Source organism: Mesocricetus auratus, unplaced genomic scaffold, assembly GCF_017639785.1.
Source record: "Mesocricetus auratus isolate SY011 unplaced genomic scaffold, BCM_Maur_2.0 Super-Scaffold_100004, whole genome shotgun sequence".
Classification (NCBI taxonomy): Eukaryota; Metazoa; Chordata; class Mammalia; order Rodentia; family Cricetidae; genus Mesocricetus; species Mesocricetus auratus.
In genome coordinates, this window is record NW_024429189.1 from 43,368,634 (window position 1) to 43,512,812 (window position 144,179).

The 144,179-nt window shown below is 39.1% G+C and overlaps 1 protein-coding gene and 1 non-coding gene across 4 annotated transcripts; both read left to right on the forward strand.

Annotated features, from left to right (window-relative positions):
• Positions 1–40,198: 40,198 nt before the first annotated feature.
• Positions 40,199–99,384, forward strand: Mtx2 (metaxin 2). 3 transcript variants are annotated; one of them, XM_040745616.1, is made up of 10 exons: positions 40,199–40,375; positions 64,042–64,089; positions 65,109–65,155; positions 83,530–83,602; positions 88,439–88,515; positions 90,150–90,242; positions 90,699–90,737; positions 91,125–91,250; positions 92,020–92,096; positions 98,948–99,384. In XM_040745616.1, exons 1-10 carry the CDS (start codon positions 40,336–40,338, stop codon positions 99,117–99,119), a joined length of 792 nt encoding a protein of 263 aa, XP_040601550.1. In that variant the 5' UTR covers positions 40,199–40,335; the 3' UTR covers positions 99,120–99,384. The 3 variants fall into 3 exon arrangements, with proteins under 3 accessions (XP_040601550.1, XP_040601549.1, XP_040601551.1); XM_040745615.1 differs by lacking the exon at positions 40,199–40,375 and adding an exon at positions 40,383–40,629; XM_040745617.1 differs by lacking the exon at positions 40,199–40,375 and adding an exon at positions 45,193–45,212.
• On the forward strand, positions 92,191–92,327 carry LOC121140587. Its single transcript, XR_005877511.1, has one exon. It is a non-coding gene; the product is annotated as a small nucleolar RNA SNORA57 (small nucleolar RNA).
• Positions 99,385–144,179: the final 44,795 nt, after the last annotated feature.

Below are 144,179 nucleotides of genomic sequence, written 5' to 3' on the forward strand. Positions count from 1 at the left end.
TCTTCTGGGTCCCTTCTGCCTTCAAAGCAGGAATGGTCCTTGAGTCTTTTCTATTCACATCACTTGGACACTGCCTCTTCTGCCTCTTGCTTCTGTTTTCACAGACTCCTGCAAAGATGGTGGAATAATCCAGGATCCCCTCTGCCCTCCGCTCCCGCCTACATATGTGGTATGAGGGACTGAACCCATGTATGCTGGGCAAACTCTCTAGCCACTCCCACTTGCAGCCATCTTTCACTTTTTAGTTTGCTTAGGTTGGCCTTGGAATTTTGAGCCTCTTACCTTCCCATCCTTCCTATAATTGATTTATAGGTCCATACCTCCGGACTGGACTTTCTTATTTTAGGGTCAGCTGACTGACAATCATAACTACACCTGCAACTTGAATTTCCCTTTGTTCTGTAACATAACATAGTAACAACTTCTGACGATTAGCATATAGACACTTTTTTTTTGAGACACGGTTTCTCTGTGTGCTTCTGGCTGTCCTAGAACTCACTCTGTAAACTAGACTGACCTGAAACTCACTGAGATCGCCTGCCTCTCCCTCCCAAGAGCTTGGATTAAAACCACATGCCACCATGTCTGGCTCAGGATGTGTACATTTTAATCTATGAAAGGGGTTGAAAAAATCTTCCCATATTCCCATAAAAAAGCAACAAAAATTTTAAAAGAGGACATTAATTTTTTTCCATGGGAGTAAAAATAAAAAACAAAAAACCCTCTCAGGGGACTCATAGGATAGAAGACAGATCAGGCACCAGAGTGACCTGGAGTGATCTAAAGGAATAACACCAATTGGCAAGCTAAGCAATGGTGGAGAGACCACCTCGAATGTGCATTCCTGATAATGAACTTGATGTCTGTAACCATCCTGGAGCTTTCATCCTGTGACTGATGGAAGCAGAGGAAAACACACAATTAATCACTGAACTGAACCCAAGGAACCCAGTGACAGAGAGAGAGGAGTGATGAGCAAATTGGCAAAGAATGGGCTGGCAAAACTAGCAGAGACAGCTGATCTGAACAAGGGAGAGCTCTTGGACCCCAGACCAACAGTGGGGAGGCCAGCATGGGATTGATCTGGACCCCCCAAATGTGAGTGTCAGCGAGAAGGCCTGGGCAACCTATAGGGCCCTGAGCTGTGGATCAGTGTCTATCCCTGGAATACAAACAGTCATCGTGTGCCTATAGCACAAAGAGGGATACTCTCTCAGCCTGGACTCTTAGGGGAGTGCCTGGACCCTACCCAGAGTGAAATTACAGACTCTAGATATCCCCTATGTGGAAGGATTTGGCAATAGGGTGGGAGGGTGGGGGGGAAGGGGAGTGTGGGAGGAGGGGTGGGAGAGGGAACTGGGATTGACATGTAAAACAAGCTATTTAAAATTAAAATAAAAATGATATAAAAAACCCTCTCAGTTCAAGATCTGTCATTTGTTTTGAGGATGTGGAAAAACTGGCTTTGACTCACATCCAAGTGAGCCTGGTCTGATGAGGGAGAAGCCCCAGATTTAGACAGCTACAGCAGCAGCTTGAATAGTGTTCTTGAGGGCTCTCGGGGCTCATCTCCTGTTTTAACAGCAAACTGGGGTAATGACTACTTGAATACAGATGTGTGTCTGTAAAGTTTAAAGATCTCCCATTCTAGGTGCTGGGGAGACAGCTCAGCGGCTGAAGCAATGCTGTGCAAGCAAGAGGACTGGAGTTAGGATCCTCAGAATCCATGCAAATGCCCGGTTGGCCAGCATGGCCAGGTTGTAATTCTAATACTCTAATGAAGCCAGAGGTGAGATTCCAGAAGCAAGCTGGCTAGCTCCACTATCCTGTCAGTGAAAGACCTTGCTGTAAAGAATAAGGTGGAGAACCGTTGAGAAGACATGACATTAACCTCAGGCCTCTACCTGGATCTACACATAGGTGTATAGACACATATTCAACAATGCATATATACATGCAACACAGAGAGAGAAAGAGAAAGAGGGAGGGAGAAAAGCAGGGGAGAGGGAGAGTGGAGAAGGAGAGAGAGAGAGAGAGAGAGAGAGAGAGAGAGAGAGAGAGAGAGAGAGAGAGAGAGGGAGGGAGAGAGAGATCACTCCAAAGGCAACTGCATGAGTTTCTTCTTTTTCTAAAGTTAATTGGCATGATCCGTTGAGAGGTACTAAATCAGTACTGGTGAATTCAGGGGGCAGTTCTTCAACAGGTGGGCAGTTCTTCAGATTGACTCACTTTTGCGGCTAGCATTGATGCCATCACTCCATGATCCATTCCTAGTTTTCTTTTCCTTTCTGATCACTCGGTGGGGGAAGGGAGGCAACTTTATTTCACCTTTATTCCCTCTCCTTCTTCCTAGTGATCTTCGGTTTGCCAGGGATATACAGTCCCCTCGGTGGAAAGGTATACGTTGTCATTCTGCAAAGATGTATGCAGATGTTCTGCGAGGGGGGCACCCGAGACGGCCAGGAGGTAAAGGCACTTCCTGCACCAGGCTGACTCATGTAGTCAGAGCCGCAGAACTCACATGATGGAAGAAGAGAGAATGGACTCTGCATGTCTTCCTTTCCCCCCACATGTGCACGGCACCATGGCATTCACAGGCGTGTGCATGCTTTCACATGTGAGCAGGGCACACACACACACACACACACCAATTAAGTACATGAATGAATAAATGCTACAGAAAAAGTTTACCTGTAGACTCCTATAGTATCTGAGGTCATCACTGTAGTCTTAGGTGACAGTAGCAGCGTGTTTTTTTTTCTTTTCTGTTCTGTGCCGTCCCCATGCTCTGCTTCCATTCTATTCCTTTCCGAAACAACCCAAGGAGCCTTTTCACATGCCTAGAAGCATAAACTTCTTAGTATACTTAGATGCTTTTGATTGGCTTCTGCTGTTATGTGTGCTAAGAGAAGTTACTAAATCCTAGACCCAATGAATAGTGAGTCATGGACTTGAGAGGCCCTACTGAATGACTGGGAAAAAAGAAAAAATATCATTTAATGTGTTCTGTTTTAATGACAATTATGGTAGGTAGCTTTGAGATGGCCCCATGTTTTTAAATGAGTGAGCTGTATCTAGAAGTATGTTTCTACACCACAGAATAAGGCAAGAGAAAATTGAGATTCTGAGTCAAAGATGAGGCTACAGAAAAATTCTACCTTCATTGTGCTCTCCCTGGATGGCTCTCATATGCTTGCCCTGATGAAAACTATCCTTGTTTTAATCTGTTTTACAGAGAGGCCAAGTGACAAGGAATTAAGATAGACTTCTGGATTAGAGCGAGGGAAGAGATGTCTCAGCTCAGGACCCATGGAGGAACAGTCCAGTCAGTTCTTAACAGTGTGCACCTAGAAATGGACACGCCCTAGGTCCAGCAATCTTGAAGCTGGAGCATCAGATAATGCTGTCTGTCTAGATTCTACTCACAGGAGTGAGAAAATACATGCTCACTGACTAAGCCTTCCATGTTTGGGGGCCATTTGCTCCATAACACCAGAAAACCCCACAATGAAAGGGTGCTTAGAAAAGAGAGGGAAGAAAACTCACTCATAGCTCTCCCTTTAGTCACAGGCTCTGCTTTAGTTTTTACATGTTTTATTTCAGGCTGTATGCAGTTACACTTATTTGTATAATGTTGATATGTGAAAGGTGGATAAAACTTTGCATCTTATTTTTTCAGTTAACACCAAGCTATAAGCATTTTCATGTAGCTATGAAAATATTCATTCTCATGACTCTTACTAGCTAGACAGTATTTGCTCAAGGGAAAGTACAGCAACATAGCTAATTTCTTCTTTCTTGCTGGGCATTTCAGTTGCTTCTTATTTTATTTGCAATTAAAAATAACATAGCATACAGCATCTTTGTTTATGGGCTACTGTTTTCTTCTATTTATTTTATTACCACTTAAATTTTCCCATGCTGGTCTCTTCCTTGGGTACATCAAATTGCTGTAATAACTATTTGAATAACTCTCAGTGATTGGTGGGCTGCAAAATTTGATCATATTGCCCCAAAATTGTTATTTTCTCCTCTTTCTTTTTTCCTTTTTTCCCCTTTCCCTTTCTCTTCTACCTTCCCTCTTTTCTCTTCCCCTCCTCTTCCCAGTATCTTTCTTTTACCTGCTATTCAAGACAATTCATTTTATAAATAGAAAATTTCCATGCTTAAATATATGAAAACATCAAGCTTTTAAAAATTCACCTCTCAGGGTTGGGTTGATGGCTCAGTTGGTTAAGAGTATTTGCTGGTGATTGGAGGGGATGGCTCAGTGGTTAAGAGCACTGACTGTTCTTTCAGAGGACCTCGGGTTCAATTCCCAGCACCTACATGGCAACTGTCTGTAAGACCAAACAAACATGCAGGCAAAACACCAATGCACATTAAAAAAAAAAAAGAGTGTTTACCGCTCTTGCAGAAGACTGGTGTTTGGTTTCCATCACTCATAAGATGGCTCACAACTACCTGTCTTCAATGCCCTCTTCTGATATCCACAGACACCTGCATGCACATAGTACAGACAAACACACTCAGGTACCCACATACATGTAAAATAAATAAATAAATAAATATTATTTAAAAATTCATCTCTTAGGGCCTGGAGAGATGACTCAGCAGTTAAGAAAGAACACCGGCTGCTCTTGCAGATGTCCTGGGTTCAATTTTCCAGTGCCCACATGGCAACTCACAACTGTCTGTAACTGCAGCTCCAGGGGATCTGACACCTTCACGTAGACATACATGCAGGCAAAACACAAATGCACATAAAATAAGAATAAATACATTAAGAAATTTGTTTCTTGAATCAGAAAATTGTTTAAATGTTTTCTGGCAACTTGAATAGAGGTAGAAACACGATATTATAGTATTTAATTTGTCATTGAATTTAAAAGCATTTAAAGCAACATCACAACAGTCATTTTTTAAAGTTGAGATGCTGCTTGTTGTTGTTACTGGATTCTAAAAGTTTGTTTTGTTGTGGCAAGAATACATAGGATAAGGTTCTCTATTTTGCCTATCTTTAAGTGTATGTTCAGGGACACAGATATTGCTATCCATCAACGGCCACCATCACTGTCCAACCTCATCACAGTGCTGGCCTTCTTTTGGATTCGGGAAAGTGTTGGGCCAGAGAGTTTGAATCCTATGCCTTTTCAATCCTCAAATTTCCAAATACTATGGTGTCTCTAAGTCCTGAAGCCCACTAGTATTTTACAATAATTGGGAAGCTACTAAACTCATTGTTAGGGTTTGTATCTGCAATGTCTCTGTCTTAGTTAGGGTTCCTATTGTTGTGGAGAGACACCATGACCATGGCAATGCTTATAAAGGAAAACATTTAATTGGGGCTGTCTCACAGTTCAGAGGTTTGGTTCATTATCATCATGGCGGCACATGACATCACTGTGCAGGAAGACAGGGCTCTGGAGAAGGAGATGAGACTCAGCCCTACAATTTGTAGGCAACAGGAAGTGGTTTGAATGTCACGCTGAGAGAAGCTTGAGCAAAAGAGACCTCAAAGCCCACCTTCACAGTGACGAACTTACTCCAACAAGGCCACACACACCTCAACAAGGCCACACTTCCTAATAGTGCCACTCCCTCTGGGAACCATTTTCTTTCAAATCACCACAGTTTCCCACCTCTTAAAGATCTGTCATTTCCCCAAAGTACCACCACAATTTGGTGACAGTATTTAGCACTTAGTTTGTGTATTGTAAAGTACTTAGTACAGTGTCTGGTACATAGTAAATATTCATTGTTTAGTTAAAAAATCATGTAACAGGTAAACATCTATTGTTCACATCATTGTGTTAATCAGCTTTCTGTTGCTGTGACAAGATAGACAACTTATGGAAAGGTAGGTTAATTTGGGCTCCTACTTTCAGTTCACAGTCCCTTGGCCCTGGTGTTCTGGGATTGTGGTGGTACACAGCATTATGGAGGAAGGGATTGTGGAACAAAGCTGCTAGCTTCATGGTGGCCAAGAAGAGGGGGAAAGGAAGGGAAAAGGGGAGGGGCAGAGAGGGAGAAAGGAAAAGAGAGGAAGGGGAGGGAGAAAGAAGGAGACAAATGGAGAGGGAGGGAGGGTGATGAAGGGGGAGGGGAATGGAGGGAGAGACTCTTCCAGGAAATATGACCTACTTTCTTTATGCCAAACCCCACCCCTTAAAGGACACACCAAATCCCAGAAGCAACATGATTGGTCACCAACCTCAAGTACAGGGGCCTTTGGGAAAATGTGAGATCTAAACCACAACAACCATCCTCAACCTCATCATTATTAGTATAATTGCAGTCCTTAAGTTTACTCTTCTGATAACATGGCTTCTGGTGTTTCATTGCTGCTCTCATGTATTGAACTTCAAGGGGTTTTGAATAGTATCCGTGACCAATTTTATTTTTCAACAAATTGTGATGAAGTTATGAAAGATATCATTGGGGAAATTCAACTCAGAACTGAAAGATTGACTTTTGCAGAGCTGAGCAATAGAAGTGACAAACAAGAAATTGAAGCACAGACGGTGTTCACTGTATGCCCATGAGTCAGATTTCAATAACAGGTAAAGTACAGAGAGAAATAAATAATAAGAGAATGTAGGAGAAACTGCCAGCCAGCCTACCCAAGCAGCGGTAGCCCTGCCCAAACCAACGCAGCAGGCACTTCCTCGCTGAGCCAAGCCTGACACTATGCCCAGAGACTGCTGACACCAGAGACACCAATGAGAAGTTCCTGGTTATTAAGCTTTTAAAGGAAGTAATTGCAGTTTTTCCATAAAGGTTAACATACTCAGATATTCATGCTTGAGCCATCTCCATAGCCCTTGCTCTTGCTTTAAAATTTTTGATCGTTTTGTTTTGTTTTGTTTTTGGAGACACGGTTTCTCTGTGTAGCCCTGGCTGTCCTGGAACCTGCTCTTAGACCAGGCTGGCCTCTGTGCTGGAACTAAAGGCATGCTCCATCACTGCCCTGCTCTGAGGAGAGTTTCTAGTAGACAGTAGTTTCTATGTTGGTCACTATTGCTTGGTAATAATATTACACATAGAGCCCCTCACATTCAAACTAAGCAGCTATATCAACAATAGAATTATAATTACATCAATATTTTTATAAAACTTTTGTTTTAATGTGGTATGATCTATTTTTTTGTGTATGGGTGTTTTAGCTGCATGTGTCAGCACAGTACCTGTTTGCAGTACTTACAGAAGCCAAAAGAGCACATTGGATTGATACATGGGTGCTGGGGATAGAACTCAGGTCCTCAACAAGAGCAGCCAGTTCTCCTAACCTCCAAGCCATCTCCACAGCCCTAGTGATGTGGCGATATGTTATTTATGATTTATTAAAGCTTGCCTCAAGTCAGCCTCGAGCTACAGAGATCAGGCAGTGGTAATACACACCTTTAATCCAGCAACCAGAAGATAGGAGGTAGTGGTACACACCTTTAATCCTAGGACTCAGGATTAAGATGTAGATGGATCTCTGTGAGTCCAAGGCCAACCAGATCTACCCAAGATTGATCCAGTCCTAAAAAGAAACAGCTCACACAAAGATGCTCTCAGCACCTGGGATCACAAGCCTTTAATCCCAGCACTAGAGGGGAATAAAAGATAGGAGCAGGGTCTTCAGTAGTCAGTGTCAGGCATTCATTCTCCAGCCAGTTGAGGACAGGAGGACAGTGAAGTCTCAGGAGTCTCCAGCCATGCCGAGGAGAGGTTACAGTCTGAGATTTGGTGAAGCCAGGACCATCTTTCAGTCTGAGGTAGAGTAAGAGCTAGTGGCCAGCTGATTTGCTTGAGTCTTGAACCCCAATATCTGTCTCTGAGTCTTTTATTTATTGTGCTACACAGTGACATTTATTTATATGCTTTAAGTTTTTCATTCCTGCTATCATGTTTATCTCATATTTGTGGGACTTTTTCCTCAGTCTGCGTATTTTCAATCTTCAGGCCATTAGTACATTTCCCTTATTCCTGACTACAAGGCGTTAGCAGGAGGACCCGGATGCTGACTGTACTGCAAGACTGTGTTGGCGTTCCCATTCCACTCTTTGCTGGAAACTTTCAACTTCTTTCTCATTTTGTTCTCACTTCCTTCCCCCTTTGGACTGAAAACATACCAGTTGGAACAGGCTTGTAACTGTCATCCCCGGGTTCTCCCATTCCAGTGATTTCTTCAATGGCTACCTCAGGAAATACTCACCCAAGCTCACTTAGGAAGGAAAGTGACATTTCCATTAGGTTTATTCTAGGCTCCAGGCAGAATCTAGATGCCATGTTCTTTCATGTTTCTTTTTTCTAATTAAATATTAAATTGTTGTATTTAGTGAGATGGACAGGATTAAAAACTAACTTAGCTGGGTGTGATGGTACATATCTACACTTAGGAAAGGGAGGGAAGAGTTCCCAGAGTTTGAGATCTGCATAGGTGTGGTGGTTTGAATGAGAACCATCTCCCAGAGTCCTGGACGCTTGGACACTTGGTCTCCAGTTGGCGGCACTTTTGGGAAGGTCTAGAGACTGAGGAAGTGGTCACTGGAGCAGGCTACGATATCAAATCCTCCTGCCACTTCCAATTTGCTCTTGCTTCATGCTCACGGTTGAGCTGTGATCTTTTAGCTCCCTTCCTGCCTGCCACTTGCTGCCGTGCTCCCTGGCTGTGACGGACACCATCCCTCAGGAACTTTAAGCCCAAATAAGCTCTTCTTTCCATGAGCTGCCTTTGGTCATGGTTTTATCACAGCAACAGAAAAGTCTCTGAAGCACTGGACTGCACAACCAGCTCAAGGCCAGTCAAGCTTCATAGTAAGACCCTGTCTCTGTTTTACTATGGCTCAATGGGAGAGTACTTGACTTCCATACATGCAAGGCCCAGTGTTTAATTCACGGCTTGGCAGAGCAAACAAAGAGATAACCTAGTGCTGAGTGGTTTAAATAAGCCAAATTGAATTAAATTAGATATATGTTGACAGACCAGTAACTGATCTTCATGCCCGTTTTGATACTATTTGCAGCTAATATTTTGTTTTAGTCATTTTTTAAATAAGATTAATTAGCTGGAGCTGTGTAAAACCTAATTTTCCTTAAGGACTTGCTAGAAGAAGTGGAGTTGAAGAGATGACCCAGTACTTAAGAGTGCCTACTGTTTCTGCAGAGAACCCTTAGCATTCATATGACGGCTCCCGACCACCAGCAATTCCAGTTCCAAGGAATCTCATGCCCTCCTCTGTCCTCTGTGGATAGCACACACACACACACACACACACACACACACACACACACACACACACAGTGTGCAGACATGCATACAAGCCCCCATACGTATGCATAATTTAAAAAATCTTTAAAAGAATAAAAAATGAGACATTTATTTTTAATTATGTGTATGCTGTGTGAGAGTATGAACACACAAGATCAGGTGTCCTCAGAGGCCAGAGAGGGCATCAGATCCCCTGGAGCTGGAGTTACAGGTGGTTGCGATCTGCCTGACATGGGTGCTGAGGACTGAACTCAGGTCCTCTGCAAGAGCAGCAAGAGCTCTTAACCACAGAGTCATTGCTCCAGCTCAGGAACTTTTAGGTTATAGAAAAAAAGGTATAGATATTAAGACTGGATTCACTTAGGCAATGAATCAGGAATTGATACCAATCTGTTAGTCGTTAAAATTAGATCTGGCTACAAGAGCCAAGATAGAGTGTCGGTTTTCGTTCATTTAGAAATCTGGAGACAGGTAGTAAGTGAAGTCAGTCATCAGGGAGCTGGGCGCCTGCTGTCTTTCTGTTTTTCAGTCTTTCGTGTTTCATCTCATGATCCAAAGTAGCCTCTGAAGGTCTGGCTGTCAAGACTGCAGCCCAGCCAACAAGGAATAAGGGTATTATATGCATATTTTTGCATTCTGTAAAAACAGACATAAAACACAGGCCATCCTGTAAGCTGAGAGACGTCAGTGCGTGTTTGGCTGTCTCTCAGCTAAAAACCAGGAGCACCACTGTGAGGTGGAAAGAAAACGCAGAGGAGCCTGCAGCCGCTGGAGATCACCAGCAGTAAAGCTCCAGCAAGCGTCTCAGGAAAACGAGTCCCTCAGAATCTGTCTTCCGACACCGAATGGCTCTAAGTACGCGTTAGATCATTTTTAGGAACATTTTTATAATCAGACCAAATGCATGCCTCCCAGGAGCCTAGTACTAGGAGCTCATCACAAGTGCTCTTAATGTTGGTGCTGAGAATGAAGAGTGAATGAAAGTTGAAGGCAAAGGACCTCAGAGTGAGGCATGAGTGGACTCTGGAGCCCGGCAGCAGCCCGACACAACGTGAGCAGTGGTTTTGATTATTGTCAGCGGAATTGCTCCAAATCACAGATTTGGGACTTGGGGACTTTCGTCTTGGCCCGATTCTGCTGAATAGCACCTCCGCACTTGGTTTTACAAATCAGGAAAACTGAAATTCAACTCAAAAGAATAAGCTTGTTGTTGTTGTTAATCAAAGGAGCATTTCCCCTCCCAAATGAGTCAGTTTCAATCCCTTCTTGCCGCTTCCTGCAGGAATAATGTGTTCGTCCAGTGGTGCTTCAAGTTAACAGGCTGTTTGCCATTAGGGAGTGATTTATGTCCCATGAAAAACGGGGCTTTTCTAGGGTGTGTGAAAGGAACCAGCGTGCCATCACATTGTGGCCACATGCAAACTTCTCTCTGGATGACCGCCCGACTTCACCACCTTGAAGTTAGGGAGTCTTTCTATGTCACACTGTCTAGTGCCTGGCATAGTCGGTCTCACAGATAGAACCGTCGCCCTAAAAATATTTATTCAGAAACTCTGAAGCTGCCCGTACCAGACGCAATTTCAAGAAAACTAACAAAAATTATCCGCGGCTTCTGGTTAGCATGTCAACTGACTCTGAAAGAAAAATTAAGTCCATAGTCAGGCAGTACAGCGGAGTCTGGAGCTTTTGAAAGACTTGAGGAGGGAAAATATTTACGGTATTTGACAACTGCTCTGCAGTCTGAGAAATGCACAGCTGTGAACCGCAGAGACGCAGAGAAAGCCCATGGTTGGGCCTAAGCATTTTACCACGCCAGCTCGGAGGACGCATCGCAGGTCCTTTTGCTGCTTCTGTTGCCTGTTCTGCCCATTTGCCAAAATAAAGATATTTTTCGGCAGCCAGACCTCAGCTGCCAGGACTAACTAATGACCTCAGGATGGGAGGCAGGGGCTTCCTGCAGGAGTCCCTGGACAGATCAGAACCGGTAACAATACATCAGGCTCCGTGAGGTTCCTGTTTAAATATACCAGGAAAGTAACTTAAGATTACTAAAATATAAAGTTATAAAAATTTTTCTTCCAGTCTTTCACTTGACTTATGGTGTTTTCTCTTTCTTTCTTTCTTTCTTTCTTTCTTTCTTTCTTTCTTTCTTTCTTTCTTTTTTTCCTTCTTCCTTTCCTTCTTTCTTTCTTCTTTCTTTCTTTCTTCCCCTGTTGCTTATTTATTTTAATTGAAAGCTTCTCTAAGTAAATAAAATTTTAAAATTTAAGTGGTTGTCATGATTCTTACCATTCATCTTTACATTGTGAGACCCCAATTTTAAATGTAAATAAAATACATAACCTGGTGCAGAATAACTGAAATTACATAATTTATATTTTTAAATACACACATGCATATTTATTTTGCTCTTACCATAACTCTGGAAAGAAAAAACCCTAACAAGAGGCTTTTATTTTGACCCTTGCTATATGCGCACACTAACCTCAAGATGCTACCTTGGACCTGCTTTGGCTCTTGCTGACTCTCTTGCTGGGTCTGCTATGCTCATTACATACCTCTGGACCTGTTGCTGCAGGCCTGTGATCTTGCTATTCAGCAGGTGGAAACAGGAGGAGTTTGAGGCCAGCCTAGACAATTTAGGGAAACTTTAAAATTAAAAGTAAAACAACACCTGAGAATGAGGCTCATTGGTAGAGCACTTGCCTATTATGTACAAAGCCCTAGGTCTGGTCCCCAGTACAGAAGGAGGGAGGCAGGGGTGGGGAAAGAAGAAAGGTAGGTAGGTAGGTAGGTAGGGAGGGAGGGAGGGAGGGAGGGACGAACGGAGGGAGGGAGGTTGTATACAAATAGGGTATATGCAAGGGCTGGTGGACACACTTGCCTTTTTCTGCTCACACATACACCTTTCCTTCCTGAAAACTTCACTTACAAACACTTTCAAAATGACACCCACCAAAGCGGCAGACCAAGTATGGGTCTATTGTGGACACTGGGCCCTGTGTGCCTGTACAGGTCAGATGGCCATGAAGCCAGCCCAGTGTATGGAACCAAGTAAAAGTAGCCTTTCTCCTCCCTGTTCCCAAATTTGAAACTTAGTAACCATAAACACATCTGGGCAGGAGCAGTAGCTCAGTGGTTAGGAGTACTTGCTGTTCTTCCAGGGAATCCAGCTTGGTTTCTAGCATCCAAGTCCGGCAGTACCCAGTCATCTGTAACTCCAATGTCATGGGAATGAGATACCTTCTGGGCACTTGCATGCATGCGGTATTCTTGTGGACACGTGCACACACACACACACACACACACACAAACACACAAAATAAAATATAATAAGGCATGCTAATATAGCCAGTACTAAAATAACACTATGAGCTAAGGAAATAGCTCAGTTGATCTCTAGAATTCTTGAAGATCTGGTTTTGAGTCTTACAATAATAAATAAATCAGAATAAAACCAAATAAATCAGGTGTGTTAACACAAACTTGGAATCTGAGCACTTGAGAGGTGAATACAGGCTGAGCTGAAGCTCAGAAATGCAAGGCCATCCTTTGTCACATACTGAGTTCAAGGTTAGCCTGGGTCGCATGAGACCCTGTCTGAGAAAAAAGGAAGGAGGGAGGGAGGGAGTGAAGGAGGATGGTAAAGGCAGACTTGGTTGCATACACCCGTAGCCCTACCATTTGGGAGGTTGAGGCAGGAGTATTGGAGTTTGAAACTGTGGTGGGATTTGAATGAGAGTGGCCCCCATAAACTCATGTTTGAATGCTTGATCCCCAGTTAGGGAAACCATTAGGGAAGGATTAGGAGATGTGGCCTTATTGAAGAAGGTATGTCACAGGGGGTGGGCTTTGAGGTTGGCCAGTTTCAGGCCCAGTATTTCCTCTGTCTTCTCTCTATCAAGCAGGATATGGACCTCTCAGCCTTATGTCTGCATGCCACTATGCTCCCCACCATGATGACTATGGACTGAGCCTCTGAAACTGCAAGCAAGTCCCCAATTAAATGCTTTCTTTTTAAAGTTGCCTTGGTCTTGCTTTCTCCTCACAGTAATAGAATAGGAACTAAGACAGAGACTATATAATACATTGTTCAAGGCCACCTAGAGTAATACAGAAAAAAAAGAACAAAACAAAACACATGGTAACTAACTCAAGCTTTAGACAAACCTGAAAATGCTAAGAAGAGTTACATGAAACAAGGAACTACTAGCCAATGTTGAAATTGCTGAATGGAAAACTAGTAGGTTAAATTTTTAGAGCCTGAAACATACTAGCTGTTGCCACAAACCTTAAAACTTTTGAAAAATGAAGGTCAAAAGTTACAGAGAGGTAGTATTAAAAACCTGTCACAATTTTAATATATTTTGAAAAATTTGTTGCATATGTCTACAGCATAACTATTTCTACTCCTATCTTGAGCAGATGATACAAGAATAAGTAAAGACACCAATCTTGCTTATTTCTTTCCATGCTCTGAAATTCTATATTCCTTTGTGGATGTGAGACAGCCCTATAATAGCCCCAAAGGAAAATCTATCTAAGCAATTTCAATTTGAAAGGCTTAAATAAACAATGATGAATAAGCTATTAGTTTGTTTTTATTTTAATGTCTTTTTTATATCAGGGTGAAAAATTCAGTTATATTTTCAAATGATCAATAAAAAACTTAAAGTATGTTAGGGTGACAGGAAAAATCCTGACAAAAGGGCTGTGATTAAGCTGTGTGCTTTGTAGTAAATATGTGTCACTATAGAATAAAGATTTATCTTACATTCACCAATAATGGTTTCTAATAAAATTAAACAAAGCCAGATCATGCCGTACTTACTCAAATGCTCTTTTAAAATGAGTTACATGTATACATATGTGGTCACATATTGCTGAATATGTGACAAATGAGCCAAGTGTGGTGGCTTTGCTCCTGTAATCCCAGTGTTCGGGAGGCTGAGGTAGGAGAAGTTCAAGACCAGCTTCAACTACATAGCATGTTTAAGACCAGCCTAGCCTACATGAAACCCTGTCTCAAAACAACAACAACAAAATAACAAACAAGCAAAAACAGAAAAAGAGAACACATAAAGAGAGAGATCAGGTATTCAAATGGAGAACTTTTGTTTTTTGTCTTTCCTCCAAATTTTGAACTATTAAAACTTTTCTCTTTTCCCCCTTCCTTCCTTTGGTTCTCCTTCCTTCCTTCCTTCCTTCCTTCCTTCCTTCCTTCCTTCCTTCCTTCCTTCCTATTTTTGGTCACGAACAGTATTTTGTTTGAATAATTTAAAAATTCGGCTAATTAACATCTGAAGTCTTTCAAAAGGTGTAACGTTACAATCCTTAGCTGTCTTCTTGACAGAAACCTGGAAAGAGAAAACCTCATTTGCTAATTGATGTAGGACAGCCCACTGTGGGCGGTATCATCCCTAGTTTGCATGAACGAGGTAGCTGACCATGAGCCTGAAAGCAAGCCAATAGCAGTGCTTCTCCACGGTCTTGTGGTGATATTTTGTTTGTGACTGAAGATCAGAGGGCAGAGTTAGCCACTAGTTAACCACAGAGGTCAGGAAGTAGTGGCTCGCACCTTTGATCTCAGTGCTAGGAAGTCACACACCTTTAATCCCTGCATTTGGGAGGAGGAAACAGGAAATGATGGCTGGGTGGAAAGAGGAAGTGATAAGGGGGCAGGGTGGGGGCAGTGCTTCGGAGACAGGAGCTTTGCCTTTTTCAGATGAGAAATTGATGAGGTAAGAGGTATCTGTGCCTTGCTCCTTTGTTTCTCTGATCTTTCACTCCAGTACTGGCTTCCGGTTTTTATTACTAAGACCAATTAGGATTCATGCTACAGTCTCTGCTCTTCAGTTCCTGCCTCCAGGCTCCTATTGAATTCCTGGACTGTAACTTGTAAGCTGAAATAAATTCCTTCCCAAGTTGTGTTTGGTCTTGGTATTTATTACAGCAACAGAACAGCAAGTTAGAACATATACCACAGCATGAGCAAATCTGTCTACAGAACACAGTGCCTTTTATTCTTCTAAAACATTAGAAAATTTTATTATGAACTGGCAAATTCTAGTTGTACATATTTATAAAGTACAAAGTAACATAATGGTTTGTAGATACAATGTGAAATAGTTAAAGCAAGTGAACTATCACACCCATCACTTCAAATACAAGTCTTTTTGTGGCAAGAACACTTGAAACTTATCAACAGTTTTGAAACGATAATATGCTATTAGTAACTATATTCACTGTCTTATGGAGTAGATCTAGAGAAACCTCATTCCCCATATTTAATTGAGGGTTATGTTCTTAAGACACTCATCCCGTCCCCCCACCAAGACTCTGGTTGCTCATTCTACTCTCTGTTTTTGTTTCTCTTAAACAACTAATGTTTTCTTTTTTATTTCTAATAGTGTATATATTTAAGGCATATAATGTGATAATTCAATATATACTGTGTATAATAATTAGCATTTCCTTCTCCTTCAGTGTCTTTCCTTATTTTCCTTTCTCTCCCCTTCCTCCCTTCTTTCCTTCCCTCCCTCCCTCCCTTCTTCCCTCCCTCCCTCCCTCCTTCCTTCCTTTCCTTTCTCTTGCATGAATCCTGGAGATTGATCCCAGAGTTTCATGCAAGCCAGGAAAGTGTTCACCACTGAGTTGTATCCTCTATGCCGTCTTTGTAGTTTTTATTTTAAGACAGGGTCTCATTAAGTTGCTCAGGCTGGCCTTGAACTTTTGATCTTCCTTCATCAACCTCCAGAGCAGCTGGCATTACAGACTGGGTTATCACTTTTTTTTGAAAGTGGAAAACTTAAAACAAATGTAAAGGTAGGTACTGAGGATAATATAACAAACCCCCAGGTACTTATCAACCAACTTCAAATAATTGTCAATTCATGTGCAATTTTGCCCTTTTTATACTCCCACTTATTTTCCCACCAAGTAAATTATTGTGGAGAAAACAAAAGTGTTTTTTTTTTTCATTTAGGAGTATTTTACTGCACATTTCTAGAATAACTGAAAAATAAGAAGCTATAATACCATTGTCGCATCTTTCTTAAAACAACTACTGATTTCTTAGTATTGTAACTATAAAGTCATTATTCAGTCTTCATTAACTGGCTCAGAAATATATTTCTATTAAAGCAGACGTGTCTTCTAGAGACTGTAATCTGTTTTTCAGTGGGCTGGTTACTTCCTCTTTAGCTTGATGTTTGCTTTCTTAATCTTATCAGTTTAAGACCAGATAATTTGTCTGTGGTTTCCTCTCTCCATCCCTCCCTTCCTTAAACTTTTTTTTCCATTTTATTATTTATATTTATGGATGTTTTGCCTATATCTGTGCACCGCATGCATGCCTGGTTCCTGAGAAGCCAGAAGAGTGTGAATGATCCTTTGCATCCAGCAGTACAGACATTGTAAGCTGCCATGTGGATTCTGAGAAGCCAACCAAGGTCTTCTAGAAAAGCAGCCAAATGCTCCTAAATACTGAGCCATCTCTCCAGTGTCCTTGTTTTATTTCTCATTGTTTTTATTACCTTTCTTTCTGTGGTGGGGATTGAACCCAAGACTTCACATATATATCTCTGTTGCTGAGTTATAGTCTCCTGCACTTTAGGATTTTTTTTATTTAAAAAAATTATTCTTCATTTTATATACCAACCCCAATTCTCCCTCTCTCCCCTTAGCCTGCCTCCCACTTCCCCCCTTTCCACTCCTCATCTCCTCCTCAGAGGGGGTTAGGCCTTTCTTGTGGAATCAACAAAGTCTGGCTTATCAAGGTGAGGCAGCACCAAGGCCCTCCCTGCTGTATCAAGACTGAGCAAGGTATCCCTCCATAGGAATGGGCTCCAAAAAGCCAGTTCACACACTTGAGATAGGTCCTGGTGCCACTGCCAGCCACCCCCCAAATAGATGAAGCTATATAACTGTCCCCCACATTCAGAGGGTAGAGTTTGGTCCCATGCAGGTTCTCCAGATGTCAGTCCATAGTGGTTTTCCCCATCATGATCTTGACCCCCCCTTGTTCATATGATCCCTCTTCCCTGTCTTCAGCTGAACTCCAGGAGCTCAGCCCAGTGCTTGGCTGTGGGTCACTGTATCTGCTTCCTTCAGTTACCGGATGTAGGTTCTGTGATGACAATTAGGGTAGTCACTGATCTGATTAAAGGGGAAGGCAGGCTCAGACACCCTCTCCACTATCGCTGGGAGTCTTAGCTGGGTCCTTGTGGATTCCTGAGAATTTCAAAAGCTAGGTAAAAAGAGGTACCCTAAGAGGGACACACATGGAGGGCACCAGGAAGGAAAAATAGTTAAGACCTCCTGGATAAAATCGGAGGAGGAGGCTGTAGAAGGGAGGGGGTGGGGGATGGGAACATGAGGGATCAAGAAGACTTAGTTGGTGGGGGATGGAGGGGGAAAGAGTTATCTTGATAGAGGGAACCATTATGGGGTTAGGGAGAAACTTTAGGATTTTTCTAGCCTGTGTTTTGGTGATTTTGCTATGCCTTGTTATTGTTTAATATGCTTTGTGCCCCCCGTGTTTCCTATAAATTAGTAGGGAGACATGAATACTGAAGCTAAGAAAAGGCCATTTTCAAAGTGGTGCAGTGTACTCTGTGTATCACTCCAGGAGACACATTATGCCCACCCACGCCCCACACACCGTGTGTGTGTGTGTGTGTGTGTGTGTGTGTGTGTGTGTGTGTGTGTGTGTGTGTATCAGCATAACATACTGCAATCTTCTCTCCATGGCCTCTTCTTCCCTGTGTCCGCACTTCATAAACTGGCGTGCTTTTTGTGTTGGGCCTGAGCTGTCTGATGGCTGTGCGGTTCTGCTGGTCTTGGCTGAGCCTGGCTGGTTGATGTTTTAGGATTCAGCTAGGACTCACACACTTGTTGTCCCACATCAGACAGCCTCCACTGGGACAGTTCATCTGCTCCTTGTTGTCCTTCTACAACAGGCTATCCAGCCATGATCATCTGGCAGTCACAGGAGGCCAAGAATCTTCCATATTTAAAGCATCTGAGTCATTATAAGATCGCTCGTTCTTAGTAAATTCTTCATTAAACTTCCGATTAGTTTTCAGTATGAGATTCAATACAGATACAATGTATGATAGATCTGACCTTTCTGAAGCTGTGGCAGTTCATTTCGTCTCTTGTGAAATAGGATAGGCTTTATTATTAACATTTTCTAGTCCTTGTACTTACACAGTTTTATAGACTTTCCGACGTGATTAAAGGTCTTTATCATTTTGTTCTTGAGCTTGTCAGTTCAATCCATACAAGAATTCTTTATTTCCCCTAATTTGTCTCATTGGCTCCTTTACATCCTGCACAATTTTTCTTCTTTTCTTTTTTTGACAGCCCAAGTGGATTGACAGCCAGTCATGTTTTATCTTGTTTTTGGGGGTGTTTGGGAGAAGCCTTGGGGAGTTAGTATTTATATACTTTTGTGGTATTTGCTTAGCAAAGGTGCCTTGAAGGGATCAAGGTCATCATTGACTAAGTTAAGAAATAGGAAAGCAGAGGGATGCCAGGCGTTGGCAGATGGAAGACTTTCTCTGGGATTGCTATAATTTACAATAGTTCCTGCCTTTTAAATTCTACGAACTAAATATATATGTGTGTGAGTTCCTCCCTTGGCTTGACCAAACATAATGGCATATATTTTATTTAACATCTCATATTCTACAAACTACTTAAAAATATTAATTTACCTAATACTAATAAAATCTTGTGGGTTACTTTGAGAAGCATTAAATTTAATTTATAGAGGTGAATATAATTAAGGTATATTATACATGGGTGGAAATCTCATAATGAAACCCATTATTTTCTAAAATGAATATATGCAAATAAAACTGTCTAAAATTTAATTTATAGATTAAAAATGCTGAAATCGAGAAGGTGGTTTTCTTCTAACTAGTGGCAAAGCAGAAGACTAGCTAGATAGCCTAACTCTGTCCTCAGAGGAAATCTATTATTCCTTACTCAAGAGTAAGATAACTCCCAAAGGACATTATATAATAACCTCCTATGAGGGTTAAGCTTCATCACCAACTTGAGCAGATTTGCAGTCACATAGGAGACACACCTGAAGGTATGTCTGTGACGACATTTCAAAAAGATTTAACTGCATCAGGAAGACCTACTGGATGTGGACAGTACATCCCATGGACTGGGGTCCTGGACCAAATAAAAAAGGGGAAAACAGGACTGGAGAGATGGCTCTGTGGTTAAGAGCACTTGATGCTCTTCCAGAGGACCCTGGTTTAGTTCCCATCACCCACATGTTGGCTCACAACCATCTACTACTCCAGTCCCAGGGGATCCAATGTCCTCTTCTGGCCTCTGTGGTCACTGGGCCTGCATTCAGTACACAGATATACATGCAGGTAAAACATTCATACATATGAAATAAAATATTTAAAAAGGAGGGAATAGAGAAGGTTATATGCGTACTGACTCTTGACTGGTGAGTTGATATGACCACTCAATGGCTTTCCCACAACTTTGGACTGCTTCCCTTCTTAAATTACAAGTCAAAATAAATCTTTCTTCTCTTAAGTTGATTCTATCAGGAATTTTGTTACAACAAGAAAAGTACTAATATACTCCCTAATTATAAGATATATAAAGTATTTAGCTTGGAAACTAAAATGTGAAAGCATTGGGTGAATTTTGCTAAGCAACAGAATGATTTCTAGAAGTCAAAGACACAGCAAATAAAAAGAAGAAAAATGCATTTTTCTCCAGAATATGGAACAAGTGAATAACAACAACAACAACAACAAAATAAGGCCCAAGGGGTCTTGTATTATGCATATCTTTATAATCTATTTTGGAGCTACGAAGACCATGATGGAGAGGGTGAATCTGAGCAAAGTACCTGACATATGTATGTGAAAATGTCATAGTGAAATGCATCATTTTGTAAATCAATATATATGTTAATTAAAATACCTTCTTGAACACCATCAACAGTAGTCATGCAAAAACAGTTGTCAGTTTTACACTAAGAACAACTTGAACACTGTCAGTTTAAGTTGTAACATGATGAATAAAAAGGATCCAGAAACAGATATTGGGGTTCAAACTTCAAGCTGAAGGTCAGAAAAGCAAAGCAGCTGGCCACTATCTCTTATTTTGCTTCAGATTGAAAGGCAATCCTGGCTCCACCAAACCTCAAACTGCTGCCTCTCCTCAGAGTGACTCTGGAGAATCCTGAGACTGACTGTCTTCCTATACTTCGTATGGCTGGAGAATGAATGCCTCCTGTCCTCAATGTGACTGGAGAACGAATGTTTAATATTGATTACTGAAAACCCCTGCTCCTGTCTTTTATTCCCTTCTAGTGCTGGGATTAAAGGCGTGTGATCCCAGGTGCTGAGATTATCTTTGTGTGAGCTGTTTCTCTTTAGGACTGGATCAATCTTTTGTAGCTCTGGGTGGCCTTGGACTCACAGAGATCTGTCTACCTCTTAATCCCGAGTCCTAGGATTAAAGGTGTGTACCACTACCTCCTATCTTCTGGCTGCCGGATTAAAGGTGTGTATTACCACTGCCTGATCTCTATAGCTTAAGGCTGACTTTGCTTTCTGAATCCTCAGGCAAGCTTCAATAAATCACAAATAATATATCACCACATTAAGCATATTTCTTCACTATCCTAACACTATGTTCAAAACCTTTTCAAAGAATGTAGATGAAAGAAAATGTGTTCTAATAACTTTTTTTTGTGACAAGATTTCCCTATGTAGGCCAGGCTGTCTTGAAATCAGTCTATTGGCTTCACCCTCCTGAATGTTATGGCAACCAACATGTGCTACAACACAAAATTCTAGTAATTTGAAAAAAAATCCTATTTGTTTCCTATTTCTTGTTGCATTTATATGCATGATGATGGTGATGGTGATGATGTGTGCACATGACATGGTAAACGTGTGGAGGTCATAGAACAACATCATGAAGTCACTTCTCCCCATCCAGCTTTCATAGGTTCCAAGGATTGTAGATTTATTCTATTTTTATGTGCATTGGTATTTTGCCTGCATGTATGTCTGTGTGAAGGTGTTATAGATTCTGAAGTTGGATCCTGGAGCTATAGACATTTGTGAGTTGCCATGTGGGTGCTGGGAATTGAACCCAGGTTCTCTGAAACAGCAGTCAGTGCTCTTAATCACTGAGACATCTCTTCAGCCCTCCTAATTGTAGATTCAAAAAAAGATTTATTCATTTAATTATATAAATATATATATGAATGAGTATTTTGACTACAAGTGTGTATGTGTACCATGTGCATGCCTGTGCCCAGGGAAGTCAGATGAGGTCATTGGATTCCTTGGAACTAGATTGAGTTAAAGATGGTTGTTAGCCACTGTGTGGGAGCTAGGAATTGAATCCATGTCCTCCACAAGAGCAATAAGTTCTCTCAACCCCTGAGCCATTTCTACATTTCCCAATTCTATCTTCTTAAAGACTGTTAGAAAGCTGTGTAGTTTCTCTTTAGAAAAAGAACATCAGAGCACATTGAATTGTGTGGTATTATGGGACCTCTGGAAGTGCAGCCACTGCTCTCAACTGCTGAGCCATCTCTTCATGCTCCCCACCCCCAGGGAGCCTTTTTGGTGCAAGTGGTGGGAGTGGAAAATCTGTCTCAGGTGGATCAAGAGACAAGTTGGGAGAAAAATTTGGGATGGCTAGTCTTAAAGAACTGGGTGGGAGTAGGAGTGGGGGGCAGAGATGTAATAACAGCATAACTATTTGGATGGGGGTAGAGATGTAATAACAGCATAAGTATTTGGATGGGGACAGAGATGTAATAACAGCATAAGTATTTGGATGGGGTAGAGATGTAATAACAGCATAAGTATTTGGATGGGGTAGAGATGTAATAACAGTATAACTATTTGGATGGGGACAGAGATGTAATAACAGCATAACTATTTGGATGGGGGTAGAGATGTAATAACAGCATAACTATTTGGATGGGGGTAGAGATGTAATAATAACATAACTATTTGGATGGGGACAGAGATGTAATAACAGCATAACCATTTGGATGGGGTAGAGATGTAATAACAGTATAACTATTTGGATGGGGGTAGAGATGTAATAACAGCATAACTATTTGGATGGGGACAGAGATGTAATAACAGCATAACTATTTGGATGGGGGTAGAGATGTAATAATAATATAACTATTTGGATGGGGTAGAGATGTAATAACAGCATAACTATTTGGATGGGGGTAGAGGTGTAATAATAACATAACTATTTGGATGGGGACAGAGATGTAATAACAGTATAACTATTTGGATGGGGGTAGAGATGTAATGACACCATAACTATTTGGATGGGATTGATGAAAGGAAGAATTTAAGCATGATGTCAGAGTGAGAATGTGTGACAAGAGATGGAGGAGAGAGTGAGGGCGGGAGAGAGTCTCAGAGCGCATCTCTAAGTTGAGGTGAAGGGTCTGGTGCCTTTTCTAGGAGCGTGGCAACCGTGCATAAAAAGCATGACACAGATACTGTCAGACAAGAAGAAATGACACAGAGCCTATGAAAGCTCTCCTGTGATGACTTGGAGCCTCCTGGCAAATCAAAGTCATATGTTGAGAGCGAGAAAAGATGAGGAAGAGGTGGAGATTTGGGGAGAGAGGAGGCACAGAAACACCACCATGACATTAGACTTTGGAGACATGTTCCTTAAGCAGTGTGTTAGTTAGGACTTCTATTGTTGTGACAAGACACCACGGTTAAAAGCACCCTGGGGAGGAAAGGGTCTATTAGCTTACAAATCTCATGTCACACTCCACCACTGAGGGAAGTCAGGGTGGGAACTCGAGGCAGAAACCAAAGCAAAGGCCAAAAAGATACATTGCTTACTGGCTTGCTCACGCTGCATTTTTATACAGCTGGGACCATCCGTTCAAGGGCGGCACCACCTCTCAGTGTGTTGAATTTTCCCACATCAATCACAATCAAGAAAATGCCCTACACACTTATCTATAGGCCATTGGATGGAGGCATTTTCTCAACTGAGTTTCTCAACTTCAGTTGTGTCAAGTTGACAAAAAACCAACTAGGACAGGCAGTGTACATTTTAATACATGCTTCTCCAGGATCTAACTAGATAAGTGTGGTCCTCTGCCCTCATCAAGGAAACTTCTCTTTGCAACAGATAGAGACCACAACAGAAAACCACAACCAATCAGAATGCAGAGTTGTGGAGTCCGGTCTCAGTGGGTACATCTATGGGACAACTCCCACACCTAAGGCTCAGGGATCACTGCAGAAGAGGGAGTGAGGAGACTCTAAGAGCCAGAGCATCAGGGAGTTTGCTGTGAGGTTGTGTCCCATAGGAATGTCAGAAGTTACACTCAGAAAGTCTCACCTATATGACTGCTCATTTGTGAGCTGATCAAGGACAGCAATAGTCATGCTAAGGTGGATGAGGAAAGCCGATGAACCCTCAACCCTCCACAAAGAAATACAGGCAACCAAGGAATGACGGAGTGGGAGACATACTCTTCCTCACGGAAGAGCACACCACGTGGTTATGCAATATCAAGAGGTCATCCCTTAAAACATGCATACCAGTAACATTATATAGATTGAGAAGGGTGTATTTATGTATTTAGAAATAAATGTATGTGCACATGAATACACATATGTAACACCTAATTAAAAAAAGGCCATGGATTTGAAAAAGACCAAGGAGGATTATATGGAAGGGTTTGGAGGGAGGAAAGAGTAGGGGGAAATGATGTAATTATAATGTGATCCTCCAAAATAAAAGAAATAATTTAAAATAATGTACAGGCTTATTGAAGTAAATTCAGAGAATGACAATGGCATGCCCCAGCAGAGGTCTGTGGAAACAGCTCATTGTGCATTCTTTTAAACCTACAGCACACCTGAGCCAGCAAGGTACTGCTGTCTCCACCAGAGAAGGACTCAAAGTCATAGGGTCCTTTTTGTGTGTACGAGTGGGTATATGCAATGTGTGTATGGTGTGTGTGTGTGTGTGTGTGTGTGTGTGTGTGTGTGTGTGTGTATTAGGCCAGAGTGAACCTGGACCTCATCAATTTGGATAGGCTGGCTGGACAGTGAGCTCCAGGGATTCCCCTGTCTTCTCCTGCCATGGTTGGGATTACAGAAGCTGCCAGGCCTGGGGATCCAAACCCAGGCCTTTATGCTTGCACAGCAGGCTCCTACTGACAGAGCCAAGGTGATTGATATAGCTAGTAAGTAATGGGGAGGTGAGAATGATAGCTAAGTAACATGTCTCTAAAGTCTATGTGCTTTCTACATGCTAACAATGTCATGCTGAAAAGGGAGTCATAAACTTTGCTTCGAAAATGTCCTGAAGCCCATGCTTTCAGGACTTCTACGTGGCAAGAAGTGGACCACTAGCCATGTCCTTCGACAGATGGCTGATGCGGTTCCTGTCGAACAGAAGCTGTTCCATCAGAATTGACTGAGCAAAAGAACAATGCCTAGCATAGGTATTAAGGAAGGCCTACACATTGGCCTCATCAGCCATTTCTGCACACATAAGCCATAACTGCTATCATGGGCACCCTCTGGAAAACACAAAGCTGAAATATCATGTACTCAGAGACAAAATTAAAATTTTATATCTATACTTTAGAAATATGAGCGTTTCATAAATACAAGCCATTAAAATGATTCAGATTTTACAAAGTAGACTGGGAGTGGGAACTGTTTTATCAGATTAGTCTCAGAAAGCTCACTGACTGCCAAAACAATAGTGCCGAAAAGGAATTAGGTGCAGACGACTCGGGGAAGCTGTGCGTGCTGCCAGCTTGGACTTTTCTTCTTCTCCCACTGAAGCATGTTTTGGAAAATCTGTGTATGCATCCTATTGTATAGAGAACTTCAAAAGACTAAAGTGGACCACTGCAGAAACCTCAGAATATTGTCTGGAGAATACTTCAAATATTTTCAAAACACATCAGCATAAAACATCTGCATTGTGAGTTAAAGATGCCAATCGGGTTGCCAGTAAAGGCAGAGTTTAATATTCCCAGATGTTATTATATAGTATCTATGATATGTTGGCTGAGCAGGGTATGCACATTTGTACATAACAGTATTTTTTTAAAATGTAAATGTACTCCCTAAAGATATAACAAGAGCAAGGCTGAATAAATTGTCTGGAAAGTAAAATTCATACTTCTTTTTCATTCTTAGCTTAAAATATGGGGGAAGGGAGAAAGCAAGAAAGCTAATTTCTCTATTAGCTATCACTTGGAAAATTGAGCTACTCCCTGTGAGAACTTAGAAAACATATGTACATCTAAAATGAGCAGCCTTTCATTTGACCAGTTCTAATTATCGTTACCAGACACCTAAGTGGACACAACAGAAGCTAGATGTGCTTAACTCCCCAGGAAACTCTCCTTTCTGAGACAATCTCAGAACATAGTCCATCCTAAAAGCGTTTTAAACTGGGCATTGTGGCTCAGGCTTTTAACCCCAGCACTTTGAGGCAGGAGGGCTTTTGTGAGCTCCAGGCCAGCTTGGTCTACATAGTGACTTCCAGGACAGTCAAAACTACGCAGTGAGGCCCGGTCTTGAAAAATCCAAAAACAAAAAACCCTTATGCTTTAAGATAATTGGTTGAATTCTATATAGAGTATTTGGAACAAAATGAAGCAAGATAATTTTACAATATTAAATAAGTCATATCTCCATTGAAGAAGCATTTTGGGACATTTAGTAATTTGTAACAACTTTGTCCTTGTGAAAGAAGGTAGTAAGGACAGAACAGTGCAAATGGTTTAATTTTTGTTTCACTGGCAGTATATATCTATATCTATGTATCTATGTATATATAATCTATATATATGCATTGTATAAACATGAGCTTCAGTTTGACTTTTCCCTATTGTGTACTAGATACTTCAATTATATTCAGTGCCACCATCCTCTCTTTTCTCTCTACCCTTCCTTTTAGTCCTACCTAAGAGTCCCATTCATGTTTTCATGATGGTTTCCAATTTTATCCATTTTCTTTGTCTATGGCCAAATAATACTCACATATATATGCACACACATGTACACACACACACACATATCACATTATATATTTCATCATTTTCTAGGGTACTCTGGTTTAAATTGAGGACAAACATACAGTGTCTTTCAGGTGTTAGGCTGAGAGTACTGGATTCCTAGTGATTCCATGTCAAGTAATCAATGATCATGTGGGTTATTTTGTACTTATCCTTTAGTCATCACCAACAATGAGTTGTTAGGAGCTTATTACTTTACTATGCTGTGCTAGGCAAGAGAGGTACTAAAATGTTTAAAATCTGAGAAGACGGGTTCAACAGATTTAAACTAATGAAGTGAATTGATGTACCCTGGGGAGAGCCAGGGTATTTGAGAAGTCCTTCACAGATAGCACTTGTGAGGGATGAACAAAGTAGAAGAGGGGCTAAGAGCTGGGCAGAGGGAGTAAGTGAAGGCACCAGAAATACAGGAGCTGAACTAGTCAATGACTGTCTTAGAATAATGAGTAGGGCAGTTTGGTTGGAAAGAACTGTATTATTATTTAATGAGCCTTTAATCCCAAATTGTGTACAGCAGCTTAGCTGTTATTTTAGCAAATGTGGGAGCTATTATTGCTATATTTAGCTAGCCTTTGGTACATCAGAGTATCCAACTGTTTACAATTACTTTTATTAACCCTAGGGAAATTACTGATGTGTCTCAGAATGTAACACTGACACAGTAGAACAATGGGCAGATATTTATTTAATCTATGTAGTGCACAACTTATGGGCATAAAATTGCATTGGAAAGATTCTTGCTCTGAGGGAACAAAGCAGTTGCTCTTGCAAATGGCTGCAAGGAAAGGAGGCAACAAGATGAGTTAGCAGGTAAAGGTGCATGCTGTCAAATTTGACGACTTGAGTTCGATCCCTGGGATCCACATGGTAGAAGGAAAGAAACAACTACGGACTGTCCTCCGACCTCCACATGAGTGCATGGCAAGAGTGTACCCCCTGACAAAATAAGTGAAAATATTTTTAAAATGGCCTGGAGTAAAAAACACAGGATCATATAGCTAATTCAATGCTTTAAAGGAAGGTCCAGTGAGTCATACATTAAAAAGTGATCTTACCCATATCCATAATGAGAAAGATTGTCTGTGTACAATGAAGACCTCAGCCTCTAGGTCTGGTCCAGGTCCTTCATCTGCACAAGCTATAGGACAGTGTTTCTTCTTCTTCTGTCCCCTACAAATACATCTTTACCTGGTGTCCCCAAACACACTGAACTTTTAGTGCCAATATACCATCTTTCTCCACCTTCTACAAGCAAATATAAAAATCACAGAAACTACTTTTACTACTGCTTCCTTCACACACACACACACACACACACACACACACACACACTGCTACTCACATGAATATGCAAGCACACACACCAAAACAACAATAAACCAACAAATCAGCCTTTCTCTTGCAAATCCTACTTTGGCAAGTGGTAAATAGGCCAGTCACCAGGTCAAATGTTTTGATCCCTGAGAAAGGGACACAATGAGATAGAGGAAGATTGTAAACTGGAGGCAGCCTGAGGAAAGGGGCTACCATGAGGCCAAGGTATATGTCTATCTTATTCACCTCACTTCTGTTAAGTCTGCCATAGTACTCAACACTTAGCAATTGGTCAATAAATGTTTGTGAAATTAAGCAGAAATTTGCCCAAGGAAGGAAATGGCCGCTAGAGGAGAATATCTGGTCTCATGCTTTGTTGCTTTCCACCTTATTCTTTTGGGCAAAGGTCTTTGGTGAGCCTGGCGGAAAGCAGGGAGTTAGAAATTGGACCTGATGATGAGTAAGTTGATTGTCAAGATCCATTTAAGAAGACCTGTCTCTAGGATATCTATATCATCTATATCTATATCTGTACCTGTATCTGTATCTATATCTGTATCTTAATGCAGATTAGGCATGTAAAAAAACAGGCAACAAAAGAAGACAGTTTAGATCTTTTGCTTTGTTTTGAGACAGAGTTTCTCTGTGTAGCCCTAGCTGTTCTGGAACTTGCTCTGCAGACCAGGCTGGCCTCAAACTCAAGAGATCCACCTACCTCTGCTTCCCAAATGTTAGGATTAAAGGTGTATGCCACCAACGTCCAGAGACAGGTTAGATTTTGAACTATGGGTACCTCAAATACCAGATAATAGAATAACAAGACCAATTCCGCATCCTTACGTCCATGAGAATAAAACTTCCAATATGTTCTGGGCTTGCTTAGGATTTCCCAGAACTTGAACAAACTTACATCCTAAAATTGGAAGGATTTTAAAAGAACAGGCATTGATACAACTACCTATATATGCACCCACTTGTGCAAGACTGCAATGCCTTTTAGCCTTAAAACATAAAGAAATTTACATCAGTTTTGGATAATAAAACAATTATCTACCCTTTAATTTACTACAAAATATCAAGCATATTATTTCTTGCTGTACCACCATGACTTCATTTAAGTCAGTGGTTCTCAGCCTGTGGGTTATGGCCCTTTTGGGGGTCCAACAACCCCTTCATGGGGTCTCCTAACACCATTGGAAAACAGAGATATCTACATTATGATTCCTAACAGTAGCAAAATTACAGTTATAAATTAGCAACAAAAATAATTTTATGGTTGGGAGGTTACCACAACATAAGGAAATGTATTAAGGGGTCATGGAATTAGGAAAGTTGAGAGCCACGATTTAAGTGAATGCTGTGTCTCAGTGAACAAATACACTTATGATAAATCCATTCAGTGCTTTGCTATCTGGCTTCCATTGTCACTATAATTTCTCTTAAGGTATTTATGAAGGAAAGCACCTTTTCCTTTGCTGATAAAGTAAAGTGATTTTTCATCTTAGAGAAAGCAGTTTTTTAAGAGCCCTTTTCTCCAAATTTAGAATGTTCTTCTGTTCCAGGCCAGCCAGGGCTACACAGTGAGTCCTTGCTAGAGAAAAGCTCAGCTTCAATTCCCAGCACCCATGTAGTAGATCACAACTGACTATAATTGCAGTTCCAAGGAACCAAACACCTTCTGGCCTGCACAGGCACCAGGAATGCACCATATGGTGCATAACCATAAATTCAGGAAAGAACATCTACAGATATAACAAGAAAGAGAAATGTGTAGAAGTCTGCATAGAAATTCACAATGCAAAGATTCACAGTAGCAGCTCTGAGAAGTCCCTCGGTGAAGAAATCTATTCAGGTACATTCTCTTGTACATTCTGTTGACTTTTCAAATTTGACACATCTATGGTTCTCTTTCCTCAGAATCCACCCCTTTCTGACTTCCCTTAAGGACTTATTGCTAGGATTTTGGGTTTGGGTACAAAAATGCATTTTTAAATATTCGTAAAAGCTTTACTCAAATAGAAATCTGTCTTTTTTAAAATCATGTTTTCATTGATTGGGACACTAAGGAAAAGAGTTGTTTAAAACTCAGTTGTGTCAATATCATATAATGGACCACAGGTACAAGACTGGTGGCAGACATAATGTCTGTTTTTATCACCAAGAGTCACTACTATTTAGTCACCAAAGCCATTAACATTTTAAATGTAAAATAAAATGTCAAACATGAAAACCTTTCATATATATGAACAATAACCACTTTTAGCCCATAAAGTTAGAGAAAAACCCATTTCAGTAGCAATAAAGAAGATTAAATACTCGGAAGTAAACATAGTAACAAATGCACAAAACCCAGATGTGAACATTTTAAAGCATCTTGCCAGGCAGAGACCAGCAAATGGAAAATCGTCCTCTGTTCTTGCTTCAGATGGGTCAACATTATAAAGATGCCAGTTCTCCTTAAATCAATTTATAGAGTTAACACAGTTCCAATAAAAATTCCAAGAAGCTTTTAAAAACAGAGCTATATAAGTTGATACAAAGTTCATGTGGAAGAATAAACATTCAAAAATAGTCAGGACAACATCGAAAAATAAAAATTACGAGAAAAGAGAGACTTTGAAGATAAAATACTTCATGTAAAAGGAAAGGGATTTAAAGACAATAAACATTTATCAACTCACTTGTGCTAGAGATATGCAAAGGGGAAAAACAGAAAAGGAGACTGTTTTCTGGTGGGAGTAGAGAGGATAGGGTGGGGGGAAAATGTAGCAAGGCTGAGAAAGACAATGATACTCCTGTATCAACCTTTTTTGCTTTTGTTGTTGTTGTTTTGGTTTAAAAAATGAATCTTAAAATTAGCATATAGAAGGAAGTGCTTCATCATGGTGTTTTCACATATACATGCCATTAAAAATAGATCTTCCTGTAACTGGTCCTTAGAACTATGGTGATAAGACACATATTCCCCTCCCTGATAAATAAAATTAACTCCAGTCAGGATGTGAGGGAAACCAGAGGCAGAATATGAAGAGTGACGAATGAACCCAAGTGTATTAAATGAGCAATTTGTAACACTCAAGTGGATAAGCAAAGAAAGCACTAACCTGGAAACAGGATTAGAACTATAAACTGTAAGACAAACCAACACGTATCTTTGCATGGGGCTGGAGAGAAGGCTCAGCAGCTAAGAGCATGGAATGCTCTTGTAGAGGACCCAAGTTCAGTTACTAGTACCCAAGTTAGGTGACTCACAACCACCTATTACTCCAGCTCCAGGGGATCTGACACCCTCTTCTGGATTCTGAAGACATTTGCATAGATGTATATGTACACACGGAGACAAACACACAGACATACAGACACACAATTCAAAAGTTAAAAATAGTTAGGAGCTGGAGAGACAGTTCAGCACTTAAGAGCTCTGGCTGCTCTTCTAGAGGACCTGGGCTTGAGTCCCAGCACCTACATGGTGGCTCAACTGTCTGTAACAGCAATGATAAGGAATCTTATGCCTTCTTCTGGCCTCTGAGGGCATGCATGTACACGGACATACACAGACATACATGCAGTCAAAACACCCATACATATAAAAAACAAAAACAAACAAAAAACCCAACCAACCAATCCCCCAAATACACTCAAAAAACCAATTAGATAAACTTGAGGTAACCTTAGTTATCAGTAGTAAATATATACTCAAGAATTAAAATAAAATTATTAGGAAAAGTGATACTTAAGTTTTGGACTCACTGTGATATATTCTAATCTGATTCACACTTAAAATATGTATTTTCTTACTACAACATAACCTGGTAGAACTGGTATGCTTACTGTTTTTGTTTGATGCTTCTTCATTTTATTTTGAAACAGGTTCTCTCTATGAAGCTTTGGCGTTCTGGTACTTACTGTGTAGACCAGGTTGCCCTGGTCTTGCACTCACAGAAATCTGTCTGCCTCTGCCTCCCAAAAGCTAAGATCCAAGGCCAGAGGCACCAAGCCCATTAGTTTACTGTTTTCAAGTAGGCAACAGTTTTTCTAAAAGTCTGTTGTTATGTTCATTAGCATGATAATGGACATTAAGCAATATATTTCATATATGTTGTGGAATAGAATATTACTTTAACTATGTAAATATGTTTTACATTTGTTTATGCTACGTTTGTTTAATTATGTAAAGATGTGTTGCTGTTTTACCTTGCCAGCCTATGGCACCAGATTGGTCTAATAAAAAGCTGAACGGCCAGTAGCTAGGCAGAGGAGGGATAGGTGGGGCTGGTGGACAGAAGAGAATAGGCAGGAAAAGAAAACTAGGTTCTCAAAGAGAGAGAGAACGAGGGAGAAAGAAAGGGAGATGCCCGGGGCCTGGCAGTCGCTAGCCAGCAGACACAAAATAGGACACACAGAATGAAAGGTAAAAAGCCCAAGGCAAAACGTAGATGAAGAGAAACAGCTAGCGGGACAAACAAGATGAGGCCTAGTATTCATAACTAATAAGTCTCTGTCATGATTTGGGGACTGGAGGTCTGAGAAAGCCTGATACATATATATGTTTATCAAAAGAAGTATATATAGGCTAATTATATGGCCTTTATTTTTCCATCAAGATCAAAGTAATTTTTAAGATAGAATTCATTCTTTCAGATATTCTCTTTACTAATTCTGACTTCAAGACTATAGTTATTTTCATATTTATGTTATGTACAACTATTCTTTTTGTTTTGCTTCATTTTTTTAAAGATAGTCTCACTATGCATTCTAAACTGGACTTGAATTTAGTATTCTACTGCCTTAGTCTCCTGAGTGCTGGGATTATGGGCCCGGCCACTACTCTGGGTTGGCAACTAATTACTCTTATATAGATATATAAACTGGCTTTCTTTTCTCTGCTTTGTGGGGGTCTAGTTACGATTCTGGAGAAAGCTGAATAAGGAAATCATCCAGAGAAAATGAATTGTTTTATTTCTCCTAAAGTTAGTAAAATTCCCTTTTGAGGGTTTTCTTTTCACGTATTTTGTTTTCATATATTTTACTTATTTCTGTTCTTTTGGGTTAGTATAAATGAAATTAGTTTCCTCATGGTATCTGTTATAGATATGTGTCATTATGTATTTTTTGTTTGAGGTAAAGGTTTTGCTATATATCCTAGGTTGGTCTCAACCTCTTGAGTACCGTGATTACAGATGTGCACTTGTGCACTGCCATATGTGAGTCTGAGGTATTTGATTCTTTAGCCTTGGACTGAAGCACCTACTGGGCTTTGAAAGCACCCCCTACTTTTCTTGTCTGATTGAAGGAGTAGATATCCAGTAGTCTAACAGCAATATTGGTATCATAAATACAACTTAAAAATTTCATAAATCAGCCAGGCTGGGGTGGCACATGCCTTCAATCCCAGCACTAGGGAGGCAGAGGCAAGTAGATCTCTGAGTGCAAGGCCAGCCTGGTCTACAAAGCCAGTTCCAGGATAGCCAGGGCTACACAAAGAATCTCTGTTTCAAAAAAAAAAAAAAAACAAAAAACACCCCTTCCTCCCCAAACCCCCAAACACTAGAGGCAGCAAGCAAATAACAGAAGCGGAGTGGTATTTTTACTTAAAATTAGAGTCCTTTATTGCCCTAAAATATTCACAAACTAAGGAGAAGATCTGGATAAAGTTTGAATGGATTCATGTGAGTGACAGTTCAACAGTGAAGAGAGAAACACTCAGGCATTTAAAAAGATTCCAGAGGGGAAAATGGGAAGAGTTGCTGTGATTGGCAGGTGGTGCTGCTGTTCGAGATTAGTTGTTTCTATTCCTTTTGAGTTTCTGTGTTTTATTTCTGGAATTTTTTTTGGTAAGTAAAGCTGGCAAGATGCCAAATATTTCACCCTGCTCATCATCTTAAAGTGATTTCTTTGGATGATTTTTGAAGAGTTATAAGGTGTGATGTTTTCATTTTACGTGGAAAGGAAAAAAGCTAAGGAGTCATAATGAATAGAAGCGTGTTGTGCCTTTGAGGGATTGTAAGGTTCAGGGAGTGTGCCAAAATAAATGGTTCCCTCTCTCCATAAAGGCTGCGGTTTTGATGCCCTTTCAGGTTACTGAAAGCATTCCCTACAAGGACAAGCACTTAGTTCTTAGATACCAAATTTCAGAAGGGCATTTGTATCTTGGAAGGGCATTTCACTTACACCGAAGAGTTGTGTTTGCTCTTTCAACACTGCAACTTAAGCCATTTTTTAAGTAACACTGCCTGTAACTTGCATGGGCTCAGATTTCCTCTGGTACTCATTCCAATGCATGGAACTGTCCTATTTGTGTCTCTACTTTCTCAGTTGGATTGCAAGCACCTAAAGAACAGACACTAAATTTTGATTCCTTTGGTAACTCTAGAATGTAGTCGAGGGCCAAGAACCAGAATAGGAATGAGTGAGTAAATAAATCTTATTCTCTAACATAGATTTGATCTGAAAATGGTGGTCTCCATGTTGCTTGGCATTTTCTCTAGGTGCCAGCTTTAAAACGGAGGTGACTTATTTCTGTATCATGGGGCTTTCCTCAAAGGGACTCTAAGTGCTCGAGTGTCCTATCAGATTTTAGTGTTATAGGAACATCTCTTCACCAACTGTGTCACATACGTTATGGAAGCTATTGCTTTTAGGCACCTTAGTTATCATCACCATCCCTTCAGCTTTGTTGATGAGCTGAAAGGAAAATGTCACAACTTGGTTAAGAGTTATAATTCATACTAGATCACTGCCAAAAGCAAAAGTGTCTACAACTGGTTTACAAAGTTTGTCAGCTTCTAGATCAACCCATTATCCTTGCCTATCAGTAGGTGGTCTAAGTAAGGATTTATAATCAAGAAAGAATGCACTTTAGATGTTGTTCTTCCTGTGTATTCTTCCCTTGTTATTAATGTAGCAGTGTATCTGCTGTGGAACATGGAGCTGGTCTAAGGTAGGATCTCAGCAATGCAATTAACGAGACCTGTATCATGCGAGACTTGGAAGCAGAATGGCCCAAATACTTTTAGTATTAGTCATCTTCAAAGAAATTCTAGCCTGTGTGTTAGAAGAGTTATTTTTTGCTGATGTTTGAGACTGGGTCTTACTATATAGCTCCAGGTGTCCTTGAACTCATGCTTTTTCTTCCTAAGCCTCTTGAGTGCTTAAGATTATAAATGTGTGCTGCCAAGTCTGATTAAAATAGCCTTTTTTTCTAAGTGGCAAAAGTTATTACGGAAAATTTAAAAGAAAGCAAAGAGATAAAGCACCAAAATTCCACTCCTTTCTCCAACAGGAGGTTTATGATTTTTTGAGAATTTTACTTTTTATAACTATGTCTTCACATAATTATATTCCCAATAAAAATATTTTTATTCTGTTTTTTTGCTTAGTATTGCACCAATGACATTGCTTTCTATGCTGTTATATGGACTTTATACATACTAATTATATACTTAGGAAGAGTATATCCTTTCTAGCCAGATCTGGAAGGGTCATATACACATCCAAAGATGAGGCCTGTTATTCTATTGCAGACATCCTTAGATCTGTTCCTTTTAGTTAAAACAATCATCTGAATTCCTCTTCCCCTCCCCTGTGCTAGAGGCTGCAATTAAGGCATTATTACATTTTATGACTCTCTTAATGGAAATAAAAATATTAAAGAACTTAAATGATTCATCTAAGTTCCAAAACAAGTTACAGTATAGCACTTCCCTCATTCTCACTGTGCATAGTGGTTCTAGTGTTTTGGCTGGACTGCATATTTTCTCTGCTTCCCTTATTGTAACAGGTCTTGCCACCCCACCCCCAAGCCTGCTCAGCCATCCAATCCAATTCCCTGGACAAATGTTAAAAGAGGGGTGAGGGCGTGCAATTGCAGTTCTTCTCGGGTAATTTAGAAGTTGGGAGGATGTCAAACTGGTTCTTATAGCAGCGATTTCTCAAACTGCCTGGAGAAGGTGTATTTTAAGATAAGAAGAAGAAATTGAACAGAGATACAGAGATGAAGGGTGGGGAGACAGACAGACAGAGTTGAAGACACAAAGAAACAGGTTGAGCCTAAACTTTATTAATTCTGTAAATTATTGATTTATCTTTTATCAAGATGGGATAATAAACTTAAAGTTGCTTAAGTTTAGGTTTAATTGTGTTTTTATTACTTGCAACCACAAAAATCCTAATTAACACAGTTCCTGTTACTGTAGATAAGACATAACTACCAGTAAGTAGTAATCAGTAAAACAAAGAGATTCAGTCCCTAGTAGCAACGTATGAAAGTGAGCAAGAAGATATTTAGAAGAACATGTCGGAAATAGCACTTTAATTCATTTGGAAAACCATTAATATTTGAAACATCTTTGCCCACAACAATCAATCATGTAGCTATTTCTCAAAAAGTAGTCAAATACCCTTGTAGTTCATGTAATGGAATGCTAGTGTAAAATAGAAGGTGTTGAAATCAGAAGTGGGAATAAAAGTATAAACTTTATTGTTCTGGTCAATTATGATTTCTTAGATATTCATAAGGAGACATGAGGGATATAAGGATGAACTGCTACTACATTTCTGGGTGCTTTCCCCTTGTAAAGCTAGGTATGATGGCACATTCCTTTAATCCTAGCACCTGGGGAGATGAGTTTGAAGACAGTCTGGGATACACAGCAATAGCTTCCTCACCCCAACTTAAAAAAGAAAAAGAAAATTAAAGAGAGAAATTGCTTGGAGTAGCTTGGCGTTACCTACAGTTTTTTGTCTCTTAACTGAATAGCACACTATCCGGGTTGAATGAAGAAGCCATAGTCCAAGCTGTTGATTGTGGAGGAGGGGACTAACTTAAGAAGCCTGGATTTACTATTTTATTATCAGAGCAATAGTATCCTTTTGAAGGAACCATATATAAGAGTTTTTTCTTGCAGATATTTTCCAAAAATATTTGCATCAAGTATTACTATTCTGTCAGAGAAAAATAAAATATACCCAAACATTTTAATGTTTACATGCATCCAAGACAATAATTGAACATTTTTCTTACTATGTAACAAAATCTAGGCTACAGATCTGCAAATACTCTATGACAGAACAATTTGGCAAATAAGTGATTTTATTAGGGCAAACAATAAGACTGTTAATGTCATGCATTAATAATTTATTTTAAATAACTGTGTGATTATCCTTTTAGTAACATATGGATTCCACAGTACTTTTGTTTTATAACCTCATTCTTAAAAATTCCAGTGGCTTGTTTTCTTGTATTTCCCTTAATTGTGGTGATCTTAAACAGATCTTCAGTTTTAAATCTGCCAGTTGTTCTAATACAGATGAATAAATATATTTTCTCCAGTTGGCTCTTTACTACAAAGGCAGCTTGTTTGTGGGCACCGTCAAGACATCTGCATCTTATTGGATTTAATTTTTAGTAATAAAGACCTCCCACATTACACATTCTTTCCAGCCTAAATTTGCCTGTGTGGGAAGCAAAAGAACTGTCAGTCAGAGAGAAAAAAGTAAATCCATATGCTGAGGAGGGTGCAGCTTCCTTGATTACAATGAAAAAAAGAGTTCTGGATAGACACCATCCCAGATCTCATTTTTATTTTATTTTTCTCAAAAAGCTAGTTACTGTGGTCTGAATGCTGGTACTCCTTCAAATTAGAATGTTGAAACTCAGTCAGCAGTATGATAGTATTTAAGAGGGAGAGGCCTTTGGGAGGGTTCTTCCCTCATGCATGGAATTAAAACCTTTACTGAAAAGCTTGAGGGAACTTATTAGCCCCCCTGTCCCTTCTACCATCTGAAGGCATGAGAAGGTACCGTCTATGAGGAACTGTTCCTTTTGCAAGACATTGGATCTACCGAAGTCTTGATTTTGGATTTCAGAGCTTTGCAAAATGAGCAATAAATCTGCTGCTTATAAATTACCCAGTCTAGTTGGATGTAGTGGCACACACCTTTAATCCTACCAGAGGCAGGCACAGTTCAGGTGTGAGTTTGAGGCCAGCCTGGTCTACATAGTTCCAGGACAGCCGGGGCTATGTAGCGAGACCCTGTATCCAAAAAAACAAAAACAAACAAACAAACAAAAAACCAAAAAACCCCAAAAACCAAAAAACAAACAAACAAAAAACAAAACAAAACAAAACCAAAACCAAAACCAACCAACCAACCAACCAACCAACCAACCAAACAAAAAACCAGAAAAAAGATAAAATAACCAGGGTAAGGTATTTTCTTCTAGCATCTATGACTGGCTAGGACATTGTAATAGCAGCAAATGTAGGTGTGTCCTAACCCAGTACTCTTGGTGAATCCCAGTTTGTTGTGTCTAGCAAGCTATGGCTGCTTGTCAACAATTATGCACAAACAATTTTGTATAACGTTTGCTCTGTTGTTCCTACATATATCCCCAGTCTCAGGCTCTAGCATTCTTTTCCATTTTGGGGTTCACCTCTACCCCTTATATTTGTTTATTGGTTTCACAGTCCAGTTGTCAGAACTGTCCTCTAAGGACTTTGCCTCAAGTTGTGAAATAGAACACTAACTCTATCCAAAATAGTCAAAACATAGTATCTGTAGCTTTAGAAAGGCAACAAATAGAAGAGGCCAATACAACTTGAACTGGTAATAGGCTTTCATTTTTTTCAAGGCTATACATAATATTACCTGTGCAGAGGACAAGAATGGAAAACTTGATTGGCAGGAAGATGCCGGAACAGCTCATTTCAATATCAACAACAGGATAAGGAGGGAATTGAGCACAACATATTCCACTATTAGCGTTTCTTCCCTTAAAACAAACAAGAACAATCTATCTTCCTTGTATTGCTATGAGATTCTCATTAACCCTCAATTTCAGCCAGAGACAAGATGCTATTAAAAGTTCCAGGACAACCTTCAAAACAATACAGAGAAACCCTGTCCCAAAAAAATGAAACAAACAAACAAGAAATACTTTGTGCCTATTTAAGTTAACAGATAAATTTAAACTTGGTCCAACAAATTTCTTATTTGCTGTTGTGGCTACAAACATTGCTAGGGTCTGGTCTTTAAAACTCTCTATTATTTTACATCCTCTGAGAAGACTCCTGCATCCTAGCCTCTGGTATCTATGGCTGTGACCTTATCTGGAAGTCAGCACTTTGCAGATGGAATTAACAAGAGGTCTTTTTTAAATAGAGTGCACCTTAATCCCATGACTGGTGCCTCCAAGAAGAAATTTTGGACAAAGAGACACACGGAGAATGGCATGTGATGACGGAAGCAGAGGCTGAAGTGACGAGTCTAAAGTCATGGAATGCCAAGGAGCACAGGCAATTCTAGAGGTTATGAAGAATCAGGAAGGATGTTTATTTCAATGTCCTTGAGAGAAAGCAGTCTTGTCAACACTTTCACTTCAGACTTCTGGCTTCCAGAACTACTAGGGAACAAATACATCTGTTGTTTTAACCACCCATCGGGTGGTAATCAGAATGGCCCTTTTTTGTTGTTGTTGCTTGTTCTGTTTAGTTTTTTTGAAACAGGGCTATATTGCACTTTTAAGAAAGCAATATGCTGCTTATATATCAGTTAAGGAAACAGACACATGAACAATAAATTGTAAGGGAGGGTCAGAGATACATGAACATAAAGAAAGAAGACATACCTTTCCCAAATGTCCCAATGTAATTCTTAGCAGCTATTCTACGTACAAACTTCATAAGCTATGTGGTGTGTGTGTGTGTGTGTGTGTGTGACACTCAGGATGGGAAGTAGGGTCTTAAGCTAGGCAAGAGTGTTACCAGGGAGCTATCTGCTCAGGCCTGACTTTTACGAATACTGTTGTTGGCCAGCCTAACAGCTAATCCTTGAGCTCCTGATTCCTTGAAAGGAGCTTTGGCTCACCAAATGATCTCTGAAGTCTATTACAAGTGTAACTTCATGTTTCTAATGTGTCAGTATCTATGATTTTCTTCAATTGTAACCTATAATTAAAAAAAAAAGATTAGGCTAAGAGGAAAAAGACTTATGGGATCTAGTGTTCTTCCTTTCCTGATCTCTTTACACTCAGAAACAAGAAACTGAAGTGTTTTACTGTCCAAGCTTCATTCTGGCTACATGGAGTTGAAAGACAAACTATGTTTCAGCTCATGAGCTGTTCAAACCTCCTTCCGGCTAGAGCATTTGAGTAAATAATTGACACTAGTATCCGTCCAAGGACCTCAAATCCTGCAGCTATAAGGAACTGAGGGAATTCTGAGTTTCTGGGCCTCAGCGGTACCTCACCAGGCACGTTATCCTCTTTAAGCTTGTTGCCATCTTGGTAGGTTGCTGAGGGGATGCAAAGAAATTCAAAAGCACCTTTACATGTGTGTATACACATATGCACCTAGTGACATTACATAGGGAGAGTCTCATCTTCCAGGGTTCACACGGGTCCGGAGCGCGCGGGGCGGAGCAGCCGGAAGTGCCGGCGCGCGCTGTCAGCGACGCCGGAAGTCCTCGGCCGGCCTGGCGGTAACCTTGCGGGCCGAGCCGCGGCGGCGGAGGTGTGCTCTGCGTGTTCCTGAGCGTTGGCCCCGCGAGGCTCGTTAGCTGCGGGGGAGGGTGGGGACGGGCCGCCGAGGTCGCGCGGGAGGGCGCCGAGGGCCGCGGAGCGCCGGCGCGCGGTCAGGGGGGCCCCTCAGCCGACATGTCACTGGTGGCGGAAGCGTTCGTCTCCCAGATCGCAGGTAGCCCGCGTGGGCGCGGACGGGGCGCGGGCGACGCGGGGCCGCGGCGTGGGGCGGCGCGGGGCAGGGGCTGGAGTCCCCCTGCCGCCCATGGGCGGGAGTCCTGAGCCCCCAGCCCGCTTGGAGGCGGCCTTGCAGGCCTGGCCTCACTTTCCGGATGAGGAAACTGAGGACGCGTGGCAAGGTCACCCAGCCAGGGCAGAGTCCTGTCCACGCTCCCCCGCGGCGCTTTGTTCCGCTTCTCGGCGGTGTGGGTGTGTGGAGGCGGCCCCGGGGTTGGGATTGGCGTGGGGGCGTGGCCTCAGGCCACCCACCCCCTCCGTGGGTGTGGGGCAGCCCCCGGGGTGGTGGCTCTCAGGGTTGGGGTGACCGTCACTTCCCTTCTTCACCTGTTGTTGGCGGGCCACCCGAGCTCTTGCTTCTCCAAGCCGCTTGCAAAGTCCGTAGGATTCTTTGAGCTTGTCTCAGTTGGCATGAAGTTTTAAAAAAGTAAACACTGGGTGATGGTCGTCCTTGACTTGTAAATAGATTTATAATTTTTTTTTATTTTGGTGAAAGTAACTTTGGTAGCGAAAGTGAAGAGTTTTGGTTAATGGAGTGAACGTTAACTCCAGCAGTGTTTTCAACATGAGTATGGTAAAGGAGCTAGTCACCAGGATAAACAGGAACGTTGAGATAAAGTAGTGTTTTGGAAATGAAAAGTATAATATGTTATAACTATGCCAACTGTATTGAATTTGTGTGAACAAAGATTCCCTTTTCCTTTAAAATATCATTTTATGAGGGAGAGGAGAAATGTAAGGTAGATTGTAAGCAGCGTGAAAGCAGGGATGCTTGTTTTGGCCCCCACTGTACTCTAGTACCCGTCAGTTTGTTCTCTATAAATACTCATGACATGAGTAATACTGAGCTTTCAAGTAATGGTTATTTCTGTATGTTGTCTTAGCTATTTGTGGTGATCTATTATGTTAGGAGGAAGTGTTTAAAGATAAATAATTCAGTAAATAGTATATCCACAGCTCCTATGTCAAAATATTGCATGAATGAATTTTAGATGTATTAAATATTTAAATGTAACACAAACTAGTTTGTAATAACAATAATTAGAAGGAAATTACAAGGACAAGTACAGGATATTATTTTAATAATATTAGATAGCAGAAGAGGTTCCTAGGCAAAACACAGAATATGCACTCCAAAATAGAAAATATTGGTAGAGTTGGTTGTGTAAAAATACTGAAAGCCTTTGAAGATAAAAGACACCGTGAATAGCTGGGTGTGGTGGCTCTTGCCTGTAATCACAAACACTTGGGAGGCTGAGACACATGGATTGCAGGCTTGAGGCTGGCTATCCTGGACTTTATAGGAACATGTTTCAAACAGAGCAAACATCAAAACAGTGAAAAACCCACTATAAATATATTTGTACATATTAATAAGAAAACCAATTAAAAAGAAAAATCTTCCAAAAGAAAGGCAAATACAGAAGGATCTGAATGGGTATTTCATAGAAGGAGAAATACAAAGAGACACTGGACAGGAGAGTAGATGTATTCCATGAATAACTGATAAATCGTCTGCTTAGGTAGGCAAATGTGAATCTCTCTAGTATTGGCATAGAGAATATAGAAACATTACTTTCTAACTTAGTGGGTTTGTAGATTAGGCTCTCTTCAGGGGCCAACACAGCACTATTTATTAAAATGTTATACTTTAACCCAGAGATCATCTGTATGTGGATTTATCTGATAGAAATTTTATGTATTTATTATGTACACAGTGTTCTGCCTCCCATGTACACCTGCAGGATAGAGAGGGCACCAGCTCTCATCACAGATGGCTGTGATTGCGAGCCACCATGTGGTTGCTGGGAATTGAACTCACGGCCTCTGGAAGAGCAGGCAGTGCTCTTATCCTCTGAGCCATCTCTCCAGCCCCCCGAGGATCAATTCTTAAAAGAACTATACAGTAGTCTTTTTTGTAGCCTTATAGCAAAAAATAAGGATATTCCAGATGTATGTCAGATTTTGATATACCAATCCAATTTCATTTTGGTACCTAAAATAAGTAAATTGTCAAAGAGGGATATTTACTCCATTATTAATACTATTCATAATGGCCAACATATGGAATCTATAGGTGTCTGTCAACAGATGAATGGGTCTTAATGATGGGCATATATACAAAAAGAATACTATTCAGCATCAACAAGAAGGCAATTCTTTCATGACGACATGGATAGAGCTCGAGGACATTATATTAAGTGACACTAGTTAGGAATAGATTCACAGATACTGTATGATGTCATTTTTCTTTTGAATCTGGGGCAGTGGGTGTTGGTCAGAGGGCACAACCTGTCATTTAGACTCAAGGAGTGAAGTTCTGTGGTTTGTGTTCCTTCATGGTGACCACAGTTGGTAGTAACATTGTCTTCCTTAGGTTCCAATGCTGTGATAAAGGCTACACAAAACAACTTGGGAAGGAAGTGTTTATTTCAGTCCCTCATAAGGGAGGTCAGGACAGGAACTCAACAGAGACCATGGAGGAGGACCACTGCTGACCTGCTCCTTCTTGTAGCTTTCTCAACCTGCTTCTTTATACAACCAACCCAATACTACCTACCCAGGGGTGGCACACTGCCCACAGTGAGCTGGGCCCTCAGGCATCAATCATTAATAAAGGAAATGCCCCACAGTCTTGCCCACAGGCCAGTCAGATGGAAGGGTTTTGTTTTGTTTTTGTTTCCAATTGAGATGCCCTCTTTCATGATAAGTCTGAGTTTGTGAACATTTGACAGAAACCAACCAGCAAAAATACATATTTCAAAATAGCCAAAAGGACAGATTTCTAATGTTATCACAGGGAAGTTGATGAGTTGATGATGGACATGTTAAGTAGCTTGATTTAATCTTTAATTATGTACAGAGTATACCTATGTTAAACCTTCACATTTGTCATTTCAGAAAGCGAATTATTTCTGACATGGTGATAAGCATTCGGAATAGTAGCAGTTAGGAGGCAGAGGTAGGAGGATTGCTAATATCAGACCAATCTGGGCTGTATAGAGAGATCTTGTCTTTAGCGGGAAAAGGAAGAAAGAAAAATATATTTATAAGCAAATACTTGTATGTTTACAGATACTAAAACTGAAGAAATGCTGTATATGTTAGCTTGTAGGCTGGAATCATACTTAAAAGTTACAGCATGTCATATATCCTGTATGAACCCATTAAATAAATTTTGTATGGACACATATATGCTTACATAAGCAAAGAAAAACTTAGAGGGATTCAACAAATCTTAGGATGTTTCAAGAAAATATAAAGTATTGATAGAGGGTGGAGGTCTGTGTTTCTGAATTGTTTGAATTACTATAGTGTGCCTCTCTTTTGTAATTTAAATGATTATAAATTTTTAAGTTAAAAGATTATACTTAGTCAATAACTGAAAAGAAAATGATCTGGGTTTGACTTTGACCTGTAAGTGATTTATAAATGTAACTCCGATCCAATAACTTTTTACAGTGTTCTGTTTCTGGTCATAATTTAACGGGTTTTTTTTGGAAGAGGGTAACCTGTGGGGTAGAGATATGTATTTACATAGTTCTTTTTGTTGTTGTTTGTTTGTTTTGTTTCTTTTGAGACAAGGTTTCTCTATGTAGCTTTGGAGCCTGTCCTGGAACTCACTCTGTAGACCAGACTAGCCTTGAACTCACAGAGATCCACCTGCTTCTGCTTCCCGAGTGCTGGGATTAAAGGCATGCGCCACCACTGCCCAGATACATAGCCCTGTTATAACAATGATTATGATTTTTTTTTTTGTAATTGAGAACTTAAGTTCTGATATATATGATAGATAGTTTGGTTATTCTTCCAATGGACATGAGCTAGTATACTTGTTGATATTTCTTTTGGAAACATGTAAGGCATCTGGTGTTTGTGACATTTCTGCAGTGCCTTCCCTGAGAGACTGATTTGTAATGGACATTGTTTTGTGATCTCCTGTAGTGTGGGTCTGGGGTGTTCCCCAAAGACTCATGTCATCTAAAGTTTTGATCCTCTCTGTGGCATTGGGAAGTAACTGGTAGAAACTAAGAGGTGGTGATTGTGAGACCTTTTGCTGTGTGGCCTCACCATGAAGTGAGCAGCTTTGTTTCGATGGACCTGTTTCACCATAGGTCCAAAGCAGTGAGTCAGCCCTACCGTGAATCAAAATCTCCTAAACTGAGGCAAAATAAACATTTCTTCTTTGTAAGTTGATGTTTTCATATATTTTGTTAGAGTAACGGAAAGCTTAGTACTAGAGAAGCTTTCTTTGAATTGCACAGTTTAGCTGATTACTTTTGTCTCTTGACTAGCAATGTCTCTCTCTTGCTCACAGTTTCCCATTCTTATTCCTTACTGTGACTTTGTCTGTCTCCACAACCCTTAACTTTTTTCCAAGGCTTTGTTAATTATTACTTAGCTTTTTGTGTTAGTCCATGAATTAACTTTTTTTTTTCTGGGGGAGGTGTCCAGTCTCGTTCTACTCCTAACATTGCAAGTCTCAGAGGGTTTGTCTTTTTAGTTTTTATTTTCTTAAAATATTTAGTGGGACTTATCTTGTTTCAACACCTTCATCGGTTTCCCAATGTCAGTAGGGCTAAGTGACTTAAAAATCTCTCTATACCTAAGTCCACGTCTGTTACTCTAGCTTCATCTTTTGTCCCTCATTTCCCTCAGCCTCTAGCCTTTCTAAACTATTGGTAATGTCCATCTTTAGCCCATGCTGTTGTCTGCTTGAAGTGTCCACTTAAACAACTCCTGTTTCTTCTCAAGACTGAACACCATTTGAATGTGTAAGTGCCTCTGACATTTTTTCCTTGTCAAATGAGATTAAAAAATAATAATAGTAATGATCCATGGTCATTATAGAGAATGAAAATAATCCAGAGAACTGTAAGGAACAAAGTGAAAATCACTCGACAGCCTACTGCCAAAATTAAGACTTTAAAATCCCATCTCATATTCAAACCTTTGGTGAGCAAATCTATCATTTATTTCCCTTAAATTAAAAATACAGATATAGATAATATAGGGGGTACATTTCTTTTGTCATATGATATAATGGATCTCTTCTCATGTCTATGATGGAATTATATGCTGTCAAATTGAATGGCTATGTAGTATTTCATTATAGTAAAGAAACCATAATTTACTTATGAAATCTTTTTTTTTTTTGATATAGTAACAAAGTGTACTCCTGGCTGTTCTGCAACTCTGTAGATCAGGCTGGCCTTGAACTCACAGAGCTCTGCCTACCTCTGCCTCCTAAATTCCAGACTTAAAAGACATGCACTACCACCTGTCCATTATGAAATTACATTCTGATGGGATTTTAAGGCTTCTGTTTTGTTTTATTTTGTTTTTATGCATCAGGGTCTCACTATGTAGCTTTGCCTGGTTGGCCTGGTTCTTGCTTATGTAAACCAGGCTGGCCTCAATCTCATAAAGCTGTATCTGCCTCTGCCTCTGAGTGCTGGGGTTTTAGGCTGTTGTATCAATTAGTATAAATGAAAGATTGGTGGCAGTAGGAGCTCTATGTCTGCACAGGAATACCTACACCAGTTCATGCTTCTCTATTATGTGGCTGACTAAGCAAATTCAAAATTTGAAAAGCAGATGGTCAGTAACAGGATCTAGGAAGAAAAAGAAAGCATTTTGGGACCAGGTGCTGTTTGGAATGGGTGATCTTAGTCAAGACAGTCCCTCTTTTAAAGGGCTTATAGTTTTTAACCCAGGTTACCCAGCATAATCTCCTTTTAAAAAGTTATATGATTATGAATTTTAATTGTATCATTTGAATTCCTTCACTGCAGTGCCTGCATAAGTATTAGAATAGCCAGGTGAAGGTGTTTTTGTATGCCTCATGATGGCTATTGGTCTTATTTTGCATTCTTACCACTTACTGTATATTAGTCTGGCAGTTCATATTAGCTAGAGTAGAAAGGGAATTTGGCCAGTCAGTTTGGTCAAGTTGATGTGTGCCAAAGCCATTAAAGGTGTATATGATTTTTTTTAATCTCTTTGCACTGATGCTTGTGTTTGTGGGTTTTTTTTGAGGGGGTGGGGGATAAACTTATTAAAATGGAAGAGGAATTTGAATTAGACTTTTACCCAAGTAATAAGAAAGAATAATAATTTATGACTTTGAATGAACAGTTTGGTTCTCTAGATTTTTTTGTTTTGTTTTGTTTTGTTTTACGATACAGGGTTTCTCTGTATTGTTTTGGAGGCTGTCGGTGGTTCTCTAGAGTTTTGAGACAGAGTTTCTCTGTGTAGCTTTGGAACTGTCCTAGGATGTACTCTGTAGACCTGGCTGGACTCGAACTGAGAAATCTGCCAAATCTGCCTGCCTCTGCTTCCCAAATGCTGGGACTAAAGGCATGCGCTACCACTGCCCGGCTTGATTTGGAATGTTGAAAGGATTAAAAAAATGGTCTTAGATATTGGATTGTCTAAATAATCTATTTTAAATTTTCGTTGCCTTTTTTTTTAAGTGGTAACTTTACTAATACTTAAGTTTCTGGTTTACTTATTTATTTTTAGTTAGTTGAGCATGAGTATGTCCCTAAATATAAGTATCTTGAAAATAAGTGGTATTCAAACAAGCATGTTTTAGTTGAGAATGTAGCTCAGTGGTAAGGCACTTACCTATCATGTGGGAGACCCTGGGCTTGATCCCTAGCATCACACAGAGACACATACACACCTACACATAAAATGGACATTTTTTTTTTTTGGTTTTGGTTTTGGTTTCTCTGTATTGTTTTGGAGGCTGTCGGTCCAGCCTGGCCTCGAACTCACAGAAATCCACCTGCCTCTGCCTCCCGAGTGCTGGGATTAAAGGCGTGTGCCACCACCGCCCGGCAAAAATGGACATATTTTAAAAATGTTTTTATATTAATAATAATAAAATATGCTTCCTTCTGTTTTTCCCCACTTTAGTATAGGGCAATGTAGATTTACATAGCACCAATAAAGGTTCTAGAGGCTAAAATAAATGAAAAAATAGAGGCTAAAACAGTATTAATATTGGTGGAGGTGTAGTATAGCCCAGGGGAAGGACATACTCAAGGCCCTGTGTTTGATGTTCAGCACCACCAAAAAGTAGGGTGGGTTTTGTTTATTTGTTTTTGTTGTGGGGCAGTGTTGCTACTGTTCATAAGGCCATATTGAGGTCTCAAAGTATTTAATGATGAAAACTACAACAGATAATTGAAGAAATGCACTAATTTAAGAACATGTGCTGAGGACAATACATTCAGTTCTTTTGCTCTTGAAAATATTTTTTTCCTTAGTTGTTTTTAATGTTCTGTTCTGAGGATTTCCCAGGGGTATTGAGAAAGGCACCAAAGAATTACCGAGAAGTTAATGAACTGGCTGTTGCATTTCAGATTTTTTTTCATTATCAGTCGTGTGAATAGTATTATATTATGGAACTTACGTTGGTACATGTGAAGTTGATATTGAAGGGGTAGGTGGTTGTAGGCAGATGTTTCTTAACCACCAGTTCCCAAATAACCGACATTTAAATTAACCCATATTTCTTATCTATGTTTTGGCATGCCCATCTTGCTTCTCTCTGCATCTGCTGGTGACTCCACCCTTCTCTTTCTAGCATTCTGTTTGGCTCTCCTGCCTAACTTTATTCTGTTCAGCTATTGGCCAGTCAGCTTCTTTATTAAACCAATCACTGTGATATTTATTCACAATGTATAGGGATATTCCACAGGTGGTGAACAGACAAAATAAGAAAAGTATAGGTTATATTTTAGATGAGAGGCCATGTATAGTTGGTTGACAGGAGGATGACCTATTATTTGATCTTAATGTATTCTTGAATATGTTGCAAACTAGATTCTTAAAGGCAATGCTTTGCTCCCTTTGAAAGACATGTTTACTGAAATAGTCCACAGATGAGCTATAATGTCAATTTTAGTTCTTGTTAAGTTCTATTATAATTTGATATTCTTAAATAACATCTCTCTCTGAGATGTGTATGGGCTGGAACCTAGTGCCTTGAGTATGTTAGATAAACTCCCTGTCACTCAGTTATACCCATAGTTCCATGATTTTTATTGATTCATCTTAAAAGATTTTGGTGATGGGTACCCTGTAAAATATGTCAGTATTATCTCTGTGAAGGCTTTTGAGTTATTAATGTTAGCTTAAGCTTTCTATATTTGAGTGGAAATTGAAAGAAAACATCAAATCTCTTAACATTTTTCAAACAATAAAGAAATATCTTGAGAAGTAGTTATTAGATAGACTGAAGAATAGATAAGATGTTGAAAATTCAGACTTTTCATTTTTAAGACAAATTATAATATTCGGTAAATTTAACTAAACTCATTTACATGTAGAAGAGAAGTATTCAATTTGCCAGTAAGAAAAATGCATGCTTTAATTTTTTATTGCTTTGTAAATGACCCTCTATTCTTGAACTCTTTTCTTATTTTTGTACAGTCTATAAATGAATCATGGTTTTGAACTTTTTTACATCAGTAATAAAAATGAAATTTGATGCGTTGGTAATGAAGGCTCTTTCCATAAAAACAATCATTTTGTCATGACAATTTCCATTAACTGTAACTGTGTTAGCAAAATAGAAGCCATAAAATGCATTTCATTGTGTGTTTTTGTGCTAATTGCATCTTTTTTTATCACTAAAAACTTTTCTAAACCACAGAAATTTCTTAGTCTGCCCTTGGATTAAAAAAAAAAGCTTTCTAGTGTATATTTATCCTATTGAATACAGCATTCTTTGATGTAATAGAATTTCTTTTTACAAATATTTCATTATCTGGTCAACCTAAGCATTGACTAGAACTTTATGTAAATAAGTTTTATCATCTCTTGAGTATTAAGAGGCCATCATTACTTGCCATTTGTTAGTTTCCTTTGCTTAGCAATCTTTGTTTTTTTTTTTTTTTTTTTTTTTGGTTTTGTTTTGTTTCGTTTTTGGAGACAGGGTTTCTTTGTATTGTTTTAGAGGCTGTCCTGGAGCTCACTCTGTAGACCAGGCTGGCCTTGAACTCACAGAGATCCGCCTGCCTCTGCCTCCCGAGTGCTGGGTATGCGCCACCAACGCTTGGCTTGCTTATCAATCTTTATGATAAATGAAAATGTTTTGGGGATGGAAACATAACCTCGTAGAATACTTGTGCTTTCCTAGCACGCTCGAGGCCCTGGCTTCAGTCCTCAGTACCACAAAAAGAAAAAACAAGTTTATGGACATCTTGAACTATAAGTAATGTTTCTGACTTGCCTGTTTTATTAAAGAGTTGTTATGTTCTCATTGTTTTTTACCATTGTCATTTATCAGTTTAAGACACTGATTTGGCTAGTGATGAGAACTAGTTATGATATATTAACTATTTAATTGGTAATTGATTTTTTTGTTCTTCATTTGGAATTATGAATTATTGTTTCTATATTTTCCTTTGTATTAGGGGCCTACAGAGGAGGAAAGTCAATAGGGCATAGGTATAGACATGCGTATGTGAGAGGGAATTTATTTGAGAAATTGGCTTATTTGATTATGGAGAATGAGATGTTGCACACAGGCTGTCTATAATCTTGGGATGCTGGTAGTGGGCTCAGTTCAGATCTGAAGTTCTCAGAACTAGGGAAGCTGATGTTTCAGTCTAAGACTGAAGGCCTGAGAGAACCCAGGGAATGACTGATGTTAAGTCTCAAGAGTCCAAAGAATGTAGTTCTGGTGTCCCAGGGCAGGAGACTAGGGCCCTGCTCAGGGAGGAAAGGAAGCAAACAAGAGAAGGAAGAGGGAGGAAAGGAACATGAAGCTTCTCTTCCTGTCTGTCTGTCTGTCTGTCTATATTTATGGTGGTTGGAGGAATGTTTGTTTCATCTTGCACTTTATAGTCCATCATCAGAGGAAGTCAAGGTAGGAACCTATAGGCAGGAACTGATGCAGAGTTCATGGAGGAATGCTGCTTACTGACTTGTGACCTGAACCCATAGGAGTAAGGGTCCTTAATGGCCAGGTATTGAGGGGGAGGCTTGGGGATGAGATGAAGACAGAAAGCTGGGACCAGGAGGTCATGCTTATGGCTTATGCAAGTTTATTAAAAAGTATAGTATCTTGTATGCTGTTTGTAGGGGAGAACCAGGCCGAAGTCAGCAGAAAGCTAAATCAAACAATGTTGATCAAGAGAACACGAGATACCTCAGACACAGCTGTTTTAGGACAGATACCCATACCCTTGAGTAGGGAAAACTGCATTCCCAAGGGTTGAACAACCTTTTCACAGGGGCTACATATCAGATATCCTGTATATCAAATATCTACATTACGATTCATAAAAGTAGTAAAAATACAGTTATGAAGTAGCAAAGAAAATCATTTTATGGTGGAGAGTAACGCCAACATGAGGAATTGTATTAAAAGGTTGCAGCATTAGGAAAGTTAAGAACCACTGTTCTAATTTAAATAAAAAAATTACCATAAAAAAACCATGAACCACTATTCTAGGCCCTGGCTCTAGCCCCAGACCAGCTCTTACCAAGGCTGCCTTTGAGCAAGGACACAACTAAAGCTCCATTTGTCCTTCCATCAGGGCATCTGAGAAAGCCAATGATTGGCCTGGCTCCCATTAGGCTTGTTCTTCATGGATTACTCAACCTGCTTTCTTACACAACCCAGGACCACCTCAGGGGTGGTATCACCCAGAGTGGGTATGGCCTTCATGTCAAATTTTTATTTGCTCCTACCCCTTAACTGATTAGGGGAAGTACTTATTTACCAGTCTCTTCTGTAAACACCAGCGCAGACACACCCACAAATAACACCTAGATTGATCAGAACAAGTTAACACCTAAAATTAAGTCATTATACTCCTCTAAAATATTTCTCCATGTGTTTGTGTTTTAGAAATCATGGACTACAGATTAAAGACAAGCATTTATATTTCAGCTTACTGTTTTAGATTATCTTTCTACCATAGATAACTGACTTTATTGGTGGTAATATTTGAGTTATGTTAGATGAATTAGTTAATTAGTTGGAGTCCTTTGTTTCCTTTTTGGATAATGTAGCAGCTGCTGTGCAGTTCAACTGTGTGTGTGTGTGTGTGTGTGTGTGTGTGGTCTAGACTTCTGTTGTCTTCATTGCCTGCTGTTCACCTTATTAACTGAGTCAGGGCTTCTCTCAGTCTAACCCCAAGCTCACAAATAATGACTAGTCTTGCTAGCTGGCATGTTCCCAGGGATCCCCATCTATACTTCCCATGTGTAGAAACTAGGATTCTAATTTTATTCTTTCAACAATCTTAGAAGACATTTACTGTTTCCCATTTTACAGTAAGATAGTGAGGTCAGAAAAGGTTAAGCAACTTGGTCAAGGTTACTCAGATGATAAATTATAAAACTGGGAGAAGCTACATGATTTCAAGGCCTAAACTTTTTCTTTACACCACCTGTTGTACTTACTGTGTTGTAAATGGTTGTTAGCCCTTCTTGTTTCCTTTCCTTCCATGTTAACCATTCAGTAAAATTAGATTCTGGAGTACAATGACAATTTTATATTCATCTTTTTCTTATTAAAGTAATTTATGTTTTAGGCATTTACTAGCTTGTTTGTTCATTTAAATGGCTTTAATGTTATTTTTTGGGGGAACCGTAGAATTACAACATATCATCAAAGTATGTTTTAATACATAGCTTTTAGTCATATCCACAAATATATACTTGAGTAAATAGAGTAAGATAGTAAAAAAATCTTTTTGATAATATACAGAGCCTCAATATCTCCTTATCTGAGCTAAATGGATGAAAGAGACGAAAAGAATGTAATCTTACTTTAAGTGCCACTTGCGTGTCTAGGAATTCTTTTTATGTGTATATTATATGTATTAAATGAAAAAAATTGATCGTAGACCTGCTAAATGTACTTTTTGAAATGAATGCTATGTAGTTATGTATTCACATACCACAAGCAACAAGGGCTCTGATAGCAGTCAGTAGGTTTCTTCTTATAATAACTACTTAAGATAATTTGAAAGCAAGGTCATAACTCTGTAAAAAACTTTCAGTCACAATTTTTTTTTTTTGAGACAGGGTCTCATGTAGTTTAGGCTGGTTTTGAACTTGTGATTCTGCTGCTCTCACCTCCTGAGTGCTGAGATAATAGGCATGCACCACAGCACCTGGTTTATAGGGTACTGGAGAGTGAGCCCAGTTCTCTTTTTTTTTCTCTCTTCAATATATGCTTTATTTAAATTAGAAACATGTATGCTTCACATGTCAATCCCAGCTCCCTCTCCCACCCTTCTTCCCTTATTCCTCCACCAACTCCCCCCCCCAATCCCCACACCATTCCCCAGGGAGGGTGAGGCCCTCTTTGGGGGAATCTCCAAAGTCTGTCATTTCATCCAGGGCAGGACGTAGGCCCTTCCCCATGTGTCCAGGCTAAGAGAGCATCCCTCCATGTGGAATGGGCTCCCAAAGTTCATTCGTACACCATGGTAAACACTGATCTACTACCCAAGGCCCCAGAGATTTCTGAGGCCTCCTCACTGACACTACATTCATGAGGTCTGGATCAGTCCCCTGCTGGCCTCTCCACCATCAGTCTGGGGTTCAAGAGCCCCCCTTTGTCTGGTCAGCTATCCTTGTGGGTTTCACCAGCACGGTCTTGACCCCTTTGCTCATCACTTCTCCAATCTCTGTCACTGGGTTCCAGGAGTTCTGTTCAGTGTTTAGCTGTGGGTGTCTGCCTCTGCTCCCATCAGTCACTGGATGAAGGTTCTAGGATGGCATATAAGGTAGTCATCAATCTTTATCATCAGGGAGGGGCTATTAATGTACTCTCTCCACTATTGCTTAGTTTATCAGTTGGTGTTATCCTTGTAGAATCTGGAAATCTCACTAGTGTCAGCTCTCTCCTCAAGCCTATAATGACTCCATCTATTATAGTATTTCTCATCCTGCTCTCCTCTATTCTTACCCCGATTCAACCTTCCTGCTCCCCCATGTCTTCTTCTCCCCCTCTCTTTTTTTTTGGTTCCCTCTCCCCTCCCCCCCCATGTTCCCAATCTGCTCAGGAGATCTTGCCTCATTTCACTTCTCTGGGGTGTCATGCATATATCTCTTGGGAACCTCCCTGTTTCCCAGACTCACTGGCATTGGGTTTGTAGGCTGACACTCGCCTGATCCATATCTAAAATCCATATATGAGTGAGTACATTCCATGTTTGTCTTTTTGTGACTGGGTTACCTCACTCAGGATTGAGCCCAGTTCTTTGTGCGTGCTAGGCAAGCATCCTATAACTGAGGCACTTTCCAAGCTCCACAGAACCCTTATTGAGTCCTTATTTGAATCCTTTAGTCTTTAATCTTTGTATATGCACTTTCTTGCTTTAAATTCTAAATTGCCTTACCACTATGCTACACAATACCGCCTACCCATATTTTAAGTTTATGAAAATGATAATATGACTTCCTTTTAATTAAAAACACTTTCTGGCATGAACTGACCTCTCAAACTGTTGAGGTACTGGGAGAATTTTTAAGAAAAAAGATTTTTATTTTTAATTGTGTGTGTCTATGTTGGTATATGCCTGTGAGAGCAGGTGCCTTTGGAAGCCAGAAGAGGTCGTTGGATTCCCTAGAGTTGGAGTTACAGCTGCCCAGTATAGGTGCTGGGATCTGAATGTGGGTCCTCTGCAAGAGCCCTTAACCGCTGAACCATCTCTCCAACCCTGGAAGAATGGTTTTAAACTCCTGTTTTGGGGATAGTCACTCCTTAACACATTTGTTGTAAAATCTTTAAACATCCTCTCTTACCTGTACTTTGAGGACATTATTTAATCATCTTGTGATTATTAGCTGGGATTTGTTGTTGCTTTTTTTTCTATAGCTTGCAGGCCAAATTAATGTTGAATTTAATAACCAATACAACATTCTTTAAATTCCCATTTTGATAGTCATATCATATTTTAACTCTAATTATCTTAAAAACCCATTTAATTATATTTGCCTGACAGATGATGGGTTTTAAAATTAGTGTATTTGTTGGTATCACTGAGGTCATCAGTCTGGTGCGTATATCAAATTAGCAAATTTGTTTCTTCTTTGTATGTTCTGTAGTAACTTTTGATTAAGATCTACTAAGTGCTTGTCTGAGCATTTTGTTGCTAGTATTTGCATTTACACCTTTGGCAGAAAGTCATCTGAATTTGGATGTAAACTACACATGTGTCTTACATCTTCTGTAACACTGTAAGTAGTGTTGCTGGGCTGAAGAAATGACATCTATGAGCTTTTGGAATGTAGTCACCTAAGGATAAACTGAGTTTGACTTCATTAGTGCACAAATGATAGGTTTGTGTAGAGTTATTATAGCATTAATCAATTTGATGGATTGGAAAAATGACAGAATTGAAGTGGCGTGTAATATTAGTGCCTATTATTCTACAAATTATGTCTTCACCTACATTCATATGCCAGAGGAGTCATGTTGTGCATTAGAAATGCAGAATTTAAGAAAAGAGAGACCAACAACAGAGGGCACCTCTTTTCATGGCCTGTCTCTTGTCCTCTTAGATTAGATCAAGAAATGGACCTTGGAATCTAGATTTTTTAAATTAGGTCATCACTTTGATAGTGTGAAGTAACCCTGAATGAATGGGATGGAAGAATCATCTGCCACCAGAATGACTTATCACTTAACTTGACATTGAGGACACTGCAAGTAATATGTAAATTCTCTAAGAGACCTAATGACATGCATATATGGATTTATTTGCTACCAGTCATTTCAATAGCATTATAATAGACTGCTAGTAAAGAATATTGATATTTGTGATTATATTTATTGACAAGGGTTAAGGATAGCTTAAATACAATTAAAATAATGTTGAGCAAATATTTATGTTTGATACTGTTAGTTTATCATATTGGTAACAATTTATGCATTATTTTATGGCTTTTAAAAAATTAAGAGTTGGCTTTTTAATTTAATTTTTAAAACTTAAAAAGGTTTTGTTCTTATTGACACAGTGTCTATATGTTGCCTATGCTAATGTACTTATGATATACCCTGTCACAGCCTCACAGGTGCTGTAATTATAGAGTGTGCCTTCTGCCTTGTGCATGTCCCTTTTTAATTTTGTTCTGTCTTCCTCAACATAAATACATGCAAGAGCAGCGAAAGGTCCATTTTAAGCTTAAGAATACTCAGTTGCATAAAAATACTTGTCTTATCCCCTAAAGCCTGAAACTTAGAGGTGTCTTTTTTTTTGCTTCTGGTAAAGGAAGTCACTAAGTAGGGAATAATCAGGGTACTGACTGGGACAAAATAGAAAGTTGGTACAAGGACTGACTAGCTTTTCAATAGCATCAATTGGCATATGCACTTTGAGGGCTCTGATTTATTTCTAGTTCTTCATTATATCTACAAAATAGTAATATAAGTCTTCTTTATAAAAATAATAATTTTGAAGGAAATTTGCCTGAATACTGTTAAAGTAGCTATTCTATTGTTTGGAATTTAAGATTTCTTTTATTATGTAGATGAGTGTTTTGCCTCTGTATATGTCTGTGCACTGTTTATGTGCCTGGTACCGACATAGGTCAGAAGAGGACATCAGCTCCCTTGGAACTGGAGTTGCAAGCCATGGTAATGAACAACCACGTGGATGTTGAGAACTGAACCCAGGTCCTCTGCAAGAGTAACAAGAGCTCTAATCACTGAACCATCTCTCTAATTTTTAAAATGTTAAAGTAAACCACTAAGAATGTCTTTGTTGTAGCATGAAAAAGATGAAATAGTTTTTTAATCTTAGAAAAAAAGATGTATCTCAGTTTATTTTGAGTGTGTGTGTTTGTGTGTGCATGTATATGCATGCTATAGCATGTTTGGAGAGATCAGAAAAAACCCATGGGAGTTGATTTTTCTCTTATACAATGTGTCCTGGGGATTGAATTTAGGTCAGCTTTTACCTATTGAACCTTATAGTAATTTCTTAGAACAAATTAATTTCTTCAAAAGCAGGCAGTAGTTTTTGTATTAGCACACATGTACATGCACATGTGTACACATGGTGGCCAGTGGTTGACATCAGTTACTTCCTGCCTTAGTTTGAGACAGGGTCTCTCACTGAGCCTGTGGCTTGTTGATTTGGCTCACTGGCCAGCCAGCAAACCTCAGGGTTCTCCTGTCTGCCTTCCAGCTTTGTGCTTCCAAGTGTTCGCTGAGCACCAGGCTGTTTCAATAGTTGCCGGGTGGGTGTCAAACTCAGGTCTTCATTTGAGTGCTAAACATTTTACCATCTGAGCTATTTGTCTAGCTGCCAAAGTAGACAGTTTTACTTTGGGATTCTTACAAGTATGTTAGTTTGAAATGGCAATTAAACAATAAATTAAAACCTGATAAGCTCAAATTTACTATTTTGGCATGTATTATTACAATTGCTGTGATTTGTTGGAAGCAGTTGAGAATCCAAGATTTTAACAAAAAACTTCAGAGCTACAGAAAAACTTTTGTATCTAAGAATTTATTTGCGGGAAATGAGAGATACAATATTGACCTCACAGTATGAGAGGGTAGAAAATAATGTATGACATAAGACAAATACAAACTTTTTTTTTCTGAGACAGGGTTTCTCTGTGTAGCTTAGAGCCTGTCCTGGAACTTGCTCTGTAGACTAGGCTGGCCTTGAACTCACAGAGATCCACCTGTCTCTGCCTCCCGAGTGCTGAGATTAAAGGTGTGCACCACCACCACCACCACCAGGTCAAATACAAACTAAAAAGTTTCATTTTACATTCCAACCTTAGTTCTCCCTCCCACCTTCCCACCATGATGTTTGATTGGGGTTTTGGCAGTGAAAGGAAATATTGCAGGGGAACAATTGGAGCAAATTCATAAAAGTAAGAATTTTTAATTGTTGAAGGAAAATTCAACATATTCTAGTTAGACAGAAGGATCTTGGTGTTAAATGGGCAGGTAGACAAAGACCTCTATTCTCTACTGATACATGTATGTTCCTTCCTCAGCTTTTTCTGGTTAAAAAGCTGATTTTTACCATGAAAGAGAAGGAGGACTCTTTCTTGTTTAGGAGCACATGAATATCTAGGTTCTATAGTGAAATTTGAAATAAGTAGTTAATTATAATGACATTCTGCCATGTGGGGCTAGAGTGTATATCTTGTACTATATAAGACAGTCCTTTGATTTACAGAAGAAAATATCTGTAAATTAGCTGCGCATTTCTTACCCATATATAAACCCCAAAACTTAAATGATCTATTTGCTATTTTACATTAACTACATAGTTTTCACCAGTGTCTTTGTTGTATGATAAATTCCTGTGAAAAAACAAAGCAGAAAGGATTTATTTATGTTTCAGAGGTTTTCATTCCTGGTGGGCTGGTCCCATTGTTTTGCAACTTGGAGAATGCAGGGCAGAGTGAGTTACTCACTTGCTGGTAACCAGGTAGCAGAGTAACATTGGATTGGGTCAGGAAGAATGGGTCTTCAAGACATACCGCTAGTGATGTACTTCCTCTAACCAGTCCCTACCTCCTAAAGTTTGTAAGATTTTCTAGAATAGCTTCATCTGGCCACCAGGCCTTTTAACACATGGGCTTGTGGGGGCACTTCATGTTCAAATCATAACAATCAGATATTAATGTTTGTGGTAGAAGAAAAATAAGATATACAGAATCAAGAAAGATAAAAGCCCAGAGGGAAAAGGTAGACGAGTTAATTAAAGTTAAGAAAAGCTGGCTAGCAACAAACCAAGCTAAGACTGGGTAGTCATAACTAATAGTAAGACTCCGTGTGGGATTTATTTGGGATCTGGGTGGAGGGCCCCTCAAAAAGAATAAAAGAGTAAAATACATCACAAAACACATGTTGTACTTCCAAAGCCTCATAGTCAAAGCCCAAACTCTACCATGCTGTCTCATTGTTAGTGCTTTCTGCATCCTGTGACTTTAACCCAGAGGTCATCATTTTAAAATCTCATAGTCCCTGTAGTGCAGTATTCAGCATGCAGGACCAAATAGATTTAGCAATCATGGTTGTTGATTCCTTTAGTAGATATCAGACACATGAAAAGTTTACACTAAGAGTGAAAATAGGAAGAGTTAAAAAAGTAAGTTGAAATTGGAAATCCAGCTGTTTTCAGGCCACTGCTTAATACTTTTAGACTTGTGTTGTGTGGTTTTGAAGTTGTCTGGGTATTATTTTTTTAATGTTTTCTACATGGCATGGTTTCCCTGCAGCATTGTGAGCATAAAATGATAGAGAGTAATAATAAAAGAAGTGATAATAATAAAACCTAACATTATCCAGCCAGCATTTCTTGTGTGCTAGGTTCTAAGGATGGCCTGAATTCTAGACTCACAGTTTTTTTTTTCTGCTAGAAGATATAACTAAACATTAAGATTGTAAAACTATCAACTGTGATAAAGTGGTGTAAAGGATGTCTGTGTAAGGGAACATTTGAGCAATATAGGGAGATCAATAAAGACTTCTTGAGTAAGTCATCTTCAACATTGTATGTAGGGCACAGTGTAAAATGACTATATGAGGCTCTTGTTCATAAACTCAGAGACTCCAGGACTGGAACAGCAGAACACTTGAACAGGTCCTGCCTGAGTGCTGGCTCTGTTCAGCTGCATAGGTTGTATGTCCACAATCCAGACTTTACCTGAGCAAGTGATGTTTGAGCTGAGATGTGATGGCATAAGAGGAGGGAAGAGCATTCTAAGGAGAGGAAACACCACAAAAGAATTTGGTGTAGTCAAAAATTGGATGAAGGGATTAGGGATGGAATGCAGGGTGGGAAGCACTCGGGAGGAGGTGTGAGATAGGTAGAAAGAGGTCAAGAAGGACTTGGGACATCATGTTGAGGGTTTGGGGTCTTCATTCCAAAAACCACATGTAACTCTTGGCATGGTTTAGGCATAAGTAACTTGCACTTTGACAGTATTGAACAACCCTTTCTCCCAACTTGCCTTTTTTCACCAACCCCCTTTTAAGAAACTTACTTTTAGATTTACCTTTCTAGTTATTTTGAGGCTGCTCCTTCTCTCTGGATGTTTAAAATGGCCTTTTGTACTAGGGAATGGTTTAGTAGTAGAAGTTGAAAGTACCTATAGTTAAATGATAAGAAATATTATTTATTATTGGAAGTAATTTTATAGTCTAAAACATTTCAAGTCAACTGAAGAACAGTTAAAAACTGAAAATGTTTTGTTGTTTGCTGTGGAATAATCCTTTTGTACACTAAAGATTTGTCACTCAAACTGGTTTAATAAAAAGCTGACTGGCCAATAACCAGACAGGAAGTATAGGTAGGACAACCAAATTAAGGATGCTGGGAAGAAGGAGAGTGGAAAGAGGAGCTGCCAGCAGATGCAGAGGAAGCAGGACATCTAGAAAATGAGGTAATAAGCCATGAGCCCCATGACAGAGGATAGATAAGAATTATGGATTAATATTATGGATTAATTTAAAATGTAAGAGTTAGCTAGTGACAAGCCTGAGCTATTGGGTGAGCATTTATAATTAAGATTCCGTGTTGGTTATTTGGGAACTGATGGGTGGGAAAGAAAAGTCTGCCTACAGGTATTATAAGCCTCTATTGTCATCACTATCCTTTAGAAATGTCCATCTCTCTTTGTTTGGTACATAACTCAGGGCAAGTAGTGGAGTGGATGTTGACTTGCTTGACATTGGGAAAGAGAAAAGTGGAGAAAGTTGTTTTTTTTTTGGACTGCCTCTGTAGTCAAGTAGTCACAATAAAAGACTTTAAAGAAGTAGTCTTTCTATTTTGCCATATGTGGGTGATAATTGTTCATGATTCTTGGATTTACTTAGACCAGTGGTTTTCAACCTTCCTAATGCTGAGACCCTTAATACAGTTAATCATGTTGTGGTGACCCCCCCAACCCTAAAATTATTATTTTTTCTCTTCCTTTTTCTTTTATTTATGTTAGAAACAAGCTTGTTTCACATGTCAATCCCAGCTCCCTCTCCCTCTCCCTCTTCCTTCCACTCCTATCCCCAGGTAGGGTGAGGTCCTCCATGGTGGATCTCCATAGTCTGTCATTGCATCCAAGGCAGGGCCTAGACCCTCCCACAAGAGTCCAGGCTGAGAGAGCATCCCTCATTGTGGGATGGGCATTCAAAGTCTATTTGTACGCCAGAGATAAATACTACCCAAGGCCTCATACATTACCTAGGCCTCCTCACTGACACCAACGTTCAGCAGGTCTGGTCAGTCCCATGCTTTTCACACAGTCATCAATCTGGAGTCCAAAATCTCCCCCTTGTTCAGGTCAACTGTTTCTGTGGGTTAAACCAGCCCAGTCTTCTTAACTCCTTTGGTCATCATTTCTCCCTTTCCAGGAGTTCAGTTTAGTGTTTAGCTGAGGGTGTCTGCCTCTGCTTCCATCAGTTGCTGGGTGAAGGTTCTGTTTCCCAGACTCTCTGGCAGTGGGATTGTAGGCTGGCACTCCCCTGATTCATGTCTAAAATCCATATATGAGTGAGTACATACCATGTTTGTCTTTTTGTGACTGGGTTACCTCACTCAGGATGGTTTCTTCTAGTGCCATTCATTTGCCTGAGAATTTCAAGATCCCGTTGTTTTTTTCCACCGAATAGTACTCCATTGTGTAACTGTACCACATTTTCTCTATCCACTCTTCAGTTGAGGGGCATCTAATTATTTTGTTTTTTGCTACTGTTAGGAATCATAATGTAAATATCTGATATGTTTGACCCCAAAGGGGTTGCAACCCACAGGATGACAACTACTGTCTTAGATAGACTGGCACCTCCATGTATTGTTGATAGATACAGCAACATGCCACCCAACGTAGGATTTTTCGTTTTTGGCGCACTTAAGAATATCACTAGTGATTTCATTTCCCACATTATAATTATTTAAACTAGGTCACATTGACTGTGCTAAAAAAAAAAGAAGCGGTGGTGTTTGTATGCTCAGGGGTAGCAGATCATTTTCTGCATATAGTTTCTTATCTATTGATCCATGGGGCTAGAATTGCCAGGTGCTAAAATAAAATAGCTACATAAGTTTCATCAACAATCTACTTGCCTCCTTTTTTAAACTGATATGTTCTATTTGTAAAGAAAGTATCAAATGTTTGGTAGAGTTTCTTCCTGGGAACTTATTTTCAATAACTTATGAGTTGAAATATATTTTATATATTGTACCAAAGAAAACATTAACCCATTCTACCTTAGTTTCCAGCAGAGCTTTTGATATTTATAGGCAACTTACTTGCAGTCAGTTAGAATATAGCAAAGTTTCTATTGCTTTTGTATACTCTATTGGCTTAGATATGAAGAATTCATCATAGTAGAGGTGATAAATTGTGTGTGTGTGTGTGTGTGTGCTGAGTTTGAACCCAGTGTTTTACGTATACTAGGTGAGCACTCTGCCCCTGAACTACTGAATTTATTGAAGCTTGAATTAATAATGTTCACATTGTAGCTCATATTATAAACCAATAGAGTAGTTTCTAATTTATCAATAAACACTCTGCATATAGCATATATTTAATGATAAATTGCTTGCAGTCTCTAGTATAGAGACAAAATAACTAAACAAAAATTAAAATTGCCAAAATATTTTAGAACACCCCACTACAGTAATATTAAGTTGCTTATCCATGTTTAAATAATGAAGTATGATAGGTTTTAATTAAATGCTCATTTTCTTTTTTTACGTATAAGCAACAACTGTATGCAAGGCATGGTACATTGTGGCTCACAGAGAAGTATAGGACACATCTATTCTCTTAGGAAATGAGTTTTAATATTTATCTTTTGGAAATTTTATAAATGTTATTTCCATGCTTTATTGCTTTAGTAACATTTATGTGGTACAGAAAATTAAATATTTGATGATTACATGACTTACAATGAATGAGTCTCATTGTGTTATTTAGAGAAGTAAATGGTACAGGTGTGTTGACCATAAAATTTATCCTAAAAAGTATTTAGTCTCACTACCTTTTTGAGACAGTTTCTCTGTATAGCCCTGGCTGTTCTGCTTCCCAAGTACTCCACAACCACCCATCATTACTACCTTTTTTGGTATGTGTGTTGAAGTCCAGTAGTCTTTACATATATGCATAATGTTGTAGCTAACAGTATAGAAAACTATTCATGGTTCATTATTTGCTTAATACTTTCCTAGTATTATCACTGTCAACCTAATTTTATGTATACTAATCAGGTCAGATGTAACATTTGCAACTTCTGATACTGTGTTGTTATTTTCATTCTAAAGTATAAGAACAAATTTATATTGGTTTGTTTCTTTTACCTAATACCTCTTAAATGATTCACCTTAAAAATGCATTATATATGTAAATTAAAAAATCAACTATAATTGTATATTAAAATGATTTGCTGTTTCAGAGACTGGATTAGCATAAACACAGAAAACTATCAGTTATTAACTACCACAGCCCACTTTCTTGCTAAGAGCAATCATAGTTGCTGTATTACAATTAGTTATTTTGATGTTTAAGTCTTTTACAGAGAATTTAGTAAATGAGATCCCGATAATCCTGTATAGTCTGTTAATGCAACTATTGCTTCTTTTATTATTATTTTTAGTTTTTGTTTTCAATACATCTGGTGTGCAGCTTTCCATCCCTTCACTCCTCTTATTGTCCCCTCCACCCCACCTCCACCCTTCCCCAGATCCACTCCTGTTTTTGCTGCTTCTTCTGCCTTTTTTCCCCTCCGAGACAGGGTTTCTCTATAGTCTTGGCTGTCCAGGAACTTGCTCTGTAGACCAAGTTGGCCTTGAAATTACAGATTCTTCTGCCTGTGCCTCCTGAGTGCTGGAATTAAAGGCTTGTGCCACCATTACCTGGCAAAAATTGTTTTGCTTCTGAAGCACAGTTGATCAGACACTTAGAATCCAGCACTTTTCCTTGGCACAGATAGATTGTTATATTCTCCTTGTAGCTGGAATCTTGTGTAGATGGGAGAGTAAGGGCCAAGATCAAGCTTAGTATCAGACTTAAAATTAGTTTTACCAACTTGGTTTCACATTGTAATGCTTAATGCTTATCATGCACAAGCAAGGTAGTGGAGTCTTTTGTGTTCATGGGGATTCCTATGTTTTAAAATACTACTTTTAAAAAAGGAAAGGTGGTCAGGTTGTTAACAGATGTGTTTAGTTCTTTCATCTAGTGTGAGAAAGTTTACTTTTTGAAAAACTTGTAAAATGTTCTCAACATTATTTTACTGTCTGTTTTTTGTACTGAATAAAATAGCAGTATTCTTGTATGTGAACAATATTTTGCATATAGCTCATTTAAGGAAGCTAACTTTATTTTTTAAATTATCTTTTTAATTGGGCAAAATATCCCCCCTTTTTTCTATGAAAAATCTTCTTATCACACAATAAAGAAAATATTAAAAATAGTCTAGCCTTCTTATGCAGCTGATCATGCAGTCTAAGATAGTGTGATTCATTGCTATAGTTAAGTGTTACCTTAATAGTAGATTTTTAAATGCTTGCCAATGTACATACTGATGGGTTTGGCTGAGTATTGATATGCTTTTGCCCCATATGCCTAATTATCATTGGCTTATTTCTGCAGCCACAGAACCTTGGCCTGAAAATGCGACCTTATATCAGCAACTGAGAGGTAGGTTCTTATTCACAATTAAAAATGACTTTGTATTAAAGTATTCTTACAGCCAACAACATACTCCCAAGCTAAACTGAACCAGCTGACCAACCAAGTAAACAAACGAAACTCTCTGCAACCCCCCAGATATGCTAATATAATTTCCTACAACGAGAATGTAAACCACAAAGAAGGGATTCCCTTGTATAATTTGTCTACAAGGTTTTGCCTAAACTTGTGTCTGTTAGGTAAACCAACTATTCATAGCCTATAAGGTCGTTAGTTTATTATTGGCTCATTATATTGGTTGCTGTAGGCAGTGTAAAATGATGTGGTTGCAGGGGCACTTGGCAGATTTACTGCACCAGTAGCTGAGACAGCAGATTTTTGAAGTCCTGTGGTAAAGTGGGCTCTCAGTAAAAAGGAACTGTTAAAATGTATAGGCTAGGATGGTTCAGGCTCCCTTTAGCAGCTCTTCATATATCATCAGATCACATTATGGACCCCATTTGGGGCTCAGCAGCCTGCTACAGTTGTCAGAAGACTGCAAAGTAATGAAGACTAATAGGCAGCAGCCCCGTCTTCTAAGCATGGAATTTTTATTGCAGCGAACTTGTCATCTTTCTTTTGTGTGACAGACCTAGACACACTGTGCAATATTAACTGTGAGCTGGTTTATGTGGTTGTGAATACTTTTACTTTAAACTAGAGAGATTTGAAGATACTGTTTTACTTCATTTTAATGAAAAGAACAAATATTTTTTAAAATGTAAAAGTAAATGTGTTTTTAAATAAGCAAATTTAATTGTGATAAAATGAGGTAAATGATGAAATAATTTTAGGACAATACTGTTTTATCATTATTTATACATGGTAATTGAAACTATTATATAACAACATTGATGTAAAGCTTCATAATTGCTTTAGTGTAGGATATCTCTTTTTAAAATAGAGATAGCTTTTAAAAATGTTTTAAATATATTTTGCTCATTTAGCAGTTAAACTTTGGACTCAGACCTTTCTTTATGTTTCCACAGGGGAGCAAATTTTGCTTTCTGACAATGCAGCATCTCTTGCTGTGCAGGTAAATATGTAAATAATGTAATTTTGTTCTTGGTGCTAGAAGATATATGTCATTTTGAGATGAAGTCTACCCCCTACTGAAAATCTGATACTGTATACTTAGAGTTTTTCTGTGTGATTTAACTGTTATCAGTACAATCTTACTCTTCTGTGAAGTATAATTTTATACAGTATTTTCAGTTGTCAGTGTATAAAATGAACTTCATTATCCATTTCTTTAAGCAAAATTATTTTTAGGTGGTAGACATTCTGTTTTAGCAATTATTTTGTTTTTGGTTAGATATAGTATTTTATTTGGGTTGATAATTTCACTTACAGACTCAAAATTATTTTCTAACTTATTTGTAAAGAGTTATTCACTACATACTTTTAATCATTCTGCTTATTATATACATGTTAACCTTAATTCTGTCTGTTAGTCTTGAAGCAGATAGATTCTTTCTAACTACTGATCATATATTTATTGATTACATGTATATTTATTATTTCCAGTCCACTTATTGAGTGCAATTGCTTTTTAGATTTTATGTTAAGGCTATGTGTTAAAAAAAAAGATTTTTGGCAGTGTAAACTTAAAATTGCATTATGGAGTACATGGAGAATTTTTTACTTAAATGTTTCTGAAGTTGTAAAATTATATAAATATTTTACATATTTAGCTGATAAGGTACTTAGTTTATGTAGTTTGAATCACAAAGAAGATTGACTGCGCAGCGTGTAAAAGGAATCTGGAGATGTGACATTTATTGGAGGTGAGACTGTGGGCTCCTGGAGGACAAAGAGAAAGGGGAAGAGAGAAAGTATCAAGCTTTCATCATGTTGGAAGCATTAATGCTAAGCATTTAATTTTAGGGCATCTCATTTATACTTTTTATTTAATTTGATAACCTCTGGGTTTAATACCAGCGTTTATTATTGTCATTCACTATGGTAGTAGGTAGCATGGCATTCATCTTTGTTGTAAGGCAGAGAAGGGAAGAAAAGATAGGAAGAAATGTGCTTGGACATTATTAGTTGGTGGACCTATTTTTTTATATTTGTTTTATATCTTTTACAAAAAGTATAAATTATATTTTTGCCTTTTTGTCTTTAAATTCTATTTAATTTTTATTTTCTTTTATCATTTGATAAATAAATTTTCAGTTATGTGTAATAAATGTAGCCTTATACAGCTTTTGTTAATCTCTTTAGTGAGATAAGTGTAATTTAACATTACACACACACACACACACACACACACACACACTCACACACACGACACAGAGAGCCACAGATAACAGAGACACACACACACAGTTGCCTGGAATAAAGAATGCACTTAGTAGATGTATATTGTAAAAATGGTTTGTTAGTGTGGTGAAGCATTCTTGCCTGATAAATGACAATACAAATAAATTATTTGCTGTGTGTAAAATAATATTTTCAATCTTTGTGCCTTTGAAAAGATAGCTTCAGGGCATGGTGAATATTTTAGTTGAAGCATTGTTTCTTGACTGACCCCTTTTAATTGCCATTTGGGGGATAGCTCTTTAAGGATTTAACAAAGCTAATTAACATATTTTCCCCAGAAAAATCTTCTGCATGCAATAAAAGAAAAATGTACCAGCATGTTTTGTGTGTGATTTCAGCAGGTTTACTCCTTATTGAAGCCACTTAAGGGTCCCTTACAAAGAGTCCTTACATTGTTGTAGGGAGTACTGCAGTAATTATTTTTGAACAAATAGGAAATAATTTTGGGTAGGAATAGACTACTGATGATTTCAGTTAGGCAGAGTTTGGCTCCTTGAAGACATGACAGTGGTTAGGTATGTGGGTTGTCAGAACTGTTGGAGGAATGCCATTGAATATCCCTATTAGTAGACATCAAGGGTGCTGCTCACTCACTATTCCACAGTGTATAGGTCAGTTTTCTACAGCGAGTTCTTCATTTCCAAATATAAATGGTGTCAGTTTGAAAGGTCAAAGGCTAGATGGTTTAATCAGTTTTTGTACAAAGGAAAATATGAGAATATTACTATTTTAAAAATTGATACTTAAGTTTTTCTTGGAAGGGAAAATTAAAAAAGACCCAACTTGGTATATATTATTGATGTTATGGCTCCTATTAATTTTTCTCATCATAGTTTCTCAAATTACAGTTGCTACTGAAAATAACACCAAAAAAGGCATTTTTAAAATAATTGAATTTTGCTTAACCATTTCAATTTTTTATCCTACATGTGTCACTTAGATGATAAATTAACCAGCATATATTAAAAACTCTTGGTTTTCTTCAATATTCTTTGACTTGACAGCTGATAGTAGCCATGACTATAAATGTGACTTTCTCACATATCTGATATAAACTTTATGGAGTAATTTTCTTCTATATAGAGGAACATCATCTGTTTAGAAGAACCAGCTAAGGGTTTGCTGTATAAAATTGATCAAAACAACGTGACAAGTATCTATAAACTGCATAGTTTCTAGAAGATAGCAGATATAAAACACTGGACATTTTAATAGTCCACCAATTATGCCATCAGGAAATTCAGATTTTACTTATCACACAGGCAGGTGTTTATTATATTCTGGAAGCTAAAGTGCTTGGCTATTTTAATGCAAGGCACCTTTATGACTTCAGTTTAAAAGATAATAATTTTCCTCCTGGTGATCATTTCCCCTGTGATTTGCTTTCTTTGTATCATCTATCTGCAAGTGTAGGCTTACCTGAGTGCTGCTTGGCCATAATGTGATCTTGATTGCTGACTGTAGTGAAAGTTAGTCTGATATATTTTCATGAGCTCAGTGCTTGTGTAACATTGTATACATATGAGAAGAATGAAGACATTTCTCATTTTAAAGGACTACTTTGAGGGACAATAGTAATTCTGTTACTATTGTCTCTTACACTCCAAACTTAGATCAAGTATCTAGTAGATAATATGGTGCTAGCCACTAAGTAATTCAAAATTTCTAGTAGTCTCATTTTAAAAAAGGTAGTTAATTTTAATAATGTTTTACTTAGCCCAATATATCAAAATATTGTCATAATCTATATGAAATTTATTTTACTTTTTTCAAATGAAACTTAAAGTCTGATGTGTACACTTAGAATTCATCTGTTTGTGCTAGCCATGTTTCATATGTTCATTAGCCATATGTAACTGTTGGCTCTTATGTTGGACAGTGCTAGTTTAGAAATACAACATGAACAAGTACATATGGATTCTTTATTTTTTATTTTATTTTATTTTTTTGTTTTTCGAGACAGGGTTTCTTTGTATTGTTTTAGAGGCTGTCCTGGAATTCCCTCTGTAGACCAGGCTGGCCTCAAGCTCACAGAGATCTGCCTGCCTCTGCCTCCCGAGTGCTGGGATTAAAGGTATGCACCACCAACACTTGGCCTACATATGGATTCTTAAGCTTTTTACAAAAAATGCTTTAAAAAAACTTAAGAAGTTCTAGGTGTGTACTGTATTCCTTTAATCCCAGTACTCAGGAGGCAAAGGTAGGCATGTCTTGTTTGAGGATAGCCTGGTTTATATGAGTTACAACACTGCCAGTGCTATATAGAGAGACCCTGTCTCAACAACAGCACTAAGGAAAGTTATGTCTATACTGCTTAATCAGAATATGTTTAATTATATAGCGAATTCCACAGAGAGAAATGGGCAGCTTATCTCTGTGCCAAGGAGAGTATACCTTCAGAATCCTGTTTCAGTTTCTTTCTCTGTAAAATAGACATAAAGTAGATATACTGTCCCATTGGCTAGTGGGAATCGAATGTACTAACATATTTAAAGCATTTAGAAAGATTTTTGCAGCATTGTAAATATGCAGTGGGTGTTGATTATTTCCTTCTATCCTGATTCTTGACAGAAATACAGTCAATCAATTTCAACAAAGTAATTAGAAGCTTGCAGGCTTGATAATGCCTAGAGAACACTACTGGGAGATTTTTATATTGACATGAACATTAATGATTTTATAGCCACATTTACAGGGTTTTATTAATTCTTTAGGAATTTAATACGTGAATTTTGATATTTACCCTATTACTCCTTCCCACCTCTTCTAGATCCATTCCTCATTCTCACCCTTTCCCAACCCTGTTTCCTTTTTTCTTCTTTTTATTACACACCAAGTCTAGTGTCTGCTGCCCATATATATATGTATAAGGCTATCCACTGGAGCATGTGTAACCATGTTTTCATGCTGTACCTAAAAAAACGATAATAATGCATAAGCAATGTTATCTAAGAATACTAAGACTTGTTTTAAAATTTAATATTAAATATATTTGCCTATAACCAATTCTACTGAGAACTTTTATATAGAGTATTATAATCAATCCTTACCACAGCCCAATGCACGGAGCTACTATTACTCTAATGTTTAAAATATGGGGCTAGAGAGATGTCTTAGTGATTAAGAGCACTGGCTCGTCTTCCAGAGGACCCTGGTTCAGTTCCCAGCATCTCGAAGCTCACAGTTGTCTGTAACTCCAGTTCCAGGCATCCCATGGTACAAAGACATACATGCAAAACACCCACACACATGAAAAAAAATTAAAAATCAAGATGTGGTACATACATAAAATCCTAGCGTTTGGATACTGAGGCAGAAGTATCCAATTCAAGTCCAGCTGTGGCTAGATGAGTTTCAGGTCAGCCTAGGCTATATAGTGAGACCCAGTCTTAAAACAACCAACAGCAAAGCCAGAAAACACAAAAACAAAAAGTAGAAAAATAAAAAGTAGAGCTGATCTTTCTAAAGACACAGAACCTACTAATTATGGGGGAAAACAGAAAGCAGTGATATTGGTTGAGTCCTCTGTGTGTGTGTGTGTGTGTGTGTGTGTGTGTGTGTGTGTGTGTGTGTGTGTGTGTGTGTGTGTGTGAGACATTGCTGAGCACCTTTTTTTTTTTTTTTAAGCTTAATCCTTATATGGGCTAGTGCTGTGTGAATTACATATCAGAACAACTCTCTCCCATGGAAATACTATTGAAAATGCACTGTTAAAATTCTTTCTTCCCCACAGAGCATAATGGTGAGGCAGAGGGGTTCAATTGTTGGCTTAATAATACATGACTTTTTACTGTTCCTGAGACAGGGTTTCCCTGAGTAGCCCTGACTGTGCTGGAGCAAAGAAACGTGTCTCAGTTTTTGGAATTTGGAAATGGAGTAAAGGCATTCTTATGCTTTTATTAGGCTTGTTAGGCAGTAAAAAAAGAAATTATTTTGAAAAATATTAAAACTATAGAGAGAGAATATGTTGAGCAGAGAATTAATACCTTTTTGACTTTAAAGATTTATACACTTTTTTATGAATGTCATATGTATAAGATATTATCTTCTAGTGGGGTTTAGAAATAATTTCATTTAATATATATGAAGCCAATGTAAATAACTTGGCTTTTCTTTTTTGTGTGTCTGAATATAGAATCTACAAAAATTTGAATTGTTTTTAGTGTCACAGACTGATGATCATTATTAGAATACTACATGAAAAAGTAACCTTTTTAACATTAAAAATGACATTTAAGCTGAAATAAAAAATGTCTTTCATTTAATCTTATTTTCCTTGGTGTTTGTGAATAAATAATTAAAAATGAAAAAATGCTATTTTTTTCTGTTGACTATATTATCTTGTCAAAAAATTCAACATTTATGGGTATCATTAATGCTTAGATGGGCAGATATTTACTTAAGCTGACCCTTGCTTTTGCCTTTTAGCAAGTGAACCTTAGGTGGAGGTGTTTATTAGTGGCTAACTGGTCATATTCTAATGTAATCTTTGGAGGCGAGCAGTGAGGAGTACCTTTGGATCACAAGTCATTTGCTGTATTGGAGAATGTATGAAAATAGCTCCTTGTCAAGTCATTTAGGTAAATGGCCAGAGTAAACAACTTGCTTATAGAATTTTAGGTAAAATAATCTCGAGTATTTGATTGGGTTGCATATATTTTTGTTTTAAACAAGTTGTTATATGCAGTATGAAATACCAGCTTAAACATGATATGAATATTGGTAGGATGCTGTCAGTTGGTATATTTTAATAGAGAATGAATAAAGTATTTTTGTAGAAAACATTTAATAATTAAAGCTGATTTATAGTTTCATAAAATATGAATTTAAAGATTTTGAACTCTGTCCTCACTTTGATCATGCTTTGTAAAATGAGGTTTTTGTATTTACTTTCAGAGTTAGGAGACAGCAATAACAACTAAGCAAAAGAGAACATAGCAGCAGCCGTCCTTGTAAACATTCTAAAAGAATCAAGATGAAGGCTGCAGACGCTTCCTTGATATCACTAAATTTAAATTCTTGAGATTCATTGTTTTATATTACATTAATTAGGTCATGATAGTAAGTTACATTTAAAACACTTGGCATGGGTTATGAAGTATAAATATAAAGTATGAATAAGTATAAAATGCCATGTTTCTAAAATAAAACTGAACTTAGATAGTAAGAAGAACTTAACAGTAAAACAATTTAAATATTCATATTAATTCTTTAGCACATAAATGGTATGATGTGTAAAACATCTGAACTAGCCTTGTAGGATTTGCAGTTATGAAGTATTGCATATTCAAAATAAAATAGGTGGCTAAGTTGTCATTTTTAGCAATTTGTGAAATAGTTTATACCAGCTAATATTTTCTAGTACAAATATTTTATGGAGCTTTTTAAAGAGCCATGTTTCTATGTCTCTGAGAAATTACAAGTTAGAATGTCATTACTTTTTGTTTGTTTTTTAAAAGGTAAAAATCAAGCTGTATGTTAAAATTTGTTGCAGTTAAATAGAGCAATAAAGACATAGTGATAAGAAGACAATATTTTTTAAGTAGAAAATGCTAGCATTCTTCATTATTAGATGTACAGTATCAGCATAATTGATCTAGCAGTATTACATTTGAGCTGAAAACACACTTAAAATTAGACCATACACTGTCCTGTGTGAGTGAAACATCTTTCATATAGTTCTAAGATGAAATTACCCTTGAATGAATAGCATCTTCATTTATCTTCAAACCTCTTCTGTGCTTTTAGTGAATCTACTCTTTCAACATTCCGCAAGAATTACATTACACTGTTATACCAGAGTACCTCTGCAGTGTGAAATAGATTGGTTTGGAAAATGAACTTGGCTTTGCTATAAATTACATTCACAGGTACAAAGGAATTTGTTATTTTGTTTAAAATAGTCACAAATATAATTACAGTCTTAATTTATGTTAAACTACAAATAGTGCTATTACTGTAACTGTATTAGGAACTTAATATGTCTCTTTAAGAATGATACCTAACACTTCCCATTTGTAATCTTAGATACATTATTTCAATTATGGGGTCTGAAGCTGCTTGATATAAAATGAATTATTTTGTAGATAGATTTGTTCGTGGTTTTTAATTTTAAAACATGTCTCTTTGGTAAGGTGGAAAATAATTCAGTTGTCGCCACTGATTTTTCTTTGTGTTCTGGTGAAACAGGATAGGAATTAAAATCAGAATCATTTTCATTTTGTGCCCTGAAAATGGAATCGCATAATTGAGAATAAGCCTTATAGAATTTCTACATAAAGTGTTTCAGATGTAATTATGATATGAATAGAAGTTTTGTACTAAGGTGAAGCCTGGGTGGTGCAGACTATGATCACTCATCTGGTTGGACTGAAATGGGTCATCACCTAGCTAGACATTGAACAGCTGTGTCAATGTGCTCTGTGTCGTGGAAGAAGCTGTATTAAGCTTTCCTCAGTGTTAACTTGGATTAAAGATAATTATTTTAAATTTTGGATTATTTTATTGGCACTTGTCTGGTTTACTACTGATATGTATGTTACAAGAGTATTATGTGTTTAACTAGTAAGATAAATATTAGTATACCTTCAAATAAAGAAGAAGTAAGGCACTAGCTAGTGCAACTCACTGGTAAACATCCATGATTGTGTTATAATTACTTAACTGAAATGAAGTGACTGTATTATATGTCCCTACCGTTTGTTGAGCAATAAAAATGAGATGTTTTGTTATTGTTGCTTTTCTCAGTTGGAACTATAACACATTTTACATATCTTCATAGAATGCAGAAAACACTTTGTCTTCCCTTCATCTCCAGTGAGTGCCAGCTGTGCTGCAGGTGTTGTGAGGTTCTTGATGTACAAGAATTATTCTTTTTTCTGTTTGACTGCTTTATACTTCTTTTGCTTAATTTTCCCTTAAAGTTTATTTTCATTTATATGTAACTTTAATAGGCAAAGTCTATTTCTTTTTCTATCCTGATTGCTTTTATAAAGAATCTAATTTTTTTCCAAACTGTCAGATGTTGATGTTTCTAAAGTTGAGTTAAATATTCCAGGAATAGTTTTCATGAGAGTTTGTACTAAGAATGGTTCTAGTCTCTGATGTAAACTGTCTTCATATGTTCTCTTAAATGCCATTTTCATGCTTTGGTAACAAATTTGCCCTATATAAAGCAACTTTTGATAATTGAGTTATGATTTTTGATCACCAAATAGGAAAATTGAATTTCTGTTTTCTAAACTAACACTTGCTTATTGATTTTTAAAAAAAATACTAATTAGAAAAAAATACTAGTTAGTTAGGAGGTGGGTTTACTTTAAAGTACTGAGCTTTGGATCCATTAAAAGATGACAATCCTTATGCTTTTCAGTAACTTACTTGTATGCCAAGGATTGGCAGTAAAGACAGTCATGTAGGAACGGACAGAACTTACACTCTGAAGAAGGGAGAGGTTTTTCATCTGCATGATTTTGATAAATTATAAAATAAAAGCTTATGTCAGTGCTGTATGCTTATTTACTTGCTTTTTCTTTGTTAGAAAATATTTTATATTTATGTGTGTTGAAAAGCAATCATTCCTCTTTTTCTTGGGCTCATTACCAATATTGTAAGAACAAGCTTACCCAAAGTTTCACTTCTGCTGAGGTGTACCTGATGCCAAGATCCACATCTTTGATTTGGGAGAGAAGATAGCAAACGTTGATGCAAGTCCCACTTTGAGACTGCATGGTGTCAGATAAATATGAGCAACTCTCTTCCAAAGTCCTGGAGACTGCCCATATTTGTTTCAACAAATACATGGTAAAGAATTGTGGCAAGGATGGCTTTCATATTCGAGTGAGGCCTCACCCTTTTCATGTCATCCAAATCAACAAGTCTTGTCTTGGGGCTGACAGACTCCAGACAGGTGTGCATTATGCCTTGGGAAGCCCCTGGGCACAGTGGCCAGGATTCACATTGGCCAGGTTATCATGTCTGTCTATACTAAGCTTCAGAAAAAGGACATGTGATTAAGGCACTAGAGCCAAGTTTACGTTCTCTGACGGCCAGAAGATCTACCTTAGAGGGCATGCAGTGAGATTGAAGACATGGTTGCTGAGAAGAAGCTCCTTCCTGATAGTGTCAAATATATCTCCAATATAGTGGTCTTTTGCATTCCTCAGGGAGTCCACAGTACTCTCCTGTACCCCAGCAAATCATGTTCAGTAGTAAATCTCACATGCAGTCAAAATAAAGAGAAAAAAAATCACTCAGAGCACTCAGTACTTTTTATTCTTTCAAAAAATAATTTTGGTTTTTTTAACCCTATAACATCTAATTAGAGATTTTTATTTTAACCCACAAATTTGTAGTTTGTTCTATAAGAATATAATTTTTAAATAAAAATGTAATTATAGTATATAATATTTTATTTTTTTCTCATAAGTAGGTGCCCAAAGTAATAAAATATGTAAGGTCAACTTTCTTTTGAAGTCATCAAAGTTAAGTAGACTCCCTTCTCAGATGGATAAACAAGTTGCTATGACCACCATCACCGCCACCAATGTAATACCTTGTATTTGTTGAACTACGCTGTGCCATGCGTATCTAAAGTGTTTCACAAATACCACCTTAATCAACCTATGTAGCTAATTGTTTTATTCTAGAAGTTAGGTACTGAAGGAACTTTCAAGGTTATGTAGTCCCTCACCAAGATATCCCTTTCACTGGGAGTCCTCTGCTCTGTTACCCTCTTGCTATGTTATACTGACTTGCAGGGATTCTCATTTTTCTAGTATATGCACATGTTAGTCTTCCCCTTAGGCAACTTGCTTGAACTCCATTAGATTCTGCTAAGGTGCTTAACCTGAGGATGTTAAGGAGTGGGAGAGGCTTATCTAGTCAAGAGAGGACTCCTACAGAAAGTAAAATTACTCTGAGTGGTGCTAGGGACAGCAGACAAGGCAGTGCTACGTTTATGCAAAGGTCATGACTAAGGAGGCTCACTTGGGCTGACTGTTTCTACCATGAGCATGTGTCACCAATTTTTGTACTTAGTAGTGCCCTTCAAATTCTGCAGTTGAATCAAAGGCTGTTTGATGTTTGAAGGTTTTAATGTTATAGATTCTATATCTTCATCTGTATATCTATATTAACCTTCTGTTAAAAATCATCATTAGACTTAACTTTCTGGAAATGGGTGCCTTTTTGGGTTTCATTCGTTCATTCATTCTTTATTTTTATTATTTATTTATTTTTGGGACAGGGTTTCTCTATATAGCTTTGTCTTGGAACTCTGTAGACCATGCCAACCTTGAACTCACAGAGCTCCACCTGCCTCTGCCTCCTGAGTGCTGGGATTAAAGGTGTGCACCACCACCCGGCAGTTTTAAATTTAATTTAACCCATTTTCTCCCATATTTCAATTACTAGCATAATTGGTAATAAAGACTTGAAATGTAATGTGCAAATTATTTGAGATGCTGCTAAGGCATGTTTAGTCTAGTCGTTTCAGATGATGTCAGCCTTTTCGTGCCTTGTTCTCTTATGTACTGGCTACCCATGCTGTTATAATCCCATCTTATCCTGCAGACATAACCCCATCCCACAGAAGTTTGGTATTTGTGCTGTATAATAAATGCAGCAGACCATAGGCACAAGTGCCTCTTGACTATGAAAAAAATGACTAGACAGCCTGAGAAATTGATTTTAAAATTTTGTACAATGTTATTAAACTTAAATTTAGCTTAAATAGCAACTTGTTGTTAGTGATAACCATATTGGACAGCCTTGTTATAAAACATTGGGACAGGATATGCTAAGGAAATTGTTTCACATTGCTGTTTCTTTAAATTGCTTTGGAATTAAGTATCCAACTGTAGAATAAGAAGTTGTTAACCTAAATTCATTGTTATAAGCAAAACTACATTTTTCTCACCTAAGAATAAAAATAAATATTTCTACTTCAAATAAAAAACAAAATGTGCTTTTGGTTGGTGTATCATAGGTATTATTTGGAGTACTTTTAGATGAAAAAATAAAGGGGGGTTGGAGCTGCCTCAGTGATTAAGAGCTCATACTCTCCTTTTAGTTAAGTTCCTAGTGTTGGATGACTCATGGCTACCTATGATTCCAGCTTTATTGGGATCTGTAGCCTCTGACCTTCATGGGCACCCATACACATGTGCACCCCCACATATACACACTTAAGCATATTTAAAAAGTGTGGAAGGTGAAAGTAATATTTTGGAACTTCAGTTCCCTTCCATCTGATAAAGGGAGTACAGAGTTAAGTCAGAGCTTCCTTTGCTTTCGAGTTTTACATATTGAAGATAATCATGGGAATGCTCTGTTCTTAACATTTTTAATATTTGGGTGGAAGTTCTGCATAATATCAAGCTTCTTTGTGAACTCCAGATGAATTTTCAGAAATTTCTTCTGAACCAGTGAAGAGGATATGTATTAATGTTACAGAATTAATCTTTGTCTAACAAGAATCATGCCCTCAGTGGAGGTTTGTGTGATGAGTGCTGTTAAATTGGTCAAAATTCAGTCAAAAAACATTTGGGGTTTAAGTATGGGTTGATTATTCAACAATACAGTTTGCTTTTTAAAATAGTGAACTAAAGTTCTATGGACATCTATTGATATAATTATACATGTAGTATAATTTTATACCATATGTACCCTTTTGTATGGTATTAGTGGTTGCTAATTAACAGTTAAATATTATTCAGGCCTTTGAAAAGAACTACATTCTTTCAAACTCTTGCTTAGTTGAAGGCCTTAGTTTCTCCTAGACTTGCGTTCTCAACAAATGATTTCTCTTCGTATTTCACAGTTAATGTGTGTACATTCTCATTTTCTTGTCTTTTTTTGTGTGTTTACATGTTCATGTGTGCATGTGTATGGAGGTCAGAGGTTGGTGTCAGGTGATACAGGGGCTCACTGTGTACTAATCCTGGCAAGCCTGAAAGGTCTTGTGTAGACCAGGCTGGCTGTGAACTCAGAGATGTCTCTGCATCTTGAGTTCTGCAATTGAAATCATGGGCCACAATGGCCAGCTCCACCTTTCTTTTTGAGACAGGGTTCTCACTGAACCTGAAACTCAGTGAGTGTCTGGATCAGCTGGCCAGGATGCTCCAAGAAAACCCTGTGTTCTTTGCTTTTTATGTGGGTCCTAGGGATCCAAACTCAGGCCCTCAAGTTTGAGCTGAACTTTTACTGACTGAACTGTGCACTCAGCCCTAGTCTTTTTGCTTTTCTTAAAATCAGTTTGCAATGGTCATCCTTGACCTCTACCTTCTTTGTTACAGTATGAAAAGGGTCCTGTTTCCTGATAGAAGCTCCTGTCCATCTGATTATTCCTCTTCTATATTGCCTCTTCATGGATGCTATATATCTGTTTTTCTGTTTCTTCTGATCATGTCTGTTTCCATTGACTTGTGCAAGCCTTTTGTAGTGCTGAGATAGAAAACAGTACTTTACCCTTAGTATCTGCTGCTGAGACTTCTCCCACTGCAGGGAAAGGGGAGAACATGGATGGGTGAGGGGAGGGCAGAGATCGGCATCTGTCACAGTAAACTCTTGCCCAGTCTGGTTGGTGCACTCAGATAACATTGCAAAGTAAGTAACATTGAATGCTTAGCATCAAATGCTGCAAAATTATAAGTTAGTTGTAAGAAAACTGAAGGAGATTGTAAGGAGGCCAGTAGAAATACAGAGAAGGAAAAAAGACATTCTTTAGCTTTCTAAAACATTTTTGTTTGGGGGATCAGATGTACATAAGTTACAACAATGTAGTAATCAGGCTGTGGGTAAAGGGGATTTCTTTTTTCAGGGAAACAATTCTACATTTCTAGAGAACTGGAATTTTAGTTGTCATACTTTTAAAAATACAGAGCTGTATTTTATTATATTGAGACAGGGTCTTGTAATGTAGCCCCGGCTGGCTTGGAACTAACAGCCTTACCTTAGTTTTACAAGTGGGTAAATGGGATTTTTTTTTTATAGAATGTTGTTCATGTTCAATACTGTTACTGCTTAATAAGTCTTAAGACTGATTTTCAATCTAGAGTGGAAAAAGAATCACAGGAAACAACTATATGAGAAATTTATATTGGGTATGAGCAGACTTCTATTCTTAATCTCAATATATAATAAATAATAGCCTTGTTAATGAAGTCATTTATGGTAACAAACATTTGACTGTTTTTATTTTATTTTCATCAACTTATAAAAATAAGAAAGATTTCTTTCCCCCTTTTAAGTGTGTATGGAATTATTACTACAGTAACTTAAGACTTCCCAGTTGATAAATTATTTTGTAGAAAAGAAGAGAGTATAAGAGGAAAAGTCAGACATGAAAGAGGACAAGGGAAGTGAACCTGGAGTATTACAGAAAACAGTAGATTAGGTAGAATTCACTGGTGTCCTAAAAACATTTAAAAACAAATCAGTGTAAATGTGATGCAATTTTGTATATGTATATGTTTTTTTCATTTTTCTTTCTTTTGCTCTCTTTTGTTTCTTTCTTTTTTCTTTTTTCCTCTGAGATAGGGTCTCTATATAGCCCTGGCTGTTTTGGAATTCACTATGTACACCAGGCTAACCTCAAAACTCAGAGATCCACCTGCCTACCAAGTTTTGTGTGTCACCACACATGCAGCGTATATTTCTTATTTATCATAAAAATTCTTCAAAAGTATAAGCTGTGTTAAAGCAGGTGTATAAAATTCTGGTTTTGGATGTTGATAGGGGATGTCCTTTTGAATGCCATATATATATGTTTCTCTTACTGGTTGATGAATAAAATTGTTTTGGTCAATGGACAGGCATGATGTAGCCAGGCAGGAAGTATAGGCGGGTCTACCAGACTGGGAGAACTCTAGGAAGAGAAATGCAGAGACAGCATGTAGCTGCAGAGAAAGCAAGAGGCAGGGGTATCACTGGTAAGCCAAGACCATGTGGAGATACACAGATTCATAGAAATGGGTTAATAATTAAGAGAGAGCTAGCCAATAAGAAGCCTGAGCTATCAGCCAAACAGTTTATAATTAATGTAAGCCTCTGTGTATTTATTTGGGAGTAAAGGGCTGCAGAACCTGGTGGGACAGAAACTTCCATCTAAAATGTAAAATGGAGTTCTTAATTGGTCTACTTAATAAAAACCCAGAGTCACATATAGAGGAAATTGCTGTGAGATCAGTGAGAAGAAGGAGCAAGTCACAGTCACACCTTACCTCCCAACAGACAGAGAGTGAGTTCTTGTTTCTCCCTGCTTATATCCTGTTCCTGCCCAGCTATCTCATTTCCTGTCTGTCTGCATAGACCTCCAGACCTCTGTGGTTAGCTAGTGGCAAGCTCCATTCTCTGATCTTCAGACCGGCTTTAATTGTACTAGCAAGATATCACCACATATTCCCCCTTTTTTTTGTCTAAAAATTTAAAAAGGTTATAGCTAATATAAGAAAAGTATATACAATAAGTATAATATGTATAGGCAATAAGTACATTAACAATATTTTGTCCATTAGCATTTGACAAATTCAGAGAAAATACTTCATGTCTATTCTTGATGAGTCCAAAGTCTTGTACTTAATTTACTTTCTATTCTAATTTGTATTACCAAATTATCTTTTAATGTCTTTAAAACCTAATATATTTAAGACATATTTAGTGAGTTTCTTTACTGAGTCTGGTAAACAAGGAAAACTATAACTATACTATCTAGTCTTCAACTCCCTCAGAGACCTGAGAAAACAGGAAGTACAGGCAAGGGATTTCCAAAAGATGTGAGAAATGACAGAAATAGCTGGCTCCCTGGACTGTCACCCAAGGTTGTTCTGCAACTTTGGGGCATCTATATTCAGCCTATTGGCCTAGCATATCTGATAGATATTTCTGTGAAGCAGAATATTCTGAAGGACTGGACCACCTTGCCTTGGCCAGTTTGCAGTCACTCTTTTTGCTGTCCTGTTTGTCCAATTTTGACAGTATACTGTCAGGAGTTGAGGCAAAGACACTTTCTTGTTCAGTGGGTTACCTTTGCCACAATGTAAACTCCATGTGGAATTTCTTTGATGCCCCTCATCATCTCCAGTGAACATTGATTGGTGCTACCAAGAGCAGATATATCTCATTGTTATAAAAAATAGAACTTAGGTTATTAAAACATTTTAAATGCCATGTTCTATAGATATCTGAAGTATTTGAAGATGACCTATTTTTCTAAAATATCTGTTTGACCTTATTTATAAACATACCTAATGTGATTATAAGTTCGATTGTAATAGTTGACAGATTACTAGACTACATTCTCTTATTGTCCTATATAGTTGTTAATAATAACTTTCAAGGACTAAAATTTGCATTATATTGTTAAATGAGCTGTATAGGAACAATATTAGAAACGTATGTATAGTACATTTTAGCAAAATTAATATCAAATTTATCAATATGCAACATTTGTAAACAATGTATAAAAATCCAATCCAATGTAAAATATTTAAAACTAGTAGTTGCTTTTAAGAGTAGATTCATTAACAAGCCAAGACCATGTGGAGGTTCGCATATTAATAGAAATGGGTTAATTAAGAAAGAGCCAATAAGAGCCTGAGCCATTGACCTAACAGTTTATAATTAATATAGGCTTCTGTGTGTTTATTTGGGACTAACTGGCTGTGGGTCCAGGTGGGACAGAAATGATTCATCTACTCCTTTATTAGTTGACATTTAATTCCTTCAACACTTTTCTTTCTATAAACCAAGTAAATAATTTGTCTCTTTAAAATTTTTATTTACATTTATGCTTGTTTATTAGTTTTGTGTGTGTGTGTGTGTGTGTGTGTGTGTGTGTGTGTGTGTGTGTGTGTGTGTGTGTGAGAGAGAGAGAGAGAGAGAGAGAGAGAGAGAGCATGAGAGCATGAGCATGCATGTTTCCGTATGTGTGAAGAAGTCAGAGAATAACTTTTGCAGGTTGGGTTCTTTTCACCACATTGTAAATGGAGGTTTCTCATCCCACCCAGTCCCACAGCCACTTTTACAAATAATCTTTCTGAGGTTTAATGTTAATTATAATTGCTTGGCTGACTAGCTTCACAATTAATCCATTTCTATTAATCTATATTTAACCACAAAGCTCATGTCTGGTGGTTACATGGCATTTCCCTGACTCCACCTTTTTTCTCTCCATAACTCTGTTTGTATTTCCTACCTAGCTGTATTCTGCCTGGCTATTGGTCAAAACTTTACTCATTAACCAGTAAAAATAACACATATTCAAAGTATACAGAAGGACATCCCACATCATCATATTGTTTTTGGGGGCATCATACTTGGGGTGTCAGGCACCTTTACTCACTGGGCTATCTCACTGGCTTCTTAGTTAACATGGAAACCACATGTCAGGATTTTGAGGATTACTGGAAAGAATCTTGAAGTAGCTGAAATAACATTTTGAAGTTTCTAATACAGTGAGAAAGATGATGATCCTCAATGAATTAAAAAATTAAACTGTCGGCCGGGCGGTGGTGGCGCACGCCTTTAATCCCAGCACTCGGGAGGTAGAGGCAGGGGGATCTCTGTGAGTTCGAGGCCGGGCTGGACCGATAGCCTCCGAAACAATACAGAGAAACCCTGTTTCGTTAAAAAAAAAAAAATTAAACTGTCAGTATCTTAGTAAAATTTTGACATTAGTCATCCATTAAGAAAGTTAAAGCAATGTTACATTGCTTACTTACATAAAGTATTATAAAATATGAATAACATTTTCCATAAGTATATATAATTTTCTTTTGTTATTTATTTTTAAGTTTAAATTTAGACTAGAAACAAGGTTGCTTCACAAGTCAGTTCCAGGTCCCTCTCCCTTTCCCTCCCCCTCCTCCCGTGCCCTCTCCCCAACACCCCCATTATCCCCTCATTTCCCCAGGGAGGGAGAGGCCCTCCATGGGGGTGTCCATAGTCTGTCGTTTCATCCAGGGCAGGGCCTAGACCTTCCCCCCAAGAATTCAGGGTGAGAGTGCATCTCACATTGTGGATGGGAGTCCAAAGTCCATGTGTATACGCGGGATGAGTACTGATCTACTGCCCAAGGCTCAATAGATTACCTAGGCCTCCTCACTGACATGCACATTCAGGGGGTCTTGATCAGTCCCATGCTGGATTCCCAGGCTGATGCCTGGGATTCAAAAGTTAACCTTTGTCAGGTCAGCTGTTTCTAGGGGTTAAACCAGCCCAGTCTTAATCCCTTTGGTCATCAGTCCTCCCTCTCTGTTACTAGCTTTCTTGAGTTCAGCTCAGTGCTTAGCCATGGGAGTCTGCCTCTTCTTCCATCAGCCACTGAATGAAGGTTCTGTTTCCCAGACTCTCTGGCCATGGGATTGTAGGCTGGCACTCCCCAGATCTATGTCTAAAATCCATATATGAGAGAGTACATGCCATGTTTCTCTTTTTGTGAGTGTGTTACCTCACTCAGGATGGTTTCTTCTAGTGCCATCCATTTGCCTGCAAATCTCAGGATTCCATTGTTTTTTTTCTGCTGAATAGTACTCCATTGTGTAAATGTACCACATTTTCTCTATCCACTCTTTGGTTGAGGGGCATCTAGGTTGCTTCCAAGTTCTGGCTATTACAAATAATGCTGCTATGAACATAGCGGAACAGACATCCTTGTTGTATGCATGGGCATCTTTTGGATATATGCCTAAGAGTGGAGTTGCTGGGTCTTGTGGTAGGTTTATTCCCATTTTTCTGAGGAATCTCCATACTGATTTCCAAAGTGGCTGAACAAGTTGGCACTCCCACCAGCAATGGAGGAGTGTTCCCATTTCACTACATCCTCTCCAGCATAAATTATCGTTGGTGTTCTTGATTTTAGCCATTCTGACAATATATAATTTTCTTAAGTCTTATATATTTACTAATGACTTGACTTGTTTTTTTTTAAGTGAAAAATATTTTTATTTGGAAACCTTAAACTCACCATTTTCCAATGGAGTATTACTGTGTGGACTATGTAGTTTAGGAAAGGAATGAAGGAAGAGTCCTTTTCAAATATGCATGTATTTTTACTAGGCTTATTATATTTCTCTTTATTTACAGGCTTTTTTGCAAATGTGTAATTTGCCAATAAAAGTGGTGTGTATGGCAAATGCAGAATATATGTCTCCCTCTGGTAAGTGTGTGAATGCTCTGTTAATACTTGTTTGTTTGTTATTTGATACTGAGGATTGAACCTAAGGCCTTGGACATGTTAGGTAAGTACTTTTTACCATTGGCCATATTTCTAGCTCCTGATGTTAAAATCCTTAGGATTTTTTGTTTGTTTGTTTGTTTTGTCCTTTTGAAGAATTATTTTCCAGTTTTTTTTTTTAAAGCAGCAGTTATAAGGTTAATCATGAAGGCCTATGTCTACTTATTTCAACTCTGGTCTGAGGTTTTTAACTGAATGCTCAGGACATAGGTGATGTCAGATTTCCTCACAGGGCTTTCCTTATCTGAAAACAAATGTTGATGTTAATGAATCTATTATTCAGCATCCCTGAGTTATCTTTTCTATAGAACACGTACAAGAAGAAAGCTATTGAAATAATTAAACTGTCAGCTTTTTTTTCTAGTGTTTTAAAGTACTTTTTACTAAAGCTTCACATTTAGTCTTTTAAATGATAACAGTGATCTGTTTTACATGCTAATAGATTTTAAGTAGGATTCAAATAATTGGTATAAAAATATAATGCCAGCCAGTGGTGGTGGCACACACCTTTAATCCCAGCACTTGGGAACCAGAGGCAGGCGGATCTCTGAGTTCAAGGCCAGTCTGGTCTACAAAGCTACGCAGAGAAAACCTGTGTTGAAAAACCAAAATTAAAAAAAAATATATATATTTATATATATATATATATATATCTCCATAAAACTAATTGAATGTTAAACATAATGTCACAGATCATTTTCATTTTGGTTTTGCTGGAGCAACAGAAACACTGAATCATTCTTTTATGAATAAATTATTGTATATAATTGATTAGTATTTCTTTTATGATTGTCAGTGATAAGTGCAAAAAAATCGGCCTACTTGATAATGTAATTTTTTTTTAAAGAGACAAAGGCTCACTGTCTTAGGGTTGCTGTTGCTGTGACTCATGGCAATTCTTATAAAGGAAATACTTAATTGGGGCTTGCTTGCAGTTTTAGAGGTTTAGTTCGTTATCATCATGGCAGGAAGTATGGCGGCATGCAGGCAGACATGGTGCTGGAGAGGAAACAAGAGTTCTACATCTGGATCCATAGGTAGCAGGAAGAGATAGTGAGCGACTAGGCATGGCTTGACCTGCTAGAACCTCAGAGCCCATCCTGCAGTGACAGTGACATACTTCCTCCAGCAAGGCCACACCTGCTAATATTGTGTGCTGTGAGCTTATGGGGACCGTTTTCATTCAAACCACCACACTCACTATATTTCTTTGGCTATTTAAGCACTTTCTATGTAGTCTTCCAAAGATTTCTTTTATGCTAATTTTAAATCTGAAACCCATTGAAGTCAGCATTCTTAGTGTGTAACTGTTGGGGAATATTATTTTAAGATGTGTGACTTTTGTTTATGCTGCATTTGTTTAACTCTGTGAAGCTGTGTTACTGTGCCTGTCTAAAACACCTGGTGGTCCTAATAAAGAGCTGAACAGCCAACAGCGAGGCAGGAGAGGGATTGGCAGGGCTGGCAGGCAGAGAGGATAAATAGAAGGAGACCGAGGAGAGAGGCAAGAGGACAAAGAGAGGAGGACATCAGGGGCAGGCTACCCAGCCAGACAGTCACAGAGTAAGAAAGAGAACAAGATATACAGAAGAAAGAAAGATAAAAGCCCAGAGGGAAAAGGTAGACAGATTAATTTAATTTAAGAAAAGCTGGCTAGAAACAAGTCAAGCTAAAACCAGAACATTCATAACTAAGAATAAGCTTCCATGTGTGATTTACCTGGGAGCTGGGTGGTGGCCCCTCAAAAAGCAAAACTAATAAAAAACAAAAACAACACATACGATGAATTAATAAATGTCTTGAACTCAAAGAATTTACCACCTTAGAGGGTATGCTAGCTTGAGTTATGTTCCCAATACACGAGAGGAGAGGAAAAAACAAAAAAGTAGGCTTTTGAAAATGGTAACACTAAGAGACATAGCTCAACCAGTAGCTACGGTGCTTGACCAGTATGAAGCCTGAGGTTCACACCTCAGCAGCGGGAGTGAGGGAGAGAGACAAAGAGGAAACTGGAGTCTCTAAACAAACGCTATATTAGAGAGTAATATTCCATTTAAACGAACATCAATGCTTAATACAACGATTAAAGATAAAGGAAAAAATAGTCTGTAAATAGCAAGCTAGTCCACTCCAAATGTGAAAGGATGAAACCGGCTGCAGATTTAGTTCAACCAGAGTTCACACCAACAGCAGGGCCTTCCAGCCACTCTTCAGTGTATTCGCTTCTCTCTGACTTAGCCTGAGGGTAAGGGACGGGGTGCCTGGCATATCAATAAAAGCTTCATCTGCATCTATGAGATAACATTACAAAGAAAAGGGGAGCCTTTTGGAACATACACTTAATAGATGTATTTTTATTTCCCTATTACCAATGGTGTATTCCTTCTACTGCTTTATAAATCTCAAAAAATAAGCAAGCTAAACTGAATGAACACCTATATTGTTGCTTGATTTTTACTTGAAAAAACCATTATTAAATACAAGTCATCTGAATTTTGGAAAAAAAACTGTTTCATGCCTAGACTAATGGGTATTGTGAGGTATGACATTTACATTTTTTATGTGTGTGTGCATGTGCACACACGTGCATACACATGAATGATGGTATCTACAGAAGCTAAAGGAATAGGAACTGGAGTTGCAGGTGGTTGTGAGTCACCTGACATGGGTGTTGAGAACTGAACTCAGGTCCTCTACCAGAGGTGTACATGCTTTTAACCACTGAGCATCTCTCCTGCCCTCTCAAGAATAATATTTGCAGAGGCAGACTATTGCTCTTTTTCAATTAGTTTCAGATTCTTAGAGAGGGTGCTTCGTTTTCTTGCAAATATATTAAATGGTGGCTGAGGTGAGGCCTAAGTGCTTGCTGCACAAGCATGAGGATTTGAGTTCAGATTCCAAGGATCCTCATAAAGGTCAAGAGCTCTGGAACCTTAATGCTAAACCATGGAGACAGAAGACCCCAGAGGGTGGCTGGTCAGCTAGTCTAGCAAATGGTGAACTACTGGTTCAGAGAGATCGTATTTCAAAAGAAAACAAACCAACAAAAAGGTGGAAAGCTACAAAGTAAGACATGTCAACTTCTGGCCTCTGCATGTAACACACCCACACCTACCATCCACATACATAAATTAGGGTTGTAGATAATAAAGCACAGAAATAATGTGGCCAGACAACTGAATATGCAAATATATCCAATAAAGATAGTAAGGGATCAAAGCAACAGATGAGAAGTGAATGGTCTTTTTCTTCTCACTAGGCTAACTAGAGTCAATGTGCAGTCTTTATTGCAGGTACCAAGCAAAAACACAAGAGACAATTCTGTGCCAAAGTAGAACTGTGTGTTCTGCTTCTCATTTCAGACAGAAGACACTCCAAATCATTTTTTTCTTTTTCTTTTTGGTACGTGTGCGCACATGCTTGTGTGTGTGTGTGTGTGTGTGTGTGTGTGTGTGTGTGTGTGTGTGTGTGTGTGTGTGTGTGTCTATATGTACACAAATGTGTACAGGTGCATTCAACCATACAAGCATGAGTATGCAGTGGTCAGAAGTTGATATGACATCAATGTCCTTTATCATTCTTCTATCAGTCTGCCCCCACCTTATTTTGATTTTTGAAGCAGAGTCTTTCACTGGACTTAGAGCTTGAAAATTAGCTAGACCAGTGTGTCTCTGTTTTCTAGACCTGGGATTGCAGGCAGGAGTTGGCATGCCCAGCTTTTTGTGCGGGTACTGGAGATTGGAACAATGGGCCTCATGTGTGCACAGTAAATACAGAACCATTTCCTTGACCCTAACTAGTTTGGTTTTTTCCCTAAAGAAAGCATTAACATGTTGCCAAGTAAGTCTGTATATTCAGAGAATGTTAGCTAGAAACGTAGATGTCATCTAGTCTGGGTAGCTCATGTAACAGATGAAGTTAAAAGAAGAAAAGTAGAACTCCCCAAGAAAATAGTTAATAACTGGACAAAGTAACAGGCTTAATGACTTCCTAACTTTTTGCCAAAAAGTTGGCTAACTGTCCCATGTTCTCTGTTTTAAAAGCCCATTGTAAGTCTGGTGTTAATGGTACACACCTTCAATCCCAGCACTCAGGAGGTAGAGACAGGTGGATCTCTGGGAGTTTGAGGCCAGAATGGTCTACAAAATGAGTTCCAGGTCAGTGAAGACTACATAGTCAAGACCCTGTTTCAAACAAACAAGCAAAAAACTTTTCAGCATAGATTGATGTTTTGTGCTTTACCCTGAAGAAAATCCCAGTTAAATTTTTTTGGAAGCCTTTAGTGAACCTGATCTAGTGTCCTGGCTTGGTCCATGTGATTAATAATTAGTCTTGTTTAGTCTTAGCTCTGAAAAGCATACATGATGATTTGTTGACATATCTGGACAAGGACTCTAGAAATGACTCTACTTGTTCTTTCCCCCTTTCTCTACCCACTTTTTTAGTAATTTGATTTCTGTGAATGTTACTTTCAGGGTTGTTTTTGACCTTAGAATCCTCCTGCCTTGGCCTCCTGAGTTCTTGGATTATAGGCATGTGCTACTATGCTTGGCTCTTTTATTTTAAAATCTGTGAGCCATTATTGCTTAAAATTTGTAGACTTTAGCAAATACTTCTGGTTATCATTTGGAAAATTATAATTTTATATTTCTTTATGAATAAAACAGTCCTGTTTCTTGTTAAATTTTATTTTTTCTTACCAGCACAAACTTTAATTTCCTGAAGCTGTTTTCTCACGTCTTTGTTCCTTCTCAACAGGAAAAGTTCCTTTTATTCATGTGGGAAATCAAGTAGTGTCAGAACTTGGTCCTATAGTCCAGTTCGTTAAAGCCAAGGTAATGAAAAAAACAGTAAATGCATTTGAACATTTTCATTGATTTTAACCTAGCACTATGAAATACTAGTGTAAATTATTAGGAAATATTTCTAAACTGTAAGTTGGGTGCTTATTCATAATACAAATCAATAGCAAAGATGTAGGTTGATTTTCTAATGTAGGGTATGAGAATTTCTGTCATAAATGAAGCTTTTATGTCTTTAAGAAATACCTGGTTGACCTTTGAGAAGAGAGATGTAGGATATGTTTTTAAGTTGGAAGTATTAAGTTACCTGCTTGACAATTAGTAGTTCATTTCATTTGTTTAATTTAGATTTTAGCAGTTGACAGACACTTCCATTAGCCAGGTGGTGGTGGCACACACTTTTAATCTCAGCTCTTGGGAGGCAGAGGCAGGTGAATCTCTGAGTTTGAGGTCAAACTGGTCTACAGAATTAGTTCCAGGATAACCAGAGCTACACAAAGAAACCCTGTATTGAAAAAAACAACAAAAAAAGCACTTTCTTTAATATTTAGGGAAGCATTCTTCCAAACTGTTACATAGATAGAAAACCAGAAAACACTATTATGTGTTATTTTGTCCTTTAAAATTACCAACAAGTTTAAATATGGTTCCATATTAATGACTATACACAGGTATATATATCTTCTAAATAGTCACATGGTTTTCTGTTTTGCTGAATGCATTATATAGTTTTTAAATGGACATTTGGATATTGAGCATATATTTTGCTATTTATGAGTGTTAAAGTGAATTTTCTTTTGCATAAACCTCTGTATGTTCATTTCATTAAGATAAATTCCTAAGACAGACATGGTTGGTGAGTACCAACACTCAGAAGTGAGAGGCAGGCTGGTCTCTGGATTTGAAGGCAGCTTGGTCTACAGAGTGAGTTTCAAACCGGCTAGGGCTATATATTAAGACCTGGTTTCAAAGCAAGCAAAGATAAATTCCTGAGAGTGTTAATGCCATGCTTTGGCATATACCTTTTAATAATTAGAGCAGACTGCCAGATGGAGTAGAAGCTATACTATGTTATGTTTTTCCATTGCTACAGTTTTTTGACGTTGTATCTTTCTTCCCTTGTTACTAAATGGCTTTTCCCCCTATCTTTGCCCATTTTTTAAGTAGCACCTGTTTGGCATTTCTTATGTTTTAAGGTTTTATGCCTGAAAAATACAAGGTTTACTACTGACTGTTTTTTTTCTCCTTTATTTTTTATTTTATTTTATTTTATTTCTTTTTACGAGACAGGGTTTCTCTGTATTGTTTTGGAGGCTGTTGGTCCAGCCTGGCCTCGAACTCACAGAGATCCGCCTGCCTCTGCCTCCTGAGTGCTGGGGTTAAAGGCGTGCGCCACCACCGCCCAGCTTGTTTTCTCCTTTATGAAATAACTCATTTGTAATTTTGTCTATTGAAAATACATGTATATAATGACAAATTAATACTACTTAATAGTGATCAAATATTAGCTATACTTTTATGCATAATAATTTTGTTTTAAAAAGCATTTTAGAAATTAATCCATTTTACATTTATATATTACATTACTTGTTATGATAATAAGATAACTGAAAGATATTGTATATTTAATACGATGCTCTTTTAAAATTTTTTAAAATTCCCCTTAGGGTCATTCTCTTAGTGATGGGTTGGATGAAGTCCAAAAAGCAGAAATGAAAGCTTACATGGAATTAGTCAACAATATGCTGCTGACTGCAGAGGTATAAGATTATAAGTCTTGAAATAAAATATGATCTTGTATAATCTGTATTCTCATATAAAACTTTCATTATGGGTTACCTTAAAGCCATTGAGAAGCAGGCTGGGGTGGTCATCTGAATTGTTTGATCATTATAGATAAACAAGTTTCCTAGATATTTTCAACTCTAGGAGTGAGTCTTGCCTGCTTATTGTTTGTTTTACTTTAGCCTTTTGAAGTTTACTTTAATAATGACTATAAAATAAGGATGTTTAAACATACATTCTGTGCATAAGAAATGTTTTCTGTAAAGTATTGCCAATAAATTTGATAATTCTGTGCAGTGAATTAGCTGAGAAGAAAAATAACCTATTTGATTAACAAAGTTGGCTTATCAGGAATTACCATGGCAAGAGATAAGTTTGGCCCTTTTCTTTTTGGTGTTTTAAAGTTTCACTGACTGTTCTTTTGTTCCTAGTTGTATCTCCAGTGGTGTGATGAAGCTACAGCAGGGGAGGTGAGTGGTTCTGCAGCATTTATCTTAATTAAAATTTAATGAGAAAACACTTTTGCTCAGAATCGCAAGTCCCTGCTCATAAATGAAACATTGTGGTTTCTACCATTAGTGATACAGTTTTTCACTTACTTTAATTTTGCTTGCACATACATTTTAGGAAAGCTATGTGTCATTGTTTGATAGAACTGGTTGTAAAGTACATAAAAGTTTATATATTTTTAAAGGGAATGGTTTAAAGTTTTAATTTTTTATGTTGTAAGCTATATGTTGTGTTTTTTTTTTCAGATTTCTTTATGTATGGGAAATGCATACATTTTAGAATTCTGTTTGTAAAAATGCATTATTTTTAGGAAGGATTCTGTGTTTTACAAAGTCTTTTTGCTTTAGATCACTCATGCTAGATATGGATCTCCTTACCCTTGGCCTTTGAATCACATTTTGGCCTATCAGAAGCAGTGGGAAGTCAAACGGAAGATGAAAGCTATTGGATGGGGTACCAAGACTCTGGACCAGGTCAGTACAGATTGAAGTTAACAAGAACTTCAACTTGTATGCATTAAAAATGGCATTACTTTAAAAATTAGTCTCAGTGTAATATTGTAACATAAACAGCAACATACTTCCTATTATTTCTCTCGTAATGTAGTTATATTTCCTTTGTGAAAGTTGCATGTGTTTATTTGCCTGTAAGGTCTAAATGACAAATAGTTTCTGAAATCCTGCCACCTCAGAATTGTACCTCTTCATTCAGAGAATATTTTTCTAGTCTTAGTAGTACTTCCTCAAATGGGATCATATTATGCTTGCTATTCTATAACTTGATTTTTTTTCTACCCCTAAACAGCATATTGTGGGAATCTTTATGTCAGGAATAGATCTGCAGCATCAGAGCTTAAAAAACTTTATTAAGCACTGTACTTAACAAGGTTATTTTTCAGGGTTGTGTCTAAAGTTTACTAAAGTGACAAAAAATTTAAAAGTGTAATTTGCAAGGTCATGAGGTTGAGCCTCAGTCATTTGAGGTAACTGGTGTCTCTTTTTGCTAACCCTGATTTCTAGCCAGACATCTTACTGATGTGTGGTACAAGGGGGTTAGCAAGTGACTGATCACTCTCCAGAACCTTTTAGTATGTTGTTTTTGTGGGGCAGGCTCTCCTCTCCCCTTAAAATATAAGCAAAATCATTGACTATGTGGACCTAAACTGTGGCATAAATTGTTTTACATACTTTTTGTTGTTTTGCTAATTTGGATATTTTTCTTTTTGGTTCACTGTCTGTGTAGGTCTTAGAAGATGTAGACCAATGCTGTCAAGCCCTTTCCCAAAGACTGGGAACACAACCTTACTTCTTCAATAAGCAGTAAGATTTTTATTATTATATGTCTTTGCTTCATATAGTACTTCCAGTTGTCTTTTATTACAAAGGTATTATCTTTTCAAGAAGTGCATACAACTCTGCTCTTCTTGGTGGGGACCAGCTATGTGGCTCTTCTTGTTATGTGTATGAAAGGGCTCCAGCACCTTTGCAGTCATGTCATTGGTGTTGGGAGCTTTCTGTCCACAGATTTTATTTTCAAGCAGCAAGACACATTACAGGGGGAAAGGTAGGGGTGTGTGTGTGTGTGAGAGAGAGAGAGAGAGAGAGAGAGAGAGAGAGAGAGAGAGAGAGAGAGAGAGAGAGAGAGAGAGAGAGAGAGAGAGACTTATTTTTATAATTCATTTTTGTGCTCATTAAATATTTATCTCCTCTGGCTGATAGTAGGGATGGTGCTTGCTCTGGGAACTAAGATTTCTAAAGTCCAGTCCTTGTCATGAGGTTTCTTAAGATCAGTCTTGTAAATTGATCAGTCTTTGTATGATTTGACAAAGATTTTGATATAGTTCAAGGTGCTTTAGAAGTACAAAATATTAAAATCTTAAACTTTCAAGTACAAAAACATGAATGTGCTGCTAATACAACCTTATTCTGTAGTGAAAGATGCTTGAAGACCAGCAGAGTCATAAGAACAGGCAGAATACTGTTTATCCTTTAAAATGAAAATATCTTAAATGCAGAAATTAAGGAGTATAAAATATATGTAAAACGAGTAATTAATATTCTGTTAACAAATTTAAAAATTTAAAGCTAATTAAAAGGCAAAGATTTTCTTTCATTAAAAATTATAATTTTGGAGGGTGGTTTCAAGAAAAAAACTGTGTATTCCCTGGCTGTCCTGGAACTTTGTTCATCAAGCTGGTCTTGAATTCAGAGATCCAGCTGCCTCTGCCGCCTCCCGAGTTCTGGGATTATAGGTCTGTGCTACCAGTGCCTGGCAAAAATTATAATTTTAATATATTGAAAGTGTTTGTCAATTTTGTGATCCATTATAAATGAGCTTAAATTAATATTTTAATCTCAATGGCTTTCTTAAGGCTATCTTTTGCTTTATTTATTATTAAAAACATTGTTTTTTAGGTTGATAATATCTTTTTCATTGCTTTATTCTTTTGAAGTAGGCTCTGAAGATTGTTTATAGGGCCGGTTCCTGCAGAACCACAAGAGGGCATTGGATCCCATGAATCAGGAGTTAAGGACAGTTATGAGCTGTGTTGTGGGTACTGGGAACCAAACCCAGGTCCTTTGAAAGACAGCCAGTGCTCTAAACCACTGAGCTCTCTCTCCAGCTCCAATAATTAAAACTTTTTTTTTTATCCTATTGCATTTTAAATCCTGTGTATCTGATTGGGTATGTGCATGTGAGTGCAAGTGCTCTTGGAGGCAGGGCCATGGAGTTACAGGTGATTGTGAGCTGTGACGTGGGTGCTGGGAGCCCAACACAAGTCCTTCGCAAGAGTAGTCGAGCCCTTTAGTTGATAATTTTCAAGGGCTTTATTTGCTGTGATTTCTGTCCTTCATAGACATTATCTTTTGTAGCTATGTCAAATATATTTTATAGTAAAAATGAATATGACAGTTTAGAAATATTTCAATTATATATTTTTATAACACAAGTAATATAAAACTACATATATATATATATAAAACATTTAACATCTCAGGTTATGTAAAAATATTTTAAGATTAAAAATTGGGACTAATTAATCTCAGAAGCAGAAAGCTTACAGGATTCATCAAATCCTGGAAGTTACAGCTTCTACAACTATGTTGTCTTCTATTGTTTAGTCCCTAACATAAAGAATTATACTCAGATGTTAGTATTATGTCGTTCTTTTCCTTTTTGATACTGAACTTTTACTAGATCAAAAGTTGAGAAGTGGTATTTTTTATTGTTTGAAGTGCATTATTCTTGTACCAGTGAATGAGTTTTGTTGCATGTGCTGCTTTTTGGGGCAGGCAGGAGAATAATTTTTAGTTAAGGTCATTGTCAAAGGGCTGGTAACTAGAGATCTTTTAGCATGTGATTTAGAGAAAAATTAAAGATACTACTTATACTAATAAGTTATATTTAAACTTATAAAAGAAATTGAAATTTAGATAGTTGCAAACAGAAGATATGCATTTAATGTTTAATTGGTATTTAAGATGCAAGTGTTAAAATCTTTTACCTAATGTGATACTTAGATAAAAATTTTTGGTAACCAGTAATTAGGATTGAGGAATGTATTTAATTTTTAATTTTGCCTAATCTTTTAATTTAATTTCTGGAGATAAGGCTATTCCTATGTAGCCCTGGAATTTGTTCTGTAGCTCAAGCTGACCTCAAATCTACGCTCATTCTTGCTTAGCCTCCCAGGTGCTGGGATTACAGGTATGTGTCACATGCCTGGCTGCCTATCATTTAATCAGGGTTAAAGGGAAAGAAACTCCATTTAGGAAAAGGTAACTTGTAATTTTATTTTGCTATGATAAAACTTTTTTCATTTCTTTATCTGTGGTAGGAGTCATTTCTTTGTGAGACACGATATCTTAGTTAGTAAGGACCTGGCTTAAAACACACAGATTAGATTCTAATTTAGAACCCTTGAATTCCACCTTTGTCTCTCACATATACTGAGTAGCGACAAATTCTCTCTTTTTTTTATATCCTACTTTTACTTCCTAAAATTAAAACCAACTTCGGTTGTTACTGACCTACTGGAGATACTGAGAAAATACTTTTAAAAGAAACCAAATAATTTTTGTTTGTTTTAAGAAAGAAAGGATTATTTTGAGGCCAGCTTGGTCTACAGAGCTAGTTCCAGGGCAGCTGGGGTTATTACACAGAGAAACCCTGTCTCAAAAAACAAAAATCACAAATAAATAAAAAATAAAAAGAAATAAAGATGGCTGGGCGTTGGTGGTGCATACCTTTAATCCCAGCACTCGGGAGGCAGAGGCAGGTGGGTCTCTGTGCGTTTGAGGCCAGAGTGAGTGCCAGGACAGGCACTAAAGCAATACTGAGAAACCCTATCTTGAAAAACAAACAAAAACAAAAAAACTCCATGAAGAAAGAGGAAATAGGAAATTGAGGGAGATCTTGTGACAATAACAGTAATTGAAAAGGAAGGCAGAAAGGGCTTTGATTTGCATGCTTTAGTAACAGTTTCAAAGCTCACCATTTTATATACGTATATGTGTATTATACTGTTTCTAGTAGTATGAAGAGATGGGAAGGTAAATCATATTAGAAAAGAAAATTTAGGAGACACCTGGACCAAATTAGTAGTTTTAGATTAGATACTCTAAAGATATTAGATAGTTAGGTGTGGTGGTACATGTCATTAATCCCAGCAGAGGCAGAGCAGATCTGTGTGAGTTCTAGGCCATCCTGGTCTACAAAGCGAGTTCCAGGACAGCCAGGACTGTTACACAGAGAAACCCTGTCTTGGGGGCGGGGATCAGATAATAATGAATAAAAAAGACAAAAAGAATGTGTGGGAGGAAACTTTTAAATGGAAAAGGTTAGGAAGATGTTCTCATTTTACAATACTTTTTCCAATCCAGCAGACAAGATGATGATGTAAGGTAAGGTAACAGTAGGATTTTAATAACTTGTCATCTTAGAATATTTTCCTAATACAAAGTCTGCAAATATGAGTACAATGGTACATTTGAAATAACTTACAGCTCATAGGAAGGGAATTGGCATGCGCGAGCACGCACGCACACACCACACACACACACCACATACACAGGTTTTTTCCTACAATGTGGGGCCCAGGGATGAATTTGGACTGTCAGGCAGCCAGTGCTGGCTGGTGGATTTTTGTTGTTGTTGTTTTGCCCTTGTCTTTCATAATTGTTGCAGGTTTTTCTGAATTGTTTCCTTATTTATTTGGCATAATTCACATCTTATAAAATTGGCACTTTTATAACTATGGTTTTGAGTTTTAAGAAATACATCTTGTATAACCGCAAGTGTACTTTAGTTTAAAAACATTATTTATGCATGTGCTGTGGGGACATGCCACAGTGCAAGTATGGTGGTCAGAGGACAATTAGAGAGCTGGTTTTCTCCTTCTGCTGTGAGTTCCTGGGATAGAACTCAGGTCATCAGGCTGGGCAGCAAGTGCTTTAACCCTGCTGAGCCATATTCAGTCTCACGGTACTTTTTAAAAGGGAGGAATTATGGAATTCATAATTTGTAAAAATCAGAGTCAGTTAATAGGAGTCACTGAAATTTGTAAGGATTGTAGGGCCTGATAGTGAATGTCTTTAATCTCAGCACTTTTGAGACAGAAGTAGGTGAATTTGTGAGTTTTAGGTTGGGCTAGTTTAATAGAACTAGGCCAGCCAGAACCACATAAGGAGACATTGCCTTAAATTTTAAGGAGTATAAGAGATGTGTTTTGATAATATATGCTTTGTTTCATTCAGCTATTGTATCCTACTTCCTCATAGGTTTTAAAAAGTAACTTTAAGTAGTTATCCTCATGAAACAGTTTTTGTATGCTCATACCCATATATAAATTCAGTGCCTTTGGCGTTATATGATTATATGCTTTTAGCATGTGACATTTTGATCACTTCAGAGTACTTTTTTTTTGACAACTTTTTTTTATTATTACTTTAATTTTAAATAGCTTGCTTCACATGTCAACCCCAGTTCCCTCTCCCTCCCGTCTTCCTGCTCCTCCCCACCACCACCCCAGCCTCCCACCCTATCCCCACTTCCTTCCACATAGGGGATATCCAGAGTCTGTCATTTCGCTCAGGGCAGGGTCCAGGCACTCCCCCTAAGAGTCCAGGCTGAGAGAGCATCCCTCTTTGTGTTATGGACACACGATGTCTGTTTGTATGCCAGGGATAAACACTGATCTACTGCCAAGGGCCCCATAGGTTGCCCAGGCCCCCTCACTGACTCTCACACTCGGAGTCAGGATCAGTCCCATGCTGGCCTCCCAGCTGTCGGTCTGGGGTCCAAGAGTTCCCCCTTGTTCAGATCAGCTGTCTCTGCTGGTTTTGCCAGCCCATTCTTTGCCCATTTGCTCATCGCTCCTCTCTCTCTTGTCACTGGGTTCCATGGGTTCAGTTCAGTGTTTAACGGTGGGTGTCTGCCTCTGCTTCCATTAGTCACTGGATGAAGGTTCTAGGATGGCATATAAGGTAGTCGTCAAGTTCATTATCAGGAATGGGCATTTATGGTGGTCTCTCCACTGTCGCTTAGCTTGCCAGTTGGTGTCATTCTTTTAGGTCTCACTGGTGCCAGATCTCTCTTCAAACCTATGACTCCCTCTATTATGGTATTTCTCATCCTGTTCTCCCCTATCCTACCCTCACTCAACCTTCCTGTTCCCCCATGACCTACTCTCTCCTCCTCTTCTCCCCCTCTCTTCTTCCCAGCTCCCACTCCCCCCACCCCCTGCTGTGTTCCCAATCTGTTCAGGAGATCTTGCCTCATTCATCTTCTCTGGGGTACCATGCATATCTCTCTTAGGTTCTTTCCTGTTTCCCAGACTCTCTGTCAGTGGAATTTCAGGGTACTTCTGATGAGCACAGATTCATTGTTGACCTTATTCAGAGCCTTCATTTATTGATAAAGAGTGCCCAGCCATATGAGAAGTGAAGGATGATTGACATAAACCTGTATTAAGAGGATAAGTCCCCACTTATAAGATAGATATCTCTCTTTTTAAGAATTATTAGGGATATAGGAAAATTCATCTTTATATTACTTGTAGCCAAGTACCGTAACTCTGTATTTACCCACTTTATGTCCTTGGTTCTTTGTAAGGATCTGCTTATTATTGATTCTTCATTTGTGATGAAAAAATTATGGTGCTGTTAAGTCCAAGGACTCTTGTTATTTAAAACAAAAAATGAAAAAAAAAAGCTACCCTCTTGACTACCTTTTAAACATAACCACAGATAGCATATTTTCATTTTATCTTATTTTTAGACAGGAATTTGTGTATAGCCCAAGATCACCTTGAATTTACAGTATTACTGACTAAGCCTGAGTACTGCAGTTAGAGGCCTGTGCCAAGGTACACATCTCACTGTATATAATATTCCATCATTGCATTGCAGAGGAAAGACTGCAAAAGGATATGAATAATTTCTGTTAGAAAAAAATCCTACATTCTGCAGCGTACTTATTTTTCTTTCCTTCATTTATCCAACAAATCCTGGGGACTACAGATACTGTACTAAGATCTGGGGCTATAAAGATTCAGGCAGTGCCTGCTGCCTTTAAATCTTACAGACCCTGGTGAGGCAAACTGTTTAGTAAGTGCATTTTAGTGTGGCATAAGACACATAATCACCTTTTTATTGACTCTTGTAATGGGCACGTGGAGACCTTGTGTGTGTGTGTGTGTGTGTGTGTTTTCCATGTCTTAGAATATCATTTTTTTCTTGTTTTTTGTTTTTTTATATCTCTAGCATAGTTTCTGCCACTCTGGAATGCACTGTGTTTATTTGGTGATTAAAATAATGAATGCAGGGCTAGGGAGATGGCTGCTCTTTCAGAGAACCCAGGTTCAATTCCCAACACCCACATGGTAACTCACAACTGTTTGTAGCTCCATTTCTAGGGGATCAGACATCCTCACACAGACATACATGCAGGCACACATGCACATAAAATACAAACACACAAACAAGTAAATAATGGATGCTCTGTGGCAAATTTGAAATGGAAAAGTTCTGTCAAGTTGTGGTAGGATTTATTTCTGTGACTTTTTCTTTTTAAATTGATCAATAAAACATTCTTTGAGAAAGAATGCTTTTTACTATAAAAATGGAGTACCTCTCAGCTTTTCTTTCTTTTTTTTTTTTTTTTTTTTTAGGCCTACTGAACTTGATGCTCTGGTGTTTGGCCATTTGTACACCATTCTTACCACACAGTTGACCAGTGATGAACTTTCTGAGAAGGTGAAAAACTACAGCAACCTCCTTGCTTTCTGTAGAAGAATTGAACAGCACTATTTTGAAGATCGGGGTAAAGGCAGGTTGTCTTAGAATTATATGTCAATTAGTTATTATTAAAAAGAAATCTCCTTTGAGATATGTATTACCTGAACATTATAATAGATAATAGTTACAGAATTTCAAAACCAAAAACACTTTTTTGAAACCTCAAAAAATTGCATAATTTCATATACATGTTCTTTGTACTGTTATTTGTGTCCACCTTCATTTTGAATTGTTTGATTTGTTACATTGTATTCTATATCTTGATATTTTATTTCTTTATGAGCATATAAAAATAAACCTTAAGCAATTATGGTTGTTTCATTTACTGTCTTTGATCTTTTTGGCTACTCACTGAACTTAGTACACGTGGAATAAACATTTCTCTAAGGAAAGCAATCAATGTGTGTACTGAGACCATTGAATACATGGTGAAACTGACCATGGGAAAGTATTTTTTAAAATGTACTGAGAAAGTGGGGTAACTGTAGGTCTTTCAGTGAGGCACACATTGAACATTCTTCATACCTAAATTGAATTGAATTGAACAGTGTTTCATTAGGGCAGGGCTGGGTTGACAGAACTATTTAATGGAGATGAGAGCATCTTGATAGTTTTTAATTATTTTGGGGGGGTGAAGGGAGGGTAGTTTTCATAGGAGTGGTGATGGGATTTCATATACAAATCTAAGGATTATATATCATTCTCCCTCCCATCATAGTAGTGATGCTTTAAAGAATCAAATGTAAATCTGTTATTAACATGTCAAGAGTGATACTGCCTTCTTATCATTTACCAAACATTTCTTTTTCTTTTTTTTTTTTTTTTTTTGGTTTACGAGACAGGGTTTCTCTGTATTGTTTTGGAGGCTGTCGGTCCAGCCTGGCCTGGAACTCACAGAGATCCGCCTGCCTCTGCCTCCCAAGTGCTGGGATTAAAGGCGTGCGCCACCACCGCCCGGCTTACCAAACATTTCTAACTCACTTAATCTTTACAGAACACTTAATGACAATTATCTCCAGTTTAAAAAACAGGAAATGGAATCTCAAACAGTTTTTAAAATGTTCATACATGTACACAAATATTTTAGTCATATCCATCCCCCATTCTATCCAGTGCCTTTCCCTATATCTATCCTATCTCCTCCCCGACTTCTTGTCTTTAAAATAGTTAGAAAGTTTTTTCAACCTAAGTCAAATTACTCATGTTTGTGAGGTCATCCAGTGTGGGCTGTGGGACAACCTACCAATGACTCCTCTCTTCCCCAAAGAAAAATAACTCTCCTTTATCAGAAGCCATTAATTGCCATTGGCTTCTTGATGAGGAGTAGGATATTGGAACAAGCCCTTCTCCCCTCCATGCTGACATAGTCTTTCTCATGTTCATTTGTATTTCATCTCCAAGTTAACACTTTTTCTCCCTTTCACGACAGGGTTTCTGTGTAGCCCTGGCTGTCCTGGAACTCACTCTGTAGACCAGGTAGGCCCTGAACTCAGAGATCTGCCTGTTTCTGCCTCCCGAGTGCTTGGATTACAGGTGTGTACAACTGCCAGGCTTCAGGCTAACAATTTTAAAGGGTAATTAAGTTTCATGTTTCTATCCCATGGAGTGCTTAAAAAAGAAGAAAGGAAGAAACAGTGTCTTATTAATAGTGTAGCGTTGGTGGCCTGGAACTCACAGAGACTTATGGGGATTATAGGCATTTGCTGCAACTGATTTAAATTTTTTTGTGTGTGTAAGTACTTCTCTGTATGTTTGTATGTGTATCAAGTGTATACCCGGTGCTTTCAGAAACCAGATCCCTTGGAACTCAAGTTACAGCTGCACTGTGGGTGCTAGGCTCTGATCCTGGGAACAGCAAGTACTCTTAACTGCTGAGTCCCCACCCCTAAAATGCTTATTTCAATTAGCCAGGATTATGTACAGTAAGTACTCTGGAGAAAGTAGTGTGTGTGTATGTGTGTATGTGTGTGTGTGTGTGTATGTGTGTATGTGTATATGGATGTAAAATTTAGATCAAAGTTAATCCATAGTAACAACTCAATGGTTGCCTGGAGTCAGATTTTATATTCTTAATGGATTAAATGCAAAGGGCATTTTTTGGAGGGTAATGGGAAATTACTTTGATTCTGATGTTTATAAGGCATACATGTTTATTAAACTGCATTTTGTTGTATGTAAATTACAGCTCGATAAAGTTTATTTAAATCAATTTGACAATTCTCTTCTCCCCCTTCTTCCCATCCTCTTCTCTCCTCTCCCCTCTCCTCCTCTTCCCCTCTTCTCCCTTCCCCTTCCCCTCTTCTACTTTCTTCCCCTCCTCTCTCCTCTCCTCCCCTTCCTTCCACTCCCTTCCCCTCCCCTCTTTTCCCTTTACCTCCCCTCCCCTCTTCTCCCCTTGAACTTGAGATCAGCCTCCTGAGTTGAGATTCTTGGACTTTTGAATACCAGTTTATATTTGGTTATTTATCTAGGACTTCTATTTCCTCCTAGTATAAGAAGAGTCTGTGGTAAATCGGCTCTAGACTGAAGTTCACTTTTGGTTGGACTTGTGTTCCATATGGCTAATGGGAAGGAGATTCTTGTTTTAGGCGGTTTCATTTTTCACTTCAGATTCTGGTTAACCCTGATAGCCACTGGGTTTCAGTTCTGCTTCCTTGCCCCCTGTACCACTGTGCGGTTTCCCAGTGATTTGATGCTATACCACACTGCTTTAGATAATAAGAGAGGTAATCTGTGAGTCTTGAGAATGTCTGCTTGTCGTAGACCTCTGTCCAAGTTATTTCCTGCTGTGTTGTTATTGCTCCATGTCTCTCTTAGCCAACACTCAAAAACTGAATCAGAAAGGTAGACCTGTGATGAGGAAGGTTAGACAGATAGGTGTTAGTAGTGGAGCTGTGCCATGTAGAATTCATCTATGTTAAGGCATTAAAATAAAAAATAAAACTACTTGTCTACCAAACATATTTATAGGCCACATTCAACTAATTGACTACTTTCATGAACCTACTGACTTAACTTGGGACTTAAACTGTGAAGTACTAGGGGCCAGAGTGGTTCCTTCTTTTAATTCCAACATTCAGGAAGCAGAGGCAGACAGATCTCTGTGAGTTCAAGGTCACCGTGTTCTACTTGGTGTGTGCCAGGTTATCCAGGGTTAGTCAGTGAAATTCCATCTTTCTGCTATGTAAAGGAGTTGTGGAGGAGGCAAGGGAGCTTTCTCTGCAGTGCAGTCTCCTCACCCTCTGCCTAGCTAAGGACCAGTGGTACTTAAGTCTTGTTTAGTGCTAACCGATAGTGATAAAGTTGATGGCATCACATGGCTTTAGTTACTGGCCATTTGCAAACAGCTTTCCTTTTTGCCAGCAGCAAATGTTAACTTTGCTGTGGGTTTGAGCAAAACTACATTTGTGCATGATTGCAGTGTTTTAGAAGTAACTAGAGAATGTGTGTAGCTCCCAAATGACCCCTGTTACAGTGTCCAATACTTGGGTAAGAATTCCATTTTCTCATTTATTATTTGGTCAGTCACCCATTTAAAGTATATATTTAAATGTAGGTAGAATTGAATTGGTGTTTTTTTTTCTCTGAAGGTACTTAGAACTTAGTGTTAGAAGAAAAAAACAAAACAAAACAAAAACCCAGCACTGGGACCGAAAAGGCGAATATTGCTGAGATGGGCTTAATGAAGCCTCGAAGGATCAGCTGGACTGTTGGCAAACGCCTCATTTCCTGTGGCTGTCCCCACACAAGTGGAGCAGAGCTTCCACAGTCCTCACAATTATCACCCACTTGTTCTGTAGGTCTCAAGTTGTTTTCTTTTTTTCCTTGCATTAGTCAGGTTGAAGGATTCATGGTATTAATCACGAGTGAAGTTGTTATTTATCACCTGCTGGGTGAGAAATAATAATTTTGGCACAAGTGGGGCAGCAGGCCAGAGGTACCAAATTAAGTAAAACATCTAAACACTAGCAAGGATCATTTCTCTGATTAATGAATTGTTACAGAGAAAAAGCGCTACTCATTATCTGGTCTTAGCAATACAAAGTGGGGCCTGTAAGAAAAAAACAGACCAGTTTGCCCAGGCCAGTTTCATTTCATTACTTTTCCCTTCTGATTTTCTCGACAGAATTTTGCTAAGTCACACCATTTTTTGGTTTTCTTTGTTGCCAAAACACAGAAACAGGGAAAAGTAATGTGTCTTAATATTGTATTTGAAAATATTAAAGTGGTTATTGAAACAGTGATTTTTTTTTTTGAGATGGTGTCTCACTGTTTATTTTTGGTTGGCCATGACCTCTATGTAGACCAGGCTAGCCTTGACTTACCTCTGCACCACAACTGGCCTGAAATGATTTTTGTAACTTTTAAGATATTAAAATGATTTTTGAAATAGGATCAGTGAATCATTTTTGAAATGTTTAGTGAACTCAAAAGCATATAAATCACCTGCAGCCCCCATTACTACAACTCTCTGCATTGTAGCAAGATCTCTCCCACTCAGCTATTTCTTTAGCTTGCCTTTTAATTTTTATCTTGAGATGGTCTCACTAAATTTCCCAGGATGACCTTGAACTCACTGTGTAGCCCAGGCTGAATTTGAACTTAAGATCCTTTTGCGTTATACCCTGGGATTACAAACATGTATTAACACCAGGCCCAGCTAAGTTAAAATGTTATCTTAAAAAAAAGTGATAATGTGTTGACTATTTCTGCTGAGTACCATTGATGAAGAACTTACTTTAAAAGGGGTCTGTTTACATTTGTGAGTCTTTCTCTGACAATTTCAAAATAGGGAAGTTTCACTCTAATTCCTCAAGAATTGTTTACATTTTATTGTGGTGTAACTGTTTTTTCCCCACATTCATGATAGGACTAACAAGAACCAGGCTTATCCTGCCTTGAAAACAAACAAACCAACATGAAATGATGGTTTCTGGCATGGGACAAGATGGAGAACAGTGATCCTTGCCTGAAGGAAAGAGCATTTCTAGGCTATCCAGAGAGAACCCAGGTAGAAGGCAGCAGTCTCCTTTAGTTGAGAAGTCAGAAAGAGGTGTGCTGGAGGGATGACACCTGCGCAGAGAGCGCTGGAGAGTGATGGGTCTGTTAGTCATCTACCGAGTGTTGACCCTGCTGTGCTCAGGGGCCCAGAACAACCCTGCTCTGACAGAAGGCTGCATGTGGGTTAGTTCCTGCTAGTTAGTGAGAGTAGAAAAGCCACCCCATACAGCATTAGCTAGAGAAGAAAGGCCACACACACCATCAGATAGGGAGCTCAGAAGGACGTTGCTTGTTTTAGTGGCCATGTGGAGAGTAAAGTCCGGAGTGAATGTACTATTGACAAGTCAGGGACCCCAATGCCTCAGACCCAAAGTCTTCCCCGGGTCAGGTTAAGAAGAATGGCAAAGCTGCTTTCTGGTTCAAGCACAGGTGTTACTACTGGTTAACGGTTAGCTAAAAACCAGTGTGTACAGAAACTATCAAGCACAGCTTCCCCATCCCAGAGAACTGCAGCCAGAGACTGTTCGTTCCCCTACAGACCTAGTGCAATTAGATGTCTGGTTCGGCTAATGCTCTGAGTTCCCCAGTTGTTATGGGTGTGTCTCCATCAGCCCCCGGCCCACCCAATTCCATCTTTTCTGTATGTACGTATTATTTCTTCATTCCCTGTCAGTCCCCAAGCTGTGCAGGTCATGGCAGTCAGGGCCAAATTAGGCCTTTACTAATGGCTGTCTAGACCCACTAAACAAAGCTTAAAGAAAAAAACTTAGAAAGGAATGGATTCCAAGTAACATTTTAAAACAAAGCCTTGAATTAGTTAAGGCAAAAATCCCTAGCCCCCAATAATGTAAAATTCAGTGGCTGGAATCCAACAAGAAAAGGCAAGGTGTACAGGGAAACAGAAAAATCGACTGGCAGAGCAAGGTTTAGAAATGGCACATACAGAGAATCAGATAAGGGTATGCAAGCAATGACCATACTTCATATGCTTAGGAAGGTAGTCGGGGAGTGCCAACAAAACACATCCTAGACAGAGGACTTTGAAAATGTGTTAAGGGCTGGATATTAAAAAAAGCCAGGATTCTATTTCCTTTTCAGAAAATGCATTTCAATAACTATTGAAAGTATTGAAAAAAGTGTATTTTCAAACGAGACGAAAATAATCTTGAATGACAGATTGGATTGCTAAACTTGCTGCATTAGAAATTATCTTGTGATGTTTATATCTTATGTAGATACATGTGTGTATGCATTTACATATGGAAATGTTTCCTTTTTTATTTGGTATTTTGTAAAAGGTTTATAATGCATCTAATAGTTACTGTAGATTAATAATAACACATTTCTGCTTCCTGTGGTCTTTAATAGTAGTTAAGAACATTGTCTCCATGTATACCTAATCTGAATACAATGTATCAAATGAGAACTTCACTTCTGAAATAGTCCAGGAAAAAGGGTGACTTTATTTTAAGCTCCTTTGACAATGACTAATAAGGAGGATTATATATAGTACTTAAAGTAACTACTTTTAAAAATATATCAAATCGAAAGCATCCTTAGAAGGGTAGTCAAGGATATCTGTATTTGGTCTCCTGTCACGGTGCCAGGATGGAAATCACAAATATGGGAGCCATTCACTGACAAAACTCAGCCAGTGTTTCTAAAAACTGGTAGGATCCATTTATACCTTTCCAAGGTATATTGCTGAAGGAATCCAAGTCAGGATATAATAGAGATACTGCACACCTGTGTTTGCCATGGTACTCTTAGCAAGGACCAAGTTATAATTAGCAAGGGATACATGGGAAACATACACAAAATGACAAAATGGAGGATTTTTCAGCCATAAACAAGGGAAAAAAATCACGTTGCTTGTGGAAAATGGGTTGACCTGGAGATCATCCTGTTAAAATAAATCAGTCTCAGAAGACAAATGCCTGTGGAATATTGGGAGGAGGGTATGAAGCAGATAGTTAGGGGAAAGGGTAGGAATCAGAGAGTGGGATTGAGTGGGAAATGAAAGATTAATATAGTCAAAGCACTGTACGTGCAAGTCTGGAAACATAATATTAGTGTATTAATACATACATTAGGAAGAAGCTAGAAAAACCCCAACTGCTGAATTCAAGCAAATGCTTACAGAATATTTTTATATTTGTTGAATTTTGAAGGATAGGCAAAAGCAGATAGCTCCTATTCTCAAGAAGGAGATCTATACATGTAGATAAGACAAAAATGGGGCCAGGGATATATCTCAGTGGTAGAACATGCTTAGGACCCCGGGCTTGGTCCAAGCACCATTGAATGGACGAATAAATGAATGAAAATATTGTTTTTAAGATGAAAATGTTTAGAAGGTTAAATGAGAATTCCGAAAGGCAGCAATTTAGGAAGGGGCATATACCACAGAGAGTGTCAAAAACCAGATATGCTCCTGAAAAATTAGTGACATTTAATGGAGCAGCATTGGAAAACTTCATGGAGAAAGCTTAATAGCAAAAGATGTAGACTACAGTTTGTATACCAGGGATAGACACTGATCCACAGCTCAGGGCCCCATAGGTTGCCCAGGCCTTCTCACTGACACTCACATTTGGGGGGTCCAGATCAGTCCCATGCTGGCCTCCCCACTGTCGGTCTGGGGTCCAAGAGCACTCCCCTGTTCAGATCAGCTGTCTCTGCTGGTTTTGCCAGCCCATTCTTTGCCAATTTGCTTATCACTCCTCTCTCTCTGTCACTGGGTTCCTTGGGTTCAGTTCAGTGATTAGTTGTGTGTTTGCCTCTGCTTCCATCAGTCACAGGATGAAGGCTCCCGGATGGTTATAGACATCAAGTTCATTATCAGGAATGGGCATTCGAGGTGGTCCCTCCACTATTGCTTAGCTTGCCAATTGATGTTATACCTTTAGATCACTCGAGGTCACTCTGGTGCCTGATCTGTCTTCGATCCTATGATTCTCTCTTCCCCCTATTCTACCCCCACCCCCTCAACTTCCTGTTCCCCCATGACCAACTCCCTTCCTCTTTACCCCCTCTATTCTTCCCAGGTCCCACTCCCCCCCACCCCTCGCCGTGTTCCCCATCCATTCAGAGGATCTTGTCTCCATCCTCTTCTCTTGGGTACTATGCATATATGCATATCTTTTAGGTTCTTTCCTGTTTCCCAGACTCTCTATCTGTGGAAGTGCAGACTGGCACTATCCTGATCCATATCTAAAATCCATATATGAGTGAGTACATACCATGTTTGTCTTTTTGCGACTGGGTTACCTCACTCAGGATGGTTTCTTCCAGTGCTATCCATTTCCCTGTGAATTTCAAGATTCCATTGTTTTTTTCTGCTGAGTAATACTCCATTGTGTAAATGTACCACATTTTCTCTATCCACTCTTCAGTTGAGGGGCATCTAGGTTGCTTCCAGGTTCTGGCTATTACAAACAATGCTGCTATGAACATAGTGGAGCAGATGCCCTTGTTGTATGAACCTGCCTCATTTGGATAAATGCCTAAGAGTGGAATTGCTGGGTCTAGTGGTAGATTAATTCCCATTTTCCTGAGGAATCTCCATACTGATTTCCAAAGAGGCTGTATGAGTCGGCATTCCCACCAGCAGTGGAGGAGTGTTCCTCTCTCTCCACATCCTCTCCAGCATAAATTGTCTTCGGTGTTTTTGATTCTAGCCATTCTGACAGGAGTAAGATGGTATCTCAGAGTTGTTTTGATTTGCATTTCCCTGATGGCGAAGGATGTTGAGCACTTTCAAGTGTCTCTTGGCCATTTTAGCCTCCTCTACTGAGAATTCTCTATTTAGCTCTGTACCCCACCTTTCTAGTGGATCCTTTGGTGTTTTGGAGACTTGTTTCTTGAGTTCTTTGTAAATTTTGGAGATTAGCCCTCTGTCAGATGTAGGGTTAGTGAATATCTTTTCCCATTCTGTGGCCTGCCTTTTTGTCTTTTTGACTGTGTCCTTTGCCTTACAGAAGCTTTTTAGTTTCAGAAGGTCCCATTTGTTAATTGTCGATCTCAGTGCCTGTGCCACTGGTGTTATGTTTAGGAAGTGGTCTCCTGTACCAACTCGTTGAAGAGTATCTCCCACTTTCTCTTCTAAAAGTTTCAGTGTGGCTGGATGTATGTTGAGATCTTTGATCCATTTGGACTTAAGTTTTGTACAAGGCGATAAACATGGATCTATCTGCAGTCTTCTGCATACCAGTACCCAGTTATGCCAGCACCATTTGTTGAAGATGCTTTCTTTTTTCCACTGTACAGTTTTAGCTTCTTTGTCAAAAATCAGGTGTTCATACGTGTGTGGGTTAAAATTAGGGCTTTCGATTCGGTTCCATTGGTCTACCTGCCTATTTTTGTGCCAATACCAAGCTGTTTTCAGGACTATAGCTCTATAATAGAGCTTGAAGTCAGGTATGGTGATGCCTCCTGAAGTTCCTTTATTGTATAGGGATGTTTTGGCTATCCTGGGCCTTTTGTTTTTCCATATAAAGTTGATTAATGTTCTTTCCAGGTCCTTGAAGAATTGTGATGGAATTTTGATAGGGATTGCATTGAATCTATAGACTGCTTTTGACAAGATTGCCATTTTTATTATGTTGATCCTACCAATCCAAGAGCATGGGAAATCTTTCCATTTTCTGGTATCTTCTTTGATTTCTTTCTTCAAAGACACAAAGTTCTTGATATACAGGTCTTTCACTTCCTTGGTTAACATTATCCCCAGATATTTGATGCTGTTTTTGGCTATTGTAAAAGGTGATGTTTCTCTGATTTCTTTCTCAGTCACTTCATCATCTGCATATAATAGGGCCACTGATTTTTTTGAGTTTACCTTGTATCCTGTCACATTGCTGAAGGTGTTTATCAGCTCTAGGAGTTCCCTTGTGGAGTTTTTTGGGTCACTTATGTAAACTATCATATCATCTGCAAATAGTGACAGTTTGACTTCTTCTTTTCCTATTTGTATCCCCTTTATCTCCTTTTGTTGTCTTATTGCTGTAGCTAGAACTTCAAGTACAATATTGAAGAGATATATAGCACAAAGAGAGATGCTCTCTCAGCCTGGACTCTTAGGGAAGTGCCTTGACCCTACCAAGAGTAAAATGACAGACTCTAGATATCCCCTATGTGGAAGGATTTGGCAATAGGGTGGGAGGGAGGGGGGGAAGGGGAGTGCGGGAAGAGGGGAGGGAGAGGGAACTGGGATTGACATGTAAAACAAGCTATTTAAAATTAAAATTAAAAATGATAAAAAAATATATACACAGAATGCCTATAAAAAAAAAGATGTAGACTAGAAGTAACTACAAAAAGTAGCAGCAAATGCCATAGATACCTAATTCAGTGTGGTTGACTAGTTTCTTTAAACATTCATAGAAGACGAAGTTAGAACTGTAAATTTGAATTAGATTACAGAGAGTTTTGAGGGTATTTGAGTAACTTATATATTTAGGCAACACGGGCTCATTTTAGACACACCTCTGCATGTAAATTGCATTGAACTTGGAGTCAAAAGACTTGGCCCCAGGTGGTAGCAGTATATGTGTGGTCTCAGACGGCTGACTCCCTTTCTGAGTCTGAGCTTCCTCATTACAGAGTGGAAATCTTAATACTGATTATGTCCACCTCACTGTCTTAATGTAAAGATCAAATGGATGAAGTACCCTGGAAACTGAAGTGTTATTTTTATTGGAGAAAAGAAGATTTGATTGGTATTGAGTAGGATTGATCAGGAAGTGATGATATGCCACTCATTTTTTTTTTAAAGGCCATTTTATTAGGCTTCTGTGGCAAGTACCTGAATTAGGAAGATTGTAAAGAAAAAGGACACAGAGGGGCCAGTTTTGAGGAAAATCTGAATGAAAAGCTAACAGGGATGACAGGTCATTGGATATGATGAAGGAGAAGTGGGGTTCAGAACCTCAGTGTTAGAGAAATGAAAGGCATTCTTGAGAGATTAGGAATTGGAAGACCAGTTTTGGGTGTGTTGAGTTTGACATGCAATGGGAAGTCTCTACTAGACAGTTTCAAACAGCATTGATTTTCATAGTCTAATAAAACTTCCCATTTGCGGCAACATAAGAGATATTCAATAGCCATGTAGTTGGTATTTTAAGGCCATAAGAGAACAAAAGGTCTGGAAACTGGGAGCTTGACAATACTCATTTTAAAACAAGTAAATTGAACTTGTCAGAACAAGCTCCTAGGGGGTTGCTGGCCACATCTTACAAACTCCTTAAGTGTAAATGCACCAAATCCATCACGCTCATTTTTCTTCCAAATTTATTATTAGCATATGTATGCTCTTTTTTCCCCATCTTGCTGTTAACTGAAAGAGTAACAGGTAACCACAAGTGGCAAATAATGATGGAAATTTTGTTAACTGTCTTTAAGAAACAGTACTGCCACTCGGTGTTTCGTGTGTGGCAAACAGACACTACTGTCGGGCTAAATCCCGTGTCTGTTGCCTGTGATTTTCAGTTGTGAGTGTTTAATTTCTGGAACTGTTGAAGCACCACCAAGACAGCCTTGCTGGCTCAGGATCCCAAAGCATAGCTGTTCTTATGTGTGATGTTTGTTTTTAGAATACGTAAGTAGGTTTTTTAAAATTAAATTTGCTTGTTGACAATTTCATGCATGTGTAGTGAGTGAATTGTTTATTCTTCTTTTCTACTTTTTATAAAATATGCTAAGAATATAATTACATATCTTTCCCCCTTTCCTTTCTTCCCTCCAGATCCCTCCTAATCTCCCTCCATCTCCTTCCATGTCCCTTCCATTCTCAAATTGATAGCCTGTTCTTATCCCCTACCTTCTCTTACTTCTTTCCCATCCTTGTTATTGCCACTTCTTCCCTACAGACAGACCCCCCCTTTTTTTTGTTTTGTTTTATGACCCTCTGATTTTGAACAGGATGTTCTGTGTGATTGAAACCATCCATTGGAGCCTGCTGGAAGCAATGGCTGCCCCTCCCCTAGAATCCATCAGTTGCCAATAGCTCATCAGGGAGGGGTAGGTTCCCATGAACCCCTCTCCATCCACAGTTGACTGCCCCATGGGCCCCTCTCCTTCCACAGTTGACTGCCCCATGGGCCCCTCTCTATCCACAGTTGACTGTTGACAGGCCTAGACTTATGCGGTCCAGTGTAGGCAGCCGAAGCTACTGTGAGATGATGTTTGAAATGGCTGTATTGCGCCCTGAAGATAGCAGTGTGCATCTCCATTCCCAGACTGTTGGCTCTTACATTCCTTCAACTCTCTTCCCCAGTGTTCCCTAGAGCCAGTGGTATAAGTGTCCTGTTCAGGACTAAGCACTATGCCATCATTTATTCTAAGTGTGTTGAACACCCACGAAGTGTCTGCATTTTCCACCACTTATGGCATCAAGACCTGGAGGGACCAGTTTTATTTTAGAACTTATTTTTGAATTAAAATTAGAGACTTGGACCAACCTTGAAAATTCATATTTGGAAGCTTTTAAAGTGTGAATGAAAATGTTCAGTGATGGAGGATGAGAATCAAATACCACACATCTTATCTAGGGAGATACATTTGTCCACATGAATTTTATAGTGAAATAAATCTACCTGTTTCAGGTTAATTTACACCCTACCCATAAAAATGATTTTGTGGAAGCCATTTGATGTCCAAACAGATTCCTTTGGGATGGTCTTTAAAATTCTTAGTTATCTCCTGTCGTTTCCTCTCCCACCCTGATAAAGATGGAGAACAATAATGTGGGAGGAAAAATCCAGGGCTCTGTTTGAATGTCTGGTTTTAAAAAGGAAAATAACATGTTCCTTAAAAGGAAAAATAAAACCTGCAATCTCAAAAGTTTAAATGTATTTACAACTTAAAAATACTGTCTGTGTGTGTGTGAGAGAGAGAGAGAGAGAGAGAGAGAGAGAGAGAGAGAGAGAGAGAGAGAGAGAGAGAGAGAGAGAGAGACAGCACACACATATGACATATAGGAAAATTCTGTTGATGTGTTCTAAGGGCGGTAGTGATCTGCAGAGGCACTCCCTTGTCATAGCACTTGGAAGGAAGAACCAGGTCTATAGTAATAGCAGATCCTTAAAGTGAATCGCATCTGCTAGATGCAGCAGTGGCCTGTTCTGTTTACAACTGCTGATAACAAATATGACCTGTAATCCCCTTCCAAAGGAACAAATGCAGGTCACTCCTAAGGCATTTGGCAGAGCAGTCAAGCAGGGCCAACAAGCTTTCCCCTTTATCAAACTATATTCATTCCAGTTTTCAAATTGCTGTTTTCGAGTCCTAAATCTCTACCCACACTAATTTCTGTGGGTCAGACTTTGACCCTGATTGGAACGAAATCTGGAGTCAGATATTCACAGCGGAACGCTTCCACCTCCCCGCGTGTCAGAAGCCATATTGCTGCAAATGCCTCACACACCTAGGAGTGCGGCTTGTGGAACTGATGAGGTGAGGGCGCTGCACAGCGGCGCGGGCCTGGTAATCACAGGACTGAGGAAACACATACATCATCTGCCACACAGGTTGGCATTTCAAGTAAAAAACCTTCACACTGTGTAAGGTGTTGGACAAATGATGGCCGTACGCATGTTTGTCTGGGTGCAGATGGCTCTGTGTTCTCAGAGAGGAGAAAGCTGAGCTCGGCTCTTTTTGCAGGCAGTTTAATATTGGTGACACAGTTTATGTCCTCTGCAAAAACAATAATGGAACGGAAGGTGACATAAATTATTTGCAAATCGTTTGACATATGCAGGGCATTGTCCTTGCAATAATCACCATCAGTCTGTCAGTTTAAGATATGAGGCATGCCACTGCCATTTCATATCACTGTGTTAAGGCTTTCACAGGCTGTAATTTCACAGATTTGTTCTTCGGAGATCCACGGCAACACAAATCATATTGGATTGTGTTTAGTCATGTACTGTATCATGCACGTTGCTTAGATAAAAACAAAAGCGCACATTCCATAAGACTGGGGTCTTGAGGCAGCCTCTTCCATTTCCTGTCTTTGTGAGGTGGTGCCCAAATTACCACCCCCCCAAATCGATACCATTACTCAATTCAGTTCATTTTTCAGGTTAGAGAGGTTATTTATGGTAATGCTAACTTGCTATTTACCAGTCTCTCCAGAATATACAGGATGGAAAATGGTTCATCAGGAAGATACTTCTTAACTCTATTTTATAATAAATTCACGAAATTAGTATGCAAGTATCCAATGATATGTCATAACCTCCCTTTCATTTCATACATGGCATCATTGCATACATTTTCAGCCTAAGACTATAACTGCAAATGGTTATTAGATAGCAGACTGTGTTGTCCCTGTTTCTAGTGTATGAACTTAATGCCATATGGCATGTTTTACTTACTGAGCAGTTGATGCCAATTGGTGTTGAGAACTGCATTTTACAGTGTCACCATACGGAGCAAGTGTTTGAAATGCACCGGAGTCATTGCTGTGTCACACATATTTGGACCAATTGATAAATGACATTTAGAGAGAGTTTCTCAATTTCCCAGAGTTTATAAGAAAACTATAAATTCTAAAGCATGACATTCAGAACTCAAGTACAAAACTTTCAAGAGACGTATGATTTGTTTTATTTGGCAAAGTTGCTTCCATTCTGTTATATCAACAAAGCTGCATATGCTGTCTCTCATTACACAGCCCTTAAAAAAGATTTATTGCATTTCCATCTTTGAAATAATATTTATTCGTATGGCAGGTAGCCACGATCAGTCTGCTATCATAATTATCGCTACACTGATAAGTGCATAGAGACAAGCATTTACAGACAAATTGTTTTAACCTATCTTAAATGGTGCACTTAAATGATACATCAGGGGGTTTGACATTAAGTTTAGATGATTTCAGAAAATCTTTATAGTAGCATTAAATTGGGATACTTAGCACTAAGGAAGATTTTAAACAAAAAATTTAAGCTTGATGAAGATGCCAATACAACCACAGGATGCTTAAAGGGTAGAATTTTTATTTCTTCCAACAAACTTAAGTAATTCGTTATTTTCTGAGTGGCTGCCAGTTTGCTGGCTGGAGCTCTGCACTTCTGCGTTTATCCTTCTATTGAGCTTGTCCAGCAGATGCCGGGCAAGCACCTCCAATCCCCACGCCCTTCCTGTACGCGCCATCGCAATATTCTCCCCCACCTCAGCGCGCTCACCACCTATGTCAATGTCCCTTCCTGTCCTGGGACCTTTATGCTAATTTCTGCTATGAGACATATCTATGCCGTAGTCAACTCTTTCCATTTTCATTAGTCTGCTGGTCTTTGAGACCATGTCGGTACGAGACTCAGCAAATACCGGTTGAATTGGATGATTTTTCTTTAGCATCTTGTTCCTCATTACAGTATTGCCATGTGCTGTCAGTCGTTGTGGTGAATTCACCACCCCATCTTCACCTCACTGCCCTCCCCTGCTTCAGACCCATCCTGGGGTGCTTGCTAAACGGTCCTTTCAGAAGGAGGAGGTCCCTGCTCTGCCCACGGCTGTGGCTGAGTTCGTGCTTCCTCAAGGTCTAAGGGTTTCTTCTTCCTGCTCCAGGGGGTTCCTGGGCCTCTCGCATGTTCTTGTTTACTTCTCATCAGCAGGACTTGCCAAATATTATCTTCATGCAATCACTTGTGGGGGTTTTCTTTTTAACTTTAGCTGTGATGTTTTTTGTTTTTGTTTGAGACAGGGTCCCTCTATGTAGCCCCGGTTATCCTGGAACTTACTAGGCCAGGCTAGCCTGGAATTCAAACATCTACTTGCCTCTACCCCGCATGTGCTGGAAATAAAGGAGTGTCTCACTATGCTCCACTGTTAGCGGTAATCTTAAAGATGTGGCTTTCACAAACTCTGACCTCTAAACATCCTACTTGTAGGTCTCACATGTCCAGGTCTAGATTTCTCTCTTTCTGCCTGTTGTTTGCACATAGTAAATAAATACTTAAAAACTCTTTCATTATGAAAAAAATTAAACATACCATTCATTTGGAGGGTAGCATAATAAATTCCCTGTCCTCATCATCACCTGGCTTCAGCAATAATGGCTCTGAGGACAATCTTATGTCTTCAAGACAGCTATTCCCCTGAGCTCCTTTGTTTTGAGTAACAAACATCACATTAAAATTAAGTATGTATCTAATAAATGTTTTGAAGCCTTAAGATGTGTCATTATGATGGCAAAATTGCCTTATTCTCTTTTAATATGCAATCAAAGTTTGGATTTCTTGCTTGTCTCATAAATGTAGTTTTGAAATTGTATTTGTTCAGGCTGAGTGTGGTGGCGCAGACTTTTAATCCTGTCTTTCAGGAGGCAGAGGAGGTGGATCTCTGTGAGTTTAAGGCCAGCTTGTTCTACATAAGTTGCAGAATAGCCAGGATTATATATAGAGACCATGTGTCAACAAGGACAGGAAGGAAGGAAGGAAGGAAGGGAAGGAATAAAGGAAGGAAGAGAAGGAAGGAAGGATTTATACTCGTTCAAATAAGGCCCATACTTTTCTATCAGGTTGATTCCTCTTAAGTTTTGAGAACTTTTTTTAAAATTGGGATTTAGTTGTTGGGATGGTAGGCCTGTGTCCTGTAGCCTTTTTTGCAGTTTGGATTTGCTGATGGTGTCTTCTTCCCATATATTCAATAATTTCCAATTAATAAATTGGTTCTGTCATATCCTTCAAAGGCACATTCTCTTCATGAATTAGTTTTTCACAGTGTTACCAAGAATGCATGAATTAAGAAATGTTTTTGGGTCAGGGTGTGGTGGTCCATGCCTCTAATACCAACACTAGGGAGGCAGAGGCAAGTGGATCTCTGTGAGTTCGAGGTCAGCCTGGTCTACAGAGCGAGTTCCAGGACAGCCAGGGATGTTACACAGAGAAACCTTGTCTTAAAGTATTTTTGCTTTTGTCCTTGTATTTGTCATCCCCAAGAGAGTCAGAATTGTTCCACTTTTGGCCAGGAGGGATTTCTTCGGTGTGGTTCTGAGTCTCTGAGAGATGCTTAGTAACCTTTATTATAGCCATTCTTATCATTTCTGTCCCCAGACCTGGCATCTGGACCCTGAAATGCTGTGTTCAGGGAGACCTGGACTTGACCTAACTAGGGGTGGTGAGAAGATGAAGAGAGGACAGACAGACGCACATATAGAAAAACTGGGGTCAGGTGGGTTGTGTGCTCTTTGATGGAGTGGCACCAGCTCCAGAACAACCTGGAACCTTGGCGTGGTTATCATGTACAGCACTGGAGAGGGGCCAGCTAGTCTGAGCAGAAGGTGTCTGTGGGCATGCAGTCCTAGGGTGTAAACACCCAGGGAGGTGGAGCTGCAGCTGCTAGCCCCTCAACAATGGTCAGTTACTCAAGACACTAGCTTGTGTGCCTGTCCTAGTGTCCTAAGTACAACTCCCCAGCATCTGTTTCCCTCTTCTGCATTCTACTTTAGAAAAAATAGTTCTTCCATGAAAAGTTGTATGCATTTATTTAGATCTATTGCTATATCTTTTCCTTATATTGCCCAGACTGTCCTTGAATTTCTGGGCTCAGTTCATGCCCCCTGCATCAAGCCTGAGTATCTAGAGCTATCACTTTGTGCGATACTGTGCCCAGTTGTTTTGTTTTGTTTTGTTTTTTTGTATGTGTGTTTTGTTTTGTTTGTGGTGATTGAATCCAGGGTCTTATTCATGCTTGATAAAGGTTTTATCACTGACCTACATCAATGACCCTACCCTTACACTAATATACTCTTGGAATTGATTCCTAGATGTGAGAGGTATGAGTTGAATGATGTGTGTAATTTTGTTAACAGATTTCTTATGAATACTCTAATTTTGTGTTGCTATTAGCAGTGTGCCTGTTTCCCCAAAGCCTCAGTAACAAAATATGTTTTCTAACTTGGGGCTTCTTAAACTTTTCCACTCAAGATTCCTTTCACTCAAGAAACATTTGTGTGACCCCAGGTAGATAGGCATGTAAGGTAGGTACACACACCAAACATTTACTAGTAATTAACCATAAGGAAAATTAATGCTTTTGTACCCTTATAGCTTCATGATTTATTAAAGATAAAGGCAAATTTACACACCAATGAGATTATCTGCTTGTTTATCTCTCCATAAAGAAATCTTGCCTGGATATTTGGTGCTACAAATGTTGAGTCCCTTCGATGTTTCCCAGATTTGATCCATATTTTGATTTGATAATCAATGTCTAGAACCCCACTTTGCATAAATATGTAATACAATATGCTAAAAGTATGTTTAGGGCCATTTCAAAAACTATTGGAGATTCTGCCCCAATCCCAAGCCAAAATCGTCCTATTTCCTAAATGAAACGCATCAGCAACTCAAACAGTATTTTCAAATCTAAGCTTTCTAACACAATGCAGTACAAAGATAGATTGACTTGGAACACATTAGGAATCACAGCAGGAAAATATTAAAAGGCCTTCCCATAGTTAAACCTAATGATTGTATAAGAAGAGTTAGTTTCATGAGGTTTTAGTTTTGGTGTCTGGTGTCATGTGTGGTATTGGGTGCTCATGCCCTGTGGTCACAAAGTCTACAGTGACGTCTCCTGGTGCAGTCCAGCACTGCCCAAACATCTTGGCCTCCTTGTGCTTTGGAGTTTGAATTAATTATTTTTGGTTGTTGCACCTTCAGAAGTCCTTTGCTGTTCCCATAATTTCTGTGATTGAGTCTCACATTCAGCTACGTGGCCCCATGTGGGGTTTTAGAAACAGAGTTCTAACGATTTGAATCTTATTTATCTCATAGATAAGAAAATCATATCCCAGTTTAATTTTAGAAATAAATTTTATTGTGGTGTAATTTACATTTGACAAGTGTAAAATTTAAGTGTACAATATTTCGGCTAATAGAAATATGTGCAACTCTGTGACTGTTACCCAAACCAACACATACAGTGTTTCCATCATCCCACTGTGTCTGTACAAAAGACACACAGTTAGCGAATAAGCCTGGGGAAGATGCGCACTCTCACTGCCGGTGTAAACATACGAAGGAGAGCTGCAATGAAAGGCTACACTCACTGGGGGATGGAAAGGCTGCTCCTGTGAACTTGGGCGATTTGAATCTCGTAGCCCTTGGAGGCTCTCGTTGTGGTCTGACTGAAACACAAAGTTGCTTCTTTCTGAGCAGTTTGGCGTGAGAAGGTGAGTCTCATCTCCGGAAGCATGAATCTCCCCTCGCTGCACTTAGTGTTCACTCTGTCTGCTATGATGCACATCTTTCCAGACCGCTAAGGACAACTTGTCTTGCGTTTGTCAGCCCGTTTTTTTTTTTTTATGATTTCATTGCATAATCTCTCGCTTCTGTTCACTGCCCCCCCGTGTGTGTGTGTGTGTGTGTGTGTGTGTGTGTGTGTGTGCGCGCGCGCGCACTGCATGCACTATGTGTACATATTTATAAACACATGTTTATATATGTGTGTAAAAATCAGGCTATTAACTATGAATAAGTTGCTAAAGTTGCTAATTTCTCACTGTATTTGTCTTTTATTTTCAGATATAAAAACTTACTAATTAAAAACACACAAAGTGTGGAGGAAGCCATTCATTTTTCATCTAGCTCTTGCATACTTTCATTTTAAGAATATGAAATCTTTGACTTGGCACATATTCTGGTATGTGATATGACAAGTGCATTTAGTTTTGTCTTTCTGGCATATAACTCTCCAGGCAACCTAATGCTTCTTATTAAAAAGTCAATTTTCTCTCACTGATTTAAGTATTTATTAATAATAAATTTGAAATATTTATTAAATACAAATTTCTTCAATGCAATTGAGTCTAATTCAGGCTTTCTTAATAGTTTTATTGTTCCACACATCAGTGTACCAAAACTATGCTATTTGATATCTGGGGCTTTGTTAGTTAGCTCTTTGTTTTCCTGGCTACTATTGGTTCATTTTCTGCCTCAAATTAATTTCAAAACCAACTTGTTTAACTGTAGACAAGAGTGGAGAATGAGTGGGAGGCACTTGCTATTTGGCAGCTAGGAACCTATAGAGAAAAGTCCCATTTGAGGAGCATTCTGAAAGTTAATTTTTCTGAAGCAGGTGTTTCGTGGAGGGGTAATTGGGATAAAGGTCATCTGAGAAGCCAGAACCTGACTGAGACAATAACCTTGGTGTTTAACTTGCAAGGGAGAAAAACCTGGAGAACAGAAATTGGAACGTAGCAACAAAAGTAGCGTGTATCTTCTCTCTCCTCTGCTAGCTTAACTCTGTGCATTCTTCTGATTTCTGCATTTCCCATCACATTAAAGGACATGATCGTCTGCTGCCCTTCAAAGACAAAACCCATCTGGCCTGTGTGCACCAAATGGCTAGCCACTGGCAGTGATGGCCTGCTGTAAGCCACCTGCTTGTGGAATAGTTGGGAGAAAGTGCAGGAGAATAACTATGCATTAGTAAAACCTGCGCCTTTGGAATTAATCAGATCTGGGTTCAAACCTCAGCACCACTACTTCCTAATTTTATAACCTTGAGGAATCAGTTCCCTCATTTGCAGTCAGCACTCCGTGGCTAACCTCATAGCTGTTGGGCTGGTTACCTGATGAGAAACGGTGTCTCCTTATCTACTTTGCCTCTTGTCAAGGCCTTAGGATCATCCTTCTCTGTAGAATACCAACAATACATCCGGAATGGCAACTGTAACCTCGGCTCTCTGACTACTGCACTGGTGAAGTGCCTTACGTTTGACTGATATGTCATTCTATTTAGAGCTAGAATGTTACAGAGAAAGGAATGTGTTTATTTCTTTGACAAATCTAGGGAAGAGAGCAGCTGGGACCCTTGTTCCTTTTGTGGGAGAGTGTGCTGGAAAAGTCCAATCGATCCTGAAATATCTATAGCTTCGGGGGTGCAAAGAAAAAACTTAGCCAGGTGGAGACCTTCAAACAGAGTCCCAAGTCATGTCAGAGGATGGTCTCAGTTTTCTGAGATTCAAATGGCATTAACCCTTTACTTTGAATCTGCTGGGATGAAACGCAAGCTAAAATGTTAGCATGTTCTCTTATGCAGCATGTGAATCTTTGCCAAGCAGATCCTCTGGGCTCGTTCCTGGCACCTGCTGTATGTCAGCAGTGCTGGGCAGGCCATGAGGAAAGCAGATAAACACATGGGGCCTAATGCCTAGATTAAAGAGTTTAAGTTTCAGGTTTCCTTAGAAGCAGTTGCTAAGTTCCTGATGCATAATAGGAAACAATAGGATTCTGTGGATAATAATAATAACAACAACAACAACAATTAAACAACCCTCAGAAATCATAAGAAATGGTATAAGTAGATAATTTCCTCAGACACATCCCATGTAATTGGAAGTAAGCAGACAGATGTGTGGATGTCATTCCTGTCACTGCTGTCCCATCAGAAATTCACACAAGTTCCCACAGAGGTGACCTTGCTGTCTTGCAGAGGCTACACTAAAATGCAATGGTTTTGTGTTCTGTTGACTCAAGGGAATTTAACAGAGGCAAATGCATAACCACACATGTAAGGCCCACTACCGTGCAGTCACGGAGGCTTTCCCTGTGGGTGGAACCTATTGCTGCCTTAAGGTGTCTTCAGGTGACAGCAAGTAGATACATTAGCTCAAATTGAATTTCTTGCCTATGAATTCAGGTGTAGACAGCAGGTGGAGAGCTGATAGTCTTTCTGGATTGCAAGATGCCCCATTCAATCTGAACTTCAGATAAAGGATGAATTTATTTATAACATAAGCATGTCTCAGGTATTACACAAAACTTTATAACCACACAAAATTCAAATTTAATTGATATTCTGTATATTTATGATTTATAATTGTACTTTTGTTGTTTTGTTTTGTTTTTTTCAAGATACGGTTTCTCCTGGCTGACCTGGAACTCACTTTGTAGATCAGGTTGCCCTCAAGCTCACAGAGATCCACCTGCCTCTGCCTCCAAAGTGCTGGGATTAAAGGCATGTCCACTGGCACCTGGCTATCATTGTTTTCTTATTGAAAAAAATTTCTGTTTTGAAAATTAAGTCTTTGAGAGTTTAATACAATGTATTTTGATTGTATTTGTCCCAGTTTCTTCTAACTCCCAGATTAAAATAGAAGTTTTGTTATAAATAGACAAACTATAATTGCATATATATGTGTGTGTATATATATAGAGAGAGAGAGAGAGTAAAAGTGGCATGTTTATGTAAAGTAGAATGAGTAAGCCAAGCTAATTAACATATCCCCTAATCTCAATATTTTTGCTAAGAAAATTAAGCTTTAAAAAAAATTTGAGCTACACATTATTAAAAGCTAAAACAATCCATTGTTGTAAAATAGATCTCTAAAAACACTACCCCTGTCAGTTTTGAAGATGTTCTTGTGTTATTTGCTAAATTTGGCAGTCCTATTTGGGGTCTTTGAAGGGTAACTTTTTAGTACTGCTCTTGTTTAATTATCTATGAAGTTTAGCATGAAAGTGTGTCTAAGGTTGGTCCAAACCTGTATATTCACTTTGCCTTTGTAGACAGACATTGTTCTGTAGATTAGAAGCCTGGGTCTTACCTAGGCAGCATTAGCATCCTCAGGGCAATTAAATAAGATGAATTGTTCTGAGAATGAAACACCCCAGGCTCTTTGCCTTTCTCTCACCCACAGTCCAAAAGAAGCTAATCTCACCTCCACCTTTGTTTTCTGGCTCAGTTAAAAACCTGGCATTCCACATCACCTCCAACAGGTCACAATAGCAGCAGAATTCCAAGGCCAAAGTCAATACTTGGCTTTTGTTAAATATTTCACAACTACTGAGTTTTTATGCCCAGAAGTTTCTTTTATTGAATTTTGATGTCCAATTCTGTCTCCTTCAAAGGAATTGAATGCACTCATACAAAGATTCAATTTGAAACTTGTTATAAAGAATTCTTCCCCTATGTCTGGGTAGCCAGGGCCACCAGCAACGGTATTGTTCTCCTGCATTTCTCCCATTGTAATGAGGATATAAGCCAGATCTTTAGATCTAGCACAAGTCTAATTGAAAGAAGCATTTCAGTTCTATTATTCCATGGATTGAAGAGAAAACAGGGAATTAGCAATTGATGTGTGTTTAGACCTTTACAATGGAATTCTCCATTGATGTGTGTCTGGGGTCCACAAACATGCCGGATGAACAAGTATGCTGGGTCATAATTTATTTTGGAAAAGGGTCTTGGAATACAAAATGCTAAATAATGAAAGGAGGTCACTACCTATGCATTGGTTAACACTTTCTCTGAAGAACTATCCTCTTTTCTAAATAAGGGTCCATGTCTCCAAGAGACCAGTTCTTGATGTGGAGTACTAGAAGTGATGGAGTGAGCATATCCTTCCTATTCCTGGGCAGGCATCTGAATAGGAGAATTCCATTGTAAAGGTCTAAACTCTCATCAAGTGAGTGCATTATGTGTCTGCATAGGAGTGTGTCTCGGGTTGGCTTCTTTCCCTTATATGAACAAAGAATTCAAAGAAGTCACTTGTCCATAGTAAGCTGTTCTGGTCTGGCCCAGATCGCCGGTAACTTTTATTAAGTTGTAAACATGATTCCCACAGCTGATGTATTTGTTTAGCATGTGAATTTTTTTCACAGAAGAATCTTTCTTGGTCATCTATTGCATCCAGACATTTCACTTCCAGATATTTCTGATGGTAGATGTTACTAGGTGATGAATCACCATCTGTCATTGAGTGGTTTGTGATCTTTTCTTTGTCTTTTATCGAAGGTTTTCATGGTGGTGAAGCTACCAAAAAGCAAGATATAAAATTTTACTCAGACTAATAAAAATCATATCCTGTTTTTTAACCTTAGGAGTTTTGTTTGTGCTCGAGAGACAGTTGTGCTTCTAATATAGTTAACTGAGCTCTTACTTGGCCCACATCCACTAATTATAAACTATTGAAATGCAAGTGCATTTTTGAAGTGTCTATGCACCATAGTCATTAAGCCGCATATGTTTTCCAGATGTTGGCTAACTTATGCAAATCCCAGGAAAAGCATTTTCCTTCTTTGGAACTTATAATGGTTCCTAGGATGCTGACATCCTGTAATGTTATTGATTCTGACTTTAAGTATTTCAAATGTCACCACACTGAAATTTAGTAAGACAATTTCTACTCTCTAGACAGGTTTTCGAAAGTTCTCTGATGTTCTCAGAGACACAATCTAAAATGGTCATTGCGAATGGGGAAATCTGTTACTTGACAGGTGAGGTGGGAATCATACCTTTTAAGGGAGGCTGCCTCATAGAAGCAAAGTCCTGCTTAAGTAAGTAAAAATGGGATGGGAACACAAATCTGAGGCCCTTCCTCTGGCTGTTTATGATGGAGAGAGCCTAGGGAGGAAAGAGGGTTTATAGAAGGACATTTGGTGAGGGGGAAAAGAGGGTGGTGGACAGAGGGGCTGGAACTACCATGTAATACCTCCCTTGATTGTTCGTGAATCGACAAATGATTTTTAAATCATTTTTTATTTTATGAGAATTGAGTGCTGGGATTATAGATGTGTGTCACCACGCTAGTACTTCATGGTGATGAGAGAGAGAGACAGAGAGAGAGACAGAGATAGAGAGAGAGAGACAGAGAGAGATCTTGAATATCTTCTTTGGGATAGAAACAACAGGAAGTGATTTTGAAGGAGGTTCAAGCTTGTACAATTTCTTATAATGCTGAGTTGACCGCCATCAAATATTAAATAGACTTCTTAGATTTCCATACCCTAGTGAGGCTGGGAGACTGATAGGTCTGGGGTAGTTCCATCTACTATATGATAACCCATATTGTTGATTTGATGAGTGCTGCCAAGCAAGGGGCTCCAAGCTCTCTGGAGTGGATGCTGGGGGGAACTGACAATTGACATGCGCCAGTGTGATTGGTGAGTGGGACAACTGTGCAGTTAATATCGTTGACCCTGGGAGCCTCCAGCTTGTGCTCTTAGAATACTATTTCACACACTTGTTAAAGCACAAGAAGCATCTAAGACATTTGTTAAAGTGTAGGTCCCAGGCTCTCTTTGGAAAGTGTGACGGAGGAGGTTGGTAGGAGAGTGAGGTGCCTGCTGATGAGGTAGGATGATGGCTGGGGATCTTTGTTTTCAATAAACGTCTTAGTTACTCTTGTACGAGGACACACCGTGACCAAGGCAGCAAATAAAAGAAAACATTTAATTGGGGGCTCACTTCCAGTTTCAGGGTTAGTCCATGACCACTATGGCTGTGGAGTGTGAGAGCAGACACAGGTGGATATGGACCTGGAGGAGCAGCTGAGAGCTCACATCCAATCTGAAAATTCCAGGCAGGGAGAGAGACTGGGACTGCTGTGGGCTTTTGAAACCTCAAAGACTACCCCCTGTGACATACCTTCTCTAGCAAGACCACGCCTCCTAATCCTTTCCAAACAGTTTCTCTACCTAGGGAGCAAACATCCAATCATAGGAGCCTATGGAGGCCATTCTCATTCAAACCACCACAGTGAGCATGACAAGACATTTGTTTTTGATGCAACTAATGTCTAAAATGCCTGAATTGGCCTGGTACCACCTAGTATCCAACCCCTGTGCTTTGATCAAGAAACACAGCATGTTTCTGGAACTCTCCCTTCTCTAAATGTTATAGATATGGGCACATTTCCTATTTTCACCATTAGTAGGAGATAGTGATCTAAATCTTTTTGCTTGTTTGTATTTCTTTTTTCACTCATGGGATCATTTTCGTTGCCTTTTGTCTAAGCTGCTGGCAAATTCAATGTGGACCACAACAGTCAGCCATTTTCCAAACACGGATGTGCTGTTATTTCAGGAGAGGTATAGTGCTTTGAGTAAGATGTCTCCAAAAGGTTGCAGGCATTTGAGTACTTGGGTGTCTGGGGAGGATTAGGAGGTGTGACCTTGTTGGAGGAGTTGTATCATTGGGGCAGGCTTAAGGTTTTGCAAATGTTCCCACCATTCCCAGTGCTCTCTATGCTTCCTGTCTGGAGATATAAGCTGTCAGCTGCTCCAGCCATGTTGGCCTGCCTGTTGGTCATGGACATGCCTGCCATGATGGTGATGGACTCCTCTCCATCTGGGACTGTAAGGCCCCGAATAAACTCTTCCTCTGTAAGTTGCCTGAGCTGTGGTGTTTGATCACAGCAATAGTAAAGTAATTAAGACAAGACGTAAAGGTGAGTAAGGCTTTACCTCTCCCTCTTCCTTCCAGAGATGTGTCTCTCTGTATCTACATTCTGATCATACACAACAGCTTTGTCACACCCATGAATTCCTGTAGGCCTAGTGTTCTTTCTGGGATGCTAGGTCTCAGTCCACTCATATCCAGAAAATCCCCACCACTTATTTTAGCTAACACAAGCCCGCCAGTGAAAGGTTGATGCCCTTTCCTGTATAGCATCATGCTGTTACATCTAGGGGACAATTCACTAATTCCATTGATTTATATGTCACTCTGCTGGGCTACAAGTTTTACATTCCCAGCAGCATTCATGGCACTTGGCACCTGGCCAGTGTTCAGTGCATATTACTGAGAGAAACAATGTCTGTTACTATATTTTCTGGTGACCACCAGCATTTAAGCACATCTTTGTTTGCAGGAATGTACAAAGAAAGGCCCTGGACAAAGGAAAATCTGAAAACCCAGAACCTGGGGCCCCGTAGGTATTTGTGTGACTGTTCCTAGATGCTAAGACCCACCTTCCAACTCAGTACGTAAAAGCAGAGCTCTGAGATCTTTCTGAGGCCCCATGGTGTCACTGCCGCACAGTCAGGGTGTCGGCACCTCTATAACCAAGAGCCCTTTCCTGTGTGCTCTCTTGCAGTTCACTTAAAAATCCTCAGAGGACCCCAATTCCGACATCTGTGGAAACAGAAAAAACATTTTTTTACCCATATGAATATTGATTCCTCCTTCCCTTTTGTTCTTAGCCTTTGTATATCTGCCTTTGTTTGCCTTCTGCTGCTGTGAAAATACTGACGAAAAACAGCTTTCAGAAAGAAAGAGGTTGTTTCATCTTCCGGTTGACAGCCCACCATGTTGGGAAGTCAGGGCAGGAGCTCAGGCAGGAGCCTAGAGGCAGGAACTGAAGCAGAGGCTGTGCTCTTTACTGGCTTGCTCTCACGACTTGGTCAGTTGCTTTCTTATAAAGATCAGGCTACCTGTACAGTATGGGGTCACCCACCACATCACCCATCCTCCCATGGCGATCATTAAGTTAAAAATGCCCCACAGACTACCTACAGGTTAAGCTGATGGAGATAATTCCAGTTTATGTTCTCTCTTTCCCGATGACTCTAGCTCTTGCAAGTTGACAAAAACAAAAACAGAACCAACCAACCAACCAGTGAAACAAACAACCCCCCCAGCTAATATAACCCTCTTCTTGACAAAACAACAGGCTTTCAAAGACAGATCAACTAAATATATTAGTAGCCATTTGGACACGAATGACTGCAATAGACTATGTTTTGGTAGATTGGAATAGAAGGAAAATACGTAACAATACATGGATTGGTGTTCCTCCCATATAGTGTTATTTTGGAAATGACACCTTAAAAAGAAATACTGATGGAATGTGCATGAAAAGGTCTATTGGCATATGTCTACCAACTCATCACCAAGTCCCTACTAAGGCCCACGAGCCACCAGTGCAATGACCAGCTAATCTCCTACTATTATCTTCCCTTTGCCTACTTGGATCTAGCCAGACACACCTTTGTCTGTGTTTGCTCCCCCAGCCTGGCTCTTTTTCTACACATTTTCCTTCTCTCTCCCTCTCTCACCATATTCTCAGATTTCTTCCTTGACTTCTCTATTCAGCACAACCATCATCCTGCCCAGAACCCTCCGCAACTCTCTCCCAGCCTTCCTTGTGTATGTCTGGTACCAGGTGCCTGCAGAGGCCAAAAGAGGGAATCAGATCCCCTGAAACTGGGGGTACAGATGATTGTGAGCCATGGTGTGGTGCTGGGAATCAAACTCAGGTCCTCTGGGAAAGCAGCCACTGCTCTTAACCACTGAGCCACCTCTCTGGCCCCAATGGAGCTATATACATTATTCCTACACACTTACAAACACTAACAGTCAAACATTGGGATGCCCAGGTGTTGGGTCCAGGACCTCTCACTGACACCAGAAGCACCGGTGCTTAAGCTCCTTGTATAAAATGGTATAGTATTTGCCCATAACGTGTACACATTCTCCTGTATATGCCAATCACCTTTAATTACTTACAAGATAAGGTAGGTCTGGTATAAATGATTGTTCTTCTGTGTTGTTAACAGTATTACCAAGAAAAAAGTCTGTGCCAACTGATATTTTTTCTGAGTATTTTCATCATGAAACCTGTGGATACAGAGGGATGCTTGTATTACAATGGGGAAATGTTTCTAATGTTTTCGTAACTTGAAGACACAAGTATGCAAAGTATTCTCTTCACTTCATTATAGAGGACTGGGAAGAATTGGAAAGAAACATATGAAGGTACTTATAAAACCAAGAGGCAAATGGTTTAAATAAAGTGCCCTGGTCATACAGCTGCGGAGTGGAGGAGCCCAGTGGTGTCTAGGCTCCCTAGCTGCAGTTGCAGCGTATCTTCTGTACACCGTCTAACTTAGAGTCTCACCAGTGCTACTGCCTCCGACTCAAGCTCTTCTTCAACTGTGCCCACGGGCTCTACTTCCGTAATCCCAGCAACTAGCACGTGTGCCAGCTTGCCACACAGGTATGGATCTGAATCACTGTCTAGTCAACTTTGGGTCTTCTATGTCATTTCTCTGGTCTGATTGGCTTGGAGCTCAGCGGGCGTAAGTCAGTTTTACCAGGAATATAATATGGAATAGCAATACCCTGTGTGCCTTCTACAGCAACAATGAGCATTCCAATTTTGGGTTTATTTTCACGGGCCAGGAGGAACTACTGCTGTTGAACAGCATAGAAACTAAGATCCATTTCAATTCAACTCAACTGCCAAGTTATTCGCATGTTAGTTAATACCTTCCACAAGTTTTCAACTAGGGCATCCACTTGTTTCAGGCAAAGATCAGACAAAACATCTTCCAGAAAAGTCATCATGGGTAAAGTGTCTTTGGATCCTTAACCTAATTAGTGCCAGGCTCTAGCTCTCCACCAGTTTATAATCTCACAGAAGTAGCTTACAAAATGGTCACCATTTGTTCTCCTGTTTCCCTAAACAACTATCTCAGTCCCCAAGATGTCCTGTTTATAAACAGTCATCTGAGAGGCCAAGGAGCAGAGCAAGCCATGATGGATTACCCACAGCAGGCTGACTCCGCCTATCGTTCTTGCTGGCTCTAATTAAAAGATGACTAAGTCAGGGGTCTGAGGCTGGGATGACAATAGGACAGCAGTCCCCAAAATAGCAGCAAAGGAAAATGGATGTCTTTGAATGATTGCATGATGTCTGAATTAATGGCCAGGAAATGAGCGATTATCGCACACTTACAGCTAGGCTGCTTTGTGAGGCTTGTGGTGTGCTCAGAGCTATATACTTGAACTTGGGAAAATTGAAGAGAGGAGAGGAGTTTGCTCAATTATTGCTTGGCTGGATAAATGCAGATCCAAGCAGTGCTTAAACTAAGGGGATGATCACTTTCTGTTGCTGCTGTTTTAGTATTGATGTTTCTAAAATAAGCATAATCTTATGAAGCTCATTTTGTAGACACATGTCGTCTCTAGCCAGTTGTTGACTGGGGGAATCAACTTTTATTGCACTGCCTCTCTGTTCCTGATTTACAATAACGTTAGTTGGTATTTGAATAACTGCTTTTCTGTAGAGACAGAGCTCCTCCTCAACCCCCATTTTTGGTTAATATATTCTCAGAGCACTCTAGTTTGGCAGTGACAGGCATCCTTATTTTTCTGGGCCTGATTGGTTCAGTAGGTTAAAGCATCACACAAAAGAGGCCAAAGTCCAGCATTTGATTCCCTTGTGGGGGTGAGCTCCCTAGGCTGCCGGCCTCACCTCAGCCGCCATCTTGTAATGGTGTCCATTCATCACAGGCAGAATGGGAGGAAGGGTGAGGGAGGATTAGAGCAAATCCATCATTGCTACTGGAAACCCAACTGATTATGCCACCCCCCACCCCCAGGGCTTGGGGGCAGGAGGAGGCTGGCTGTCTCTATGCAAGCAATAGCACTATACATAGTTAGAGAAACTGAGGAACAGACCACATACCTATTGCTGGATTAAAGAACAAAAACTTAACAAACAAACAAACAAAAAACAAGACACACACACAAAACCAATAAAACAAAAACCAGACTAGGAGCTCACATGATTTTTCTTACCTTTCTGTCAGTTTGAATTTCTTAGACATATTATAGAAATACTAGTCACTATTTAGCCTGAATCATCCATAGGTGCCTATTTACCTCTTGAACTATAATTTGTCTAACAAATTTAGTAGTTGTCAAATAAAGTTTGCACTCACACACACACACACACACATACACACACACACACACACATCTTCTCAGAAACAATGGCCTACCTTAGGGACCTACAAGGAAAAGAGTGAAGAATACTGCACTCCAGGAGGCAGATGTCTGACTGAGTAAAGATGTTATATATTGCCTAGTTCTATATTTGCAGGACATTTATTCTTAGCATGGTTGGCCTTCCTCCTTTTGTGAATTTCTTTGACTTTGGCTAATACCAGCTCTTCTGCTTCCCCTCTAGTTACTATTTATTTTTTTCTCCAACAGGTGCTGCTTCTGAGACGTCTTCTGTTCTGGTCCTGCACCCTGGCCTGTCAGGCATCCTGAGGCCCCTGGGGGCTCAGCCACCCCTTCCCCCAGACATCTCCTGGCTACTGAGCTAATGAGCCAGCTCTCTGTGGAGCTGAGCAAACTTGTCCTGTATTCCACACCATCAATTACATGCTGTATTCTCTCCTGGTTGCCTTTTGTTAGCCTGAGCTGAGTTACCCAGGAACAGCAGCCAGGTCTGCAAATGCCATTTATGTGCTCTGATGGGAGCCATTTGGCACAATGTTCCAATGTGCTCTGTCTACAGATAACCAGGAAGGCTCCCGTTACAAGACAAACAGTCTTCGTCTTGCACTTCTGACTTACTTCCTATTGATGAGTGGCCTCCAGGCTTGGACTCATCTGTTCCTCTCTTGTCTCCCGTGTTATCCATCGCCATCCAAGGCCTGGGAGGAAATACCTAGTTTCTTTGGCCTGAAGATGCCGGAACAAGATTGCTTGGACCAATTACAGTTTCATCACTTTTAACCATGTGATGTTAAATTAGTTACTTAACCTCTCTGACCTTCACTTTTTAAAAATCTTTCAAATGAACCACTGCTACATAGATTTGTAGTGAAGATTTACTCGGTTGGTTAATATGCTTAAAAGTCCTTTTAAAAGGCTGGGCAGAGTGTGCTGTATAAATACTAACAGGGAATTATTCCCTCTTATCTTTTTTCTGATTGTTCTTCTGGTCAACAAGAGCTTGACGCTGGCCATGTTTCTCAGGCCCTAGCAAAAATGTGCATCAGTAAGGCTACTATGTACTCCACACCTTGGGTTTGAAGGGTTATTGTGCACCTCTTGTCTTAGTCTTCCTGTTGGCTCTGGTGGCTCCTGGGTCTGTGGTCTGTGAGGTGTGGGTACTGTTAACCCTATCTCTTTGGGTTAAAAGTATGCTTTACTTCTGAGACACCAAGAGTTATTTTCAGAAAAAAAAACTCAAGATAACCAGAGAGAAACTCTAGGGAAAGAATATACAAAATACAGGAAAGCAAGAAATAATGGGTAAATGTGTGTTGTTTTTTTTTAAAATATCTAGTTATGCTCTGACTGTATCTATGCCTTTTGAATCATTAACCTCCCCCATTTTGTTGTTGTTATTTTGGTTTCTTGAGTTGTTGGTTTTTTTTTTTTAATATATCCTTGGCTGTCCTGGAACTCCCTCTATAGACCAGGCTCTGTCTTTCTAGTACTGGGATTAAAGGCATGTGTCACCACCACCCAGCCCTTGACTCTTTAATCTTAATTATCACATATAAAGCAGAGCAAAGACACAGATATCAAGGGAGAAATAGAGCCCATCACAACCTGGGGCTCTGTATTCACCATGGGGCCTGCAAAACCTGGTCATTGTGCAGTCACCTTCCGTGTTTGTTTGGTAGCTACTTGTGGGCTACAATCACTCTGTGGTTTATGTATTCTTGTTTTGTTTAGAGATGGTCTTACTTTGTAGCTCTGACTGGCCTGGAACTTACTATGTAGACTAGGGCAGCCTTGAACTCACAGATCTGCCTGCCTCTGCCTCCCAAATTCTGAAATGAAAGGTGTGTGCCACCATGCCTAGATAAACTATACATATTTAAAAAATATCTGGAAATGGTCCATATATATATGTATATATATATGTATGTATGTATGTATGTATGCATGCCAACGTTATTTCTAAATTCTGAAGGAGTAAGACAATATCCCAAATATCCACAGGCCTCAGGCTCTTTCTCAATTATAGTGACTACAGCACCTGCCCAATACCTTGTCCCCAGTGGTCACTTAATAAACATTCAGTGCATGAAGATATTCAGTGTATGGGCAAATGTGTTATTCAGCAGGATAATGGGCTCCCGCCCCCTCTCCATTGGGCTTCAGGAAAGGAGAAATGGGTTGGTTGATGACCATTGGTTTGGGGCACATTATCATAACTGGTTCTCTTATTGTTCACTTGCTCGTAAATTTGGTATTGTGTTTGGGAAGCGATAAGAACTGACCAACACAAAAGATCATATCTTAACAATGACTTGTATCTCATTTATGCTTTCTCTCAACTCATTCCCCAAGCTCAACCACCAAGAAAGCCATCATCTTGCCCACTGTGCTGAGAAACCTCAAGACACTTCTCCTGGATAGGGAGGGGAAGGAAACATGACCTCTTGCAAGTGAGTGTCCTAAGATTTTCTGAAAACAGTCCATTTGCAATTTGGAGATGGTCTGTTCAGGCCTTAGGAAGGCCTAAGGTGACTCTTTAACTCAGTGTAAAAGGACTTGGCAGGCCTGCCGTGAAAGGGTAGGATGGGAAGAATTTATCTACTGGTAGTAGTTATAATGAAGACATAGCAACTTACTTCTCATGATTGGAATTTATGGGCCTCTTTAGACTAAGATTCCAAAATTTTCCATGAAGAGAGACTGTCTCAATTATTAGGCTATGTTCTGTAAGCTCCTTTGGTAATTTCTGAGGTTACTTGTGTATTTCTGTCTGAATGATGGCTGCTTGCTCTAGTTGTCAGCGTTACCCACTACCCTGGGACTACTTATTATGGTGGGGGCTTGTCTCCATCTTCCAGTCTCTTACCACTTTGGCTTAGACCAGTATTTCAGTTTATCCAGCATGACTGCCTATGCTATTGCTGGAGCTAGGTCACACACCACAGTCAGCTTTCCTTTATCACAAGTTTCACATTTTCACACTATCATTGGCCTTTTCTCTGCCCACCAATCTGTTTTTTCATACTCTATAATGCTCTCAATACACTCACCATGCTCTGATTGATACGCTCTAATGCTCTCAGTACCACCACCAGCATCCTCTGATACACTGTCAGTTCTCTTCCCCAGCATTCCCCCCTTCAAAACCTCTCTCCTGGATTCTGGACCTTCTTGTTGCCATCTGACTGGGATGTTTTGGAGGTTCACGGTCCTGGAACACCCCTTGGCCTCTTTCCTACAATGATCCTTTAGTGTTAGTTTTCTTTCTTGTTTTTCTGTGAGTGGGGGGAAGAAGAGGAGGAGGAGGAGGGGGAAGAGGAGGAGGAGGACAGGCACATAGATGAGGCTCCTGAAGAAAAAGGGTGGCGTTGGTAATTATTTTTATATCCCATAGCTATTAAAATGGTTCTGCTGTCCTTCCATGCCCCAAAGGGTCTTTGGTTGCAGGGTTGTAAACCGAACAGCACCTGCAGTGCTTCATTGCTTTCTAGCTCCTGGTACAGCCTTTGAGAAGTCCAGTGTGTTTCTATGCCCTTCCACTCATATGCACCTGGCCTCTGACCTGCCCACTTAAAAATCATTAGTGCTTTCCTCTTCAGTTCTGGTAGTCTGAAATTTCCAGATGTGAAACTTTTCATTAATGATGCTAGGCCTTTCAGTCTTCAGATTCACAGATGTCCATTCCACGGGTCTTATATTATTTGGTTGATAGCTTCCTCTTTCTCTCTTTTGCTGTTCCAGCCTCGGGTTGGCCCTCTCATCCCCTCATGTTGTCCTTTTATTGTCTGTTGCTTATGTTTTCTCCCTGTAGTGTTTCTTTTGACAATCACAGTTTTCTTTCCGAAAAGACTTTCCTTGCTGGTTTCATGTCCTTTTTTTTTTTTTTTTTTTTTTTTTTGGTTTTTTGAGACAGGGTTTCTCTGTATTGTTTTGGAGTTTTGGAGGCTGTCCTGGAACTTGCTCTGTAGACCAGGTTGGCCTGGAACTCACAGAGATCCACCTGCCTCTGCCTCCCAAGTGCTGGGATTAAAGGCGTGCACCACCAACGCCTGGCCCTCATGTTCCCTTTTTATGACATTTTATTTCATGGGTGCAAGCCTTCCTTCTATCCTGCTGAAGATGTTGTCTTGAGTGTTTTTTTTTTCTCCAACAACCTTTTCTTATTATGCTGAGCCTTTTGGCTTAGGTTTATGTCTTCATGTTGGAAAATTTTCTTAGATGTCTAGGTTTGAAAGCAAGGGCCATATTATAAATTATTTGTAATATATTTTATCTTCTAAATAGAGCTTGTCTTTTATTTTCTAATATGTTTGAGAAACTAGTCAAATGGTGTGGAGGGACAGAAGTTCCTTTACAATTATACCTCTTAAAATAATCTTAAAAAATCAGTCATGTATTTATGCTATATACACACTTATGTAAATGATTCCAAATTAAGATACAATGTATAAAATCTGTCATCCTCATATCACTAGGCTACTGATATCTTTATGCATGAAGACACATATTGCACACTTCTGAGTGGCTGTGATATGTATTTAGTCCAAGACAGGCTTCTGATTTGTCACTACTAAAAGTCGGACTGCTCTCTTAGGAAGAAGTTTATTTATTACTGTTATTATTTTAATGCTGTTTGTTTTATCATATGAATGTTTTGCCTGAAGGTTCCCAACAATGTTTCTGGTCCCTATGGAAGTCAGAAGAGGGCATCATATCTCCTGGAACTAGAATGACAGCAGGCTGTGAGCCACCAGGTGGTGCTGGGAATCAAACCCGGGTCCTCTACAAGAGCAGCCAGTGCTCTTAACCACTCACCCATCTCTCTGGTCCCAGGAAGAAGTTTTAAAAGCAAATTTACTGAGAAGAAAGAAAGAAAAAGCAAAGAAAGAAGAAGACTCAAGAACAGAAGATTCATCTGCCCAGAACTGTGTTGAGCAGGGTCTCGGGCACTGGGGCTGTGCCTGCCTGTGGTCTGCAAAGTAGAATCAGGTGAACCGAGAGAACAGCCTCCAGCCCCCCTCCTTTCTCAGCGTGCCTAGGCTGGCCACGGCGCAGGCTTACTGTCTAGAGAATTTGCCCTGGGTTTATTTGACTGAAGCCTCAACACAGGTCCATTTATTTATCTAGGGCAGAAAGATAGCTGGTGTCGAACATACTTTATCTTCCATATGCATTGCATAAACAAAATAAAAACTTAGAGATCCTTGAAGTGAGAAATTAAACGTTTCTGCCTATACTGACACAAATCATTCTGTATTGAAATCCACTGTCTAGAATCATAGGTTCTATTTCATTTGTGAAATGAGAGGTTCTAGAATTGCCTCAGCAGTAAGGGAATCACTTAGGGGAGAAAGTGGGTCTGAGAAACTTAGGCAAGTTCTTTTTGTTGTTTTTACATTCTCAGCACCCACCTAAGCCTTTCTGTATTTCAAGTCACCTGTCACTAATGCAAAGTCCCTTAACTGGACTCTGCTCCCATGATGTAGCTTCCAGAATAATGACTCTCTCTTGTGCCTTACAGAAGTATCGTACAGATAGCTTTTATATCCTCAGAGTCCAGGGTCTGAAATGGAATTTTCAGATCAGTTGCAGATGCCCTCCCTACAGCCTCATGTGCCAACTTCAGGAACTGGATGCATTTCAATTCAAAAGGCAGTTTTTCAGGCCACCGAGCTTCAATACAGTTTAATGCTTTATAGCTGTGGGCCTTGAGACCATTGAGAAGCCTGAATGAGTGCTTTCCAATAAGATCTGAAACACAACATACATTCTTATACTTTTCTGCAAGTATGTTTTTGGTTTTGCGTTCAAATAAAAAGCTTCTCAAATGTCCCAGTGGATGGCCCGCCCTTGACTTAGGCTTCATCTGGCCAAGTCTGAGCAGCTTGGCTTGTTCTTGAGGGAGGAGCACAGTGACCCTGGCTGCTTCCTGCTTGCAATTCTCAGATAGTCCCAGATGACCAGTTTGTGTTCTAGGCCAGAGTAACTCTTTTGCAGAATGAATAATATTTTCTTAAGCGCTTTTAAGTTGCCATTCATGGCCCATTTTAAAAATGATTTAATGAGTGAAAATATGCTGTTTATAAGTCCCTCAGTGCATATTTTTTAGAATGGCTGAATGAGTCGCTTTGTTTACACACATTTACTACAATGGCCAAGGGAGATGTTACAACAGTCAGAAATCCCTTAAGATGATATGTGGAGAAAAATCCTATCTGCCTGGTTATTTCTTTAGGCATCAAGTTCTTTTAGCAGTAGACTCTCTTGAACTCGTAGACCACCGGCCCCACTTTTAAATGGAAGGGGGTAGTTAAGGTGTCCAGATACACAAATGACTTGGCCTGGTTTAAGCCAGAGGCAAGGACTAATCAGGAACACGTCAGCTTTTACAGCATCTAGCTAATGTGCAGCCTGAAAGTCAGATAAGAGCTGGGCTCTCAACGCTAGGTTGGATAGTGGCTTTGCCAAGCAAGCCAGGAGCTCACAGGGGAGGAGAGCTTAGGGAGCATACTCTAAGGGGAGGCAGCCCCTGGTGTACGTGGGCGGGCTAACCATGGCATTTCTCTATTTGTTAACCAGATCCCTAAATAATCTCTTATTAAGGAGAGCCCTGGCAGCTGTGTGAGTTATTGTGTGTGGTTTAAGGAAATAAAACCACATTGATTTAAAATATTCTCTAATTCAGATAAGACCGAATTAAGGAACAGTGCAGTATTGTATGTCATTTTTCATGTAGAAGAAAGTGCTAGCTTCGAATGTCTTAATTTGAAAAATTAGCTCTACTTATGAATTTGTTGTTATCTAATCTTTCTGGGCTTCTGAATACTTTCATTCTGCAAAATTAGCAACCATTCTAATTTTAAGTAGGAAAGTGGGTTTTAAAAAAATCATTTTCCACTAAGAGGAAAATTTAACTTTATTTTTAAAAACAGAGACTCCATGAGCCATCTGTTAGGAACAGTAAGAGGCTGAAAGGAAGTTTAACTGAAAACTGAATTATTTAGTAAGACTGTGTTATATCATTGATGTCTTAGCTAGTATTCCATTGCTGTGAAGAGACACCATGACCAAGGCAACTTATAGAAGAAAGCATTTAATTGGGAGCTTGTTTACAGTTTCAGAGGGTTAGTACATTAGCATCACGGCTGGGGGCATAGCAGCATGCAGGCAGACATGGTGCTGGAGAAATTGCAGATAACTTTACATCCTGATTTACATAGAGAGAGAGAACAAGATAGTGAATCTGGCATGGGCTTTTGAAAACTCAAAGCCTACATTCAGTGACACACCTACTCCAACGAGGCCACACCTCCTAATCCTTCACAAACAGTTCCACTAACTGGGGACCAAGCATTAAACATATGAGCCTATGGAGGCCGTTCTCATTCAAACACCACAATAGTTTTACTAATTTTATCATCATCATTAGTTTTGAGATTATAATATAATCACAATAATTTCCCCTTTCTCATATATCCCACCTTTCAAGTTCATGACTTCTTTTTCATCAATTGTTGCCACACACACACACACACATTCCTAAATACATAAATGAACCCTGCTTATTCTACGTAATGTCACTAATATGCATGTTTTAAGGCCCGATCATTTGGTACTGTATACCCAGGTGGTGCGCTCCTCCCTGGGAGGACTATTTCTTCCACTCTCAGCATTCCTTAGCTGCCTGTCATTTTTTTGTGCAGGGTTGGCTTCGTGGGTTTTCTGCCATCCACTTTAGCATGAATATGTTTATTGTCCTTGTCCAACTACTTTTTAGCCATTCATATTGGTGAGACTTTATGAGTGAGCCTCCTGCCATTTCTAGGAGACAGTTTCACAGTCAAGTCCTTGATCCTCTGGCTCTTGAGTCTTTCCAGGCCAACTTCTGGTCTTAGGTGGTGTAAGCATCAGCCTCCAACAGCTCAGAAACAGAGCGGGAGAGGAGCCACGGGGTCGGTGGACTAATCACTCAGTTTGACTTTTATAACTGAGGAAATAAAATTTAATTATCTGGAGCTGGTGAAAAAGGGAAACACCACACACACACACACACACACACACACACAGACAGAGACACACACACAGACACACAGAAACACACAGACACAGAGACACACAGAGAGAGATACAGAGAGAGATACAGAGACACACACACACACTCTCTTTTAGGGACTTTCTATCTCTTCCTATCTCTCTTAATTTCTTTTCTTAACTCTGTCCAAATATATCCCTTCTTTCTATTCTTGATTTTTCATTGCAGCTTATATACTACAGCAAGATCTCACAAGCAGTATAAAAATTACAGTGTGGTTACATTCTGTTGTGTAAATGAATGATGACAATGAATAAAAGTAAAAAACATGTTTTTCATATCCCTTACATGATTAAACACTTTACATATTACTGGTGAAAAATTATACCCAAGAACCCACATATGTTCATGTCTAAGCAACTTGTTACAGATTAACAGGTATAAGTATAAGCAAGCAAGGCATTTTTCTCAGCAAGTTCTCATGCTGGTTGGCTGCATTTTGCAGTTACAAAGAGAGGACTCATCATTTTACTATTTATCTCCAAAGGTAATCTTATAACAATATCTTAAAAGAATCACAAACATAAACTTTTATAGATGAAAAACAATCGGTAAGCACTACTTTAAACCTCAGGGTGCATACCCACTCATCAACAGGTTTATAATAGGAAGCTGAGGGCAGAAATGGGCACAAGAAATTAACCATTACCCTTGATCACAAATAACCAGGCTGCCATTGTTCCTGTTCCCTCATCTCAATGAGCCCCTTGTTCAACTATTAAAAGTGTGTCTTTCTAAACTTTAAATTGTTCCCTAAGATTTTCTACTTCAAAGTCATTAACAAAAGTACCATAACCTAACCTTACTAACAATTCTACACATCTAAATTCTTTCTAAGGGTAGCGGTTGAATCATTGATCTGCTCCAGCAGTAATGGTTGGAAAAAGTCAATCACTATTATCGTAAGTACCAGCAACAATGCGCAGTGAGGGCCTAGAGACCCCCTGAGCATTTTCATGCAACCCATAAATTATGAGGAGTGTGCTGACCATGAAGGCAACAATCAGAGCTGTGCTCAATAACAGCATGAAATCCTCCCTCAGGACTCTTAGTCCTCCCGGTTTTGCCTCTCCAAGACTCACTCAGGTGTGGCTTTGCCAGCTACCTAGCAGTGTTTCATGAGTTCCAATGTGGCCCACAACAGGTGGGGGGTGTTGTATAGTAGAAGCATCCATTGAGATAAGGCTTTACAACTCTGCATTTTGATTGGCTGTAGTTTTCTGTAATAGTCTTCGTCTATTGCAAAGAGAAGTTGGCTTGAGGGGTGAGAACTACATTTATATGTGGGTCTAAGGACAAATAGCTAGAATATAATTAGGGATTGTGCTGCTTTAGTAAACTGGTGGTTGGAGGCTCTCCTCCAAGATCCAGGACTTCACAAGCTGTGGGCAGTTGGCTGGGTTTCCAGCATCAGGTATGATTTCCCTCTTGTTGAGCACATCTTGAGTCCAGTTAAGGAACTGTTGGTTATCTTGAAGGTATTTGAGCCACTATTACACCCTCAGGGTTATTTGTCTCACTGGTGGTGTTTGTGATTCATAGGCATCATAGCAGTGCTCTGTTGGTCGTCTTCCTCGTTTGGAAGCTTGTGTGGTGCCTTCTGGTATCATGAAAGTTAGTCCTTGGGGGACAGCCTTTCGGGTCAGTTCCCGTTCAAGATCTCTAGACCTTGTGTATGAAATATATAGTGTTGTCAGCAATATGGACTTACCTTCCGTCTCAGGGGGTTTGGGCAACCTAAGGCGAGAGCAATACCCTTTTGGACAGCCCTGACCAACAATTCAAAAGAGGGCTTATCATGCCTTGTGTTGGGGGATTTTGGCTCTCGGAGGGAGCATTGTTAGCCCAGACAAGAATATTTCATTTAAATTATATTTTCATCTTTATATACATATTTTTATATATTTTAGGTAAATGGTTAATAATATGATTCCTTATGACATTTTCATACATCCTCATTGTTTTACCTTCTTCTTCTTCTTCTTCTTCTTCTTCTTCTTCTTCTTCTTCTTCTTCTTCTTCTTCTTCTTCTTCTTCTTCTTCTTCTTCTTCTTCTTCTTCTTCTTCTTCTTCTTCTCCTTCTCCTTCTCCTTCTCCTTCTCCTTCTCCTCCTCCTCCTCCTCCTCCTCCTCCTCCTCCTCCTCCTCCTTCTCTCCTCCTTCTCTTCCTCCTTCTCCTTCTTTTTCTTCTTCTCTTGTATTTATCTCCCATCTCTCTCCCTAATTAGAAACCCCTCTCCCATTTCCCTGATCAGGTCACTTGTTCCCTGTTATTCCCTGCTCTGCTGCCTCCCCACCCCTCCCCCTAACTCAGCAATGGTCCCTTTTTACTTCCCTAGTTTCTGCGGTTACTTCAGGTTTGTGTACTGTCATATGAAGATTTGGAGCTAGGAACCTTGGTTGAGAGAGAAATACAATATTTGTCTTTCTGGGTCTAGGTTACCTCACTCAATATGCATATCATAGTTTTTAATTGTAGCATTAACATTCTATTTTCTATTTAGTTGGACTTTCTAAGAAAAATCCAAATCCTCGGAATAAAGATTTTTTTTTAAGACTGATCTGTGGATTGTGTGGGGATGTGAATATGCCGTTTTGAATGTGTGGAGGTCAGAGAATAACTTTCAGGGGTTGATTTTCTCCTTCAACCATTGGATTCCAGGAATTGAATTCAGGTTGTAAGGTAGCAAGCACCTCCTGAGCCATCTTTCCGACCATGAATAAACTCCTCCCACATTCTCCTATGAATAAACTTTTAGAAAGCATGCCTCTTGGGGCTGGAGAGATGGCTCAGCTATCAAGAGAACTGATTTTCTTTCAGATGGCCGAGGTTTGAGTCTCAGCAGTCACTTGGCAGCCTACAGCCTTCTGTAACTCCAGTCCCAGGGGATCTGATGCCCACTTCTGGCCTTTGAGAGCACTGCACACACACGGTGCACATACATCCATGCAGGCAAAATATCTAAACACATTAAAAAAGGAAGAAAGAGAGAGAGGGAGGGAGGGATGAAGAGAGAGAGAGAGGTAGGGGAGAGGAAGGGAGGGAGGAAGGAAGGGAGGGAGGAAGGGAGGGAGGGAGGGAGGGAGGGAGGGAGGGAGGAAAAAGAAATTGACTGTGAACCAAAACCCAAACAGTCCCTTGTTACCTTTACCGTGGTGGTGCTCCAGGTATGCCAAGGAGAAGGAGAGACATTAACTCGGCATTACCCAACAAAAGGGGAGCCAGTAATATCACAAGTTGTGCTAATCCCCTCCAAAATGAAAAAAATATTATAAATCACTATTTGGGTTTTCAAATTTATTCATTTTTATTATTATGAAAGTACAACTGCCATTTGTTCTTTCAAACATTTTATTATTATTATTATTATTATTATTAAATTGCTATTAGTATTTGTGTGTGTGTAAGTGGGTAGGAAGGCTACATTTTGTGTACATGTATTTAGAGACCAGAGGACAATTTTGAGTGTCGTCTTCAGGAAGACCAGTTTGTCCATGATACAGGATCTGTTGCTGACCAATTCAGCTAGACTGGCTAGCCAGGGAGCCTCAGGGAGCATCCTGTCCCCATTTCCTTGGGGCTGTATGCTATAATGCTGAGCATTTTGTGGATCCAGGTCGCTCTTCTGGCTTCTATGGTAAACATTTTTCCAATTGAACTATCAACAAATCTTCTGACCCAACTTAATCCCAATTATCAGATACAGGCCACTGTAGAGTGAAGCCTTTTCCTTGCCAGCCGCTTTGGTTTTTCCCCACTAGTCGCCTGGACTCTGCCGCATTGTAGTCCCCAAATAACACACAAGATGCTGTACTAATTATGAAGCTGTTGGCCTTGCTTGTTTCTTACTGGCTAGCTCTGACTTAAGTATTTACCCCATAATTGTTAATCTAAGTATTTCTCTTACTGGAGAAAAGTTCCAGACATCTTACTTCTCTGGCGGACTACATCGTGACTTCCTCTGTTTCTCCTTCCCAGAGTACTCCTCGACTCCTACTGTGCCACCTATTTTGCTTCCCTATTGGCCAACAGTGTTTTATTGACATATACACAGAACTTCCCCATCAGGTCACCAAAGATTATTGGAAAGGGAATTATAAGTGACATTGCATAGGCCAGTTATGAGAAAACTCAAATTTTTATGAACAGTTCAAATTTTGAATTGTTAAGTGATTAAAGTGGAACTCTATCTCTCTCTAAATATTTTAAAGATTTATTTTATATTTATGCATGCTTTGCCTGCATGTATGTATGTCCATATACCGCATATATGCCTGGTGAAGGTAGAAGCCAAGAAGAAGACATTAGATCATCTGTAACTAGAGCTATGGATGGTTATGAGGCATTATATGGGTGCTGGGAATTGAACCCAGGTCCTCTAAAAGACCAATAAGTGCTTCAAACCACTCTCTAGCCCTCCCCACTCTTTTTAAAATGGGGAACTGAGGTCACCATAGTGCTACAGTACATCTTAGAAGCAGAGAAGAACAACGAATTGGTCAGAGGGTAGGCGCTCTCGCTGACTAGTTTTCAGACACATATGCCATTCTGTGGCATTCAGTATCAAAACCAGTTTCCTTGGCTCCTTGAGAAGTAGTTATTTTCAGCCAGCAGAATGCATTTCCTGTGTAGTGATGATAGCACAATGAAATTTTATCAAGTTTCCCTGTAATGTATAGTCATCAATGAATCTAACAAGGATACATTTTATAAGAAAATCAATAAAAGAAAATGATTATATTGTTGACTGGAGCCAGCATGCAGAAATGAAAAATAGAGAGGAAAATATCACTTTGCATCGGACAGGGTTTCAGTGCATATAACAGGCTGCGATTGTCTCTTCAAAGTTATTAGGTATCTCGAAAAACAACAGCTAGCAAAGGGATAAAAATACTTCAGTCCCTTTTAAGTGTCAAAAACAACCTTAAAACCACTATTTCATTCCTAATCTATTGTTTGAATAAAGTGCCATTTCCTGCCCCACTGAATGTTTACGTGTTTCTGGCAACATAAGCAGGGAGCTACAGTTTGGAGTTAGGTCTATACATGGGAAATATTATTCAAGTGGTAAATGGAAAAAAATCAGTGTTGCTGGGAGGTGATGGCACAGGCCTTTTATCTCAACACTCAGGAGGCAGAGGCAGGCGGATCTCTGAGTTGAGATCAGCCTGGTCTACAGAATGAGTTCCAGGACAGCCAGGGTTACACAGAGAAACCCTGTCTTGAAAAACCAGGGGAAAAAAAGAGAAAAGAAAGAAAAGAAATCAGTGACGGTATCCATTAGTCCACCAGATACACACCTGGAAGATATGCGAAATAAATGTTTCTGAACTTCTGACACCTGGTATCTTTTACTTGGACATCTGTCTACAGTTATTTTGGATACAAGAATGAATGTAATGAATGTGTCTTTGGGAAGGCAAGATTGATGCATGCTATCAAAAAGAATAGAAAACACTTAAACTTTTAAAGTACACTTGGCTGAATTAAGACTATCTTAAAAACCATTTTTCAAGGCTGTGTCCTCCTCTCAACCACCTCGTTCTCTAAATCTGAAATAATTATCTTAGAGTTGGGAAGTGTGAAAGATTATTTTTGTCATTACATTTGAGTGTGCATTTGCTGTCGTTTTGTATTTGCGCCTAAATATTTATTCAATTTGCTGTCTATTCTTTTATATTTAATCCCTTTATTTTATTCTTTCTATTTTAAAGGTTTATGATTTTAGTTTTTAATTTTTTGTTTGTTTGTTTTCTGAGACAGGGTCTCATGTTAGTCAGGTTGACCTTAAATTCATTATGTGTCTGAAGATAGCCTTGAACTCCTGATACTCCTGTCTCCCTCTCCCAAGTGTTAGGACTATAATGATATACCAATATGCCAGGCTAATGTGAAAAATTTAAAAGACAGATTATTTCAAACACTCCTCTTAGCTTTCTTCAATGCAACTGTTTTAAATTTCTTGAAATACACAGACTCTATAGTGTTGTGATCACTTTGGAAAACACCCTTAAATGCTTTTCGTCTCTCTGATTCAGGCACCATCTCTGTTTCCTCGGCTTGGTCATGGCTTCAGTGTTCACTGCTCCCTTCTTCTGAGCCTTGTGACTGAAGGGATCCTTCTTTTATTGACACTTTGTTTCCCTGGGAATCTGTTGCTTTCCTTTCTCATAGGCTTACTCTTCTGCCTTTGCTCTAGTCAATCCCCAGACCTTCCAACTATACGTAAACCTTCTCTGAACTACATGTAACGCTCCGGACACTCTTTTCTTAGCCCACATAGGACCTTGTGGCACCTGCTCACCTCTAGGCTCACTTTGAGAGTCCCTTTGCCTTTATTCACGGGGATCCCAGATGTTCCTCTTCCTCGTCTGAGCAGTCCTTTTGGGTAGTTAAGCCTCTGTTCAATCAGCTCTCCAATAAAAGGTACAAAAGAGACATCTTTATGTATTTGCATTTTCAAGACATTTGTTTTTATGTTATTTTTTTTACAGTGGGTCAGTAGATTGGCTGGAAGAGAATCC

Coding starts and splice junctions, on each gene's coding strand:
- Mtx2 (XM_040745615.1), top strand. CDS start 40,533: ATGAGGAAACTGAGGACGCGTGGCAAGGTCACCCAGCCAGGGCAGAGT. Junction 88,516..90,149: donor TCCAGTTCGTTAAAGCCAAG/GTAATGAAAAAA, acceptor AATTCCCCTTAG/GGTCATTCTCTTAGTGATGG. Junction 90,243..90,698: donor ATATGCTGCTGACTGCAGAG/GTATAAGATTAT, acceptor TTTTGTTCCTAG/TTGTATCTCCAGTGGTGTGA.